Below are 144179 nucleotides of genomic sequence, written 5' to 3' on the forward strand. Positions count from 1 at the left end.
GCATTTTGCGTACATAATAATGATACAAATGGAGAAATAGATGAAATCAAAGAATACCAATCTGCTAGATGGGTCTCCCCACCAGAGGCTGCATGGAATTTGTTTGCTTTTCCCCTCAGTGAAATGACTCCAAATGTTATCCAACTTCAGTTGCATCTTGATGGACAACAATTTGTTTCTTTCAAAAATAACCAACGTGTGGAATAAATTATAAACAATCCAATGATAAAGAAAACGATGTTAACTGAATTTTTTCTAATGAATAGAACTGATAAAGATGCGATGAATCTCAATGTACTATATAAAGAGTTCCTATAGTATTTTGTTTGGTCACCAACATACAGAATGTGGTCACGACGACAACAACGTACTGGTATTGGACGTATTGTCACATGTCATCCAACCGAAGGAGAAAGATATCATCTTAGGTTACTTCTAATGAATAAGAGGACCTAAGTCATACGAAGATCTTCGTACAATGAATGGCAGATGTTACAATACATTTAGGGAAGCTGCAGAAAAACGAGGCTTATTACATTCGGATAACAATCTAATTGAATGCATGTTTGAAGCTGTAACCTATCAAATGCCTTATAGTTCAAGACACTTATTTGCAACATTGTTAGTTTATTTTAATTCTACTAATCCAAAGGAACTTTGGGAAAAATTTGAAGACTCTATGTCTGAAGATTTCAAAGCAATTCCAAATGTAGGGAAAAAAGGTATTCAATGTTTAGTCTTGAATCATAGCAATGAAATTATACTTTCTATGGGATGTAACATAAACGAATTCAAAGTTATCTCTACAAATATTACATCTTCTAGAACAACCAATGAAGCAAAAGATGTTCATTTTGAAAGAAATATAATACTGACCGAAGAAGATGTGCTACTAGAAAAGATACTAAATACTGAACAAAAAAAAAGGCATATGACATAATTCTTGACAGAGTCTATTCTAATAAACTAGGGGCATTTTTCATTGAAGGTCCAAGTGGAATTGGAAAAACTTTCTTATATCGAGCTTTGTTGGCTGCCATAAGAACAAAAGTGTTTATAGCTTTAGCAACTACAATTTCTAGTGTCGCAGCTTCAATTCTTCTCGGGGGACGAACAACTCATTCACGTTTCAAAATTCCTATTGACATTGATGAGAATTTTACATGCATATTAGTAAACAAAGTTCATAAGTAGATCTAATTCGAGATTCAAAGTTAATTGTTTGGGATGAAGTCTCAATGACCAAAAAGAAAATGATAGAATCTTTTGATAAACTCTTAAAAGATCTCATGAGTACAAATATACGCGTCGGTGGGAAAGTAGTAGTTTTGGGGGGAGACTTTAGACAAACACTTCCAGTTGTTCGTACTGGAAAAAAAATATTTTATCGACAAAAGTTTATTGTACTCTCATAGTTGAAATCATTTGGAAAAATTATGTTTATCCGAAAACATGCGTGCAAAAAAAGATCCAGCATTTTCTGAATATTTAATGAGAATTGGAAATGGACAAGAAAAAACTAATAACTGCAACATAATTGAAATTTCACAAAATTTTATCATTCCTTTAACTAATGAAACCGAATCTTTGAATCTTTTGTTTAATGTTACTTATCCTGATTTGCACACAATCTTTTCTAACCCGTCTTCTATAACTTCCTGCGTTATTTTGACTACGAAAAATGATTTTGTTGATGAAAAAAAATGACATGCTTATTCATCGATTTCATAATGATGGTAAAGTGTATACAACTATTGATGAAACTATAGAACCAAATGATCAATGTCAATTTGAAGATTTTTTACATACCTTACATCCTGCTAACTTACCACCTTACAGTTTAACTTTGAAAAAAAATTGTCCAGTTATATCATTGAGAAACTTAAATCCTTCTGATAGCCTATGTAATGGTACGCGATTAATAAGTCATGATTTTAAGACACATGTCATCAGTGCTACTATTGCCAGTGGTGATTTTAAAAATAAACATGTGTTCATCCCAAAGATACCATTACTAGCATCGCAAGATGAGAAGTTACCAGTTTCCTTTAAAAGAACACAATTCCCAATAAGGTTGTGATTTGCTATGACTATAAACAAGGCTCAAGGTTAAACGTTAGGTTTTATTGGAATTTATTTGCGTGAACTAGTTTTTTTTACATGGTCAACTTTATGTTGCTTTATCTCGAGCAAAAAGTTCAGAAAATGTAAAAGTATTAATACATCCACCCACCGCAGAAGATACAAATGATCATTCTACATACAATGTGGTTTATACATAAGTAATAAAAAAGGCATTCTCATGATACCTTAAAAAGAAAAATTATCGTAAGTAAATCCTCTCCAGAGGCACATTGTCAAATTCCTAAATTAATTTTATTGATATATTTTTTGGTATATTTCCTCTTAAAATATTTAGTTTATAGTCTATTTAGAACATCAAATTTGAAGGGTTAATTTTAAACCTTTTTGGTTGCAGTGATGCATATGGACTTGCTTGATTTATTTCTCTACAGTAAAAACATATGGTTTCGATTATGTTACAGAACCATGATCACAACTGAGAAGCTCTTCCATAATTAATTAAGGTTTAAAATATCTTCTTTTCTATTTTTTGTGTACTATTTTTTTTAGTATCCGTTTCTGGATTTATCTTAATTTGTGTAATTCTTTCTATTTGAAATTTCTTTTTAGAGGGCTTATTAGATATTTTCTTGGAGTCACTTTGCTGAGAATCTGAGATAAATATAGATCAAACAATAACTTCGTTTATCATTTGGGATCAGCAAAAGGTTGCAACACAACTTTTCTAAAGGAAGCTACATTGCCTAAATTTGACCTGGTCAGTTTTCGCACTACATATCTATTGTTTCCTCAATTGTTGGGAATTAAATTACACAGGGTGATTTGGGCATAGATGGACTCTTACCCTATGTTTGGATGGTTGTTTCTGTTAGGATTTAAATCCCAAATCCGACGTTTGTAAACAGGTTCCCAGGAAAGATTGGAGGGTCACAGCTGGACCACTTAAATACCAACCTCCTTAGACAGAACCTACTTACGCCGTGATGTAAGCGAAGAATAAATAGCACACACAGATTTATAGTGGTTCACCCTCAATGTGAGAGCTACGTCCACGTTGCTGCTGCAGATCTTATTAAAGAAGAAATATTACAAGTGTTTACAACACTCAACCTCACAACCCCAATCCCAATTACACTCAAGAATTTTACCACAGAAAATTCTCTCAAAGACCTTCTCTTACTTAGGCCTTTCACTAAGAGTATTTCTCTTAGATTTTTTCTCTCTTGGGATGTGTATTGTCACGACCCAGCCCCGTGGGCCGCGACTGGTGCCCTTCCGGGACACCCCAAACGAACTCACACCCAGATCATCGTAATCAGACTCGACCAAACTCAACGTACGTTATTCGAACTCAACATCGTAATCAGACAACTACCGAACACTTATCCTAAGCAGTCGCCCGTACAGATCAGACAAATCACAAATCAGAAAGGAGGCGGAATATACATCGCCAAATTTCACACACACACATCAGAGGGGTGGCGGAATGTACATCGCCCCCAAATGCATACACACACATACAAACTCAGAGGCCGACTTGGCCATAGTAGCGTACGGGCCGCTCAGGAACGCAAAACAGACTCACATGCGAACACACCGGAACCACGACCCACAAATCTGACTACAGGCCTCTAGACAAAACAGAACATAAGAACATAGGACGGGACAGGGCCCCGCCGTACCCACTCATCCAAATATACAGAATACAGACACAACAAAAGATATGTACCAATGGCTAGGCTCCGAATCAAAGGGGAGCTCTCCAACACAGCAGAATGAGTAGCCTAGACTGGAGGACCACCCAAACGAGCTTCTGTACCTGCGGGCATGAAACACAGCCCCCGAAGAAACGGGGGTCAGTACGGGAGAAGTACTGAGTATGTAAAGCAGAAGGTACAGAAATCACAAACACAGCTGGAGTCAGAAAGAACAAACACACCGTCAACGTAAACAAAGCAAACCTGTGCGGGAGGCGAACATGCAAATGCAATCAAATCATGTATAGGGTTTAGGAACGTGGTCACCCCCCGACGCTGGTGCCACAACACATCATAACTCCAGAAGTTTTCAAATCTCCGTACAGTCTCCAGACATATCATATCACACACACATCACATCATCAGAACATATCAAATGCCATATCACATCATAACTCCATAAACGATAACCGGCCCTATGGCGAGGCCTCGGAAACCGTAACACATCATAACTCCCGAATATATTTTAGCGCGCACGATCACAAAGTCGGCCCGGGTACCGACGAACGAAATCACAGCAGACAGCACGAACAGAGTAGTGCAGAAACCATATGCATATCAAAAATAACTTGTCAGACTCAACATATAGTTTACGTATAGGTATATATTGACGCCAGAAGGCTCGGAGCAGGAATCAGATTGATCAAAGTTTATGTGTAAAGGTTACGAAGCCAAATTCTCAAGAAAAAGCGTTCATAAGTCATTTTCTGAAAATCTCACATCATTCAGAGGGGAAAACGTACATTAATGGCATAGGAAGTTTCAAACGCATCTTTGGTCATAAACAGACGGTCGCAGATTATAACGGACACAAACGGACCAAACAAACCGAATAAGGGGAGCCTCGGGGCTCGCGGGCCCACCTCGAGTCAAATTGAGGCGGCGGACGCAAATCACAAACTTTAGGCTCCCTAGAGTCATCTACGAAAGTTTCGGAGGGTTTCGGACACAACAGTAAAAGTTATGACGATTCGAACATTCTTTGGACCAAATGCAACAAAAAGGGTTCAATTGCGCTGGATGAATAGTACCCAAACTTGAACCTAAATTTCCAAGAGCAGAATTACCCCCGAGATTCCGATATTAACCTAGTATGACTAGGACATGCCAAAAGAAGGATAGGTAGGCTTTACATACCTGGTTGGCGCCTTACGCTCCTCAAATCGCAATCCCCGTTTCGTCCAGAAACTGCAAATGGTCACTTTTACCAGTTACTATTCATGAGAATTAACATTTTAGTCTTTGGGCTATATTTGGCTACCGAAATTTCGGCAGCACTTCCCCTATAAATCTAACATCCCCGAGACTTAGCTCGGCTCAAAATACAGTAACAACAACAGTCCAAACATCATCAAACCATACAAACCACAATCATACTATATTAACTTCAAAATTTCACTTTAATACATAAGTTGGCAAATTCTTGATTCAACTTCAAAATTCCAAATCCATTTCCACATTAGTCCACTCATTCACTCATTCCCAATTATGCAAACACACTACATACAAGTTCCAAACCACACACAAACATCCCCAAAGTTCACTACTTTCCAATTTTCATTCAAAACACCAAAAGTTACGACGAACGTTCTAACTTGCGTCGTTTCATTCCAAATTCGTTATCATCAACCATAAATCTTATTTAAGGTCTTTAGTGTCATAAATATACTATGATATACACAAATATACCAAATGTATACGCTTTCCGATAACGTCCGAAATTATTTTCTAGCACCAACTCAATTCTTTAATCGATCCTTTACGACATAAAGATCACAACAACACATTATTCAAACTAAACAAGATAAAATTCTTATGGCTTGCACCACATGGAACTCACGGCCAAACACACCCTTTTTTCCACACACACACCATGCACAAACACAACTTCATCCCACAATCTTCACACTAATCCAATCACTAACACATATATATCCATTTCATAACATTAAAACATAAAAATCTTACCTTTTTCTTGAATTTCCGACTTGTCGCAAACGTCGCTCTTTCTCCAAACTACTTGTACCACAACGAAGAGCACCTCGAACTCATCAATCATTCCAAAAGAGACTAGGTGATTGGATTAGAAACAAGCCACGATTTTTTTTTTTCTTTCTTTTTTTTTTTTTTTTGGCCGAGAGCACCTTCAATGGTGTTCTTGAATTTTTTTCTTGTGTTTATCTTGAAAAGTCTCAAGTATGCATAATATATATCCAACTAGGAGTCATGTGCTATGCACATGACTCTTTAAAAGTGGGCTTGGGCTTGCCCCCCTTGGCCGGCCACTTTAATCCCTTGGGCCTAAATTCTTGGGCCAATCTTCTTGGCCCAATTCTTTAAAAATCCCGCTTAGTAATTCCCGAAACAAATTTCCGAAATTCCAAATTTACCCTCGGCTTTCCCCGAGGTCTTAACATTAACGACTCCATAACCAACATAGTCATATTCACCAAAATCCAAATATTTCCTCAACACACACAAGTCTTATTTATTTCTTGATTTCCCGTTATACGAAAATACGGGACATAACATGTATAGCAAATGATCTTAATGATATCTTACAAATGAACCATAAGCTACCTATTTATAGGAATGAATTTCCTATGATGAGGTAAGCGCTTACATCACGACTATTATGAGGTAAGCGCTTACATCACGACTATGTGAACAAAAGAATTGACTTGTTTGGCCAATTCCACACCTAACAAATCTCCCACTTGAAGACTAATTTTAATTTGTCTTCACACTTTGATCGATGCAGCAACTCTTTCCTACTTTCATACTTCGTGCAGGCCAACTGAAGTTGAGCATAGCTTCAGTTTGTCTATCGTCACTGCCTTTGTCAGCATGTCTGCTGGATTCTGACTCCCTGCGATCTTCTCAAGCACCAGCGCTCCATCTTCCAAAGCTGATCTAATGAAATGGTACCGGAGTTGTATGTGCTTCGTTCGAGCATGGTAAACCGGGTTCTTTGCCAAATGAATGGCGCTTTGGCTATCACAATATAGCACACTTCCCTCGTGGTCCTGATCCAATTCCCGCAGAAAAGATTGTAGCCACATCATTTCCTTTGTGGCCTCCGTTACAGCAACGTACTCAGCCTCACAACTAGAGAGAGCTACTATCTTTTGCAACTTGGAAACCCAAGAGATTGCAGTACCTCCGAAGGTGTAAACATACCCGGATGTGCTCTTTCTGCTATCAATATCACCACCGTTGTCAGCATCAACATACCCTTGCAATCCTGTTTTTGATTTTCGGAAATACAGAGCTGAACTCGAGCTGCCTTTCAGATATCTGAATATCCACTTCACAGCCTCCCAGTGTTGCTTTCCCGGATTGCTCATAAATCGGCTGACAACTCCCACTGCATGTGCAATGTCTGGCCTTGTACATATCATTGCATACATAAGACTACCGATTGCAGATGCATAAGGTATCTTGTCCATCTGCTTCTTCTCATCCTCGGTTGTCGGCGACTGATCCTTTGACAACCGAAAGTGTCCAGCCAAGGGAGTGCTGACTGGCTTGTCATCATGCATGTTAAACCTTTTGATAACTTTCCTCACATATTCTTCTTGTGAGAGTTTGATGCCCTCCTTGCTTCGATCGATTCTCATCCCAAGGATTTGCTTTGCAGCTCCCAAATCCTTCATTGCAAACTCTTCCGATAACCCTTTTTTGAACCGATCAATCTCCTGTAGGTTTGCTCCTACGATTAGCATGTCGTCGACATAGAGTAGCAGTATCATGTACGAGTCTTCAAATTTTTTGAAGTAACAGCAGTGATCTGCCTCGCACCTTGAAAAATCAGCTTTCTTCATAAAGCTGTCAAACTTTAAATACCACTGTCTTGGAGCCTGTTTTAGTCCGTACAGACTCTTTTGAAGTTTGCACACCAGATTCTCCTTTCCTTTGATTTTGAATCCCTCCGGCTGTCGCATGTAGAATTCCTCGTCTAGATCACCGTGAAGAAATGCAGTTTTCACGTCCATCTGTTGCAGATGTAGATTTTCCTTTGCTACCAGCCCAAGAACAGTTCTGATAGTCACCATCTTGACTACGGGAGAGAAGATCTCCGTATAGTCAATGCCTTCTTTCTGTTGAAATCCCTTTGCAACCAGCCTTGCTTTATAACGCTTGCTTCCATTGGGTTCTTCCTTTATCCGATAAACCCATTTGTTTTGCAATGCCTTTTTATCCTTTGGCAACTCGGATAATTCCCATGTATGATTTGCCGATAGTGAATCCATTTCATCCTTCATTGCCAGCTCCCACTTAGTCGATTCATCGACTTGCATTGCTTCTTCATAACATTCCGGCTCCCCTCTATCAGTGAGTAGAATGTAGTTGAGGGATGGAGAGTACCTGTGAAGCGGCTTCCTGATCCTGGATGATCTACACAGCTCTGTGATTGGCGTCTGTTCATTTGTTTCAGAATCAACACTTTCATCAGCACCTTCTCGGATTGTTTGTTCCTCTGCCTCAGTTGTACCTGGCTGCGGCTCAGGTGCCGGAAAGTCCCTCAAATCGACTATTTCCGATTCCTTGTCCTGATATTCTGAATTTTTTTGCAGCTTGTCTTTGTACAGTACCTCTTCGTTAAAGACAACATTCCTGCTTCGGATGATCTTCCGATTTTGTTCATACCAAAATCGGTACCCAAGCTCGGTGTCACCATAGCCAATAAAGTAACACTTCTTTGATTTTGGATCAAGCTTGCTTCTAGCAGTATCATCATTATGAACATATGATAAGCAACCGAACACTTTCAGAAATGAAAGATTTACCTTCTTGCCACTCCAGACTTCTTCTGGAATTCTGAAATCCAAGGGAACTGATGGTCCTCGGTTAATTAAGAAGGCCGCGGTATTGACTGCATCTGCCCAGAATGTCTTGGGCAGTCCAGAGTGTATTCTCATACTCCGAGCACGCTCGTTCAACGTTCGGTTCATTCTTTCGGCTACTCCATTCTGTTGCGGCGTTCCAGGAATAGTCTTCATCATCTTGATCCCATTATCGGCACAGTACCGTTTGAAATCACCATCAGTGTATTCTCCGCCGTTGTCGGACCTCAAACACTTCAACTTGAGGTTTGTTTCATTCTCGACCATGGCTTTCCATCTTTTGAATACACTAAACACATCGGATTTATTTTTCATAAAATAAACCCATACCTTCCTGGTTGAATCATCAATGAAGGTCACGTAGTAGTGTGATCCTCCAAGGGAGGGTACAGTGGTAGGTCCCCACACGTCTGTGTGCACCAATTTCAGCTTTTCGACCTTCAACTCTCTGCCTGCACTTGAGAAGCTTACTCGCTTTTGTTTTCCGAGAATGCAGCTCTCACACGTATGAAGGTCCACCGTCTTCAGCTCCGGAATTAAACCATTTGTCACCAACAGCTTCATCCCCTTCTGGCTGATATGCCTCAGCCGACAATGCCACAAATCTGTCTTCTTTGTGTTGTCAACCACAGCAACAGTATCACGACAGCTAGCCGTCATGTAGAGAGTGCCAATCTTCTTTCCTCGGCCAACTACCATAGCACCTTTCGCCACCTTCCAAGACCCATTACCAAAGTTGAGATCATATCCCTCATCATCAAGCTGACCTACTGAGATCAGGTTTCGCATCAGCTTTGTAACATGTCTAACTTTTGTAATCTTCCACGAGGATCCATTTGACATCTTCAAATTAATGTCTCCCGTGCCAACAACATCTAGCGGCTCTCCATCGGCTAAATAAACTTTACCGAGATTCCCAGCCACGTAGTTTGTCATTATATCATGATGTGGGGTGGTATGAAAGGACGCTCCTGAGTCAAGCACCCAAGAGTCTATCGGGCTGTCAACCGATAGCAACAACGCATCGCCAATGTCTTCCGTAGCAGCGTTGATTCCAGCCCCCTTGTTGTCCTCCTTCTTTGGCGCCCTGCAGTTCTTCTTGAAGTGACCTGGTTTTCCACAGTTCCAACACTCATGTGTTCGTCCTGGTCTGGATTGACCCCTGCCATTCCTTGACTTCGATCTGCCCCTATTTCGGTTGTAGTTTCTGTCATAATTTCTGCTTCTGTTTTCAACATTAAAAGCAGAACTCGTCGATGCCTCTCCCGAATCTGTCCTGCGCACCTCCTCAGCAAGGATACGATCCCTAACATCGTTGAACTTTAGTTTGTCACTGCCGACAGAATTACTAACCGCTGCTCTCATTGGCTCCCAACTATTTGGTAGGGATGCCAACAAAATTAGAGCTTGTACTTCATCATCGAAATCAATTTTTACCGATGACAATTGATTTACAATGGTATTGAATTCATTTATGTGTGCAGCAACATGAGCATTTTCCATCATCTTTAGATGAAATAGTTTCTTCATGAGAAATACCTTATTATTTGCCGAAGGTTTCTCATACATGTCAGACAATACCTTCATCATATCTGCGGTGGTCTTCTCCTTTGCCACGTTGTGAGCAACGTTCTTCGACAGCGTCAGTCGAATGACTCCCAGAACTTGTCTGTCGAGGAGATCCCAATCTGCTTGCTTCATCTCCTCTGGTTTCGAACTCAGAGGTTCATGAAGCTTTCTGCCATATAAATAATCTTCAATTTGCATTCTCCAGAACGCAAAATCTGTACCATCGAATTTACCGATGCCGTGCGTCGTACCATCTTCGCCTCCCATCGTTTCTAAATCACAACACAACCTGTTGCTCTGATACCAGTTGTTAGGATTTAAATCCCAAATCCGACCTTTGTAAGCAGGTTCTCAGGAAAGATTGGAGGGTCACAGCTGGACCACTTAAATACCAACCTCCTTAGACAGAACCTACTTACGCCGTGATGTAAGCGAAGAATAAATAGCACACACAGATTTATAGTGGTTCACCCTCAATGTGAGAGCTACGTCCACGTTGCTGCTGCAGATCTTATTAAAGAAGAAATATTACAAGTGTTTACAACACTCAACCTCACAACCCCAATCCCAATTACACTCAAGAATTTTACCACAGAAAATTCTCTCAAAGACCTTCTCTTACTTAGGCCTTTCACTAAGAGTATTTCTCTTAGATTTTTTCTCTCTTGGGATGTGTATAGCAAATGATCTTAATGATATCTTACAAATGAACCATAAGCTACCTATTTATAGGAATGAATTTCCTATGATGAGGTAAGCGCTTGCATCACGACTATTATGAGGTAAGCGCTTACATCACGACTATGTGAACAAAAGAATTGACTTGTTTGGCCAATTCCACACCTAACAGTTTCCCGTGGTTCATTAATATACAGTATGGTATGGTACAGTATGGTGTTGTATTGTATTATACTGTATCGATAGATTGTATCGTTTGTTGTGGTTTAATAACATTTGTATTGTTTGTATCGTTCAGTTACTATAGTTACTTTTCTCTTAAAGTTTTAAGATTGTGAAAGAAAAGATTGTCTTGGAGTGTTTGGGCCACTCTTGATTGTTGTGTGGTTCTTGGGTTTATGTTGTTTTGATAAAAGTGTGGACCTTGGCAAAATTTTGGACATTTGGTCAGCATAATGATGATCTTTTTCTTTACTACTATTATTGTGTAGCGGCTAAATGAGTAGAATAGAATTTCTGGTGGTTAACTGATAAGTGAGTGAGTAAAGTTTCTTACACATATCGACTTTCATGTAATGAGTTACACATTCTAGCTACTGAAAATGCATTTTCATAGCCTTGCATCCTTGGATATGTTTTATGGGATCTGTTGAAAATACAAATTCATGGGCACCTTATGATAGTTATAGAGATTATTCACAAGGGATTTATAGTGTGTAGTACACAACGGTGTTACTTTCTTTTACCTCCTCTTGATGATGATGATTCATCAAATGATTCTGCCACAGCTTTCTCCCCTCTTATCATAGCGATCATCGGTATATTAGCAAGTGTTTTCCTTCTTGTTAGCTACTATACCATCATCAATAAATATTGCAGGAGGAGGAGAAGCAAAAATGCAGTCACAGAGATGGAAGCCAATCAAAACGAGATGCCTCAAGATCAGTGGCAACTTGCTACTGCTCGATTGGATGAGTCTACTATTAAGGCTATTATAGTGTGCAAGTTCAAGAAAGGTGAAGGATTGGTTGAGGACACCGAACGTGTTGTTTGTTTGAGTGAGTTTCAAGAAGATGAGAACCTTAAGCTTTTGCCTAAATGCAGCTATGCTTTTCACCTACCATGTATTGATACTTGTTGAAATCTCATTCTAATTGCCCTCTTTGTAGGGCTAATATAGTATCTTGTTGCTGCTAATGTTCTTACTGCTCTGAACTAAATAGTGTATCTCTATAGGAATGGTGAAACAACTACATTCTGTTGTATTTCATCTTTACACTTCCTGTACAAACTTCTCATGACACTTAAAATGTAGCTATATCTTCTTTTTTGGGTTGAACATAGTTTATTAATTGCAGCTCTATCAGTGTTCCTGTTAAATTTTAGTTTAACTTTTGAGCTTTCCGTCCGTGCTTCTCCTAATATGCTTAGTTGCATCCTTCTGTAAGTTTCTTCCTTTACAAAAATCATAAGCTATGTTATATCGAGTCACATGGACAAAAAACTACATGGTATCTCACATTAAACTGAGATTGCAACATTAACATGTTGCATCTTCTTTCCCCATTTTTCAGAAAACTAAAATAGATAGGGGCATGTCTTGAAAGATACTTGTGAGCAGGTTGTGCCTTTTGGTCTTTGCACAGATATTGATCTTTCTTCAACTAAAGCAAAAGCAGCAAGCAGAAATATATTCTTAGAAAATTTCACCATTTTCTTGTGTAAATTAGTCTTGATAGAAAAATATATTTTGACATGCTACTCCATTTAAACATATCTTCAACAGAAGGATATGCAATCATAACATGTTTTTCATTCTTAAGAGTTGAATTGGTATCAGTTGATTAATTTTACTAAGCTTCCTTTTGTTTTGTGTTTGCTGCCATCCTATTCTTATAGGATCATACTTTTAACTTATTGTAGGTTCCTAATTATCTCTTTCTAAATTATCGGATTGTGAAGTGATATTGCTTTATCATTTTTAGTTCTTTCAACTGAAAAAATAATTCACCTTTTGTGTTTATTGTACTTAATTACTTATATATGTAAACTTTTATTTTGTAAAAGATGATTGCTACCAATAAAATATAAATAAGGAAACGAGGTAACGGAGAGGGTGATTTGTATGTTTGGCCAACCCCTCAAGTAAAAGTTATACTGTTTCAACATAGGACTCACATCAGATTCAATATTTGGATATCTTGCCAGGTACTAACATCTTTCTAAGATGACGGTGAAGTGATTCAATATCTTTAAATAACCTTCTAAATGTATTAACTTATTTTATTTGCGTTAACTATTTAACTCAACAACTTTGTGCATGTGCAACGCGACATCATTTTAGTGCTCATATGAATTTTGATGTTAACTATTGAGTAAGAATATGAGTTTACCAAAATGTCAACTATATCATGTGTAACGGTATCTTAAGACAATAACCAGTGTGATCAAAGCCTATGCCTTTTTTTTTTTTTTGATAATAAGGATATTAGTATTAATAGAAATTACTAATTGTCATTACCCGCCAAGATTCGTCTAGGAAACATGGTTCCAAGATTCGTCTAGGAAACATGGTTCCAATATTCGCCTTTTTCCAAAATAGAAATAATAAAGGAGGTGGAGCAAGATATAATATTAGGTTCCCAAAAACGCTTAGACTATTTCTATTCTCGTCAGTAAATCTGCAATGCGATTCACTTTTCTAATCCTTCTTAAAATGCCTTATATGACATATGAAAAACTATTTAACTCAATATCGATTTGTTTTTCAAAAACTAATCAGTGTACATTACTTTTATATTGCAATTATTTTGGAAACACTAGTAAAGTAAAACTAAAACTAACATCAAAAGCCACCAAAATAATTGAGCAAAATGAAGTCAGGGAAGATGACAGGATGGGTGAACTTTTTGAATTTGGTGGGGTCCAAAAAGTTCCGTTCGATTTCGAAATACCGTTGTAGTGTACGGTATCTAACAACGAGTAGGATTTGGACTTGGACTATTCATTGTCAATGTTTGATAGGACATTTTTGGGGGGCACATGCAATAATATGCTTGCCTACAATTTTTCCCTTAATTTGGAAAAAAAAAAAGCTTTCTTTTGGGAAGAAAAGGAACACTTCATAAAGAGGGAAAAAAAGTGAAGTATAATGGGTACTTAGGAAAAAAAGTGAAGTATAATGGGTACTTAGGCAAGAAAAAAAAATGAAACCATAAAGATTCAAAGAGATGGCATTGTTCCCCTTTTGTTTTTAAATAGGGTAATAAATATAGAGAAAAAAAAAGATGATAATGACATGCAATCTAATTGTATCGGTGATAAGCTCGCTCATAATAGATTTGCGTTCAATTCTCTTTATTGTGAATTACGTATCACCTTTTCTAATCCTCTTACTTATAAAGAAAGAAGAAGAAAAAGGCAACAAATAAGAATGTTGAGGCGCTTATTTCGTCTTTATAGATTTTAATGATCTTTATTTCTCACACAAAAAAGGGTAAGAAGAATATTAAAGGAAACTAGATAAAATTTACTATTTTTACCTTTTAGCTCTAGCTTTTGAAATTTCTTCTAAAATAATAATAATAATAATAATAATAATAATAATAATAATAATAAAGCATTCAAGGTAGCCAACATAGTAGGACGGCCAAAATTAACTATCTAGCAAAACGGCTAAACTTTACCAAAATATGTTGAATGATGAATAGCACTAGTTTTCGGAATTAATCCCATAGTCGCTGCTCTTTTAATTGTTCCATATTAAGTAATATGAAACAAAACAATTCCAATCCAAAATTAGTTGGAAGCGTCACTCGCAATTTCTTGGAGTGTGAATGTTACATGGTTCCAATCTTGAGTTAATTCTGGAATTGAATTTATTATCTTTTTTCTTAATAAAAATATGTAAATCCAAATTATATCATATACGCATTATAAGCAGAGCCCTTGAACATATTAAAAGTCATCATTTCTTAGATTTTACAAATGGTGTTCACCTCCTTTTCAATTTATGTAACTCTCTTTCGATTTTAGGAGGTCTAAAATACATTTAAGCCTTCCCTGCCTTGTCTCATTAAATTTTCTTGCTAAATTTCATAATATTGAGCTAAACCTTCTATAAAAAAAAAACATAAAACATCTTTTGTCCGACGAACATTTTTTTTTTCTAAAAAAAATGTTTGCTCATGCAATGACTTTCATCAATCGAACACCCTACCATTTGAGGAATATTTAAATAAAAACTAACAACAAACATGTGGCAAGTAGAAATCCCGTAGAGGAATTGCCAAATACCTGAAGTTAAGTACCAAACTTCCAATATAGATTATATTAGACCAGTTTCATGATAAAATTTCTAATGATGAATTCAAGAAGGTTAATTTGCACTAGTAGACAAAGTCAACAATATAATTATTAAATTAAGAGAAAGTAGTAATTTGAAATTGAAATTCAGTAAATTACTGAAGGCTAGATCGAGGAGACAGGACACGTTGATATGCTGGAATTGCATCACTCACAGGAAACAAAATAGGAAAATTTTCAAATCTTGGATGGAAAAAGATATTGCAAATAAATCAACTATGTATAACATACATTCCGTTGTAGTACATTAATATTGGTGATTTGGTGTCAATGCTCAAAGGGGAAGTATCTCCACAATCTTTGCAATTATTGTTTTTGGACCAATGCGCATTTATATCACTTGATTTTTATTTTATTTTTTGGAAGGGGATAATCTGACTAGGAACATGATATGCTTTAATCAAAGCCATTACTGCAATTTCATGCGAAGGAATAACAACTCTCAAATTGAACAAAACATTAATATTTATTTAATTATAATGAAGTTACAAGATATCATTAGACACTGGTGTTTGGAGAGTCCGGAACCAAAATGCCCCCAAGAAAATCACTTTGAACTAAAATACATCAACAAAAAAAATGTTACAAAACTACCTTTAGCACAGTAATTTACTGCGCTAAAGCAGTTCACGGAGACGGAACCGTTAACTACTTTAGCGCAATATTTTACTGCGTTATAGAAGCAGTTAAATTTTTTTTTCTATAACGCAGTAAAATACTGCATTACAGAAACAGTACCAAAAAAAAAAATTGTCAACTTTATTTTTTGCAACACTTAGTGTTTTTTTCCATACTTTGACCAATGATTAGTCGTGTGTCAAGACTCCGAAACGTCAATATTTTATATAGAACCTGATATTTTTTTCTACGTACAATAATGTAGGCTCAATACATCAAGGATTCGTAAACGTTCGGATTGTCATTTTAGGGGTTGAAAAGGTGCCCAAAGTAAGTTTTATTTGTAAACTTTAGGTTTAAGTGTTCTATATACATAAACGACCATTTTTATTTGAAGACTTGTTGTCAATAGCTTAAGTTTTTTTTATTTTTAGGGTTTAGGTTTAAGTGTGTTATTTTTTAAAGCATAACTTTATTTCGAATATACGCGATTTTTTGCGCTCGGACGTCCGATTTATGAGATTTTTTTTTGCAACATATTCGAAAGAAAGTTACGCATTAAAAAATAACACACTTAAGGAACTTAGTGTTTTTTTCAATAAAAAGATCGCAACATCTTATTTTAATAAATCTTTTCTTTGCAGCGCTTAGTGTTTTTTCCATACCAAAATCAACGATTAGTCGTGTGTCAAAACTCCGAAACGTCAATATTTTATATAGAACTTGATTTTTTTTTTTTTTTTTTGCATACTATAATGTAGGCTCAATACATTAAGGATACGTAAACATTCGGATCGTCGTTTTAGGGGTTGAAAAGGTACCCGAAGTAAGTTTTGTTTAAGGTTTAAGTGTTTTATTTTTTAAGGTTTTGATTTAAGCGTGTTATTTTTTAATCAAGACATAACTTTATTTTGAATATAAATATAATTCTAAAAAATATAGGGAAAAAAACTAGTTGTAAAGTGGTCAAACTTTAGATGGTCATAACTTTGCGCTCGGATGTCCGTTTTACGCGTTTTTTTTTTTTTTGAACTTGCGTATTTTTTTCGAGATCTATGCGGGCAAACTGCTGCAAGGCGGTTTGGCCGAGCCGATTTTTAAAAAAATACCTTACCATTCAATTTCAATATTCCCCCAAATTGGCCTGAAATTTTCAGTTTTATTTACTTATAAGATAATGATACGCAATAGATTTCAACGTAAAAAAAACACCTTACCATTCAATTTCAGCTAAATTTCGGGGTAATGTAGCTGTGAATGTCATTTCACTTCTGCAGTTTCAATTTTTGAAAATAAAGCTGACTAATTTTCTCGACATATAAAGTTGACTAAAATAACCTTACAGTCAAACACTAAGTTTTTTCAAACAAAACTTACTTCGGGCACCTTTTCAACCCCTAAAATGACGATCCGAACGTATATGTATCCTTGATGTATTGAGCCTACATTATTGTACGCAGAAAAAAATATCAGGTTCTATATAAAATATTAACGTTTCGGAGTCTTGACACACGACTAATTGTTGGTCAAAGTATGGAAAAAACACTAAGCGCTGCAAAGAAAAAAAAATTTGCCAATTTTTTTTTTTTAGTGCTCGCTATTTTACTGCGCTATACAAAAAAAAATATTCTTTAGCGCAGTAAAATACTGCGCTAAAGCAGTTAAAAACCTTTTGGCAACGGCTTTATTTTATCCTAAAAATAAAAAACCTTGAGCTACTGACAACAAGTCTTCAAACAAAAATGGACGTCTATGTATATAAAACACTTAAACCTAAAGTTAACAAATAAAACTTACTTCGGGCACCTTTTCAACCCCTAAAATGACGATCCGAACGTTTACGTATCCTTGATGTATTGAGCCTACATTATTGTACGCAGAAAAAAATATCAGGTTCTATATAAAATATTGACGTTTCGAAGTCTTGACACACGACTAATCATTGGTCAAAGTGTGAAAAAAAACACTAAGTGTTGCAAAAATTAAAGTTGGCCAATTTTATTTTTATTTTTTGTACTGTTTCTATAACGCAGTATTTTACTGCGTTATAGAAAAAAAAATTAACTGCTTCTATAACGCAGTAAAATACTGCGGTAAAGGTAGTTTTGTAACATTTTTTTTGTTGGGGTATTTTGGTTCAAAGTGGTTTTTTTTGAGGCATTTTGGTTCCGGACTCGGTGTTTGGATATAAATTTTTTGAATTTTTTCTTTTGAAGTTTTGTAAGTAAATATTATTATTTCATTTGAAATATTTTTCAAACAAATTTAATATTTGCAAATATTGATGATCAAGCTTTTGCAAACAACGACTTCACTATTTGCAATAAGTGAACTAGTGAAGTTATGGCCAAGCACACCTGGTTTAACGATTAGTGAATTTGGAGAAAGAAATTCAATAAAAAATAAATGAAGTATTAATAAGACAACCTTTATGAATGACTTTGTTAAACCTATTCTTTCAAAAGTCAATATTAATGTGATGCTACGAAATCTTTTAAACCTAACTACATTCACCAGCTTATCTAGTGACGCAACTACTTATTCACCAGTTTATTTATTTTCCGTAGGGTTTGTCGAGGCAAACTTTTGGTTTTTTGGTTATCCACCTAAGCTACTACTTAAGAAATTAAAGAACCTAAAAAATGCAATGATTGGCCCCGTTAGCATTAGTTTCGTCTTTTGGGATGAAAACAAAAATTGTAAGAATTGAAGGACTTCATATCAATTAGTCCTGAATATTACTCACTCCGTTTTATATTACTTGATAATTATACTAAATATATATTTTCGTTTTTACTCGTTCATTTTAACAAATCAAGAAAGATTTATTATTTTCTTCTAATACTACTCTTATTATAAAATAACTATATAAAGTACTATAAAATTTAGATTAATATAGTAAAATAAACTCCTAAAAATACTTTATTAAAAAGAGTCAAGTTAACATGGATCAAGTAATATAAAACGGAGAGAGTACTTATAAAGAGTGTATAAGTCAGGTTCTTCTTCAGTTTCAGTTAGGTCGCAATCTTGGTTATAAAACTCAAGAATGGAGGGGACCAAACATGAGATTGGATTTTGGTACTCTTTAATTAGGAGTCTCCAAAAGCTTCCATTATAATGTTCCAAGAAAATGACAGTTAAGTTGGATCATTCAAGTTCATCATTTATGCTTCACCTTAATTAGTTGTACACAAAGGCGGTGCAAGTATTATTTTCACAATCAAATTATTAATTATAGAGTAATATTACATTAATAATTCTCTATAATAACATTAATTGTAATTTGGTGAAATGGTAATTAAACTGTTGTTACAACTTAAATTACGTAAATATAGTATAAGAATTCCTTAAATTATCAATATATTTGATTTAAATCCGCTTGTAACAAGCACCTTAATATCTCAAAATTGTAAAAGCTATCCGTAAAATAAGTAACGAAATGAGAAGGAAAAAAAACAAAAGGCGTGCTATCATGCTACCACGTAGGTGGACCATTCAAATTAGGGGAGTAGGTTTTTTTTTTTTTTTTTTTTTCATAGAACCCCCTAGCACGAATTAAAGTTTATCCTAGCCACGTGAGAAATAGATTGAAACCTAGGCCAAACTAATACTTAAATTACAAATGGCAACCACAGATCTATACATATTGAAATTTATTCATGTAGCCATGTGAGGAGCAGTTGCTTCAGGGGCTAGCTAGTTCTTGAGCGGTTGAGCACACTCATGTATGTTGTGATATGAATTATGAAGATAAACACTTAATTTTAAGTGTTAAATTAGATCTACCAACTAATTAGATATTCATATTTAGTCAGATTTGAGTCACAGAAGGTTACCTAGCTGGCCAGGCATTAAAAAAAGTCAAGATTTTAGAATTTGTTTGGGACGGAGAAAACCGTTGTGCGTGACTCATATCTCGAGTGGTTAATCGATAAAAATAGAAGAATCTCACATTTCAGGAGAATTGTTGATTTATATATATGTAAAGTATTCCCTTGTTCAATTTTGAACAAATCGTAAAAATATGAATTATTCTTATGAAAAAAGAAAATTACTCGTGCTCATATATATACTTTATTCAAACTAATAGATGCATGATATATATCTTTTTTTCATTAATTCTAGTATTACTTCGCTATTATTCATTAATTCAAGTATTACTTCGGTATTATTCTAGTTTAATGTTTGCTATCCAAACATGGACTAAGCCTTATCATCATTGTTTATATCTTTGAACCTGGCAAGAGGAAAAAAAGAAGAAATCAAAGCCATGCACACACACGCATGTAGATGATATTATGTCCCCACCGCTTTATAGTTGTTTTTTAATTATTAAATAAAGGCAGTCAAGATTTAGTAATTTGATTGTGACCCATAAAAAATAATATTTGATCTTCCAGTTCCTAGGATACCAAACCATCTTGAGCATCTCCACTTAAGTACTCTGAAAGCTGCTATGACTAACATATAAACTAACCAAAATAATCATGTTAGCTCCAAAAGCAGTGTATGATAACTTTTGTGATTAACCTATCTCAAACTACAACTTTACTCATGTAACTTGGGCTATAAAAAAATATATTCACACTCGATATTCACACAATAAATATAAGAAATGAAATTTTCATACACACATTTTTATTAGATTATTTAATTTATATAAATATCGGGTGTGAATGAATTACGACTTAAACCCTCGCCTCCCAGTATGAGGGGTTTTAGGGGTGTCTGCAAATTAAAATGTTTTTCAGAATTTTCATATGTTCAAGAATTAAGGGGTTGTGTGGTACGCGGGATAAGGTGATATATTTCAGGATGAAGTTTTTGATTAAATTTATACTGTATTTGGTTAACAATATAAATTTATCCAGGATAAATTATATTGTCAATCAAACACAGTGTAAATTTAATTCTGGATATCTCACCTAGCCCATCAAACTTGGGATTATTTTATCTCACCTCCTATGTGAGATAAATTAGTATAATAATTATAATTCCAAAACTATAATTCCAGAATAATTTAGTCCGCGAACCGTGTTTGAAGCCAAGAACAAATGAAAGTAGAGAACTCCATAGGATCCATCGGAAAAACAGGGTGGAGCATGTGCAAATCTGTCATCACATTACATGACAATATTTGGTAGAGAAAGGTGCCCTACAAAAGATTATCAATTACTTGGGGGGAGAATGTCATCGGGAATAGCTTGTTCCCAATTATCAATTTGCTAGCGTAAGAAATTTATTAAATTTTCTAGAATTTTGTTATTCATGAAACTATATCTTTTCTTGGTCAAATATATTGATAATGTCTTTTCTTATAAAGAGACGGTGTTCGAGTCATTTTTACATGCATTTCAATTATTCTATCAGACGTCTATTATCTTTCACTAGTTCAGAATATATTAATAATATCATTAAAATAGATTACTCGTGATCTATGGTAAAGATATTTACATAATTTATTCATTCCACAAGAAAGATCTGAAGGATTAGTTTTTCAATTTATTATCATTTTTTTTGTGGCAATATAATTTGAGATGAAATTTCTCAGTTGACTTTCTCCCTGAAAAGATTCAAAAACGAATATAGCAAAATACTGGAAACTTTTTACATTGATGCATCGAGGTGGATCTATTATATATGTAAATTACAAATCCACGTGAACCTAGTAATTTCTGCATAAACCCTATATATTAAGAAATCAATTACATATTTATAAAAGAAAAAAAAACAGTTTTTGGGTTAAGTATTTACTTAAAGATGTTGACCTTTGTTAATGATTTCTCTAGTCACAGCTGCCCTTTATGTAAGTGGTGGAGAACATCATTTTAAAATGTTGGGAACTCGATAGATGTCTAGTTCCAAAGGGACAATAGCTTTTAATTTAAGTACCAAATTGCCCTAATCTTCTTTGCTTTTATGGGTAAACGTAAAACTCTTAAGTATTTAGCGTGAAATTTCTCAAAGTTAATCATGTTTTTGCTTTGAAACAAAGTTAATCAACATGCACCTTTGCGGCCGCCGTCTCCTATTATCCCATCTTAGGGTGTCATTAGGGGATTGTCCTATGTAGCTTTATGGAAGAATGTAGGTTAACTTCAAAATAATTATATTTACTTTGTGGATAGGCACATTAATGAAACTTTGAAATATGAGAAAATAGCAGTTGGATCTATCCAATGGGCTCTTGTTCTAGTTTGGCGGAAAGGTCAAAAGTATTAAGTCTTGATTCTTGGCTGGTGTAATAGGTGAGGCGAACTCCGGACTGCTCAATTCGTTTTGATATAGAATCACATAGCTCAGACAGAAATCAGAACTACACTATTATTACATTCATTACAACAACGACAACATACTCAGTTTAATCTCACATGAAAGAGTGCCGCACTTTTTCTTCGTCTTTTGTGAACGTAAGGAAATTTCGCTTGAGTTTTAGTTCTAAAGTACATTCAATGTAAATGTTTACAATTGTGAATACAAGCGAAGTCTAAGCCTTGTAGCAATTACAAACAGCAAACGAGATTAGGATTCATGAATGGTAAGAGAATAATGTAAACGACTAACACAAGGGATATACCTGATTCTTTTGGTTTGAGATTAGAGGAAGTTAAGTAAGTTCCTTGTTACAAATGGAAGTGGTTTAACAGATTTATAGGCTATACTTTAGACTAACGTCTTATAAAATCATTACTATACAAACTTAAGTATGAAATTGCCGCATCTTCCAAGTAATCTTTTATTTTTCCTTGCAAAAGATTCAGGTGACGACGAGACAAAAATGCAACACTTATTTTTGATGGGGTGTCTCGACAAGTATGTTAGAGTATGATAAATCAAAATCTCTTAGACCATGATTCGTGTAGTCCAACGTGCCCATGATCATGCATTGTGTTTTGCTTTGATAAACACCAATTAATTATCTTACAATATAAGAAAATCAACTATAATCATAATATTGTAATTAGTGGGCAATTTGCTGGATTAGCCTTCGCTGGGGTGATCTTTAATTTTTGGCCCTCAAATTGATGGTCTTTAACTTTTGTCCTTAAGGCAGAATTGGCATGGACAGAAATTCTACCGCTACCTCTACCCATGCAAATTCTGCCTTACTTTTTTTTTTTTACTGAGCTGAGGTTCGAACCCATAACCTTGGGGGATTAGGCAAAAGGCAAAACTTAAAGGCTACCATTTTGAAGGACAAAAATTAAAGACCAGCCCAAATGAAGGACGATCCACGCAAAAAAAAGGTAATTAGTTCCAAGTAGGTCACCAAAATTGATGGGCTCTGTTACAAAAGCCCGAGATTGAAATGAAGCTCAGGATATTCAGTTGGAACAAATAAACTCCTATGCACGAACACCGACATCAACCACAACCTCTAGTATGACCGTATTCCTTTTAACGAAATAAGCACACTTAATAAGATAATTAGAATCATAATTTGCAGAATTGGATAGACTTATGAGTTGAATAATGATAAGGAAATCGACAACACAAGTGCACATGTAGATCGCTAGACTCAAAATTGACAAATTCTGTAGCATTAATACATGTAAACCCCTTAATCAGGAATATAGAATATTAATCTGAACCGCTTATCGCCGTATCGTGAATATAACAGTGTAGCGTAATGACTAAAAGAGTATACAATAAAGGCTGGCTCATTTGCTTTGCCAACAAGTCAAAAAGAGCACCTCCTGGAAGAGAATTTTTTTAGACAAATGTACTTGATGAAATTGAAACTTATACTAAGGCCTCTTCAGCTAGAGATATTATGTCCAAAAAATATACCATTGGTGCATGGTTGCTGTTGTGGCGAGATGGATTCTTGATACTTTGAAATGGGGACCATAATGCATAAAACGAAATGAATCTTTGAGAGAATAGACTTGTGAGAGCAATTTACACCATTTACAGTCAATGAAGCATGGAACTTGATTATATTGCCTTATCAGTTTTCACCAGTCAAATTTGTTGGTTCGCTCAAAACATATTTGGGCAACTCATACTTGGCACCTGCATTAGAAGAATTATTGTAAGTGAGAGATTATCATGAATGGAAGTTGGAGGTGTTGATCGACGCGTATTACAAACCTCTCTCATCATAGCAGACAGTTAAATCAGGGGCTTGAACAATTATTCCAGCACTGTCCACGATTGCTTGTGCAAGGCTTACGTCTGCCTCTGCAGCAGCACGTAGCGCATCCCAGATCTCTGAAAATGGAATATAATATGTTGTTAAAAAAAAAATGCATATATTATACTGCTCGGTAATGGACCTTCCTACTACATATGTTGGTCTATTCGCTAATTACAGCAATATATTACCACAACATCAGCTAATACATTCAATAGCTTCACTTCTATTCTAAATATTAGCAACCACCGGAAAACAGAAATTAAGTATCTGGTGTCCCGTTCATTTGTGACATGAAAAGCTGAGGTTCAATGAATTGAATGACGTCTCAATTATGACGTGCATGACCGGAAAAAAAATAACAGAGGTTTACTAAAGAGCTTTCCCAACTTCTTCCAACTAACAAGCTCCTTGTCATTGGTGCAATCAAAAGGTATCTCCTGAAAATTGACATTAGCTTCCCCTTTTTTAAGAAAGTTGCTCCTTTTTTTCTCTTTTGAAAAGTTAAGATATCATTTTGTTAGAAGTTAAAATTACCAGTATTTGATAAGATGATGTCCCGTTTTTTAGTTGAACTACTTTCAAGAAACTGATGCAGCTTTCTTTCTAGCAAGATAGACATATTTCTGCCTGCAGCAACCTTGCCAAACTGACAGCACCAACTGCTGATAAAAATACAGTATTCACTCATAGAGCTTCGAGTAACTATAGATGGTTAGTGGAAACATTCTCAAGGATCATTAAGGTTGTTATCGCTCGGGAGCATATTGGGAATTTACTTTTTGAAATGATCATGTTATCTGAGAACAGCCGAAATATGATGCATTACTTAAAATTAGATGAAGCATGCATATCAAGAAATATCATGCTCAGCTTGATTTTCATACACTCGTGAAGTCTTTTTTTTTTTTTTCCTGAAAGAGATATCTCCAAGTTACTAACTACTGGAGCTAGATCGTTATGAGAAAAGGTTAATGCATGATATAAGCACTCCTAAAGTAAAACTTACAGCAACTTATCATCAAGATGGATTCTTTTGATCCGTACTAGAAGTTCCTACACATCATATACTGTCAATCCACTCTACTCAAGCTCTCCATTGATTTTCAGACATCATCACATGCGTATTCTATATACTTTACAATTGGCCTATCTCTAACTGGTTCCTCAAATATAAACACATTGGCCCATAGTATGGTTTAACCTGATCATGCATCCAGCTCTACTGAACCAGTGGTTCCAGTAGGGGCAGCTCAATACAATCAGTGGCCTAAAGCCAAAATTTAATAAGATATCATAAATTTTTTTTAATAAAGTTCATGTATTCTTTTCAAAATTCACCCTTTTAACCTTTTTTTATGCAAATCTCTAAAGTTATCCTTTTAAGGATTAATTCATTCGACTATTTCTTTTTATGGACAAATTAAAACAACTGATTAAGAAAAATTGAGTTTTAAACTATATATAAAATCTTCATAAACAAACAAAAAAAAAAACAAGAACGAATGTACGGGAAGAAGTAAAAATCAGATCCAACAGGATAGATATATGTACTAATTAATGAGAGATAGAAACTTAATCTAATTTGCTCACTCATTTGAACAACCCAAACTAAAAAATTTAAAAATAAAATCTTTTATTTATGATAATTAGAAAAATCATATATTATATAGAATTAAATATCATTTGCAAGTGTTTTATATATAAAAAATTATAATTTTCTCGTACAGTGACACAGGAATGAATTAAATCTCCTTTTATAGTATCAAGTTTTTATTTTAATATCTCAAGTCACTATTATTTTAATTCTTCAGCAAAAATCTTCTTATAACCACTAGAAAATTACTATACGTATTACAAAGTTAAATTTAATATTTAGAAAAGTTCATTATTTTCTTATATAGTCATGATATTAGGAATGTAGTAAATTTTCTTTTCAATTTTTAATGACAACAGAACTTTGCCTCTATTTCAGAACTTTGTGTTAAACTACTTAAATCTTAATATCTGTCAAAAAGATTTTTGACAACAAAATGAAGGTATTGTATTGCAACAAATGGCTGATATTTTATTAACAGATGCTTTAGTATCTTTACCCTTGAGCCACCCATGGGTTCCAGAAACTTGCAGAAGCTAGTAAAAGTTATCAAAACTAATGTACCTTTTCGTCCCCCATAGTGTGGCGCAGTGTCCCAGAATTCATCACGCATCTGCACAAGCTGAGCTCTTGTTATTGGTTCTGAGTGTTTCCATAGCTTTGGTTTTCGTATCTTCTTAACAGTTTCTGCAGATAAAGGAGCAAGACAATATTTGATATGACCAGCGCTCAGGTATTAACATAATGATTTTATGTTGAACCTCTACCAAGAGAAAGAAAGGACAACTCTGAAAAGTTACAAGAATTTTCACATGGTTACGGAAAATTTAACATCAATCCTTGCTCTGAACTCTATTAGAACAAACTACAAGTTAAGATTTCATTAATTAAATTTCCTAGTTCCAGAGTCTTTTTTGAATATTCCTTACCTCCAGAATCTACCCTCTATTACAAATTTTCCATTCATTTTGTTTTTTATTTCTCTAAATATGGACAATCCTCTTAATAAGAACCTCCGCTTCACATTAGCCTAGTTAGACACGTGGGTTTTATTTTATTTCTTGCTACAGTAGTTAAGTACACATGCTTACATCTATGACCAAATTACGAAACAAAACGAGTTCCTATTTAATTATGAAAAAGAAAATAATTTCATGTTTTCAGGAATGGATGTGATGAAGAATGAAGCCACCACTGACTTCTCTAGGTGAAAATGTTGAGTAAAGGAGTAGGATGATAATAAAGGAACTTACAGCCTCGTAAAATAGTGTGGATGACGAAAGGTAAATTCACTAACAAAAGCAAGGAAACAAACAATAGCCACTTACCCACAACTAATTTTCGAAGAAAGGACAAAGAACGGAAAAAACATAAAAAAACTAATTGCTTTGTCCAAAAGTAGGAGAGGACAAAAAGGTAAAAACAATGGTTTGTGTTTTGTGGTATCCTTGATGATGAAACTAAAATAAACAAAATTTTATATATAATGTAACAAGGACAAAGGATATGCCAAAGGGTAAAGGGTCAAAAGTTGTCCATCGCCTACATAAACCAAGTATCTAGACTTCTTAATTCATTGAAGTCCTTATTGGGTGTAAGGTGTACCCAGATCATTATGCTCACTAATAGTGACCAAAAAAGAGTTATATTGGCAATAAACTTCTAATGAATATTGGAAAGCACAAAATGGCACTAGAACTCCTGTCCCACATTTTTGGATTGTTTAATCAGACTATAATTTGTTAATCATGCACTATCCTCTTTAAAAACCAGAATTTCACTTTAGAAATAAAGTGTTAGCGCATTTTTTTTCCCCTTTCGGAAGGCGATTCCTTTCTACACTTCAGGACATAGATCAGAATCTTCTAATGCTTTAAATTAATTTAGCTAGCATGCAAAGGACATAGACAAATTTCTGGGAACAGATGCATCTAAAAAGTAGATGGAAACATTACTAGTAATGACATACATGATCTAACACTGATCTAGACTTTATCTTTATAGGAATATAACTCTACTGAAATGCCACAGCCAAGAGCCAAATGATACACATTCAATTAGATAAAGAACAAGCTGAATAGATGTATTTGAATACCAGCACTAAACAATCCTGTGCACTTCAATATAACATTCTGTAAACACATATTCTGCAGGAGATGAAGGGCATCAGCTACAGAAGAAACCATGTTTATTATGAGGGGAAAAGAAGCAAAGATTAGAAGGGTCATTTATAAAGGGGAAATTAGTCCAAAACCAATAGAGAACTTTAGATCATTGAATAGGAAAGAACAGTAGAGCACATGCACAACGCAAAAGCCAAAAAGATATATGAGAAAGAATACTAAATCAATTAGAGCAAAATAGAAAACCATGAGACAACTCGAAATACCTAGACCTTCTAATAAAAATCTTAAGCTAGCATACCGATAACTACAACTTATCAAGGAAAACATACGGGCCTAAATTGCAAGTCGACAACAAAACCAAAAGTCCTGACTAATAGATTTTAATAAAGAAGCAACACCGGCATACACACTTAACAGGTTATGAATTGAAAAATATGTCGAATTGCAAAGCAACCACAATTCAAATCATACAAACAAAGGCTAAATCTTTACCATATGTTCATTTACTCAACCTTTAATAAAATGAGCAACAGCCACCAGTGCACCTTTCCATACCAAAGAAAAGGATCTATTCAGACAAAAAGATACACCACACAAAGTTTTGCAGAGGACAAAGCTTTTCCTGGTGCATTTCTATATTCAGTGTATTCAGACAAATTTTTATCTACTTCGATTATTTGAGTAAATCACTTTCACAGGAAAGAATCAAACAGTTGACTAACATGCATAAACTTTGATAATTAGGAATTGAAAATCAAACCTTACAAAATCTAATGATGAAAGTACTTCAGATTTTGACAAAAACTCAAATAAGCTCCACCATCACCCTGTTACTGGCTAAAATATTTAATTTATCAACACTGATTTGATCTAAGGTACATTCTTCATTAACCATGGTTTTTTTTCCATCAACATACCAGCCCATGTTGTTTCAGTCCTTTCCTTCTGCTCCTTTTTTTTCTAGTTTTGTCCTTCTTATTACATAACTATCTTGGAAACAAACAGCCCCGGTGCACTAAGCTCCCGCTATGCGCGGGGTCCGGCGCTATGCGCGGGGTCCGGGGAAGGGCCGGATCACAAGGGTATATTACATAACTATCTTATTCGAGTAAATTTTTTTCTGTATAAAGCATTGCTTCTCATTTGCCTAACATTTTACACTTATTTGTTACATAATTTTCATTAGATAATATAATGCTCCTTTCAATTTCATTGAGTACATCTATTTAAGTAGCAGGCGAATGTACTCTGCCCGTTGGCCGACCTATTTCCAGTGCATATATTTTGATTTATTTCTGCATCTTTGTCAATAAGTCTGCCAAGTATCTAATTTATTGCTTTCAGGGTATATTATATTGACTCTGAAATAACACACTCCATTTATTTAAATTCTTTTGCACTTAGCTCTTCTTCCAGTTAAATCTTTTTCAGATGTAACTTCAAAAATGAAATATGTATATGACAAGACATACTGTTGGACTAATGCCAGTGATAAGGAATAGTGGTTTCTCTTTATAAGGAAAGGAATAGTGATTTCCCTTTAATCAAATTTAAAGGAAAAAAGAAATATCAGTATCATACCGGAAGCCGTTTTTACCACAATATTTTCTCCAACTATTCTTCATTGTCACACCCATATCCTAAGTCAAATAGACAATACATCATTATCCTCACAGGCCACAACTACAACCTAACCCATTAGTATCAAATAGTTACATTATCCAATAAAATGGAACTTACAATTACATAAATAGTACTAATACCTACTCAAACCTAACTCATCTGTAATTATTATTAATATTATCATCAAATATCACTTACTTGAGCACCAATTAAACAGTCAAATAACCAGAAAAACAGTTTAAAAGTTTTCACAATGAAAGGCAAAATCATACATAGCCATGTATCAGTATAACCAATGGAAGATCTCTAAAAATTGCTAAAACAAATAACTTCAGCAAGAATAACAAGAAAACAATAAACTTCAAATACAAATGCAATCTTTAAACTCAGAGAAAATGGAATTACACAAAGACTCACAATTTATGTTTGGAAAACCAAATGGGTATCTCTAAAAGTTGTAGAGAACAATAATTTCACCAATAATAACAAGAAAGCAATCAACTTTAGAAACAAATACAATCTTTGAACTCACAGAAAGTGGAGTTACACAAAGAAGTCACATTTTATGTTTGGAAAACCTAAATAGGTATCTCAAACAGTTGAAGGAAACAATAATTTCACCAAGAAAACAATCAACTTCAAACACCAAAACTCACACCATACATCAAGAAATACAACAACAACATACACGGTATAATCCCACCAGGTAGAGTGTACGCAGACCTTACCCTACCTTTTGACGGGTAGGGAGCAGTGGCGGACCCATGTACAATTTTTGGGTGCTCCAGCACCCATTAAATTCAGTCACGGAGTGTATAGCTGTATAGAAAATATAAAGGAAACAGATATAAATAGTTAATAGAGCACCCCGAACTCAAAATTCCTGAGTCCAGCATCCCGAACTCAAAATCCTGGGTCCGCCACTGGTAGGGAGGATGTTTCCGATAGAAATCAACTTAAGAAAAGATAAAAAAGCATCAGTAATAGCAACAATATAATAAAACGATGAAGTAAAAGAAACAATAAGATAGTACTAGAGATAAGAAGAAGCAATCCAAAGCTAAAATAAAAATAAGAGATATGAGAATGCTAAAATAAAAATACAAGAAACCAAATGGGGTATGAAAACAACAATATGAGTAAGAAAAAGAAGAGTACCATCTCCTTTGGAAGGTGAGGATCCAGCGCAACCCATAGTACCCAAGAACAACTCAGAGGAGTCAAATTGCCAGTCAATTATATGGACAAATATGCTATTTTTATATGCAAAAAGAAGAGGGATTTTGAGTTGGGTTAGTGTTTCTTTTGAGGAGTATTATTGCGTGTTCACGACTCTCTCACTGACAGCTATGTACCAATTACTATATATGTATAGGTAGCTTTTTCTTATCTCTGCTTTTGTACTAGACCTTTTGATTTTGGGTGAAATTATAAACTTGAAGGTTTGGAAGAAACTGAAAATTGAGTCCCCGATGATTCAATGTAGTGTGACTTTTACAAAATCCCACAATTGATGTTCAATTATTACACGAAATATTACTTTTATTGCGCAAGCAGCTAAAAATTAGTTTTGGGGAACTGATTATTAATTCTAAAAAGAAACAATCGAGAAATTAAATCAAAATCAGCTTAGGTTGTATTGAAAGTTGAGATTCTAGTAAGTTTTCTGAATGAAATAACTAGCGACTCAAAAGTTACAAAAGTACCAAGTCACGACTCAAAAGGGTCGAAGTGGATTAGGATGTGTCTGAATTCTACCATAATTTTCTTTACTTCAAAAGAGAATTTTTTGGTGGATTAGATTTTCTCTCCAGAGAAGGACTGTACCGTATTTATCTCTTGGAGGAAAAGTTTTGCACTATTATAAATTGAGGCATTAGTCATTAAAGAATCTTAGGTAGGGGGAGATTATTCCTGATTTTGTGTTTTTATACTAATTTTCTCTAGGTCAATTGGCCAAGGGAAAAGAGTCAAATATACCCCTTTACTTTGCTTTATTAGTTAAATATATCCTCTGTTAGTGAAAGTTAATAAAAATATCACTGACGTCTTTAAACTTCACACTTATGCCTCTATTTGGATGCAAATCCCCAAATCCTCTCAACTTACCCAATTTTAAAAAAATTACCCACTTTTTTTGTTAATCCGCCCCGCCGGACCTGCCTATCACCATCATCAAGCTCTAGCTCCATCAGCTATGGAACCTTCATTTCCTGTAAGCTAACTAAATTTGATCCCACAATCAAGTTTAATCAGTTTGTTTCATAGCTAACTTTTTTTAACGTTGGTGGTGTTCGGATAAAATTTATGCGCACCTCAATTATTTCATTAATATTTATTATCTTTTACTAATATAATATATGTACGAGGTTATTCTCTGGCCATCAATACGTAAATAGAAGCTTATAAAATATAATATTAATTGAAATGCAAAACTCCTTTTTTTTTTCCTTTTGAGGACGTGTGAGGCTCGAAGAAGAAGAGGGAAAGATTAATTCCAGTATTAGGAGCCTGTTTGGATGGGCTTTAAAAAAAATAAGTTGGGGATAGTCTAATTTATTTTTTTGGCTTATAAGTTGTTTTCAGCTTATAAGCTGCTTTTAGATAAGCTAAGTCAAATGGGCCCAATTATTTTTTTAAACCTATTTTAAGCACAAAATGACTTTAAGCTGACTAGCCAAACACTCAAAAAAGCTGAAAACAGCTTATAAGCAACTTATAAGCAATTTTATAAGCCAATCCAAACGGGCTCTAGAAGCTTATTACTTGGGAGATTAACTGAGATTCGATCTCTTCTTTCGAGGTGGCAGGGAGGATCGAAGAATGGGGAGCAAAAAAAAAAGGATAACGAAAATTTCTTGTAAGAATCAGCTATTGGAGCGGTCGGCTAAAAAATAAAGATTTGAAATATTTGGAGTATTTTCTTGTTAAATATACTATATGAATAAATGATTCAATTTGCAAGGACCGTGATTGAAATTCATTTGATGATCTTTGTTTGATAAAGTGTTAAAATAGAATCAACTTGAATTTGAGACTAATATTTGAAATCTTAAGTGTTTCAATTTGAATCAACTCATTATTTATTACTCACCTCATTTGGAGTTGGATTTAAAGACTAAATTTGAGGTGAGTTTCGGGCACCAAGATTTGGAGTTGGATTTAAAGATTAAATTTGATGTGAGTTTTCAGATTTTATCATTTGGGTGTGTTCTTGCTTTTTTCTTTTTTTCTCCATGGAAGAAGATGGAGCTAGAACTTGATGATGATGATGATAGGCGGGTCGGGCAGGGCGGATCGACAAAAAAAATGGGTAACGTTTTTGAAATTAGGTAATTTGAGAAGATTTGGGAATTTCTATCCAAATAGGGGCATACGTGTGAAGTTTGAAGACGTCAGGGGTATTTTTATTAACTTTCACTAACGGAAGGTATATTTAACTAATAAAAAAAGTAGAGGGGTATATTTGACCCTTTTCCCATTGGCCAAACCATATTAGAATAATATGCTTCTTTTAATATAGTTTTCTTTGTCGTATGATTTATCGTTGTTTAAGGTTTATAATTATAAGCTTCCGCATGACGCCCTGATTATTTCAATCCCAACAAAGTTTAGGACAACTATTTAAACAATAACCGAAATTTACAAAGTTTTAAAAGTTTGGTCATCTTTAGACCTCCGGGTATAAAGTTAAGACTCTGATAGTTCGAAACTTCAAATCTGAAGGTTTGAAAAGAAGTAGAGCAGCAATAGCCAATAGGAGCTGATTGAAGTTTTAACAAAATTGGCTAAACTTAAAACTTGAAATAACTTTTAGAAATTGAATATGTCTTAAATAAGGGTGCTAAAAGCGGCTACCTGGTGTCATTTCTCACTCAAAAGGCCAGTCCTTTATGACATTGCACTTCAGCCCAAGCCATAACTCAAAAACCAGTCTTTTATGATATTGCAATGGTAAAAAGCTCTAGTTGACTAATTTTGAATTAATTGATTCAGATAAATAATTATCAATCAAGCTAGAACTGTTCCAACGATCTAAAGTTGAAGAATAAACAGTGTACCTGTAGCAATTAGTATATACGATTAGACAATCATATTAGGTAAAAGAGGGGGATTATATTCAACCGCTTCTTACTTAGCAAAGAAATGACTCTCGTCGCTTCTTTGAGAACATGAAAATAAGCAAGCGGACAGCTTTGGTAAATACATTTTGGAACCAAATAACTAGCAAGCAATACATAAACTTATAAGCATAAGAGGTTGTAACATGATTTCGGAAATCAAAGTGCCTTGATCACAGGGGCAGAGCTACACAGGGGTTCGGCTGAACCCAGTAACTTTTGCGTAGACTGTATATTTGTACTAGAAAATCCAGAAAGTATATATAATAATTTGCATGTAAACCCACATGCAAAGGAAGGTGGACAGTTCAGTGGCTAGGGCTCGGCTTGCACAGCCCTTTGATTTCCCGAGATCTGGGTTCAAAACCCGTTAGTAAGCATTTTTTTCTTTTTCTTATATGTAGGTTTTTTTATTTTAACAAAACAAAACATAAAATTGATAATTGAAAAATAAAAAAAGCACCGTCTACACTAAAACAAAACATCCGACTGTTGGGTTTCTTCATAGACGTTCAAAGTTAAACCCAAAATTTGATTTTCAAAGAAGTTAGAGTTCTAACTTTTGTTGATCATCGGCTCAAGCTTATGCGTATATAGTGTTTAAGTAGTTGGTCGCTTTTTTAATCAATCAATATATATTATAAAGCTAGGCATAGCCAAGGTGATGTGACACCTCTCTATGGCCAAGAATTGTATTTATCTTTTTTTTTTTCCCTTTTTTTGGGTTTTTTCTTTTATTTTCTTATTCAATTTGTTTTATAAGTGGAAATTGGTCATTATCTATCCTACTTATTGCATCTCTGTTACAAAAGACCTCTTAACTACTAATTTGGTTTCACCATTATAGTGCACATCATGCTTAAGAGACGTGTTCACTGTGTATTTATTTTTGCATTCATTAAGGGGAAACGTGCATGATTTTAAATTGCAACCTTTAAATTGAGTTTTGGAGCAATCTAAGTATAAAACACCTCTACATGGAGGATTTTCTTTCCCATATTTCCTTGGTATATATCATGCCCGAATGCAATTTTTGCTACATTTTGAGAGTAAATGTCTTGCTAATTTATCATTTTGAAAGTTAGATGGCTTAATTTTATTTTAACTTGACAGTTTATTTGCTCCTTTTATTTTCCAGGCTTTGATTTTTTCTTTACTTATTATTTTATGTAAGGATTTAATTGTTTTTTCACATTGATGGGTGATTATGTTGATTTGATAAATTCTTAAAGAATATGAATGTCGAGAAGGAATTGCCTCATCGTATGTAATTAGTTGATCCTTTCATTTCCGTTGTTTCTACATACTGGAGGTTTAGTTTTTGTTTTTGAAAAATAAACCAGTAAAATTATATTTGATCTGGATAGAATTAATTGACTGAGAAAAAAAATTGACCTTGATTGTGTCTAATTTGGGAGTTTGAGATTTAGTCCCAATGAAAAAGCGTGAAAATTGTGTTCGTATAATTTACTCGAAAAAAATTCATTTGGTTACGTTTTGAATCATATTTTAAATGTATAATTTGATTACAAGGAGAACAAAATTATTCCATGCATATGCTCTCGACTGTAAGTAATAATGAGAAGTTTGGAAAGCTCTTCAACCCTATTCTATTGCCTAAGAAGACTTTTGCTAATCAGAAGTTTAAGTTCTATCTATATAAAATTCGATCTATTTTCTCAATATACAATTATATGTATGCTAATTAATAATTTTTTTGAAATTTATGTATTTCAATTTAAATTTACCTTATTATTTTTTAATACACTTTAAATTATTCCTAACTATGTAATATTTAAACAAGCTTAATTTGAAAATGTGTAATCTATTTATCTATCTATTTTCTCCTTCTTCTTTTTTTGGATTTTTCTTGCTTTTAATCACTTTTAGTTTCATTTATGAGATATTTGGAAAAGCTGAAAAAACCACCTTATTAATTATCATTATAATAAAATCCTATCCTAACCGTCATTTGAAAGATTAGATTAAAGACTCTACTTCCCCTTTCCTATAATTATCATTTACTTCCCTTTAATTCGTATTTATTAGCAATACGTATAATTGATAATGTAGCGTGACGTGAAAATCTGGCCCAAAAAAAACGTATACCTCTTCCCTTCCCTCTAATTAACATTAACAGTAATTAATATTGGACCTTTAATACTATGTACTAATGTTAACAAATTATATAGCTTTGTCACTTTATTTGCAGCAGGCTTGCCTGCAAACTTTTGCCCAAGATGGATGCTCCTCTTATCATTTGAGGCTATGCGTTGTTCACTCCTTTGGTTGCATATATAAATATAAATTTTTTATATACAAATGAAGCACAGAGATGATGAGCAATAATTGAGCAGCTTACGGAAAAGAGGGAAAAAACAAAATGAGAAATTATGTCTTTTCTTTTTCTTTCCTTTTTTATTTAGACTTCTAAAGGAAAAAACTCCTACCATGGAATGCTACGATTGTAGGGTATGAGTTGTTTGGTGATTTAAATACTGCAATTGATGTATTTTGGTACTTCTTCGACTATACGTGACTCGCATCACATATTCTACCAAAAATAAAATACATGGCTTGCTGAAATTTACCACATTTAAAAGTATCTTTTTTTGTTATATATATAATTTAGGTATTTAGACGGCTTAATTTTACTTCAAATGCATCATATATATGCTCCTTTTGATTTGTTGGTTTTGATTTCTTCTTTGTTCATCATTATTTTAAGCAAGAAAATATTTTTTTTTCCTTTTTTTTTCTGTGGGTGATCACAGGAAAGATAATTGTCCACGAATAGGGATGTTGACAATAGTTGACTATTGATTTCACTAACATTATTTCTCAAAGCATTTAAATACCAAAAGGTTTTATTTTATTTGAAAAATATTTTCATAAATAATATGTTCTTTCTTTTAAACTATTGCGTCATCTTCATTTTTTAGATAGCAAAATTTCCTCCAGGCTAATGAATACGAAGATTTTCGAGATGAAGGGGTAAGAAAAGAACTCTTCTTATAATAATACTAAGTATTATTATGTTATTTAATTTTCAAGTCATATTTATTGTAAGATTTTTTAATTTTTAGAGGTAAGTGATGTTGCTAAATTGACTATTTATTGTTTAGTTTTTAAAAACACTGAAGATATTAACTTTTAGTATGCAAAGCCTTACATATTCAAGAGTGGATGCTAATAATAGGTACTTTTTAGTTGTTTTATCTTCGCATTTAAGTTTTGAACACAATAACGGCCAATATTAACTGAAAGATGCACTCAACATTTTGATGTTTATTTATTTTTTGGGGATAAAAAGAGAGAAGCCATAGAGATAAGGGAAAAGATTTGTAATTTTTATTTAATTTATTATATGAAATCAATATCTGTCACGACCCAATCGGAGGGCCATGACGAGTACCCGGTGCTAACCCACCCGGGCACCTCTTAACGTACATACACATTTCCATCTAAGTGGGCCACATAGCCAAATCATACTTTTCATTCATCATTCATGATACTCCCATTGGGCAACAATACACTTCTACCACCATCAATGGCTATGCCCATATCCATATACATAAGCCAACGAGGCTAACAAAACGATATACAAAAGATAAGCCGACAAGGCTAAATACATCTAACCATATACACATGTCTACGAGCCTCTAAGGAGAGCATGTCATAGTCCTATTCATACTCATATTCATTTACATTTTCATATTCATAACATATTCGTATTCATATTCATATCATATACATAGCATACCCGACCATGAAGGTTCGGTGTTTCACGTACCCGACCATGGCTAGGCTCGGTGAATATGCATACCTAGCCCTACCAAGGCTCAGGGTTATCCGTACCCAACTGTAGAGGTGCGCGCGCGTTACATAAATATATATTCTACCCGGCCATATAAGCTCGGGGTTCCATAATAGTCATACATAGACATATATACATAAAAGCTCATAAGCATCATTACTATCGTCGTTCATTACATCTATCCTTAGAGGATCATTCATCGTATATGGAGTTTAATAGAATCATTTGGAGGACATCATAGGCTCATGAAAGAATAGATATATAGCCAAAGAACCATGCCTTATTGAAAGAAGGGTTAGCCTTACATACCTCTTTCGTTTAGCTATTCTATCGTTTGATCGTTCTCCTTCGATGCTCACGTTTCTATCTTCAAGAAAGTTCATATTAACATTAGCTAATCGATTATAAGAACGTGCTTACTAAAGCTAGAGAAAATTGGGAAGCATTTCCTTTATTTATACAACTCTCTACATATTACATCTCAACTCCCAAACATCTATAATTAGATTCACAACATCATAAGCAACAATCTTCATACACCTACATTACCCACATTTCCCAATTTCACTTCAATTCATCCATAATCATGGTCATAGTACACTAGTACGTTTTCTCACATATAATACCTATCCCATGTCCTAAATGTCATTTATAACATGATTATAATCATAGCATATCAAGAATCATGACTCAACCCAAGCTACTACTCACAAACATCACTATTCTCACATTCAAGACCCATTTTCTATATTCTTCTACAATCAAAGTCTCTCAATGTCTCAATACCTTAAACAACATGGAAATACCATAAAACTTACCTTAGATAGTATTGGAATGGACCTTGGGTGGAAACACTTCACTTGAGCAAAACCCTAGTTTCACCTTCACTTGAATTTCTTGTCTTGGATAGACTTTAATGAGCTTCTTATACTTGATTCACTTGGTTTGACGAAGTTGATCACTAATTTCTCTTGAGTTCTTATGGAAGAAGTGTGTGGAACCCTCTAGAAGCCTTGAGAGAGATGAGGAAGTGTGGGAAATGAAATTAGTGAAGTAGGATCACATTTATATAATTGAACTTAACTCAGCCCGTCGGGACTTCCACGGACACTTATACGGTCCGTATAACATTGCACGGCCCGTATAAGTGGTCGTGGTTCACCACCAATAAAACATCATCTCTGCTGAGTGTTATACGGACCCTTATACGGACCGTATAAGTCGGTCGTATAACCCCATTTCCCTGAAATGATCTCCGTCGTTTGTTTGATCTCCAATCCTTATGGAACCTTCTTGACACTTGTTTAACACCTCGTTAACAATCTAAGGGACATTATAACTCTTCTCCAAAACATCATTAAGCCATCATTAATTCGATACTCGTAAATCTTGCCCGACACACAACCTATACCTTGCTTTCCTTAACAACTTCCGTCTCCTACCTCACATGTCTTTGAAATCTCATTTAGAATAAATAATACATATTTATACAATGGGAAATCGTGAGACCATACATACGTATCTACGAGCCTCTACTAGAGTACTAGACATATGGATGGGACAGGACCCCATCGTGCCCAAAACATATATGTACACACAGGTAATTATGTTTCAAATGACAATGGTTTTCCTACGATTATGAGCATAAGAAATACGACTGTACGCAGAATGAGTAATAGAACGAGTGGTGCTCGGTGGTTAGCCCCGGGTACCCGTCATGGCCCTAGCCGGGTCGTGACAATATCTTTTTTACTTATATACATGAGTTTGTTCTTTTATCTAAATTGGATTTTTTTTAAAAGAAGATTTAAGTATTTTATTGTAATGATTTATTTTTATGACCGCACGAAGCGCGGACAAGTTCTCTAGTTATATTAAATACAGGTACTTGTTCGTTAGTTTGACGATTGTTATACATTAGCTTGAGGTCGTTGTCCTATCTTAAAATGTCGAACCCCTAAACCTCAAATTCTGGCTCCGCCTCTGCTTGATCATATATAAGCAAACACTAAGTACGTAAATTTGGAGAGACTAAACTTTCTGTAAAAACGGATCCTTCAAGGGTATGACATTGAAGCCATAATCGAAATGGTCCTTTGGATGTCCTAAATACAGTGTGAAAACTTTCAAAATATGTGCAGTGGAGTGGCACTTCACCATCCGCAAATTTATATTTTGGTCTGGTTGAAAAAACCCCGATATCTCATATGGTAAACAATTCAGTCCAAGATTGCTCGACAACATAGTCTTTCATCACCCATAATTTAAAGTGCCCTCCTTCTGAGGAATAGAAGTAGAATAAACACAAAGCATTCCTTCCAATACTGAAGCGTTAAAATTGGTGTATGTCGATGTGGAGCGCATTCGCTCAGGCAACGATATCTCTCTGTACACCTCTTTTGAAATACTAAATGAAACCATACAATAATTTCGTGCTGCCAAGAGCTCCTACCACCCAACATATTGCGAATGCCACTAGGATGTTTATCAATTTTTTTCCAGGATCCACTTCCCAGCGCAAGTTCACTAGGTACTATGCAATGATCAGTTGGACTCACGTCAATCTTAAGGATCTTATAGTCATCACTAGTTGAGTCATATGCCAATCCGCAAGCTTCATCCAATGGAAATTCTTGATGAGAAAGTACTATTGATTCTCTTGTGGAGGGGTTCCATAGCAAAAGGATGCAGCGGTTATAGTAATAACTATGAAGCCCGATAAGAGACAAACCATCGAAACAAGAAAAGATTCTGCAATGCCGTGGTTTAAAGTTTAAAGGACAAGAAAAGATTCTGCAATGCCCTGGTTTAAAGTTTGAAGGGCAATCAAGTTTCTGTACATTTTCAACCAATTGAACCGACGATAAAGAAGAACAATAAAAGGAAATCATATCGGTGTTGTTGGTAAATAAGAAGTTTTTGGAAATTTTGATTATGATTGATGTCACGACCCAAATCGTGAATCGTGATTGCACCTACACTGTCCCCGGGTAGGCGAACCATTCACAACTCGTTTTAGTCATTTTAGAATTATGCGAAAATAAACAATGATTTAGCCAACAGATTCAAAACTTATGAATAATAAGCGCGGAAGTAATAATAACCCCAAAATCTGGTCTGGACTAGTACAAGAGCCGCTATTACATAGATACAAGTCTGTTAGGAAGTACAAATGTCAAGCGTCAATACTGTCTCAAGAATACAAAGCAGACAGTTAAATACAAGAAGAGTCTCTGAGTGCAGATCTAGCCCAAAGTTCATCCTAGAATCGTTGTCACGTAGACTCACTGGATCTAGTAACAGACTCTGCACTCAAAAGAAGAGTACAACAAAAGTAGTATCAGTACAAACAACACGTATTGAGTAAGCATCATAGGCCGACTAAGATTAGTTCACGCACATAAGCATAAAATCAACAAGATAAGCAGATAGGCACATAATACCCAAACCAAGGTCACAGAATATCCCAAAACCGAATCACAACCTAAGATGAAGCTTCTAAACCATAAGTCTATCGAGTGTCAATATTCTCAATCGATAATCACAAATCCAAGTTCTAAACCTAGGCAGAGTCACTACTCCGCATATGATCCAGTCCATAATCCGATCTATGCCACCACAATGATACGAACAGGCCATATCAAATCAGACATAAAGAGCCATATGATGATACAGAATAAAATGCAATCATGTATAATGCAATGCAATGGCCAAATACCTTAAACCTATACATGCATGCTAAAGGCATTGTTCGCACAATAGTCATGACCCATGGGGGACCCGCAAAGTCCATGTACCCCTCGCTTCGGAAGATACCTCGGATCAAGAGTCCACTCGCTCCGGAACAAACCTCGAATCACGAGTTCACAAATAGGCCGCATCTTCAACCCTGTCAAATGTGCCTTTTGTACATGTATTGTATGTAAGATGAGTATTCAAAATATGATTCAAGTCTAGAACCCAAGATGAAACATTAACTCAAAAGTAAGCATGATAAATTAATGAAATTAAATGCCAATGAAAGTGCAAGTCACAATGCCGTAAGCCAAATCAGGACTTTGATAAATCAGTTCAACCATGGAATGAATCATACAAACCATCTCAATCAACATAAAGAGTCTATGAGACCCTTTACTTCCAAATATAGCAATTATGCCTCACAACTAAGTCTTGTGTCCCAAAGTGCTCCATTTTCTCTTTTATCATCATCAGTACCAGTCATAATTCGATATCAATAAACATGTGAAATGAGAATGCATGCCATGCATGATATCACTATCAACCGTAAATCATAGTCAAGATTTGAACCGTGTATTATCATAATTATACAACACGATTCAGGCCTAATCTCATTATCCTTTCTTTCTCCGATGATAAATGACACGATGAGAGAGAAATGAGCGTATCACAACACAACAATTAAGGCAACAAGCCTAATCACGATAACAGGGCAACAAGCCACAGTCAACCAACCTACTAGAATACCATCCCAAATCACCACAGTACGAATACAAATATACCACCACAATGCGCAAATAACGGCGACAAGCCCACATACTCAGAAGTCATACCAATCTAAGTAATATTCAACTAGACATCATGTCCGAAGACCTAATCATGCTTTCTACCTTCAATTTTACCCAATATATATGTTTCGCTAATCAAAGTCTAACTCGGGTAAACCGTAACCTACTTTGAATGCAGAACATAAGCCACGAACTACTCCACACGAGCCTTTTGTTTCCGAAGCACCTCAGAATGATGGTAGTCTAGTACATAACATCGCAAGTAAGTAAATGACCACGATAACCAACTAATCGAACGAGGAATCAATTCGGGAAAGGTTAATCAAAATACTCAAAATACTCGTAACGAGTCACGAGGGCAAAACGGGAAATTTAGGGTGAAGTTACCTTGCCCAAAGTCTCATTAGTCAATATTCTTAATCACATGAAGTTCTAATCGCAAATGGTACCTCAAATTTAAAAATCAACCAAAACCCCCAAAACTAGTGGGAACCTTTATTTCTAGGATGTGATTTAAGAACTCAAAAAAAGATTCAAGCCTAGAAGCTAATAATCCTTTAGTTAAGTAGAAGAAATCAGAAATGAATCAACTCAATTAGCCAAATAAAGATTTATGATCAACTTAGGATTCATAACCTATCTTCCCCAAATTCCATACAAGAAACTATCCATGAAAGCTTGCTAGGAAGGAAACACAAGATGATAGAAAGGAAATTTACCTCCAAAAGTGATTCCACTAAGTTATCTCTGTAAATCGTCCCCAAATGCTCTTAGGGTTAGGTTTTTGGTGTATAGAGTCAATGGTTCGAAGTTAGGGATTTAAACAAGAAATATGACCTTGCTACCTTGCCATGGCGGTCGAAAGGACCGCAGTGGCGGTCCCGCCCTGGCGGTAACATCGTCCGCCATGGCGAAACTTCATTAAATGGCAGTCACTAGCCACAGCGAGCAAGGCTCCGTCGTGGCGGGCCTACTGTGGCGCTACTGGGCTCGCCATGGTGAGACACCAGACACCAGAACTTTCTGGTTTTCGCCAAGTCTGTCCCAAAATCCCGACATTAATCCGAGGCCCCCCCGTACACAACTAGATATGCACACACACATAAAAATATGCTACGAACTCACCCGTAGCCTCGGATTTTCCAACGGAAGTCTATACCAAGTCAACCTCCAAACGGAATAAAACAAGTACTCAAACACACAACCAAACGCCTCGAGAACCGAACCATTCACCCCATCAAGTTATGATCTACCCTCCACACCTCACGGAGTCGACGAAAATCAGAAAAAGTCCATTTACTCAAAAGTCAACTATTGGTCAGATACTTACACTTAAGGATTCTAAATCCTTCAGTTTTCACTAGACTCGCTCCTAGTCTCGGAAATTGGTCAACAGGGGTAAAATGGTCAAAATGCACGACCAAACGGGTCGTTATAATTGAGATGTTTTATCACAAAGTATGGCTCAGAGATTAATGTCTTCCAATTTGAAACGCATTTGACTCGAAGAAGAGACTGCACAGGTAACCTCCTGAGGATGTCCATAATTATTTCCTCTTGGAAGTGAATTCCCATGACCTAGATAGGACAAAGCAAGTGCTTTAGTAATTCACAGGTTTTGTGGATGCTAAGTATTTCGGGCACACACACATAATGCATACACAAAATTTAAGAACAAAAATTAAAGAAGAAAGCTCCATCAATTAGCAAATAAAATAGGTTTTTCAAGTACAACTTATTCAGTTTACCGTGGTTTGGTTGAGTATACTGGCCAAGGCCAACAATTGCTAGGTTGTTGTTTCAAAGAATTAAAGAATACTTGTGTATTTTCAAAATAGAGCTTTAGCATGTTAGAAAATAATATTTTCTATTTAATATCTCAAAAATAATATATTCTTTATTTTCTTAATAGTTATTTTGTTTCAATGTCAGTCAAATAGTTACTGTTCAAAACGTTTCTGACTACATTTAATTAGCCTTAATAGCTTAGCTTTTATTATGAGAAATGTTTACTGTTGCCATATGTTAGTATTTTGACAAAGGCATATGATCATATTGAATAGACCTTCAATGGCTATATTGAATAGACCTTCAATGGCTTTTATTTTTTATACATTTTAAGTCTCAAATGTTCAGATTTTTGCTATTCCTTTGACTATAAATTTCTCAAGTGTTTTCACTCTGAAATATGGAAAAACTAAGAGGTACAATTTCATTTTTAGTGCTGGGTTTTCTATTGTTTGAAATCTTTGTTAGATTCTGGCTCCTAGTTTTATAATAAAAGAGTTTGTTGAATCCTAGGGGATATACCCACATCGGGTAAAATATCCTTAAGGACAGTGTCTTAATTGACATGCCTCAAGCTTTAGAGAATTTTCTGCAAAGTTCGTGATCAAGTATCTTCCGACAAGGTTCGTCATCAAGTATTTTCCGTAAGATTTCCAACAATCTTAAGGATATTTTTCACTCTATCAATTCTTACTAAAAATAGAAAGAGAATAACTTAGTGCAATTTGTATAAGTTCTAGGTATGTTTCTGAATTATATTATGATGGAGAATATATGTATAACTATCTAAAAGGAAAGTAGTAGTGATTTTGATATTATTAATTTATACTTTTATTCGAGACTTTTAAGTTTGGATAGTAAAATTATAAGTGAGTTTACTATGATGTTCTACAAATTCGAGATTTTGTGGTGACAATTTTTATATTGTATAATGTACTTAATTACTTTAAACTCTGAAATTAATCATGCTTTTATCTTGGTCATTTGGGTCAACAAATGTTGAATACTTGAAGTATAGTTGGTTTCTATTCGTACAAATTCAAGACTTTTATTTGGAGATTAAGTCTCTAAACTATGTTAATTTTTTTATTAATGAATTTAAGTTGTATTCAATTCTAAACAAGTTTTAGTGTGTGGATCTGCGTATCACTGTATGTGATTTTTCATCCTTTGAAGTGGTAGAATGATTAATCAGTTACGGCATGATTATTATTTTGTGTGTAGCAAATAAAGTCATTAATTCTCTCAAAATATAGAGAAGATTCAGAGAAGTGATAATCCCGCTAAGTAAAATTAAATTTGGCTAGCGAATGATATAATTGTTGTGGTCATTTCTCAAGTGAATCTTATGGCTAATGTGAGAGATTGAATGTTAGACTTTGGTGCTATTCTACTAAGCATATTTGTGCTAACAAATTTAATTTTGTGCTCTGCACCTAAGTTGAAGAAGAAGAACATTTATATATGTTGTGATGCAAGAATTACTCAAATTCTTGTAAAGAAATAGTTCTTCTTAAACTCATTTTTAGAAAAATATTGGCATTAGCATTGGAGTGAAGATTTTATTTGAGAAGGATGAAGTTGCATCAAACAAAAATAATATTTTGTGAACAGTGAGTATTAAAATGATGGTGTATTTGTGTGCGCTTACTATTTTTTATTTATTTATTTCTTATCCAACTCTTGATAACAATTACTTTCCCAAATTATTTGTTGATGATGACATAATGTGGGTAACTATACATAATTATTTGGGTGAGGTTATATTATTAGCTTGTTATATTTTTAAATAAATGTCTTATGAGAAATTAGTAATATTTCTTATGAGTTATGAAAATATTATTCCCCTATCTTAAATTTTTGAAAATGTGGGGGTTACACTCTCTGACTAAATTTATGTTGAGAGATTTTTTTTTAAAAAGTGATACTAATATTTTACGTGGTCTTATTGTTCGAAATGATGTTGAAAATGAGAATTTATGAAGAAGGAAAAGTACAAGGATAGAAAAATATTTTGATGAAGATATTATACTTATATTGTTGATAATGATTCTAAAATATATTTTGGTGTTATTTCTTCTATTGGTGTATTATTTTGGAGAGAAACAGCTGATGATAAAGTGTTATGATGAATTAATTATTTGTTGTACTAGATAGGGTACAATGATGATAAGTGGATCTTAAAATCCATCAGTGATTATGTATTTATCCTTTGTGGGGGTGTAATAATATGAAAATCAGCCAAGTAGACCATAATGAAATATGAGTTTATGGCTTGGAGTTGGCTAATAATGAGGCTAAGATACTTCCTATTGAGTATTGAAGTTGAGATAAAACCAACGTGTCTATATATTATAGTTGCCGAGTAGCGATAGCTGTAGTGAATAAATAAATTTTTCAAAGGCAATAAAACATATCCGTTTGAGACATAAAGTGATAAAACAGCGTTGTTGTGAGATGAAATTATTTCCATGAATTATGTGATGTCTGAGGTGAATTTGGCCGATTCACAAGACTAAAAGAAATATCGAGGGGAATGAGACTTTTGTCATTTGAGAAGATTAACAATGATGGTAACCCAACCTATGTGATTGGAGATCCCATGAATTAGGTTCATATGGATAATAACAAATCATTAGTTGATCAAAAGTGCACTTTAAATTATATCTCTTCCTATAGTGTGTGAATATAGTGCAATACTACAAGGCAAAGTAAAGTTGAGTTAAACTCTTAATCCAATTCATATCCTTTATAAGTGGTGTATTGCTCTGCAAAATACATTCGATGATTGAAACTATATGAGTGTGGAGTGATGCCGCTTCTCTGAAATTGTGACGGATTTCTTGAGCACTCATGAATACGAAGACACGCGCATGGCCTCTTAGGGCAAAACAGCGATAACAACAAAGATTGTGCTAGTATAATGTGATAGAATAACCCTAAAATTATAAAAGAATTCTTAGTTCATAGAAGTTCTAAACTTCACCAATTGTTTTGTAAGTTTAATCTTGTTTTATCTAGGTCTGGTTCATAGTCTACGGGACACCAGATTCGACGCATTATATTCATATGTGAAAACTCAGCAAATTTCTTACTTTATTATTTTTGAGATGTATGGGGGATTGTTAGAAAAATAATATTTTCTATTTAATAGCTCAAAAATAACATATTCTTTATTTTCTTAATATTTATTTTGTTTTAACGTTAGTCAAATAGTTACTGTTCAAAACGTTTCTAACTACATTTAGAGCCCGTTTGGATTGGCTTATAAGCTGTTTTCAGCTTTTTTGAGTGTTTGACTGGCTAGCTTAAAGTCATTTTGTGCTTAAAATAAGCTCAAAAAAATAATTGAGCCCATTTGACTTGGCTTATCTAAAGCAGCTTATAAGCTGAAAACAGCTTATAAACCAAAAGCAATAAGTTAGACTACCCCAACTTATTTTTTTTAGCTTATAAGCTGTTTGCAGCTTATAAGCATAAGCCCATCCAAACAGGCTCTTAATTAGCCTTAATAGCTTAGCTTTTATTATGAGAAATGTTTGTTGTTGCCATATGTTAGTATTTTGACAAAGGGATATTGAATAGACCTTCAATGGCTTTTATTTTTGATGCGTTTTAAGTCTTCAAATGTTCAGATTTTTGCTATTCCTTTGACTATAAATTCTCAAGTGTTTTGACTCTGAAATATGGAAAAATTAAGAGATACAATTTCATTTTTAGTGCTTGGTTTTCTATTGTTTGGAATCTTTGTTAGATTCTGGCTCTTAGTTTTATAATAGAAGAGTTTGTTGAATCTTGGGGATATACCCACACCGGGTGAAATATCCTTAAGGACAATGTTTTAATTGACATGTCTCAAGCTTTAGAGAATTTCTTGCAAAGTTCGGGATCAAGTATCTTCCGACAAGGTTCGTGATCAAGTATTTTCCATAAGATTTCCAACATAGCATTGATCTAGTAATTGTGTTTCAGTAATGGTACTATATTATGTATAACTTAGAAGAAAGATAAGAAAAACATAAAGTCCTGTACAGTGGCGGAGCCACAGCCAGGCAAGGGTGTTCAACCGAACACCCTTCGCCGAAAATTATATCGTGTAGACATATCAATTATAATGTATTACAGACATATATTACATATTGAACACCTTTAATATATAGATTATATGAATTCGAACAGCCTTGACAAAATTCCTAGCTCTGCCTGCCACTGGTCCTGTAGAGTTAAAATTTGATTCCTCGGTTGAACAAACCAAAGTTTGGTGTTCTATACATGTATGTTCAATGATTAAAAGGAGAAATACTTCTTTTTAATTGTTATTTTTTGATGAAGTACTTCCTTTTTTTATTCCTTTAGGGATTGTTCAACTTTCTTCAGAAACTCATAAGCAAAGCAATCGTTCATTCTATTAAGAATCAGAAGATTATATATAGGTACCATTATTCCCATTCTTCCTATAATCACCAAACACTGCACTCATGTTCAGCTAAATTTGCCCACTAGGAATATTACATTTTCCACATTTGTGCCATAGCAGACACACCCCCATAAACTCAATAATATTGAGTCAATATACGCAAATTTAACAAACTGGAATGGGAAGGCATGGATGAAAGAGCTGATCCATCTGCTTTGGTACTGATTTCTTCTTGTTGTTTGCATCTTGTGTCATATTTGAAGCTTCTCTATTGCTCTTTGATTCAAAGTTTTGCCTTTTCTGTGTCTGTCTTTGGAGCTGCTTCTTCTCTATTGCTTTGATTTGAGTCTATATATTTTTCGGAAGAAGCTATGGAAAGTTGTACATCTGTTATTGAACACATGCTGAAGATAAACACAAACTAAACTAACTACTGCTACTAACATGTACTGTTCCAATAACCTGTTTGTTGAATTGTCCTCTGTTTTCACAATTTGCTAAGGTACGTTCCATTTCTTTCTTATTTTTAGGCATAATATGGTCACTCAACTTATTGAAATTATCTAGCAAAGTTACTTATGATTGTTAATTTATTCCAATAGAGTCACTCAAGTTCACATATTTATTTTATAACTATCGCTAGAAAGCTCTTGAAAGTGAGAAAATATTCAAAATAGTCCCCTTATATTTGGTACAGTTAAACCTCTCTTTAACAACATCATTGGTTCTGAATTTTTTTTATTACTACAACAAATGATTATTATACACCTATAATAGTATTTGTCATTTAAAAAAAATATTTGATTGTTATAAGCAAAAAAGATGTCAAATCCTAAATTTAACCACACTTGTTATAAAGAAGGGAAATCTTTAGTATATGGGACTCATGTCTAAACTTTATAAACTCAATGCAATGTAAACATCAATTAATATACTTCCTCAAGAACCGGGTGTCACACCTCAAATGACAATGAATAATCGGTCACAGTGATTTAGTGAATGCATCTCAATTTGCACTATTCTTTAGCCTAATAGGTATATTGACTAATTTAATAGGGTACTGGACTTAGTATTAAGTATAGGGGCTCATGTCTAATCGATTTAGATAAATATAAAGTATAAAAATTCCGAATATCAAAAAATCCTAAGTCCCAAAACTTAAATCCAATCCAAACTTTTAAAAAGCTAAATCAAAAACCCAATCCGTAAACAAAAAACCCAAACTAAAAATTCAAATAAAAAAAAAATCGAATTCGGATTTTGCTCAAACTATGACCAACCCTAGTTGTTTAGCGTAATTTATTCTAAAATAAATAATAAATTTGTTAGTAAAATAAAAACCAGCAATAATTATCAAAGCTTCCTCTATGCTGTAGTTATTCACAGGAAAAAAGAAAAAGAAGTGGAAAAAAAAAAACAGATTAACCCCACGTGCTGTAGTTTATTCTCAAAACACAAGTACACTCACTGCCGCCGGTAATCTCGTATGTGTGTATTCAAAAGGTTGTTAAAATATAGCAAGTGAAGAAAGACACTTTGGTCTTTGGGAAAAAACCTGGTGCATCCACTTGAACGGTATTTTTCCTTGCTTCTTGGTTTAATAGTCTAAGGAATCTGACTGATTGTGTTTGCTGATCTGTTCATTTTCTTGTTTTTTCAGTTTCCATTGTCACATCAAATTACCCTTTGTATACAAATAATTTCTTGTATCAAAATATTACTATAATCTTCCATAAATTTTCTTCTTCTTTTTTTTTTTTTCCGAAAATCAAACAGTTAAAAATGCTGGCTTCTAAAGGAGCAGCTGTCTCAGATTGTAGAGTGATGAGGACCTTATTCTTCCCCTCCAAAGTATGTAATATTAACATTCTTACAAATGAGTTTGTAGTTTCATATTTGTTTTTATTATGTTAATCCGAAGACTATGCCTTTATACTTCTTATTATAAACTCTCTTCATGTCCAGTTTTGGCTTTTCACTTGACTCTAGAATGCTGTATTTATGTTGTTTCCTTTTAAAGAGGTCAGATTATTAAGTGTGAACTATTAGGATATGTGAGAAGGTACCATTTTCCTAGTACATGTTAAGCTGTTGAATGTTGGCAACCCATGTAATTTGCCTTTTTTGCTTAAACAATGTAGCTAATTTCGTCCTCTATTCTATTATATGTGGTTCTGATGCACTTTTTCCACTTCTAAGTAGATATTTCATTTAATGATTACAACAACAACAACAATATACCCGGTGTAATCCTACAAGTTGGGTCTGGGATGGGAAGGGTAGAGTGTACGCAAACCTTACCCCTACCTCGAGGAGGTAGAGATGCATTTAACGATTACTTTATAAAACTTTACAAGGTATTTGACACACAAGTGCTAGATTATTTTATGGAAAACATGTTTAGGCCCTACTTCAAATGCTTCCCTTGCACTGATGAACCAAATGTGCTACATAAGGGAATCGATACCTTTGATTTTCTGGTTCATTGGCCCAGAGTAGTGCATAAGACTTTATGAACCAATCAGCTCCATAAGGGAATCAATACCTTTGATTTTCTGGTCTTTTGGGTACTCTATCAAGATATTCTAAATTTGGCTTAAAAATCGCACCTTTTTAATCAAATCATATTATTGTTATCCAGATTTCACATATACCAGTTGTTAGATTTGGACGGAAAAGCTCGTTTAAAGCCTACAGTGCCAAGATGGAGCTCTCTATCACACGACCTGATGATTGGCATCTTCATCTTCGTGATGGTGACGTTCTTAACGCAGTTGTCCCTCACAGGTTTCTAGTTAAATACTTAAGCTGATGGTGTGGGACTCCAATAATATTTTTTTTACTTCTTTTCCGACTTTCTCTCTTGATTTTGACTTGTTCTTGTTGCATTATTTGATAAAGTGCACAGCATTTTGGGAGGGCAATAGTCATGCCAAATTTGAAGCCTCCTATCACTACCACCGCTGCTGCTGTAGCATACCGGGAAGAAATATTGAAATCTTTGCCTGCCGATAGTGATTTCAATCCTCTTATGACACTTTATTTGACAGATACAACCAGTCCTCTGGAAATCAAACTAGCAAGTAAGTCCAATATACTTCTGATATGGAAATATCTCTCATTTAAAATAATACTAGATGTTATTCTTCTATACTATGACTGCTTAAACCAGCTGGTGCGTATATGACATTCTTCTATCATAGTGCAGGCATGTATTTTAGGGAACAAAAAGTAAATTTCAGTGAGTGAAAACGGTTATATAAGCATCAATAAGATCATGATAGAAAAGGCACCTGTAGAAAGCCAATTAGGTGAAACTTTTAAGTAGAGCTGATTTTTACGGGACATTGTAATTCTTTATTAGTAGTCGCATTATCGTAGTATAATTTCCTGTGCTCTGATTTATGCTATTATCTGTTATTTCCTGTGCTTTGATTATTCTATGTTATCTGTGTCGCTTGCGTTACTTCATTTCCATATCGCTTTGAATCTCTTAGCATTATCTGACCTCTTTTTATGTTTTTTTATTGAGCCGAGGGTCTTTCGGAAACAGCCGTCCTACCTTGGTAGGAGTAAGGTCTGCGTACACTCTACCCTCCCCAGACCCCACGTGGTGGGATTTCACTGGGTTGTTGTTGTTGTATTGTAATTCTTTATTAAATGTCATTTTAAAGCTGACATTTTATTTTTGCTATTGTGACAATTTATATCTATGGTTAGTCAAAAAACTATTATTCACTGCAGCCATGCTTCTAGCATCCTACTTAGGTGGTTTTGTATATTTTTCAGAGGGTTGTATAATTGGAACTAGAGGGTCAAGGAAATGTAGTTCAAAGTTCGATCATAAGACCTGATAGTTCTCTTCAAATTTAATCAGAAACCAATTTTTGCCTGTTTCTTTGCTTCTAGGATCCTACTTGGGTGGTTTGGCTTTCTAGATGTTTGTAAAATTGGACCTAGGTTTCAGGAAAGTGTGATTCCTAATTTCTTCTAGAGACATTAAAATTGAAGGCTAGATTCTTGGCTATCAGCCAACCTTTGTGTTTTTTGGTCTTCTTATTATGTCTACATTCGTGTCAGATCATAATCCTTGACATTTTGAAGTCAGTATTCCGGTCTCTTCTCCTTTACAAAGTCCGGCTCCAATCACTTGTGAGAAAATCTAAACATGTCAATATTTGTAGCATTTAGGAGTAAGTTGAAGTGATTGTTTATTGTCATCTGGGTGCAGTTTTTTTCCAATGTGAATAGCCCATGTTCATATTTTTCTTTCCATGAAAGCATTTTAGTATCATCCTTTTTTCTTTTTTTATTTTATCTATTTTTTGTCCATTGTTTCTACTAAAATGAGACTAGCACAGGAGAGAGCCAGGTCGTATTTGGGGTGAAGTTGTACCCTGCTGGTGCCACGACAAATTCTCAAGATGGAGTGACTGATCTCTTTGGGAAGTGTTTACCAGTTCTACAGGAAATGGTTGAGCATAATATGCCTCTGCTGGTAAGTTGATGCTAAACTTGGCACTAAGTGATTCTTCTTGTTTCACTAGAATGTTGCATAAACTCTAATATATTTTCGAACCTTACCAAAAAAAAAAGTTGCCATTTATCATTGTAGAAAGCCACAAATTCAAACTTGTCTCTTTATGTCAGTGCTAAGTCTAGGTTTTAGCGGTGGCTTATGCATATTTTGAAAGTTAGTCTTCTTCTTGAGAGGTTATCTTGTCGAGAGTTTATGTTGGGAAAACACTTAGGAAAGAAGTTTCAGTAACCTCTCAATAAAGCACTTTGCCTCTTAACAGAAAATACAAAAGCTTTGATACTCTCAAGAGCAGGACACTCAGTAATGATACGTTCAAAATTTTAAACACAAGTGGGACAAAAAGATAATATATATTTTAAGAGAAGAAAATTGCACTCAGTGAAAGAGTCTCCCGAGTAGTAAATGAAGCTGCAAAAGAATGACATCACCTGCTATAGGGGTGCACAAAGCATGTTCTCGCCCTTTACTGCCAATTCTGCAGCAAGCTCACTAACATGTACAAACTTTGCCATGTGAATTGAACTTTTCACAGTGCATGGTTTTGTCTTTGCATTCGTCAGTTAAAACTTAAAAGGAAGTAAGACATCATTGATTGCTGCTATCTTAAGGTGTTGATTACTTTTCACCCTATTTAAGGCGTTATTACAGATTCATTATCCTTTTAATTCTTATGGTAATACTGGTATCATTGAGTTTTAGAATGACGGATGTTATTTCATCCATTTTAGTTGGGACTGGCATTTCATAACAGAGCAGTAAGCTTATGGCTACTGGAGACAGCTAGACTTGATCTCATCAAGTCTCTTATCAACATATTCTAGTGCTCTGGGTTTTCAGGATTATTGTTGGTTTTGATTTCAAATAGAAATGTTGTCCCCTGTTCCTTGAACCTTCTCTTATTATTTCATGCCTATGCTAGCTGCTTTTCTTGTTCAATTTATCTCTTGGGTCATTGTAAAATAGATTCACCATTTAACTGTCACGACTCAACCTTAACCGTCTCTTTTTCTCCCCCAAAATATTCTGCCAAAGTTTGTGTTTTTGTCATTTTCCTTGAAATGACTTTATTTCATAGGATTTTATGTATTATAGTTGACTGCAGGTTCATGGAGAGGTTACAAATCCCGAGGTTGACATGTTTGATCGAGAAAAGGTTTTTATTGAAACAGTTCTAAGACCTTTGGTTCAGAAATTTCCACGATTGAAGGTCGTGATGGAACATGTTACCACCAAGGATGCTGTAAAGTTTGTTGAATCTTGCACTGAAGGTAATCTTTTCGACTTGATCCTCGTCTTGGAACTTTACTCTTCTTGTCAGTTGAAAGAACCCTATTGACCTTCCTTTTTCAAATGCTAATCTTGCTATCGTTTTTCTAAAGGATCTGTTGCAGCGACTGTCACCCCACAGCATCTTGTTTTGAACAGGAATTCTCTCTTCCAAGGGGGCTTGCAACCGCATAATTTCTGCCTTCCAGTGCTCAAAAGAGAGATCCACAGTAATATCCTTTATCCTTTCATATTGGTGCTCAGATTCTTCTTCTCTTGTTTGGTGTTTGTATTTCAGTTTCAAGAACAATCATGAAGTAACATTACTTTTACATTTTGGAAAACCAACTAGGATTCTCTTTTGGTAAGCACCTGTAGTGACTACGACGTCATGTGACCTTGTTTGGTTCAATGGAGGGTAGGGGAACTTGTTCATTTTCTTCTCCTGCATAAAGTTCTTACCATTAACCTTCACTTGTTTGGTTGGTCTCCAACTGAAGTGAAAGAGGTTGATTTCCTAATTTCCCAATTTTAGACAGTCCTGAAAAATTGAGTTGTGTATCCTACACTTTTGCTTTTTCCCAAACAAGGTTAATTCTTTCCTCCTCGTTTGCTTTCCTTCGAGTGAGTCCTTTTTCACTCCAACCAGCCATAATGTATGAGAATATAGCTTCTTCTTTTTGAGAAGGTAGGTAAATGTATGAGAATATAAGAGTGAATCCTTTTTCATTCCGACCAACCCATAGTGTTGAGAATATAGTGTCTTTTTAGAAGGTAGGTAAATGTATGAGAATATTTTTTTTAGAAGGTTATAATTTATTGTAGAATTTCCTCCAAGGTTATTTTTGAGCTTGTGGCTCTGCCATTTTTGGCTTAAGCACCTTGATGGATTGTTCATATGTTTTTTCCAGCTTTTCTCAGGTAAGGATGTAGTTCAACAGATGCACACCTTCTTAGTTAAAAGCTTAAAAGGATCTAGCGTGCAACTTATATCAATTGACTATGCCTCATGTCCAAATAGTTTGGATCGGCTATGCACAAATCCTCTACGTCTACTCCTGGTTAATATTGTTCCATTTTAAAAGTAGAGGTTCTGTAAATCTCTTTTACTTTGCCTCCACGAACATTCAAGTGTCTAAAAAGAATAAAAGGTAGGACTTACAAACACTCTACTGATGCGGTAGGACTTCTTTAACTACACCTGGCAATGGTGTGGAACCCTTGCTTATACTTTTTCAAATCAAATATTATCTAAGATATACTGTGACCATAACTAAGAAAAATTGGATTAAACGGCTATTGAGCCATCTACCTTGAAATTTTGAAAGTTAGGTAAAAGCTATATTTGCCTGTAATTGACCCTCCTTTGAGCATAATAATTTTTGGAATTTTCTTCTTTTACCTGAAATTTTGTTTTTCCTCTTTGTAAGAGTTACGAAGGTGTTAGTCTTATTGATGATAATATGTGTCAATCACTACTTGATCAGGCTCTGTTTGGTTTGCTAACCCTATCCATTGCTTTTCGTTTTCCTAGACATGAACTTGTTGAATATTTGATGCATTTGCCGCTGTGAATGTGCTAAAAAAAGAAATGAACATTTGGGCTGAATGTCCTTATTGAAGCAAGGTGCTTCCATATTTTTAAGAATTTGCCTTGTAGGGTAATGGTCAATGTGACTTGGAAAAGGTACTTCAATCACTTGCATAAATATTTTTGAAATGAAAAAAGTAATTAATGGGAAAAAACTCATCTTTATTACTAATAGATTCGTTACTCACATAGTTACAATCTATTGGTTTGGTCTTGTCCCATTTTTCCTGCTACTTTCCTCTTTTCTCTGGTTCACTGGTATATATTATAATCTAAGCAAGTTTACTTTGGATATTACAGGGCAGGCTCTTGTGTCAGCTGTAACAAGTGGAAGTAAAAGATTTTTTCTTGGTACTGACAGTGCTCCTCATGATAGACGAAGGAAAGAATGTTCTTGTGGATGTGCTGGTATTTACAATGCTCCTGTAGCCTTGTCAGTATATGCAAAGGTGTTTGAGAAGGTAATTGCGATAGATGTCTACAGTGTTTCTTACGTGTGTTATACTTCTTGTTTGAAGTTTGATGTTGTCTTCTTTATCCTGTTACCTAAGTTTCAATTGATATAGGAGATGGATGAATACATGTTCCTAACCATGTCTTAAAGTTTTCTTCTTTACTCGAGACCATATTTATCTTGCAGCCACTATAACAAATTTTCTCATATTGTCGTGTGTTGAATTGTTTCATGTTGTAATGTCTCTAACTACTTCTCATGGGTTCTTAATAGTAACTACTAACTACTGTGATATGTCAATGACAAAAATTTGGTTGTCTGCATTTTAGGAAAATGCACTTGATAAGCTCGAAGCATTTACTAGCTTCAATGGACCAGACTTCTATGGGCTTCCTAGGAACAATTCAAAGATTAAGTTGAGCAAGACGCCATGGAAGGTACCCGGATCATTCTCTTATGCATCAGGAGATATTGTTCCCATGTTTGCTGGTGAAATGCTCGACTGGTTGCCCTCTCCTCTCTGAGAGAAAAAAAAATGAGATTTGCATTCTCATTTTTCACTCTTTCTTGTACTGTAACGTTGTGATTCAACAAAAATGTAGGCTTTAGGGGTATTCATCTTTCCTTTCCTGTTGATTAGATATTATCATAACCATAAAGTCAATTCGATAATATCGTTTCAGCCAATTTTTTTTATGAAATGATAAGAAAGCTTTCTGGATGTGACTAGTATTTAAAGCTTTAACTCCTTTGTTGTTCGATATATCGGCCTATGGTTCGAATTTAAATTAAGATCAGGTGAAGTATACCCAAAGAGCTGTATTCTAAATTTGGTCATCTGATCTTGAGGGGTTTACTGATTATGCCTTTTTCTGTCCTCTGCTTATTATGACCTTTTCATTTCTTCCAATAGCGGCTTCTCCTTAGGCCACACAACCCTCTCTACGTAGAGGACAAGATGATAGAATGTCATTTAAGATGCTTATCTTGTGTCCACCTTTGATGTGCTGGTTTGTAGGTGCGAAATCATAATGATTTAAGGTGTTAAAAAGGGTGAGTAAATCAAAAATCACGGAAATTGTCTTTAAAGACGTATAATCTCTTGGATTCAAGGCAAAGAGACAAAATATATATAAACAATACCAATAAGCTGAATTAAATTTTAATCTAGCACGTTTACTTTAGGTCTAATATTTGAAGGAGACTTTAATTATGTAAGAGATTTATTTGTTAGTAGAAGCGAAATCTATGTCTTTTCTTTCTAGTTTTAGTTTCTATGATTTTAAATTGATTTGAGTTCAAATAAGAAAAAATAGAACATTGCGATTGAAACGTAGTTATTATTGTAAGTGATCAATTTGACCTTTACAAGGTTCTTTTCCATTTTCATAAGGAAAAGAGAAAAAAGAAAAAAGAAAAAAAGTGATTTCCCTTTTAAACAAGACGGCATGAATTTCCAATTTTCGGTGATACATCAAAGTCATAGGCTCTAGCAACAATCTTTCCAAACTGTACTTATACTTGGGGGGCAAAACCCAGTGGACAATGTGGTTGGAAGGTCTAACGTCCAAAATTTTGAATCTAGCGGCTGATTGCAAAAAGTTTTTTATTAGTGAGAACTAAGATGGTTTAGTTCTTTTATCTAATATCAATTGGTGGTATTGCTTATTCATACATCTCAATGCTTAGAGATATACGCAGCCTGTGGTCTATCCCAAAGTATTGGTGGCATTACTTATTGAATTCGGCAAAATCTATTTATGAGCTCAAAGGTATAGGCAGCTTATTGACTAACAATGCTATCCTAAAGTATTGTTCTGTGTGCTTTTATCAAGGTCACTTGTGGAGGAAATGAAAAATGTTGTCAGCATTTGCTACGAACGGACGATAAAGGCTCTAAAAGGAAAAGAATATGCAAACACCTGAGACCTTATATATGTACGAAGCAAAATAATTGATTAGTCATACCTCTATATCTTTGTAAGTTCGAATCACACTTGGCAAGAATGCAGACAACATTTTGCAATCACATATTCTTGTCATATTAACAAGGGTACTGTATCTGAATCTAACAATGAAGGAGCTCGGTAAAATACTTAACCCACGGCCAACTCAATGTATGATCTCACATCTAAAGGAAAGTAGTATGCAAAAATTATGTCCGCAAGCCACAGCGTGAAACCAGATCCCGGTTAGGTGTTAAAACTGTTCATCATATCTCGTCTTTCCCTCATGCTGGCAGTTGAAGCTTGGCATTATTTTTCCAACTGCAAAACAAATTTATTAGTAGTTTGTTTACATCATCAAGGAGTGACTTCAGGAAGCTTTAAGGAATTGTTACCTGATGAAGTAATAATAAAAGAAATCTGCATAAAGGGCTGTCTGGACAAGACCAGAGACGCAAGCTACAAAAAGAACAGAAAAGTTCAACTTCAAAGAACCATTGCGAATAATTGCAAACAAACAGTACTGGTTGTACTTCCAAAATCTTACATATCCATCTAGTGAAATGTGGCTCTGTCAGATAGCGGTAAATCCAGTTTAAGATGTAAAATGCACGGTAGGCTCTGTAATAGCATAAAACCAGCATGTCAGTTAGTCAGTAACAATACCCAATCAATCTCAACTATTTCAGATCAAATTGTAAATATCATCGCGCGCCATTATTCAAATAGAAAGGAACACATGCCACATGTACATAATTTGAGAACTTTTTAATTGTTCATTTCCTTCAGCTCCAAGCACTATACTATGTAAGGAGCATTATACTATGTAAGACGAGAGAAAGTCAACCATTTTCCCTTGTTTTGCAGTGACAATGCTAGTCAAGTGCTATCACAAATTATAGTTCCCTGGCTCAAGAAAACATTTAAATGAAAGACCCCATCATTTCTGTAGCTTTATGCTGTACTCACTTCCGTTCTGAAATAGTAGCATTCTATTTTACAAGTGTAACAGAGACATAACTCACATAATTTAGTACAACAACATACCCCATGTAGTCCCACAAGTGGGGTCTGGGCATTCCTCATTGACGCCGGCGTCGCATGAGCCCGACCGGCCCGAAAGGGCACGGCCGGGTCCAAGACGAGCACGACCGTCATAAATCACATAATTTAGTGAATCTGAATATATTTTCATTGCAATTAAGGTATAGATAAGATTTTGTTTAAGGTCATAGCACGGCACTCAACCAAGAAAAGGAACCATTTAACGTGTTCGCCTTATTATGGAGATGCTCATGGCAAGCAATCACAAGAGAGGGAACATTAGCGCAAAACAACCATATAAAGCTTAGACCACATTTAAAACAAAACAAAATGTCAATGCTTGATCAGATTCATGTCATTGGGAGCACACAACAATAATGGCATCAAAGATAAAACATGCTGCCCCAAAAATAAAGGAATGTCCTCTAGCAATAACACTTGTGTTCGTTCTCTAGGTACATCCTCAAATGACATTGTTTTGACTACCAAAGGAGGCTCAAGATTTTAAGAGCCAACGAACTAAGTACATTTAAAGTGCTTCAATCTAATGCCTGATAATACTTTGGAAATTTCCACAATCTTTGTAAGAAATCAAGTTATGACTAATTGACTGCCCAAGATCCTTGAAAACTGAATAATGTTATTCAAAACTCAATACATATGGCATACTTATCCATCTAGAAAATTGGCAGCAGTCACTCCAAAAATTAGTCACATAATGGAAGGACAGATATAGATAAGAAGCAATAAAATTCACTGAATCAATACAGATAAATGTCAGAGAGGAACCATAATCGCCTTCTGTTCTGAGTTCCCCTCATAAACCAAAGCACAAATAACCAAACTGGAGTATGGTACTAGAGACTAGGAACTCCTGGTGGACTTATGCTCATATTATGTAATACTGTCGCTTTTGAAGAGTGAAGACAAATGGGTCAACTGGACAAGAGATTTCACTCTTCAGAGGGTTGTGACAGGTACAGCCTCTGCCACCTTTTCTCTTCAAGGTTGGATAAGAGGTTCAAACAGGGCGCAAAAGGAATGATACAGTCACTATCTCGAAGTTCCTCTACATTGACTCAAATTTTCGTCTGAACAGAGGATAGAAGGCTAAGATATCTGTGAACACGAGTTATACTATTGATTTTGTGGCATTTCTGGACTTCATAAACCTGGCAAAGAGTCATCTATTCCTGATCCTTGGAAGGATATTGGAATACAGAGATGGAGCTTTGCCAGCAGCATGCATGAGACTTCCCTTTTAGGAGCAAGCTACAAAAATGCCTCAAAGTAGCAGGATGTTAGTCAGAAGTTTGGGGAACAATTAGTCACTTGAAAGAAATATTACCAATCTATGAGTTGTGGGCTGGCCCTCATAAACCATGTACTTGAGGGTATCCTAGTCTATGCAATGTTCCCATACCTCATAGCCCATTCCATCAAGAGTGGAGAGGAAGTTGGATAGAAATAGGAGAGACTTCCAAGGTAACTCTGGAAAGAAAAAATTCCACTTGTGAAATAGACAGCAGTGACTATTGTAAGGCAAAGAAGGGAAGTGCTTTAGCTGTAGAAAACCTTAGGCTGCATAGTGCAAGCCCCTATTATTAACACGGTTGTGCTGAAAGTCTTGACGAATGCCATTTAAGGAAAATTATGCTTGTTATGCAATGGAAACTTTTACGATCTTCTGGGAGGAATTCAAAGTCAGAATGTTAAGGTCGATGATGGTGAAAATATAAGATGATGGCAAGATGCTTGGAGGTGTGGATATTTGTGAGCTGATTCACTATCAACACATGGATTTGCAATATGAAAATGTATAAGAAATTTATGGGATGATTCTCTGCCAGGGTGAACCTTAAGATAGGTGATAGTGAAAAGATAAGAAGGCAGCAAGATGCTTGGCTTGACTCATTCACTGTAGTAGGTAATCCCGTTTCTATAGACCTTTTGCACATTTTGTTGAAGCCACGAAAGCTCAATGCAAAAAAAACACAGAAAAGCTTAGATTCAAGAAGAATTGCCAGCACAATAGGTTCTGGAAGAATTGCATTGGCGTGCGAGGTCCCTAGATGAGCTTGGCTCTATTGAGAAGCTAGAGAAGGAGGAGCTAACTTCAGAATCTAATTCGCTGCTTTGAAGCACAGAACACTTTTCAGTCAAGTAAATTGTCAAAGCAGAACAACAGTGACTCACTAGGGCGAGAAAAATGCTTAATAAAAGCAAAAGCACCCCCCAAAAATGGCATGTTTTGTCATATAGCTATGTATAAAGCCAACCTAACCAGGATAACCAGCAGAGTATCATCACCTGCAATAATGTTAGACGTGAAAAGGATTCTCAAGACCCAAGACATCTTCTTTTGCATTGTGCTGTAATATGGAAGACCTGAAGTATGTTCCTAAATCTACTTAAAGCTCAATGGTTAAAGCACGCTACTGAAGAACGCTTTCATAAGCTGGAGAAGACAGAAACTACAAAGACAGATTAATACTGATGGAATGCAGGACCATGTGTCGTTTGGGTTTATGGAAAGAGAGGACCAAATGCTCTGAAGAAAGAATAAATGTAACACAGTTTCAAGTTCAAATGTTTACAATCATTTGTAAATGATTTTTTTTGTATATGATATAGATTCGTGGATGAACTTCGTCAACTTCTTGCACAGTTAAAACTGAGGCAAGTCTTTTCTAGCTTTACGTAAAATACCCGCACTCTATTGGCGCTATTTCGCGAGCAAATTTGCATTATTTATGAAAAAAGACAAATGGTCAAATTTCAGCTAAGAGTGAGAGTAGAACTCAGATAAAAAAGATAGATATGGACAGATCACCACAAAATTGCTCCAATTTTCAACATATGATGAAAACGAATGTCCTTTTAGGAAGTGGCCACATTTACGGTAGAGGAAGCATACCCAAGGAAGAACACGTATTGTCCAGTCAGATTATCAACGTTTCCACTTCTTTGCAAGAGCACCAACTGGGGAAGAATGGCAACTGCCTCCAGGTATATTGAGAAAGCCCAAAACACCTGGAACAACATTATATGTAGCATCAACAGTGTAAACAGGAGTGAAAAAATATAAATTCGAGAATACTAGCCCAGAAATGGAAACAGAATACAAGTAACACAATTTCTGCCACAGGATCTTTGCAGAAATTCTAATCAATCACTCAGAGAATTGAATGACAGCTTATTAGTAGAGCACCTCGCAACCAAATGTAAGGTTCAATCGTCACCAGCACTCCTGTCCGCTTCCCTCCCCTTTCCCACAAAATTAAAAGAAAATCTCAATCATTAACTATATAAGCGTGACGGGTCTGAGTATAAGGATACCGTGAGTACTGAAAAATCTCATTTATCTGTTGTCTCTTAATGTACTGGGGTAATTGATGAACCTCGTATTGTTAACACAGTCAGGACAGACAATCTGGAGATGACCAACAGGGAAGGGGAACCAAGAATGAAAATATAGGATGATATTGCAAATGATATATCCAAGATGTCTTTACTCATGCAAATTGTCATGAAGCATACTATGACCAACACCAAGTTGTAAAAGACCTGCACAAAAAAACAAGCCCATACACATGGAGAGTTTCCATGAGGTTATAGAGGATGGGAACAATTGGCCAGTTGTAAAAATTCGAGGGGTTCAGCTGACTTTTAATAGGGGAAAGTAGCTTGAGTCAAATATAAAATAGACAAGATCAAACTTCAGTCACAACTTTGTTGGTCCTCGGTCCGGTTAAATCAAGATAACAACATTTCAATACAAATGGCGCCAATGCAAATGCCTTACAGATGTTCTTCTCGAAGGTAGGGCCTACTGATTCAGATGTTAACAGCTGATTAGTTAGAGAAGGGCTCAATTCACATGACTATAAACATATCCTCTTAATATATGTTTGGGCCGCTGATTCTATATTGACAATGCAAAAGGGTTTATACCTTCTATGGAAACTCCGCCAGTGTAAAATAGTTCATAGCTTTAACAGAGGTCATCAAAATAAGGGTCACCTCAAGAAGGTTTGTACAAAGAATCTTTCAACAGTTGCTATAACCATGTACATGCAGCTTAGCATGTGAGCAATAAGCAAACAAACATTCTACGGTGTTCATTCACTAGTGATGGACTGACTTTGTGAACATGCTCATATCGTTGGTTCCAAGTTCGAATAATAGAGGAAAGTTGCATAGGCAGAGAGCCAGCATAAAGCTAGTCAGTTTACAGTGGATTTTCATAATGCAGAATATATTGTTGAATGCCCACGTAGGCACGCATTAGATCACAGCCGGGCGTTTGAGATGAGATCAAATGGAGCGACATGGCGAATGATGATTCATTTAGCCGACCGAAACTAGCTTAGGATAAGGCATAGTTGCTGTATTCAAGTTGACTATTGATGGACTCAAAGCAACACAACATTTCTAGAATGAAATTCACTAATTTATAGTCGCCAGCCCATTGAAATTCTGAAAATATGGTTGTTGCAAGCACCAACAGGATGCCGTGCTTGCCAAGATCAACTTCACATAAGTTACCATCTAACATTACAAAATTAAGTGACAATAAGCATGATTATTAATGCTAGGATAATCCACATAAAATATTCAGAACATTTAGAAATAACTAACCTCTTGAAGGGTAAACTTCTCATGAATAACAAGTGCCAAAACAGAGCACCCTCCCACAAGAATCCAATAACGGAAAGTGTCTAGCTCACGATCATATGAGCGCCTGACAACCCGATGGTACCTCATACACCAGACAATTGCCAAAGAGCTTCCAATAAAAACCAGTTTCATCACAGTGTTGTAAAGAGAGATGAAGTCAGTGAACAAATCCAGATACCGAGCCAAAAAAACAATAGCGTATAACTCCTGCGTCTTCAATGATATTCCTGAATACAGCAAAGACTCTCAGTGCCAACAATTTTCCAGCTACACGTCAGCCAGGTTGCAGCATTAGTATACTTTAAGCTACTGGATAATGCAACCAGTCCCTTCAATGGTTAAACTGGAAATATAATGTACAGGAAGATCCATACACACCGATGAAGGTACAACAACAGGTCATCTTCCATTCTTTTTCCGGTTCTTTTTGTTAATTTTTAGGGGGAGGGGAATACATAGACAACGATATTCTATACCATCTAGTATTCTGTTAAATTACCTGTCACATCCGTAATAATACCAAGGTGTTAATGACTATCTTTATTTGTAGTCTAAGTCCTAACATACCATACTTCATCTGGTTTGTCAATTTATTTTATTGACAACATCCTGTAGAAACGAACAACAACAACAACATACCCACTGAAATCCCACAATGTGGGGTCTAGGGAGGGTAAAGTGTACGCAGACCTTACCCCTATCTCGGAAGATAGGGAGGCTGTTTCCGGAAGACCCTCGGCTCAAGAGAAAACACGATAAGAAAAGACCAGATAAGCACAAGCAGTTCAAAGCAAAATGAAAATGAAATGAAAGAAAGCCAAAAAGTCATGATAGAGCAGTCTGAGAAAAGGAAGCAGTAGCTACCACAGATAAACAAGATAATCGAAGTACAAAAAACAACATATAGTAGCAAGAATCAAAGGACAATAGACTATATATCAAAACTGCGACTACCTACTAGCCTTCTACCGTAATCTGAGTCCTCCATAACCTTCTACCGTAATCTGAGTCCTCCATAACCTTCTATCTAAGGTCATTTCCTCGGTAGGCTGGAACTGCGCCATGTCCTGTCGAAGCACCTCTCCCCAATACTTCTTCGGCCTACCTCTACCTCCTCTGAAACCACCCATAGCTAACCTCTCACACCTTCGCACTGGAGCATCTGTGTCTCTCCTCCTCACATGTCCAAACAATCTCAGTCTCGCTTCCCGCATCTTGTCTTCCACTGATGCCACTCCCACCTTATCTCGGATATCTTCATTCCTAAACCTATCTCGCCTGGTGTGCCCACACATCCATCGCAACATTCTCATTTCCGCAACTCTCATCTTTTGGACGTGAGAACGAACATGTTAACATATGTCCCGTCCTGTTTACAAATTACTCATAATGCCACTGATTTCACTAAATGTCCTACACGAATCCAAATATCTACTTTATATGTGGCACAAACGTAACCTACTTAAAAGCTCTCCAAGGCTAGATATGAAGCAGACATAGTCACCAAGCATCAAAGAAGTTTCAAAACGTTATGTTCACAGATTCTGCGAGGTGAAATAAAAAAGAATGCTCACTCCTTGCAATCTCTCAGTAGGTCTAATAACGTTCAAGTCTAATAAAAAAGAATGCTCACTCGTTAATGTAATGTCACTACTTCCTTACAAATAAGGTATCCTGTGCATTGCCCAAAATTCACTAGCTAGCACATAAATGGAATAACATAGTGTCCTATTTAACTATATCAATATCCACATAACAATATCTTTTATTCATATTAATTTATCAAATGAACATTATTTTTTCACTAATGAACAGTATCCATTTCTGAATGCGTATAAAATCAGAAATATAGCTCGCAATTTGAACCCAATATATATTCAATTTAAGAGTCAATTAGATATGTATAAAGTAAAACTAGTCATTGAGGTTTCAACACGAATTAGGTCAATTGAAAACAGAAGCGTAAGAGGTTTCTCTGTTTCACCTTCTTATGCAAAACTATTACTACATAAACACTCAGATCCTATGTTTGCACGCCAATCACACACACACAGAGACTGATTGAGGAAGTGAGAATGAAAATGCAAATTGAGACCTGAGCATGACTTGGTAGCATAGATTTTGAGGAGAAGAACTAAGACACTCATCAAATGTGTCATATCCCCTGCCAGTCTGAAGATATTCATGATTGATTCGTGCCCTAGATTCTTCTACAAGTCACTCAATTTCTCAAGAGATTTGATGAAGATTTGGGGCTTGTTTGGGGTTTGGATTGCAAGTTCAGAATAATGCAGAAATGAAATGGAACACAGGAAATAATTTTTGTATTTGTAAGAAGCGACTTGAGATACACGTGTCACTTCCAAACGTCCACCAGGCATGTCTGTAGAAAATGACAGTCGGGAGCCGTTGGCAGCGGATTAGAGTTATGCATAATTAGTTACGAACAAATTTATGTATTATTTTATGTATTAGTTATTTTATCTTTTGCAGTTTATAAAATAATGTATAGATTTTCTCATAAGGTATATATATTAGCTATGCAAGTTTCTAAATAGCAAACCAAACACTGTACTAACTTTATACATAAATAACTAACTTTCTAACTATTTATTAAACAAATTATTACTTATACAAGATTTTAATACATGAATAACTTACTCCTAACCGGCTATCATACGAGCCCTTTAAGTATAAATTTTTATTTTTTGAACTTTGAGAATAAAATGCTTTTTACGACGGCGTTTTATGTATTTTCTATAACTGGATTATTGAGCTATGAATGCTGAAGTCCTAAATGCAAAAAATACTTACAATTAGTTCCAAAATGAAAATAAATGAATTGTATGACTAATTCCTTTTCCTTTTCAATAATTTCAAATATTAAGTTGAATTATTTTCCAAATTTAAGGAAAAAATGTCAAGAATTGTTTTGGCATAATTAAACTATATGTAAGTTAATGTACTTATTAAAGAACTTTAAAGCATCAATAGTGTTAAGTTAAAATAAATGTCGTAGTTAATAATTTAAGTTATGGCATAAGTTTTTTTACATTATCAGTCTTATAACTTATGAGTAACGTACCATAATAACACGTGTCAAACAGTAACCAGAGTCTAACTACACCAAAGGTCCAAAGAGAGAAAGTCGTGAGAAGAATTAGCAACCTCAAAGACCTCAATGTTGCGATGACTATAAGATAATATAATTTAAATCTAAAGGTTAAAACGAAAAAATAATATGGAACATTATGAGATAAAAGGGTACTTATCAAAGTGAAATATAACCTCTTTAGAATGATGTTTAGAGCGACATTGTTACATGTGAGTCAACAATGGGACTCCAAGATCCAATATATTCATAAGGTGAGTGTGGTATGAATGTAAATCATAATTGAACTAATAGACATAAAAATTAAGTAGGCGTTTGGCCATGAAAATCAAATATTTTCATTTTTTTTTTTTTTTTTTTTTGAATTTTGAAGTTGGAGTTGTGTTTGGTTATAGTTTTTGCAAAGAATATTTAGTTGTTTAAATGTAGCGAAAGCAGAAAAAGTAAAAACAAGGTATTTTCGTGGACAAACGCTGATTCCAATAAAGTGAGGGATAAAGAAAATTTCTCATGGCCAAACGAGTCCTAAATAATATTAAAAATTATGACATTCCATATAAAATGTGTTACACCTCGGAAATTTTCCGTTGGTACGCAAGTGAACGAATATCGGAAAGGGATTACGAGCAACGAGCTAGCCAGGACTTAGTGATGTCTTGGAGAAGAGTTATAACGTCCCTTAGATTGGTATTGAAGTGTTGAACAAGTGTTAAGAAGGTTCCGCAAGGATCGGAGATCAAACGAAGTGATGAGAATAAGTTCAGTGAACTGATGAGTTTTACGGCTCATTATACGGACCGTATAATGGACCGTAAAACCATCACAGTAGAGGTTGGTTGCTGGTGGAATTTTACGGTCAGTTATACGGACCGTATAAATTTATACGGACCGTATAACGAACCGTCAAATGGTCACAGTGAAGGGGTGCAGGCAGACCCATTTCACAGTCTATTATACGGACCGTATAATGGACCTTATAGTGGAACCCGACAGATCAGTGGAATGTTATTAAATAAAGGACCAAGTTCATGAAATCATTTCAACATTTCCTCCCTCTCTCTAAAACATCTCTCTACATTTATTATACAAGTTTTCAAGGATTATAAGTCATCAACAACATTAAATAAGTGAATCAAGAGTAAGAACCCATCAAGGATCATCTAAAGTCAAGAAATCCAAATGGAGAAAAACTAGGGTTTTGCTCAAAGTGGAATATTATCAACTAAGGCTTGTTCCTACAACATCTAAGGTAAGATTCATGATATTTATATGTTGTTTAAGGTATTTGAGAGTTAAAATGCTTGGTCATTAGAAGAGAATAGCAAAATGGGTTATGAATGATGAATAGTGACGTTTTTGAGACATAGTTTGAATTGAATCATGATTGTTGTTGTGTTGTGATATGAATGTGTTATAAATGACATTAAGATCATGAAATAGACATTGTATATGAATGGATGAAGTTGGGTGTTGTGACCATAAATAGGGATAAATGGAAGTGAATCAAGAATGTGGATGATGTAGATGACTAAAGGCTATTATTATGATGTTGTGAATGTATTGTTGACATTTGGAAGTTGAATTACGATATGGAGGAATGTCGTATAAATAAAGGAAATGTTGTCCGATTTTCTCTAGTTTTATCCATGTGTGCAAATTGTCAATTCTAATGATGGTACGACTTTAATAAAGGTAGAAACGTGAGCATCGGAGGAGTACGTGCAAGTGTAGAATAGTTCGACGAAAAGGTATGTAAGGATAACCCTTCTTTCATAAGGCATGGTTCTTTGACCAAACTCTTAAATCCTCTATATGAGTATGTTGTCTCCAAATGATTGACATCCCGAGCTCATAAGCTCGCAATCCTTGATATGTACTACGATTGTACTATGCACCCCATATGACGAGTAAGCCTAAGATAAAGATGTAGCGATAACAATGATAATAATAATGATGCTAAAGGTGCCTACGGGCTATTATACTTACATGTGCCTATGAAGGGCTATAATGACACCCCGAGCTTATAACGCCGGGTAGGATATATGTATATGAATATGTATAAAGTATGTATATGATTACGAAACGCACGCACACCTCTGCAGATGGTACGGATAACCCTGAAGCCTTGGTAGGGCCAGGTATGAGTAACCTTGAGCCTTGGTTGGCCAAGTATGTATGAAACACCGATCCCATGAGGTTGGGTATGTTATGTAAATGCTATGTATGACTATGTATATAATATGAATATGAATGTGATAAGACTATGTATAAGAATACGAATAAGGGCATGTACATGAACATGAGCACAAGTGTGGTACGAGTACTATTATGGAATACGGATGATGACGTAGGTGTACAAATACGTATGAAAAATGGAAAGTCTTACGAAAGGCAGGTAAGTGCTATGACGATGATATTGTTGTCTCCCCCCTCCTATGCTATTTCATATGTTGTTCATGATGCTTATTTATCGATGTTGCTCATGCTTTACATACTCAGTACATTCTTCGTACTGACGTCCTTTTGTTTGTGGACGCTGCGTCATGCCCGCAGGTGCACAGGGAGACAGACTTGATCCATAGCTGCCTATTCGGAGATTACATAGCAGAGCTCCATTTCTTCCTGAGTCATAGCTTTTGGGTACTTATTCTTTTGTGTATATAATTATGGGCATAACGGGGTCCTGTCCCGCTTATGTGATACGTTATACTCTCCTTAGAGGCTCGTAGTCATGTGTATATGGTTAGACATGTCCGGCCTTGTCGGCCTATGTTTTGTATATCATTTTGTCGGCCGCGTTGGCCCACGTACATTGATGTGGCATAGATGCCTATGGTGATATAAATGTACCGTTGTCCAAATTGGGACTAGTTGACGAATGAATGGAAATGTATGTATAATTATGTGGCTCACCTAGATGTAAGTATAAGAGTAAGCTAAGAGGGTGCTCGGGTGGGTTATCACCGGGTGCTCATCGCGGCCCCGAGTCGGGTCGTGACAAAATGCAACTAGCACAACATAGAGAGAAAAATAAGAGAATAACGCTTAAGATGATTTGATTATGTCCTATGTAGATCTCCAAATGACCAATTCATGGCTCTTTGTGATTTTTTTTGTCCATTTCAAATTAATCCATTTAAGTAATATCCATATAGACGGATATTACTTAAATGGCGCAACCAAAATAGGATATATGTGCACTTCTATCCTAATTTGTCTTAGAATGTATGTTATTGTGTATTTAGATTAAATGGCTCCGATGTCCTACTTTGTCTTAGAAGGTATGTTATTGTGTATTTAGATTAAATGGCTCCAATGATTTTGCACATATCAAAATGATTTCAATCAATACAAAGGTCATGATTTGAATGGCCCCAGGACCCTAAAGTGTGCTCTGATCAAATATGAATTATGTTAATGTAGACTATATAATAGAGCATGACTTAGCCCATCTAACTCAAATCATTAATTTGTTAGTCTCATGGTATAGTTATTTAATTACCAAATCAAACAATACATACTTTATTTTCTTCGTATACTAAGCTATCTTTTGTTTTTAGAAGTCAATTTTCTATTAATTTATTTTTATACAAATACAATTTCATTTCAAGATAATTCCAATATACAACAACACACCAAATGTAATCCCACAGGTAAGGTTTGGGGAGAGTAAGATGTACGTAAACCTTACCTCTACCTTTATAGATGACATGAACTTAGGGTGAAATTGATCTATAATTTTTAAAACTTTAAAAAGAAAACATTAATACTTAATTTTTTGCTCGGATGCATATAACAATTATAATGCAATGTGAATATGAGACACCAACTCGACCTTAACACAAATTTCCCCTTATATGAAGAGGAAGAAAAAAGATTACTAGTAAAAATCGAACTCACATCTTGAAGTGTTTAATCGAAAAACTGAATCAAACTGACATATTTTTGGTTTGTTTTTGTAATGAACAAAAAAATCAATCTAAACTAACATAACATATGAATAAGTTTAATTTCATATAAATTTTATAATTTATTTATTTTTCTTTAAGAATTATTCTAAACATATTTGTAATCCTTATTTGAGATACACTATATAATTACTTTACCTTTATGCAAGGATTTATAACCAAACAAAATATACGTGACCCATTTAACACCATAAATTTAAAAGTCTTCTATATTTTCTTAAACTCCGTATGCAGTCAAATGGATTCAAATAAATTGAAACGAAAGGGAGTATTATAACTATTGTAGATGATCTTTTTCTTTATCTAGATGCCCGTCACAACGCTTTATGTCACTTTCATTCACAAATCAAAATGTAGTAAATTCATATGTATATATTTTTTTTAATTTTCAGATATTATTTTATCAATAATTCTTAAAAACAAAAAAAAGCCATCTGTTTTGACTAGTTCCATTTCCTTCTCATTTTTTCCAATATATTGGCCACCCACTATTACAATTTAATTTACAATCGAAAGAGTGACCACTGAAGCCACATGGCAGAATACCATTTGCTAAGCTTCGTGGCTCCCTTAGAACAGCAATGCCACGTTTTCATCACCAACTGCATTTTCCATTTGTAAGAAAGTAAAGATTATTTATTTCTTGTTTTTGTTAAATAAATATCCATCCCACTTGGCGTCACGCTTTCTCCATATCTGTTAACTGGTGACGCGCCCGATCCGCCCTTTCTCTCTGATGGTCAAAACCCTACAAATAGAACCATAACGGAGAAATCGAGTCCACGCACATCTCCATATCGTTGTAAGTCTCTCCCATCTCTTCTGCATGTAACCTTTTCAATAATAATTGAGGTTTAGATTATTGATTTTGTTTTGTGTATGGAGAAAATGAGATCACAGATCTATCTATATTTTATGGAGTTGAGATCTGAATCGTGTACATCTTATGAGTTCTATTTAGCTGTAGATCTGTTATTTGTCTGTCTTGATGATATGTCTACCTATATTTATCTCTCTCTCCATGTGTGTCTACGTATAATTTTGATCTGTAATGTAATTGGTAAAAGGATCTAGATCTAGAAACTAGCTTTGTATATCGTCGTTACGGTTACATGATATCTAGATGAAGATATGGCTTGATGGCCAGGATGTGTAAATGGATTTATTATTTATGTGATGTGATGATCTCTGATCGACCATGCAAAAATATTTGAAATGGTACACGAGCATCACTATTGATTTTTTTTTTTGGTGTCTTGTTGCAAGCATTGAAGAAAAATTGCATGAATGGTTCTTTGATTTGCATTTCCAAATTTGGTTTTCCTAATGAGCAATCACATAAGAAAATAAAATTTAATATAAGTATGGATTTTTTATTTAAAAAAATCTTTTCTCAATTTTAATTATGTCAACAATGAGTATATGTAAACCCCTAAGAGAAATTGTCAGACCGATATATGTTATTCATATATTTAGTGGTTTAATTTATCCTATTATTAACGGGAATCTGTTGACTGACTGATTGATATCTGTGATTTCCATGTTTTAGTCCTCTGGAGGGTGGGGGTGGAGAAGAAGAAACAATCTCGTTTTGTTTCCAGTTATATGCTTAGGGATATTCCTGTTTAGGGTGCCAAGCATTATTCTATGTGCTCTCAGTTAGGAAATTAACGGTTTGATCTATATGCTTCTCTGAATCTGAATGAACGATAACATATTTCATTGATTGGGATTTTGATCTAAAATCTATCTTCAGATGTTAATACTGGTATTTATCATCTGAAATTAATTTTTTTTGCTAGCTATGCGCATTAAAATTACACACGATCATGAGTGAATACCACAATTAGAAGTGTTTAAATAGTTAAAAGATCTTTGCACTTTTGCTGGTATATTTGAGGCTCTATATCTTCCATTTGTCTAATAGTTCTTGTCTCTGGTTTTTCGTGGTTTGAGCAGAGATAGTTCTATTTATAGTGAACAATGGGAGGAGGATTCAGAGTGCTGCACCTTGTGAAACCATTTCTTTCATTCCTACCAGAAGTTCAGAGTGCTGACAGGAAGGTTCAATTTAGAGAGAAGGTCACCTATACTGTAATAGCACTTGCTATTTTTCTGGTTTGCAGCCAGCTCCCTCTTTATGGCATACATTCTACAACTGGCGCGGATCCATTTTACTGGATGCGTGTCATTCTTGCCTCAAACCGTGGTACAGTCATGGAACTTGGAATTACTCCAATCGTGACTTCTGGAATGGTCATGCAATTGTTAGCTGGATCAAAAATCATTCAAGTGGACAACAATGTCCGCGAGGACAGAGCACTCCTGTAAGTTAATAATTTTATTAGCTTTTTTTATTTCTTTTATTTTGTTTCCTTACTTTTTTAACAACTATATGTATTCTGCATCAGTTTCATTTTGCTAGTTGGCTCTTGTTTTATTTCCATGTATGCATTGGCCAGCAGTAATAGTATAGTTTGGAACCTTCAGAAAAGGATATTATTTGTAATTTCTGAGGATGATATGATATGTAACTTTTATGCTGAAATCAGTTGGCAGAACCTAGATTAGTTGTGTTATTTGGATTTGCAAGACACATTTCATGTTTCAAATTCTCCCACCCTTGAACTTATAATGAACATTTCTGTCCTCATCTGTTGCTTGTATCTAGGCCTGCCTCACACTCTGCATCCACTCCCATCATCGATACCCCCATCTTTTGTTACTTGTCAATTACCTAACAAAATTTGTTCCTGCTATTAAGTATATTTTTATGATGTTTCTATTAGCTGTTCTTCTCAATGAAGCTGTCTGATGTGCTCTCTTGACAAATTTATCTCATGCAGTAATGGTGCTCAAAAGTTGTTGGGTATCCTGATTGCTGTCGGTGAGGCAGTTGCTTATGTCCTGTCAGGGATGTATGGCAGTGTGGCCCAACTGGGTGTTGGAAACGCTATCCTCATTATCCTTCAACTCTGCTTTGCCGCTATCATTGTCATGTGCTTAGATGAACTTCTTCAGAAAGGATATGGTCTTGGCTCTGGAATTTCCTTGTTCATAGCTACCAATATCTGGTAAGTTTCATACTGGCCATGAAAAAGCTTGTTTGGGTTCTGCAGTACAATATTGCAACTTATGATTCAACCTTATTATATTTTTCAGTGAAAGCATTATCTGGAAGGCGTTTAGTCCCACAACTATCAATACAGGGCGTGGTGCCGAATTTGAAGGTGCTATTATTGCTCTGTTCCATCTTAGTATTACTAGAGCAAATAAGATCAGCGCCCTTCGCGAGGCTTTCTACCGGCAAAGCCTCCCCAATGTGACAAATCTTCTTGCAACTGTGTTGATCTTCTTCATTGTTATCTACTTCCAAGGATTTCGTGTAGTTTTGCCAGTTAGATCTAAGAATGCTCGCGGACAGCAAGGTTCTTACCCAATCAAACTCTTTTACACCTCAAACATGCCTATTATTCTTCAGTCCGCACTTGTCTCCAACCTTTATTTCATCTCTCAGGTACCTAATTGTAAAGTTTTTTTGTTGAATTTACAACTCACTGTTACCTGTTCCAAGAGTGTAACAATTTATTTTTATTTTTTCCCTCTTCTCTGTTCTCTATGATCAGTTGCTCTACAGGAAGTACGGTGGAAATTTCATCGTGGATATGATAGGAACTTGGAAGGAATCTGAATATTCTGGACAATCTGTTCCTGTTGCTGGTCTTGCTTACCTTGTTACTGCGCCATCAAGGTACTGTTCCCCTTTTCTTCATCTAATCTATCTCTATTTGGTGTTAAAGTTCTTCATGAGTCTGGGTTTAGCCCCATATCTTGTACTTGTTCCTTCTTCAGCAAGTGTCACTGATTGCCAACATTTTTATGATTTCAGTTTGGCAGAAATGGTGTCACATCCATTCCATGCTCTTTTCTACATAGTGTTCATGTTGTCAGCCTGTGCCCTGTTCTCAAAGACTTGGATTGAAGTTTCTGGATCATCTGCCAGAGATGTTGCCAAGCAGCTTAAGGTAAATGATCTTGTAGCCTTTGCTTTTGTTGTGTAAACTTTCAGTCTCCCGTTCTATTTATTTGTTCCAAAGTGATTTGGCAGTAAAATTAATCGAGCAACATAGCAAATTGCTTCACAGGGGTTCTAACTTTTCCCCATGCTGTAGATTATGGGAAGAAATAACTGCTACAGATTATTACTGAATTATCAAGAACCGAGACCTGAGTTTTTCTTTCCATTGTGCTAACTGCCCATAAATACTAGTGAAATTTTGTAATGTCTAACTATGTGATGTCCCGCATTTCTGTATGCTGTATCATAGTAAAGCTTTGGTTACTTTTGCCTATGACTGAAATATGCAGGTTCTTGGATCTTGGTTGTATCACATAGGTTATGAGATAGCATCACGGTGGTCATTGTACCAATGATTAGGGTTTATGTATTTCCAGAAGCACTTGTTTCCCAGAAAATTGGAGTAACAGTTTTTTTAAGAACTACTGTTACTTATAAATTTTGATTTTTGTTGTCTCAAAATTAAACTGTCCAAAAAGGCTGATTTGCTCAGATAATTTTCCAACACAAACCAGTTCTTCCAAAACTCAACTCAAAACACACAGATTGCTTTCCAATAAAGCTATACCAAAACAAAACACAACCCTATTTTTAGGTCTCTCAAATATCATTGGAAATGCCGTCATTTTCTTTGGCATTAAAAAGTATGTTGTCTTCTCGATCTTTTATAGATGCATATGGCTCCCAAGAATTATCGGTATGACACTTTTAACGGTAATTGTTTTGCAGGAGCAACAAATGGTGATGCCTGGGCATCGTGATTCCAACCTGCAGAAGGAATTAAATCGTTACATACCTACTGCAGCTGCCTTCGGAGGAGTTTGCATTGGTGCGTTGACAGTTTTGGCAGACTTGATGGGAGCGATTGGATCAGGAACTGGAATTCTTCTAGCAGTTACAATCATTTACCAGTATTTTGAGACATTTGAGAAGGAGAAGACTGAACTAGGCATGTTTGGTTTGTAGGCTGTTTAGCGTTTATGCCCTCCTTCAATCCAAGAGAGCAATGTAGCAAACTTGTTGGCTTCTTACGGATAGATATTAAGGCCACAAGTTTTTCTGTTAAATTTTGTAAGTTCTTTTGTTTTTAACTGTGCCAATGAGCCTGAATGTTTACAAGACAAGACTAGGTTAATTTACTGAAATTCTCACAGAATGTTGCTTTACCTTCCCCTTACATCCTTGCATAATGTGATGGATGATACAAGCATCGAAGCACAAACAAGCTTTGGGCAACTTGTGTTTTGCTTTTCAGTTTGTGGACAAGTAATTCTGCCGTTTGATTATTCCTCCTGCACTCCTGAATGTGCTGGGCTAAGCAGAGGTATTTAGATGTGGTGCTCTAGTAGAGTTCAACATGAAGAACCTAAAAAGAAAAATAATTGGATCTTAACTGTTTGCAGGCTGGCGTACATAGCCTCGTTCTTGGACCTTTAGTTGCCGTGAAAGATTAGGGAAATTTATGATAAAACTAAAAATAAGAGAAAGAATAACGAAAAATGTGAATTTAGACGAACAGCTTATACATACACAGAGCGTATGATACACTTCAAGCTGGAACGTGGAGTTCGGTGTGAAACAGTGATACAAGATATAGCCATTTATCAATGAAATGGAACACCTAGCCTACTGTGAGTATAGTGGAGATGTGCTGAACCATTTTTTACAAAATTCACCATAGTTCAAAAGAACAATAATTTATCTTTCATGTGAAAGTAGATTACTAGCGAGGGATCTTTTTTGTGACAATAACACCATTATGGCCGTTGCTGCCTTGGGATAACAAATTTCCTTTGGGGTCTGATAGCTCTGCTTTTCAAGCCAGAAAAGTGTGGAAGACACTAGGTTAACTCAATGACAAACACCTTTTACATGGTAAAAATTTATCTGCACCAATATTTGTACCAAATTATTTCAACTTACCATGGAGTATTACATATTCCATGTAATATTTGGACATTTCCTTTTCAACCAAAAGCTACGGTCAGGGGGTAATTAGCTAGTTTTTGAGATTGATATTCATTTCTGGTTCTGGGTTCCTCCAAAGAGCCTACCTCCAATAAGTACCCTCAGCCTTGTAAAGCATTCTTTAAAACCCTTTATAATTGAAGGTCCAAAGTATTACAATCTTGTAGTAGGCGATAAATTAATTTCATGTTCACTGGTGTACCAAGTAGTGCCACTAGTATAGTAAATATTAATGTTTTAAGTACTTCATTGTATTGCCTGTCCTCAGTGGCGGAGCCAGGATTTTAGCCGAGGGGGTTCACAAAATAAAAAAGTAAACATACGAAGAAGCCTAAGGGGGTTCAACATCTACTATATATACATAAAAAATAATTTTAACTTTATAAAAACAGTGTTTTTTCCCCCGAGGGGGTTCGGATGAACACCATCGGCTCTATGTGGCTCCGCCACTGCCTGTCCTTATAATCAATGGTTGGATCACGATTCATGAATTAAGAAAGCAGGTAACGAGGACTTGTCATCCATTTGGTCATATTCTTACGAGATGCACGAACATAGCAACTTGAGACGCTATAGACACTAAAAGAAAGTATAGAAATAACAATAAAAAATTTAATATTTGGCAACAACTTAGTTTATTGTTGGCAAATGAACTTTTTTGTTGCCAAACAATTTAATTTTATTTTTTGCAACAATAATCAATCTATGACAACAAAAATAAAATTATTGCCAATTTTTTTTTCTTGTAGTGAGATATTAATATACCATTCTTGCCAAAAATAATGAGTTCATTTTATCAGGACTTACTCTGTATTTGCGTTAATAGTGAAGAAGTAACGGATCCCCATGAAATAATGAAGGTGTGCATAAGTTGACCAAGATGCCATTGTTATTTTTAAAAAAAGAAAGCACCATTCTTAGATAAAGACTCATCTTTTCTAGATGTATACTCCAAGTACCTCAAAATCTACGTGAAACAAAGTCTACGGTTATCTTCTATTAGTGATTAGTAGCTTTAACTTTGCGGCTTTTGAATAGATTGTCTTTTCTGAGGAATATTTGCTTTGAGCTATAGGCTGCTTAGCAACATTGGAACAAAGCTTTGTCTTTTATCTACTTTTGTTCTATTACTGTGATACTGTATACATATTAAATGAAAAATAGTTTCCTTTTCATCCATTTCTATCTCTGCTTTTTTTCCCCTTTCGTTTTTGAGGGGCAAACGGGCATTGTGAAGATGTGATGCGGGTTTAATTAAAATACTCAGTTGAATTATCAGTTCCACTATAATTTTGACCCGAGAATGGAGATATATGTAATTGGAAAATTGTTTCGATGGCTTTTCTTTTTGAAATACAATACAAAGCAAACCTGTATTTTAATGTGATCCTTCACCCATTGAGAAAAATGGTGTTTCATGCTATCAAAGATAACATGAATAAGGAAATTTGGAAAATTTCATCACATGTGAACAAGAAGGGTGCAGTATCTCCAGTTGGTCCCAACTACAATCAACATGTAACATCAGTGCAAGTAGCTGGTACAATAAATTAAATCTTTTTCAGAGCATATAAGCCTTATCAGAAATCTTTAATAATACCCCTTAGATATTCCGTATCTTTGATTAGACATTATGCTTTGCCAAAGGCTGAAACCAATGTACATGTAAAGCTGATCAGATACCACGAGTATGTTCGTATATATTGCATGTAGTCTTTTTAGCTCTCAATGGGATTATTTGAACCCTTTTTGCTTTGGTGCATGGTTTGTCCCTTTTGTATATCCAATGGTCACTCTGGAATAGCGATTGATAAAGGTATCCTCACTTTGGATGTGAATAAAGTTATGAGACACTATTATATTACTATTGAAGGAATTCAAAATATAAAGAAGTAAAAACGGGAAGAAAAAGTCACCTAAGGAATTCAACATCCATTATATACATACGTAAAAAAATAATTTTAATCTATATATCGTGTAATTTTCCAATGAAGGGGATTCAGATTAACCCCCTCGCTCCACCCCTATATGTGTTGTTGGGGAGTAGCACGTATCCGGTGGAATTAGTCGAGGTGTGCAGACTGGCCCGAACACCACGATTATAAAAACAAAATTTTAATTATTTATATATATACACACTCACTTTGGCTTTTTGGATTCTTATCCTCTGTCAACCCTAGTTTTTGCCCTAAAAGAAAATAAAGATAAAAATAAAGATAAACAGCCTTATTGGAGATTGACATGTACTTGCATTGCTGTAGTTCGATGAACTTTTTTGGTAGCATGCACTTTTAAGATGGAATATGGGACACATGAAAGCTTCAAGTACACGAATATGTCCTCCATCACCAAGCGAAAGAAGCACACTATGAATCACAATGAGACGGAAGCACTAAAAATAGTATAGATTGGGTAAATAAGAGGTTTTAAAAGGGAACGAAAGAAGAAGAATGACCATTCATGCTTCTTCATTCAGTTTTGTTCGTTTTTAATTTTTTTATCTATCACAGAGAGGGAAAGTGAAGGGGAAATAAAAGAGGGAAATGGGACAACATGAGAGATAGTAGCGGAATCAGAATTTTCGCTAAGGAAATTCAAAGAAGCCATGAGAATTTATCACATAATATATATTTACATAAAAAGAAAAATTAAGCCTACCTATATGCAATATAATTTTTTTGACAAAGGAGTGTCAATTGACTTCCTTTGAACACAAGTGATTCTGCCATAGATGTGAGTTATAAAGTAGAGATGTAATATTGTATGAAATACTTCTATCGATATAACTATAAATTATGATAGCAAACTTTCCTTTATTTGTTATCATGTCCTTATTCAGTCCTTAAGCAAATTCCTTCGCATTTTAGCCAATATAAACGAATTAACTCTACTCTGAAGTTAATACATGGTTCGAATATTGCATTATATAATCCTCACTATAGCTTGAGCCATGGACTTTTTAATATAATCCCTAAGGGGTCGTTTCTATCTAGGACAGCTGATAGATAAATGAAATCTAGCTATATATGGTGGCATTTGTATCACACATAATTTGGGAGATTATGGTTAAAGCTTGTTTTCTTTACATATTATTTCATCGGTGGAGAGATACTACAAAAGCAAGTTGAATTAATAATGATGTTTAGTAGGAGCTCAATTTAGCTCTTACTTCAAAGCAACATGCGAGAAAAGGCAAAAGGATTTTATTAAGTCTGGAGTGCTCAAACAAGTATGATAAACTCAAAGCCATGTCTTTCAAGGATATGTATAAACACCAACAAAGGCATAATCATTAATTTGCGCTATACGATATTTATGTTGTCCTCCGTTTTTTTATATATGGTTGAGGTAGTATTGTTTAGATAGTATCATCTTATTGTGGTCCCAATTAAACAGGGGAAACAAAAGAAGTAATCGTTAAAGTTGCTTTCAAAATTTTGTTTTAAACATTTATATTTCCACGTTTGTTAAGGTTAGGCCTATGTAGCTCTATAAATGCGTCCAAAGACTTGGAAAAAATTTGAGCATTGTTACTTTGGACTTTGGGTATGATAGGGATGCCACAATTTCTTGTGAGATTGACATCCGTTGAAATCTTAAATAGTATCTCTGTCATGTATGAAAAATAAATGGATTTGACATTTGATGATATTTTTGTTGAGATAAAGACATAAAAATCAGAAAGAATATATATAGAATTAGACTAGGCATTTTAGCGTTTAATTAACCCCTTTTATGTTATGGATTTCGTTATTAAAAAATGCTTAGCAGAAAAGAAAGAAAGGGTTATGATTATGAAGATATTGTATTTATAAGCGAGCGTTTGGTGTAAGAAGATATCTATCCTTCTTTTCACCTACAAAAACATGAAATTTAGACTCACATGACAAGAACAAAACCCCTTTTTTTCTTTGAACATTTAGGAACTCTCACATTGCACCATATTTTGGGGTGCAAGGTTCGAAAAAATGGAACGCATGAGAAGACAAGAACTGTTTTTTGCTCGTATATAAATTGTGACGTAAACTGAAAGCTTCTTTGTCCAAGACTTTTGATGTAATAATGATCCATTTAGTAAACAAGTATGTCATTAATAAGTATGTTTATGAAATTCATAATGCAATAGGGAAGTGCTACAACTGTTGAAATCATTCCCTTCCTCGTGTATTCTGAAAGCACTACGGTGATTTAGCTATTCCCAAAAGGAAGTCTTTAAAAAAAAATTGTTTATTCTTAAAGTGATTCAATCAATTAGGCTCATAATTAGTAATTACGTATCAACTTCTGGTTGACGTTATATTAGAATGCATATATACCAACCTGTACGAAATTGTAATGTTGAAGCTGAACGAAATAATCAGTATCTTTGAAAATACAATTTTTCATTAAAATAATTAAGATATTTTCAATCTATTGTTTTGACAAGTTAAACAACGAATCAAGCTTTTAAAATACTACTCGTAATGTGTCTTTATTAATCACAACTTGACCATCTTTAGTTACGTACGCAACCGGCGAAATGATTGAACATTTCGTTAGGATATATGTTACACCTCATGTCATTTCTACTTTCTATTTATGTAAGTTGCATAGCTATCTTTGTTATTTCTATTGCACCTAGAACTTTACTTTATTAATAAAAAGGGAAATATCTAAATTTATCCTTATGCTTTGTGAAATGACTCAAATTTATCATTATTAATAGCTGGGGTCAAATATATTATGCCATTAAAAGATTGACCCAATACTCATTCCTAACAATGGAAGCTTTTCAACACATGAACCTCTTCTACAAGAGAAAATGGTCAAACTTTATCCCTAAACGATGCAAAATGATTCAGATTGCGCCTGGACTTTGTGAAATTATGCAAAGTTTAAGAGCAAATTTGTGACCAACAGTGATATATCTAACTACAACAATTAATGGAGGGAATTTGGATCATTTTACAAAGTTTAAGGACAGATTTAAACATTTTTCCTTATTTAAAATTTTCTAACGAGAAATTCTTTCTTTCATTAAATTGTAAGCCCAATTAAAAAGTTCACGGAGATAATTGTTCTACATATACATTTATATAATCCCTCTATCTTAAATTATCTGTCGTTTTTTTGATTTACACGTCCCTTAAGAAATACTATTAAATAGAAGGGAAATTTAACCAACTTTACCCTTATTTATGTCTAAATTATGATTTCTCTCCTTTAAATATTTACTCTATTAATGTGTCACTACATTAATAATAAAATTTCACTAAGGATAAAATAGACAAAAATAATTAATTATGCCTTAAATTTCTAAGCTGACAAATAATTTGAGACAATTATTTTTAATAATTAAGATAAATAATTTGAGACGAATGGAGTATTTGTTTCATTATTTGTACCATCAACATCCTACTATCTTTTTCTGTTTCCTGGGAATATGCACATGCATTATCTTTAAAATTTCCAACACATAGAATGACCAAAAATAATTCCTTATCTAGTGGATATATGTCACATTCATTCAGCTCCAATTATTAATAAGTCTCTCCATCTCTCTCTTAACTGCACTGTTTATGATTTTGAAAAAATATTGGCTTCAAATACTTTTTTGAAAATTAGGGCGTGGGTGGTCTCCCAATGATTTTCAAGAGGGCCATTACTTATCCCTAAAACATATTGAATAGACCATTAAGGCTAGAGAAAGTTTGATTTTGTAGGGCAGGGCTATGACCATATATAAAAAATCACAATCAACCTGTAAGCTTTTATTTCCGCCTCATACATGATAGGGACTTGCATTAATTTTATTTAATATATATCTTATTATTCAACTATCTTGAAAAATTGAAGCCTAGCTAGTCTAATGATCAGCGATGAGTAATCACTCTCTCCTTGTTACTTTTGCCCTAGGCTAGTCCTGTAATAGGACCAATTAGCTGAAGTAAAACCAGTATATTTCAAAATTAGACACTTAATTGCACATATATATATTGAGAATCACGATCACTTATAGTAGTATAATTGATTAAACTAGAATCTTAAGAGCTCATTTGGTAGGAGGTCTTAGCTAAAATAGTCATGGTATTAGATGTGGTATTATTTTATATCATGTTTGGTTGATATCTTAGGACATGTATAACTAATACATGGATTATTTAATACATTAAGTGGTCGTTTGGTTTAAGGTATAACATGGGTTATGCCGGTACTAATTTTTATACCACGTTTGGTATAAGGTATAGATTTATTCCGGGATTATTTTATACCTTGTACCAAACGTGGTATAAAAATTAGTGCTGGAATAACTCAACTTATACCTTCTTAACCCACTTATACTGGGATTATTTTATACCATCTTTCAGATGGTATAAAATAATACCAACAGATGGTATAAAATAATACCAACAGATGGTATAAATTAGTCCCGGGATTGTAATCCCGGGACTATTTTGACCTCAAACCAAACGACCACTAAGTGGTCGTTTGGTTTGAGGTATAAAATGGGTTATGCCAGTACTAATTTTTATACCACGTTTGGTATAAGGTATAGATTTATCCCGGGATTATTTTATACCTTGTACCAAACGTGGTATAAAAATTAGTGCTGGAATAACTCAACTTATACCTTCTTAACCCACTTATACTGGGATTATTTTATACCATCTTTCAGATGGTATAAGATAATACCAACTGATGGGATAAATTAGTCCCGGGATAAATTAGTCCCGGGATTGTAATCCCGGGACTATTTTGACTAGCAACCAAACGACCACTAAAGGGTGTATTATCTTATCCCACCACCACGATGGGATAACTTATTCATGGATAGCTCATCCATGGATAAAAAACTAAAATGACAAAATTGGCCTTGTTTTGTTTCAAGAAACCTATAAAGGTCAAGCATCTAAGGGTATAATTGTAACAAATTATTTTTTAATTTTTAAAAATAAATAAATATTCAAATAGTATCTTTTGTGTCCAATTTTAGGGCAATGAACCAAACACTCAACAAAAATAATCTCTGTATTACTAATCCCCACATTACTAATCCCTGTATTATTAATTCATGTTATTAATACCTACATTACTAATCTCTGTGTTTATGTATAACAACAAAGCAATCTACAACTAAGTAAATCAAAATAAACTCTGAAATAATGGAAATTAATAAAACAAAAGGTATAAAATTCTTATTCATTAGTAATTTATATGAGATTTTAAAATTATTTTTATGACATTCATCAACATAGGTAAATTGTTAATGTATTTTCAAATGTCCACATTTATTTTAATTTTTTAACTAATTTCAATTATAATTTAACTCTTGAAATCGAATTTTATCTTACAAAAAAAAAGGGACAAAGAGTATATGCATTAAAACATTTTCCTATCGCGTGAGTGGTAATTTGAACATCATTCGAAAACAACAGCAGAGTGTAATTTGTGTTGTGGACCATGGAAATATATATTTTGCAATTCATGAAAGAGTCACTGACCCCAAAAGAATCAGAAAATTGATCATAAAATGGAGTACATGAAATTTCAAATTTTAATATTAAATTCATTAAATTAAAATCAGCCCCTACACCAATCATTCCAAATTAATGAAAGGAGGAAGGTGCAGTGTAGTGCTACACGTACCAGCAAGATCCATTTTCCGTCATCTATCACCATCAATAGTTGAATCCATTTGGCCAATACTATCCTTTTTAGCTTAATCATGTTGATTTTACTTCATTAATTTGTCAATAAATTCTTTTTTTATATATATATATATATATATATATATCTTTTAATTTCAGGTCCATTAATTAAAAAAGGGCAAGGTCGTTGTTAGACGTTATTAATAGACGAGAAACTATTTTAGAATCGCTCAATTTATTCATTTCTTTTGTCTTGATTTGATACTGTTATGTTATCGCTCAATTTTTCTTTTTCCTTTTATCTTGCTTTGTTCTTTTGAGCCGAGAGTCTACGGGAAACAACCTCCCTACACTAAAAGGTAGGGATAAGGTTTCTGTAAATCCTACCCTCCCAAATTTCATTTGTGAAAATACACTGGGTGCGTTATTTTATTGGGACATACAGTAGTGCTATTATATTTGGGATCGGTCAGGCATTTATTTGTGTATGTGCTTGATGGAATGCACTCATTACGTGCTAATCATGGCCGAGGTTTTGAGCTGTGACAAAGTCTCTTTAGTATCCCCCATCACTTATTATAAACAGGAAATTAACTCCCTCGGTCTGTCCCATTGTACGTGAAAATGTTTGCACGGTGATAAAAGAAAAATATTTTTTTTGTTTAACTCAATTCTAGAAGCTGATTTATGAGATGAGGATTGCCGATGTTATATAAGGAGAAAGATTTATATTATATTAAATGCGTGACATTTCAACACAATCATTTGCACTTTGTCCCTATTTTATGGCGGTGTTTACTTTTTCCCTTCAAATGAGTTGTTCTTTAATTTTTTTCCCGTTAAAATTAAACTTATGCCTAAAGAGATATAAGTTACGCATTATAATATTCACAAGTTATGTTCGCATTCTTAAAGAACTTATGCCCCGCTAGACATAAGTTAGATTTTGAATGGCAGAAATTAAAGACCAACCCATTTGAACGGCATAAATTAAAGACCAGTCCATTTGAAGGGGAAACCGAGCAATTATTTCACTGATCTATTTTGTTACACCTCGCATTTTTGTACGTTGAGTTTCGCTAAGTGCTAGTGTCCTAGTTTTGGGAAGTAGGACAAATTTTTCGAGGTCATGAGTATAGATATGTCCATCTTGGGTATATAAGAGAGTAAAACCATGTTTAGTAAGCCTCGGGAAGGTTTAAGACTTGTCGGATCATCGGAGTTAAGTTTTAGAGAAAGTTTGACAAAGTGTCACATTATGGCGCAATATGTGGCTCTCAGAGCACAACATGTGAGCCGCAAAACACGCTTTGAGAAGACGCAGTTGTGCAGCAAAGTGTGATAGTGAATTTTTTGTGATGTTGCGATGCCTGCCACATAACATGCAGCTCTCAAAGCGCGCTTTGCGACGCCGCAAACCTCGCAGCATGTTGTGTCGGTCCAGAATGCTTTGGACTATAAATAGACCAAATTGGACCCTAAATCATTATTTCACCATTTTTGGACCTAGATACTTCTACAACTCTCTCAACAAGTCTTCTTATGATCTAAGACCAAAATCACGGGCAAACCAAGTGATTCTAACATGAAGAATTCCATCATCATCACTAGATTGTTCTTCCTCTTGTGGTGTTGAATTTGGAGACTTCTTGGAGGTGAAGGAATTTCGAACTTAGAGTGATCCTTGTGATTGAAGGTAAGATTATCACTCCATCTTCATGTTTATAGTATTATTTGGCATTTACATAACTTATGGGAAGGAGAAATTGTGAAAGTAAGGTTTAAGTTGTGCTAGAACTTGTTCTTAGCTACGCTTGAGTATGAATTGTTCTAGACTTGGTATGGTTGTGATGTTGTTGGGCTGGTTTGTGCAATTAAAGTTGTAATAGGAAGTTGTTGGATTGTTAAGTGAGTTGTAAAGATGAAAAGGGAACTAGTGAAGGGTTGATGGTACCGAAATATGTATAGGATTGAGGAAAACAAGCTACATGAATCTTACACACATAAAATGTTCGACAAAATGTCTAAATGAGTTCTCTTATAGGTTATGAACCCATCGTTGATACGGATACTTCGTTTACTGTAGATAATCATTCATAGAGTGTATGAGGACTCGTGGGATCCGTATACTAAGAAGACAAGGTATGTTAAGGCTAATTCCTTTCTTTCTAAAGGCATGATTCTCTTCTTATGAACCCATACATGAACTCCATAATATCCTTATCCCCCTAAAGCTAGATGTTCATAATTCTCAAAGTTCTTATGATGCTAAAGACAGATGTTTTCTATGATGATAATGATGATGATGGTAATCCCATTTCTAGAGATTCTAAAGCTTATGGTTTTGATGTTATTATGAGATTATTGAGTTTATTTCATGATTTTATTCATTGTTATTGATCTCACCTTATGATAATCGTCCCTTCAAGGTAAGATATAGCGATGATGATTGCTTCATAATATAAATCGGAGGTTACTGACCTTACGTCACTCCGATAAAGTAGTAGCTTTTAGTTGGGCTCTCGTGCATGCTGTTTATATATATGGGATATGGGAAAAGGGTGAGGCGTTATATACGCATAACCACTTGATCAGTTAGTATACTATGATATCGTCCCTGACGCGAGATGCCCGGACGCGGGATATATGGTTATGGGCACATTCCGCAGCATAATATATTTATGGATCGGGCTGCACGTTCCGCAGCATAATACACTTATGGATCGGGCTGCACGTTCCGCAGCACTAATATGTTATATACGTATGAAAGATGTTTCTTTTAAAGGCTAAGCATGCAGGATATCTGCCTTAAGAGGCAATCAAATGTACATGTTATCTCTTTATCTCATGTTATGTTCCATATCTTTTGTTATGTTATTATTCATGCCTTACATACTCAGTACATTGTTCGTACTGACGTCCTTTCTTATGGACGCTGCGTTCATGCCCGCAGGAAAGCAGGGAGACGGATCAGGTCCTTAGGAGCTTCATCAGCGGAGTTTCAAGAGCGCTCCATTTGTTTCGAAGCTGCAGTTTATTGGTATTACTCTTTTGTATAGATATACTTGGCCATGGCGGAGTCCTGCTCCGTCTTTATGGATTCATGTATTCTATATAGAGATTTGTAGACAGATGTATCTAGATAACCTTATCAGTTCATATTGTTGTATAATATTTTGACAGTCTTGTCGGCTTATGGCGATGGACATAGTTGTTGATGATTACATAGAAATGTGCCGTTATCTTGTGTTATATGCCTTACAGATGATGATACCCATGAGATATCTTTGTGGTTCACCTAGAAATGATTATGAGATGTATGTTCAGAGGTGCTCGATAGGTTAGCTCCGGGCGTCCGTGACCCTCTGATTGGGTCGTGACATATTTGTCATTCGACGTGGAAATCCTCAACATTATCGCACTCAAAACAAATATATGATGCAACCAAAAAATAAAAAAAAAGAACAGGCGCAATATCATGTGCTTTCTGATTTATTTATTTTTGATGCAAGTATATCTTTTACTAGTCTTTTGTTTCCACTATCTTTGAGACCGATATTGCTGAGAGTGTCACAATTGGAGGCTTTCTCGAGATTAGCCAGGGATTCTCTTTCGTCCGAACTTTTCATGATTTGTCTTCTACTACTAGGTACTAAATTTTTTATTTTACGAGATACGAACAATAAACAAGAGTATATTGCAGAGCTCAAAGAATCGACAAGTGTGAAAACTGATGGCCGCAATTAGAAAATCAAAACATGTCCTTCGATAAAGAAGCCACCAAGCAAACTGCAAAACCCCTTATCTAAGGAATTCCACTTTCCGAGAATTTAAGGCTTATGAGGGATATAAATAATTAACGCACCAATGTTACATCTAAATCAAATCATATCAATTATTGTCGAATATTTTAATAAAATAAAAACATACTCCTTCCGTTTTAATTTATATGAACCTATTTGATTGGACACGACATTTAAGAAAGAAGGAAGACTTTTAAAAATTGTGGTTCAAAATAAGCCTTGAAAATTTGTGTGGTTATAAATCATTCTTAAAGTGAATTTGTTTCCAAATTAGGAAAGAGGTCATTCATTTTGACACGAACTAAAAAGGAAATAAGTTCAAACAAATTGAAACAGAGAGAGTAATAATTATGATAAAATTAAGTTTATAAAATAAAATATATGTCATGTATATATTAATTTAATATAAACATTGAGTGTGAATAAATTTTTATCAATAAAGAACCCACTAAAACAATAATAAAAACTTATCTGCATCAGATTTCCCTCCTTTGGTGTCAAGTTCATTTCAAATGAAAGGAACATCTTCGTGTAAAAAATTTCCTTCAACACTAAAATAAGGACCAGATTTGATATTGGTATAAAAGTTTACGACCCTGTCTGCTAAGACTTTGACGCCTTTATATCTTTTTAAAAGCTTTAAAGTTTTACACACTCATAATATAAATATAAATATTTTAATTTACTATTGAGTGCGTAATAAGTATACACATGATCTAGATCACTGTCTTGAATGCTTTGAAGTGAGAAATTCAGTTGACCACGCTAAACCTCTTTATAAAACAGTAAGATGAATATTTCTTAAGGAATTCGGAATTCTGAGAGATATTTGAATTTGCAGGGGAAAAAGATTAGAAAATTATACATCATACTTCTTCTGTTCACTTTTACTTGTCCACTTTAAACTTTTTACGCGATTTAAAAAATAATAAATGAAGTGCATAATTTACTAATGCATCCATATTAATTGGTGCATGTTTTTATTGGATTTGAAAAATAATTTGAAGTGAATATTTAATACTATGGGTAAAATAAGAAAATATAAATTGTCTTTGGTTGATATGCTAAAAGTAATAAGAAAAAATGAAAAATCTATTTTTAATATATTGAACAAGTAAAAATGAACGGAGGGAGTAGATAATAAAAATTGAGACTTGAAAAATGAGTCTGTAAAAACTGTCTCTCTTATTGATGCCCGATAGCTAGCCTGTTAGATTGACGTTAAAGGTAACCAATAGAAAAGAATTTTGATTTGAGCGAGAATAGACATAAGTAAATGCAAGAAAATCTTGATTGACCGTTCAAACATTGTATGATATTTTTCTTTGGAAAAATCCAATCACATGGATTGAAAATTCATAATGTCTTTTTAAGTGTCATTGCTCTAAACTGTGATGTAACGAACCTTTCTCTAGGTAATTATCCGTTATTTTGATTTTGTATGCATAATTTTGCCAATATAGAACATTCTTGGGTATAATCATCACTGTCTTTTGGGAGTTGTGCTTTTCAAGCATGCGCTGGATATACGTTTTAGGTATATCTGCATTATAACTCACTCAACAATTAATATCTTTCATCAAAATTTCTGTTTTCATGTAGTACTAAAAAGATATGCAATTAATAGAATTTAGTCATACAACAAGTACTACAACGAAAACAAAAAAGAAATTCATTTTATACCTTTTCTTTTAAAAATTTCTGAACAAGGTAAATTTTATCGTTTGTATTTAAAAATTCTCTATATAACATTATGTTTACTGGCAACGATAATTATTTTTGTCAGTTAAAATAACTTTTAAAAAGTAGCATTAATATACTTGGAAATCAAAGATGTGTTTCCGAGAAAACGGCAATATATAGATTAACTACTCCTTCCGTTCACTTTTATTTGTTCAGTATTTTAAAAATAAATTTTCACTTTTACTTGTCACTTTTAGCTTGTCAAGAAAAAATAATTTTTTTCTTGTTTTACCCATAGTATTAATTATTCACTTCAAATCATTTTTTAAATTCAATAAAAATATGCATCAATTAATATTGGTACATTAGTAAATTATGCACTTCATTTATTATTTCGTAAGATGTGTGTAAAGTTAAAAATAGATAAGTAAAAGTGAACGGAGAATATATTGTAGTAAGTATCTTTAATTTTATTAAAATCAATATCACGATTCGTATCAAATGGTTCAAAGAACTACAGAATGAGAATATTATGTTCGCCACCGCCACATTGTATTGCGCAAGTTCCTTAAAAAGCAGAATAATAGCAATGTACCATTAATCAGTAATCTATAACTTGTCTAGTTGCCTATATTCTTTAATACTAATTTTATATAAATTGAGTTTCTAATTTAGATTATATCTGGCTAATTACAATTGATAGATAGTTGTTGCCATTTTGATACAGAAGGACAGGAATAATAGATTCTTAAGTACCCCTCACCCACTAACTTGGAGGCCCCCTCACACTTTTCTGGTTTTGGTTATCAAGTCAAACAAAGTCCGTATAGTACCTAGTGGTTTCTTTTGGGTATTGGAATGGATTCATTAACTGGACCCAACTATTATTAAACAGTGCCTTACCACCTGCTTTACACCTTCGCTTATAATTATAGGGCATAGTATTCCGGGTCTGCAATTTTTTTAACCCAAAAAATAACTTTTGGAATCAAACTAACCCTAAAAAAAAAAAAAACCCCAAACTAGATTTCACGCACAGAATTTGTGTGTGAAAGGACCAAACTGTAACTTTTTGAGTTTGGTCTTTTCACGCACAGATTCTGTGCGTGAAAGAGGGTACTTTTTTTCTTTTTTTTAAGCTATCAAAATCACGTTTTTTTTTTCTTCATATTTTGAGCAAAGATTAGTCAAGTTTTAAAATCCCAAAATATCAATATTTTATATAAAACTTAATATTTTTTTTGCGTACAATAACATCGGCTCATTACATCAAGTATACCTAAACATTTAGATCGTCGTTTTAGGGGTTGTTAAGTGTCTCGAAGTAAGTTTTGTTTGCTTGGAAACTTGTCATCTTTAGATCTAAGTGTCATATTTTATATGATTTTGATTTAAGTGTTTTGAAATAAAAAATATTATATTAAAAAATAATTCATCCAATGCGAGAGATTCAACCAAGGTATAATATATCTCATTCAATGCTCTCACCAAGGTTTGATCCCATGTTGTTGGCATAAAAAAGAAGTAAGTAAAAAAGAGAGGCTAAACCACCAAGCCAAATTGGTGAATGCAACAAAGTAGACACTTTTTATTTTTTATAATGTTCACTAATGCTATCTAACTCGTTCTCATAAATTGAATTTCGAATCTCGAAATTGACATTCAAAACATCATTACCACGGGATTAACATCTCGAAATAGATTTTTAATCATTAGATTTTTACTAAAGAAGAATGAAATTTTTGCACAAATTTGGGGCAAAATTCAAATTGAATGGGATAACTGGCGTTTTTTGGAAAATCGGCTCGGCCAAACTGCCTTGCGGCTGTTTATCCGCGTAGATCTAGAAAAATACTCTAGTTCAAAAAAAAAATCACGTAAATCGGACATCCGAGCGCAAAGTTATGATCATTTAAAGTTTTAACAATTTACAACTAATTTTCTACCTATGCTCCTGTCCTTATTTTTTATTTACATGAGTGAAGAGGCACATGCATACTTGATGTAATGAGCCGATATTATTGTACGCTAAAAAAAAATATTAAGTTCTATATAAAATATTTATATTCCGACGTTTTGAAAAGTGACTAATCTTCGGTCAAAGTACGAAAAAAAACTTAAAGATAACAAGTTTCGAAACTTACTTCGAGACACTTTATAACCCCTAAAGCGACGATCCAAACATATATGTATACTTGATGTAATGAGCCTATTTTACGCTAAAAAAAATATTAACTTTTATATAAAATATTTATATTTCGGGGTTTTGAAACATGACTAATCTTTGCCCAAAGTATGGAAAAACGTGATTTTGATAGCTTAAAAAAAAAGTACCCCCTTTCACGCACAGAATCTGTGCGTGAAAGGACCAAACTCAAAAAGTTACAGTTTGTTCCTTTTACGCACAGATTCCAGTGTGAAGCCTAATTTTTTTTTAATGGATTAGTTTGATTCCAAAAGTTATTTTTTGGGTTGAAAAAGTTCCGGGCTCTAGTATCCCAGTGCATTTTCACAGTGAGAAGTGAAGATCGATAGTAAAATGTACGACATCCGTCTCAATCTATAGTGAGAAGTAAGATGATTGAGTACAAACTTTAAGAATAAAAGGAAATTTTCGAAATTCATGATCTAAAATAGTACTCTATAATAGATACTTATTTGTGTAACTATAAATCATCTCATTAAAGATAAAATGATAAGTTTAAAGTTAAATTATTACTAGATATAAAAAATGTCATTCTTTTTGGGACTGACTAACAGGAAAGAGTATCACATGTATATATATATATATGTAAATTGTTATACATAGAAGGGGTGTTAAATTAGTGAGATGAGTTAATTTTTAGCGACTAAATAATTGAATTAATAAATGGGCTGGTTAAAATTTAGGTAAAATTACTCAAATGACTACCTTATGGTAGTTTCCTATCATTTATAGCTACCCTTTTAAATATTATCATTTGTAGCTATGTTTTCCCAAATTAAGGTATTTTTTCGGATGTATTTGATGCGTGTAAATTCATAGAAACACAGTAAAAAATAAAACATATCCATTGATTTTAGGACACAACGGTGGGATCATTTAATTAGTTATTAATTGGTATTTTTTTACCATACTCATCCACAAAATCAGATTTTAGATTTCTTTTCCATAACCGTTTTCTATTCCTTCATCCAATCTTCAACATTCAAACGTAAAAAATCAAAAATTCAAGATTTGAAAACATTCAACAGCCAATGTATTTGAAGTTTTCAATATTGATTTCGTTTTTTATTTACCCATGTATTTGATAGCATAACTAATGTATTTGAAGTTTTCAATCAAACTCCATGTATTTTATATTAAATATCATGTATTTGTGTGAGTAACAATTTGCATCACCCATGTATTTAGTGGTAATGTATTTGAAGTTTTCAATATTGATTTAGTTTTTTATTTACCTATGTATTTGATAGCATAACTAATGTATTTGAAGTTTCCAATCAAACCCCATGTATTTTATATTAAATCCCATGTATTTGTGTGACTAACAATTTGCATCACCCATGTATTTGATGGGATTAATTTGAACAAAATACATAAATCTATAGAAAACTTACCATGTATTTACATCACCCGGGTATTTGAAACTAGATGTACTGATGAAATTAATTTGAACAAAATACACAAATATATAGAAAAACTTACAAAAATACACCACCAACTACAACAATCGGTAGTTATATCATAGAACATACACAAATACATATATTTTTCGTCTTCTCAAAACCCTAAAAAACTTGTTGATTGGTGAGAATGGAAGTGAAATTTTTGCAGAAGGGGGAAGAGAGGAAGAAGACGACTATTTCACTGGGCATTCACCGATTCTTTCCTTTTTAAAAAGGTAAGAATTTATGAAAAAAGAGAGAGAATGGTAATGTATATTAAGTGATTAATATTGTTACCATTAAAAGAGGATATGAGATTGGGGGTGCTAATTTTTAGATGTATTTGTGAAATGGTAATTGAAAGTTATTATGTAGCTATAATAGTTAAATTAGAAAAGTATTTAGTTATTATTAGTAATTAAAATAAAAGATAGTTATTACCACTAATTATGTATTAGAAATAGCTATAACGCGTAAAAATTCCTTATTTGGGCTGAGATGGACTAAACAGATTGGCTGGACAATACAAAGCCCATCCCCCTCGACCCTCATTGATTTTTTGTTTGTTGTTTTTTTTTCTTATAATTTATTTAAGTATCTAATAATTTTTTTATTTTATTATGTTTATATAGAATATATCAAATTAAAAAAATTTAAATTTGGCAAGGTATTTTATGGGTCAATTTGAACAAACATGTTTGGTCCCAAATTAACTCAAGCACTCAACTCTTAAATGAACTGAATTGGGTGAATCAAAATTGATCCAATTATCAAATGGATGGATCATTACTGTGCCCAAATTTTGTGGGATAGATGAGTCCTATTTTCGTATCCTGATTTTTCACCCCTATAAACTAGTGACGGTTAAAAATAATTACGGCTAGACAGGTAAATCTTTTTTCGGCATCTAAAAATGTTAAGATCACATAATAAATCTTAGCCTACTCATGCAAAATCATTAGATCATAGGTGAGACTTGTGCTAAAGAAGGATCCACGAACATGAAAGTAGCAGTAGCGTATGTTGACATGAATGATGTTAGAAATCTTTGCTTTAAATATACACTCTTCAACTTCAGTCACTTAAATGACCAGCAAATTATTTCGGGGGTGGTTGGATGAATTTATTTTCCCTTGAGATGCTTCCATTTCTCAAAAAAGAAAAACAAACTTTTCTATCTTAGCTTAATTAAGTCACCATATGCACAATAATGAATGATCTTTTTCTCTCTCTTTCTCTCTCTCGCGCCAAATCTTGGCTTTAACTTTCCAACTTCTATTTTCTTCTAATCTTTTCCCTCCTTTTCTCTCTGCCCATATTTTCTCTTTAATTTCCTTTCTTTTAAACTTCCTTACAATACTTTTTCAGCACACCCTTGTCCTTTAACCTAAATATTTTCTTCCGTCAGTTCACACTAGTCCAAGACTCCATTTCTCGTGTACTAAAATACACCCATTTTGCCCACTCTGTATTACTAAAAATCAATGGATTCTGTAAGACCATCTCCAGCTCCAAGTAAGAGTAGGTTAGCAAAGACATTTCAAAGAGTAATCCATAGAAAAAACTCATCAAAAACTTTTTCCAACAATGGGTTTTGCCTACTCATACCTCAAGAAAAACTCAGATGTTGTGAGCCACAACACTTTGACAAAGAAGAAATTGAAGAATGCAAAGAACATACAAAAAACAAAGCTGTTATGGAGGCTTTTGTTGCTAAGCTTTTTGCCACTGTTTCTTCTGTTAAAGCTGCTTATGCTGAGCTTCAGTTAGCTCAGTTCCCTTACAATAATGAAGCTATTCAAGTTGCAGATCAAGCTGTGGTTGATGAACTCAAAGCTTTATCTGAGCTCAAACATAGTTACATCAAACACCAAATTGATTCTTCACCACCCCATGTAACCCTAATGCTTGCTGAGATTCAAGAACAACAATCCGTCATGAAAACATACGAAATCACCATGAAGAAAATGCAAGGAGAAATTGAATCCAAAGGATACAACATATGTACTCTCCAAAATGAGCTACAAGAAACCATACAAAACAACAGATCACTTGAAAGAAAGCTCAATGCTAGTGGATCATTCTCTATTCTTGACAATGTGAAGTTTTCAGATGTAAATCCTAAAGATTTCATCATGGTTTTGCACTATGCTATGAGATCTATACGCAACATTGTTAAGTTCTTGATTAAGGAAATGGAGTCTGCTAACTGGGATATTGATGCTGCTACAAACTCTATACAAAATGGTGTTACTTTCCAGAAAAGTGATCACAGAGCTTTTGCATTTGAATCTTTTGTTTGCAGAGAGATATTCAGTGGGTTTAACGAGCCAACATTCAATGTTCAAAATGATGATTCTTTATTTTCCGGCGTATCAAGTCGCCGGAATTTCTTCTATGAACAGTTCAAGAAGTTGAAATCCGTGAGTGTAACTCATTTTCTCAAACAAAACCCTTCTTCTCTGTTTGGGAAATTCTTGAAGGCTAAATACCTTCATTTAGTTCATCCAAAAATGGAGTTTTCCTTTTCTGGAAACTTAAATCAAAGGAAACTTGTGAACTCAGGTGAGTTCCCGGAAACAGAGTTTTTCAAGGTTTTTAGTGAGATGGGTAGGCGCGTGTGGCTTTTGCATTGCTTAGCATACTCTTTTGATCAACAAGTTAGCATTTTTCAAGTGAAAAAAAACTGTAGATTTTCAGAAGTCTACATGGAAAGTGTCACAGATGAGATTTTCTCCACTGCCGGCGGTGAGTTCAAGGTGGCGTTCACGGTGGTTCCAGGGTTTAAAGTTGGTAAAACGGTGGTTCAAAGTCAGGTATATTTATCTCCGGTAAATCCTCCGGCCAAGCACTAGTAGTAAATATTAGAGGAAAAAGTAAGTAAAATCATATCCCCGCGCGCTCTCACGCGCCGCCACAGTATGTAAATGGTTGGATCAGCTATCAACATTCTTCGAATAAATGAGTTGATGGTTACGACTACACCTGAAATATCATTTTTTCTCGTGAATTTCCTGCATGAACAATCAGGTGTGAATTTTCTATCTAAACTAACACCAACTATTTATCGATCGTTCATTTTTTCTATCTGAACTATCACAATCGTTTAGGCAGGATTAGTCGGTGGTAGTTTAGATAAAAAACTCACGCACCTAATAGTTCACGTAAAAAATTCACTAAAAAAGTTACAGTTTAATGACAGCACTAGGTTACTACCCACGACGGAGGCGCGTGAGGTGGCACGTGGGTTGGAGCGAGTGGGAACGTTAAAGGTCTGGATTATCTTGTGGAAAGTGACGGGTCGGGGGGTCCAAAGCATAAGTGGGCTTTTGGGCCCACATAGTGAAAGGGGCTTATTGTGAACTGTAATTTTGGAGTATAGTGACAGAAAGATTGGGCGGTGAGACGAAAGGCAAAAGGAGGCTCACTCAGGTTGTGGGCCAATCTTTGTTTCTTTGGTATCAAAAGTTGAAGAGCATGTGGGACCCTTGCTCTTTCTTAAGAGATGTGCTTAGAAAATTTCTAGTACTTAATGTTGTTTATTCTCAAATTGTACGTTAAAGAATGACAGACGTATGCCTGCAACTTGCATATGAGAGACTATAATGTGTATAAAATATTAGGTTAAGTATTATAATACATAATAAATATATAAAATGAATATTATGCATGGGTATCTTTGCTTAGAATTTTGGATCTAGGGACTTGCACACAATTCTTTATTTCCTTGTTTCATTTTTATTTACATTTTTCAAGTCTGAAGGAATAACTTACTTACGAATCAAATACTTTCAAGAGCCGAGTTCGTTCACCTATATTTACGTTCACTTACAATTTAAATAAAAGGAAGTTTACAGTAATATTTTGTATTTTTATTTACATATCTTGTATTATAGTTTACATATTTGATGCGAATATAACTTAACTAAGTATACAACATTTATAATGGAGTACAGAACTAATTTTCTTGTTCGTGAGTGTAATTGCTAATATGGTGAAGTGTGTAATGTTACATTACTATGTACACTAGCTCACTCTCTTTTTGCAAGGCAAAAGGAGTTGATAGATCTGTATAAAATGAGCATCGATCTAGGATGTTTATAGAAATATACTAGTATATGAATCTTACAATATCAGTGACGTTGAGAAGCCGCTTACCTCCCCTTGGGATCCCAAATTCTTAGGCGATTTTTTTAGGATATCGTCAGTAAGTTTAGTGATTTTTATATGTATATATTTTAAATTTACATAGTGCAAAAATAAAATAAAATATATAATGAGTTGAACATAATAGATCCCCTTAAATCCACTTATGTTCCTCGGGTTGGGGTTCTGTAGTAAACATAGACATATATTATCAGTCAGGGGCAAAGCTAGGAGCTATTTTTGTTTCAAGGTTAGTCGATTTTCACTTCATCAAAAAATTACATTATATAAATAGGTCAACTTTTTTAACGTATACATATACGAATATGTTGAATCTCTTTGGTTTGTCCGTGAGTTTACTTTTTTAGTAAAAATTCTAACTCTTACGGTTACGAGCTAGCAGGATCTACAAAACTGAACAGTAGTGTCATGTGCATGATGCATGTTCATACAAAAATTATTTAAGGTATTGTCAGAAGTGGAATTTCAGATGCATTTGAGAGGCACTATAAACAATCATCCTTTCTAGAAATGGTTCTTATTTCTCAGGCAAAGGGCACGCCACTGTGAAAAGGAAATGTCGTCATGTAAAATACAAACCAGATTCACGGGGTGCTTTCCGCTAGTGATGTTTCTTGTTTCTTTTTGGCAACTCATTTGTTTTTTACTTAATTTTTGGTTTTCGCAATTCATTTATACGAAAAATTCATTTATTACGATATCGTTTTTCATTGAGCAAATGGTCGAATTAACTAGAGTCCGGAGCCAAAATGACATATTTTTACAGTCATTAGACAAAAATAGTATGCCTTTTTTTTTTTAGACCAAAATGGGTATTTCGTTGGATAACCAACGAAATACCCACACAACGTACTGTTCCGTGCCGGTGAATTTCTTGCATTTCGCTACATGTGTAGCGAAATGCAAGATTTTTTTTTTTAATTTGTCCTTTGCATTTCGTGAATCAATTCACGAAATAGGCATTTTTTTTTTTTTAGCATTTCGTGATGCAATTCACGAAATGGATTTTTTTTTATTTCGTCAATTAAATGAACGAAGTTGATACGAAATGCAAAATATTGCAAAAAATTGCAAAAAAAAAAGCCTATTTCGTGATTTGATTCACGAAATGCAAGAATTTTTTTTTCCTTTGCATTTCGTGAATTGATTCACGAAATAGGCATTTTTTATTTTTTTTGCAATTCTTGAAATTAAAACTGTTTTTTTTTTTTGAAATTACAATTAAAACTTTATTTTGAATATAAATCTAATTCAATTATTATTTCCTATTTCGTTGGTATATCAACGAAATACAAAATAAAAAAAAAAAAATATATATATATATATATATATATATATGTTTTTTTTGCATTTCGTGTATTAAAAAACGAAATAGGATAAAAAAATAGTTTTATCCTATATGTTGAGAAAATTAGTCAGCTTTATTTTCAAAAATTGAAACCACATAAGTGAAATTGACATTCACAGCTACATTACTCCGAAATTTTTATGTTGAAGTCTATTGTGCATCATCATATTATAAGTAAAGAAAACTAAAAATTTCCCGTCAATTTGGGGGAAAATTAAAATTGGAAGGGAAAAAAGAGGTTTTCTAAAAAATCGGCCCGGCGCCGCTAGATCTCGGAAAAATATGCAAAATCAAATTTTTTTTTGCATAAATCAGATATCCAAGCGCAAAGTTATGACTGTTTAAAGTTTCACCAATTTACAACTACTCTTTCTCCTATATTTTTTAACTATGTTTTTATCTAATTGAATTAGATTTATATTCAAAATAAAGTTTTAATTTTAATTTCAAAAAAAAAAAAATGCCTATTTCGTGAATTGATTCACGAAATGCAAAGGAAATAGGCATTTTTAATTTTTTTTTTTTTTTTTGCAATTCGTGTAATTAAAACTGTTTTTTTTAGCATTTCGTGATGCAATTCACGAAATAGATTTTTTTTATTTCGTTGGTTAAATGAACGAAGTTGATACGAAATGCAAAAAATTGCAAAAAAAAAAAAAAAAACCCTATTTTGTGATTTGATTCACGAAATGCAAGATTTTTTTTTTATTATTTTCCTTTGCATTTCGTGAATCAATTCACGAAATAGGATTTTTTTTTTTTCAATTCGTGAAATTAAAACTGTTTTTTTTTGTTTTGAAATTAAAATTAAAACTTTATTTTGAATATAAATCTAATTCAATTAGATAAAAACATAGTTAAAAAATATAGGAGAAAGAGTAGTTGTAAATTGGTGAAACTTTAAACAGTCATAACTTTGCGCTCGGATATCCGATTTATGCAATTGTTTTTTTGATTTTGCATATTTTTCCGAGATCTAGCGGAGCAAACCGCCATAGCCGGGCCGATTTTCTAGAAAACCTCTTTTTTCCCTTCCAATTTTAATTTTCCCCCAAATTGGCGGGAAATTTTTAGTTTTCTTTACTTATAATATGATGATGCGCAATAGACTTCAACATAAAAATTTCGGAGTAATGTAGCTGTGAATGTCAATTTCACTTATGTGGTTTCAAATTTTGAAAATAAAGCTAACTAATTTTCTCAACATATAGGATAAAACTATTTTTTTTATCGTATTTCGTTTTTTAATACACGAAATGCAAAAAAAACATATATATATATATATATATATATATATATATTTTGTATTTCGTTGATATACCAACGAAATAGGAAATAATAATTGAATTAGATTTATATTCAAAATAAAGTTTTAATTGTAATTTCAAAAAAACAAAAAACAGTTTTAATTTCAAGAATTGCAAAAAAAAAAAAAAATGCCTATTTCGTGAATCAAATCACGAAATAGGTTTTTTTTTTTTTTTTTTTTTGCAATTTTTTGCATTTCGTATCAACTTCGTTCATTTAATTGACGAAATAAAAAAAAAAAAAAAACCATTTCGCGAATTGTATCACGAAATGCTAAAAAAAATTAAAAATTAAAAATTCCTATTTCGTGAATTGATTCACGAAATGCAAAGGAAAAATTAAAAAAAACAATTCTTGCATTTCGCTACACATGTAGCGAAATGCAAGAAATTCACCGGCACGGAACAGTACGTTGTGTGGGTATTTCGTTGGTTATCCAACGAAATATCCATTTTGGTCTAAAAAAAAAAGGCATACTATTTTTGTCTAATGACTGTAAAAATATGCCATTTTGGCTCCGGACTCGAATTAACTAGCTTTCAATATTTTATCCTAATAAGAGATGCAAAATGGATGATCTTGGACCGCAAAAATTATTACTGAATTGTCATTTTCAAGAGTAAATTATGGAAATAACCTACCAAAGTCATTTTTGTTCTTCTAAGACAATAGGATCCCTCGACTCAGTGCTGAACTCTATAGCATGGCAACTAAGGCATATGCCTGAGGCCTCCAATTTTGTGGGGTTTCAAATTTTATCAAGAATAAATTATGTGTTAATTTTTCTTAAAGAAAATTGATTATTTTTTATAAAAAGTAGTAACATTTTTTTGTAAATTTTAACTACTTTTAAATCTTTTTCAAATAGAAGAAATTAAGTTAACATTGTTTTGCCTTCTTACATTCTGTTAGCATTACTAACATTATTTTATTCTCTTTAACCCCTTTTGTATTCTTTTTCTTAAAATCTCTAATAAGTTAGAGTAGTACTCTGTCAAAAATAAGAGTCAATAGTCGAAAGTGTTGAACAAAGTGAATTGCAATTCTTTTTGTTTCTTCGCATTTCAAGTATGACAGCAAGCATATTAAAGTGGAGTATACCAAGTTATCAACTTCTTGAATTAGATTTATCGTTCTAACCCTATTATTTTTATCTAAATTTCGTCAACTTATTGCTTATAGAATTATGTTAACAATTTCTGCAATGATTGTCTCAGTAGAAGGATGTTTTTCAACATTCAAATTGATAAAATTTTACCTAAAATTAATAATTGAAAAAGAAAATTATTCGAAGAAATCAATTAACAAAAACTTACTAAGTAATAATTTAGCATCTAAAATAAAAGTTAGAAAAATAAATTTCAAATAAAGTATAAGTATATGAAGTTTGTTTAGGTTTTAGGTCTCTAATTAAAGTTTGCTTCAGGCCTCCAATTATGTTGAGCCGCCCAACTCGACAATTACTATTTGACTGGAAAAAAAAAAAAAAAAAGTCGTTTGACATGCCATGTCATATACTAAAAGCCCATTCTTTAAGATACTAGCAAAATGTGTCCGTGCGATGCACGGGGCCTAACATGATTAATTTGGTTACACACTTTCGTTAGTCTTTATAGTTTGTATATTTTGCAAATGATACTGCGATTCTCCTTAGTGAGTCTCTATATTTTTTTTTTTCCTTTACTCTTATTTTTCCCCTTAATTTCTCAATTGTTGTTAAATATTTTTGGTATGTCCGTCTCTTTTTATATTTAGTAAGTTGACAATTCAAATATCCTACATGTCAAGTTTATAATCACAAGATTCAAAGAATATTTTATTATATTATACACATTTTTAATTTAGAACCACAAGATTGAAAAATTTGTCTTTATTTCTTAAACTTCGTGTCTAGTCAAACGTAGACACTTAAATTGAGACAGAGGGAGTATATGCCAAATGAAGGAAATGAAAGAACAATTGAGACATTGCGGACACGTGCGGACTTAAAAAGTAAACACACAAGAGGTAGTATTAATGTTAAACTTCTGAAATATACACACGTTAGTCCCGACTTAGAGTACAATTTCAATTGCTATTTATACAACTTATTGTTGTTGTGTTTGTCCACCTTGGGCGTTTGTTGTTAAATAAAAAAAAATTGTCTTATTTTGGTTATGTCCGCCTCTTTTTATATTTAGTAAATTGACAATTCAAATATCGTACATATCAAGTTTATAAACAACAAGATTCAAAGGATATTTTATTCTATTATACACATTTTTAGTTTAGAACCACGAGATTTGAAAGTCTATCTTTATTTCTTAAATGTCGTGTCTAATCAAACGTAGACAGTTAAATTGAGACAGAGGGAGTATATGCCAAATGAAGAAAATGAAAGGACAATTAAGACACTGCGGACCCGTAAGGACTTAAAAAGTAAACACACAAGAGGTAGAATTAATGTTCAACTTCTGAAATGTACACATGTTAGTCCCTGCTTAGAGTACAATTTCAGTTGCTTTTGGTACAACTTATTGTTGCTGTGTTCGTCCAGCTTGGACGTTAATATATAATAAGAAAAATATGGAATAGAAAAATAGACATATATTTTTAGTAATGTAGCCAAGTAATATGGGACGAAGGGAGTACTTCGTTTATTAATTTTTAAAGAATGTGAAAAGTCAAGTATAGTAATGTGACCAAGTAATATGGGATGAAGGGAGTACTTCATTTATTAACTCTTAAAGAATGTGAAAAGTCAAGTATAGTAATGTGACCAAGTAATATGGGATGAAGGGAGTACTTCATTTATTTAATTCTTAAAGAACGTGAAAAGTCAAATAATGTGTCCAAGTAATATGGGACGGAGGGAGTACTTCATTGATTAATTGTTAAAGAACATAAAAATCAAAAGTGAATAAGTAAAAGTGCATGGAGGAAATAAATATATGTCGGAGAATTAAAATTGAAGTACATACATGTATACATGAGAAGAAAATAAATATTCAGCAAGAACGTGAAAAGTCAAAAGTGAACAAATAAAAGTGCACGGAGGAAATAAATGTATCGGAGAATTAAAATTGAAGTGAATACGTGTTTACATGAGAAGAGAATAAATATTCAGTATTATGACATATGTCTACGTGGGATTTATTAATTCTTAAAGAACGTGAAAAGTCAAAAGTGAACAAGTAAAAGTGCACGGAGGAAATAAATAAGTGCATACGTGTATACATGAGCAGAAAATAAATATTAAGGTACTATGACATATGTCCACGTGGGATAAAGAAATAGTTGATTAAAGTGTACAAGTTATATAGCTTTTAGTATAAGCAATCATTGCGTGTACAATTTATAAAGCTTATGGTACAAACAATCATAGCTGTGGTAGTCCTCCTACCACACTTATATATAACTAGCAATACATGCCCGTGTGATGCGTGGGCCGAACATTTCTATTCACTTTAATTAGCCAGTCTTTAAGGTTTGTATTTTGAAAATAACTTTTAAAAACATTCTAATTGTTATTATATATACAAAACGTATTTTATGTACCATCACTTTAATTGTAATTAAAAGTCTTTGAGATGGAAAGAGTCGGACTTTTTTTATCATTATCGTGACAATGAAAGTTGTTCATTGATGTAAAAGAAAATGAGTAGGAATATGAGGGAAAATTAGTATTTTGATTCTAAATTTTTTCTTTTGAATTTTTAATATTTTATATGTATACGGACAGGTTGATATCCATTTTAATTAAGTAACTGTTAAGATCCAAACATAAGAACCATTTTGGTGTATATATTGGATTAAAATATTTTTATTAAATTAATTATAAAATATATTATAATTTTTTATATTAATTGTTACAAAGAAATCAAAATTAGAAAGATATATGTTATATCATTAATCACCAAATTTTAATTCTGAAATGAAAATATAAGGTAATACATTTTATAAATGTAAAGAAACAATAATCAAAGACTGCAAAGGAGAGTAAATAAGTAAAGTATTGACAATGAAGGTAAACGGGGATAAATGTCACTCCCTCCTTTTACTTTTACTTGTCGACGTTAACATATCAAGGGGAAAAAAATTCTTCTTCTTATTTTACCCTTCACATTAATTATTCATTTTCAAATCATTTTCCGAGGCTATTGAGACTATATACCAATAAATATGGATATTATGATAAAATATATAATTTATTTATTAATTTTCAAAGAACGTGCAAAGTCAAAAGTGAACAAGTTATGTGTAGGAGCATTAAAATAACTTTTGGTACAAATTTGCATTGCTATTGTTCGTCCTCTCTTCACGTTTAAAGTATTGACAAAGAAGAAAAACTGGGATAATAGAAATAGAAAAGAAGATAAATATAGAATAGAAAAATAGACATATATTTTTAGTAATGTGGCCAAGTAATATGGACGAAGGGAGTATTTCATTTTTATTAATTTTTAAAGAACGTGAAAAGTCAAGTATAGTAATGTGGCCAAGTAATATGAGACCGAAGGAGTACTTCATTTATTTATTCTTAAATAACGCGAAAAGTCAAAAGTGAACAAGTAAAAGTGCATAGAGGAAATAAATATATGTCGGAGAATTAAAATAGAAGTGCACACGTGTATACATGAGAAGAGAATAAATATTCAGTACTATGTCATATATCCATGTGGGATTTATTAATTCTCAAAGAATGTAAAAAGTAAAAAATGAACAAATTAAAGTGCACGGAGGAAATAAATTTGTGAAGGAGAATTAAAATTGAACTGCATATGTCTATACATGAGAAGAGAATAAATATTCAGCTAGAACACGAAAAATCAAAAGTGAACCAGTAAAAGTGCACGGAGGAAATAAATGTGTCGGAGAATTAAATTTGAAGTGCATACGTCTATACATGAGAAGGGAATTAAATATTAAGTACTATGACACATGTCTACGTTATTTTTATTAATTCTTAAAGAACGTGAAAAGTCAAGTATAGTAATGTGGCCAAGTAATATGGGATGGGAGGAGTACTTCATTATTAATTCTTAAATAACGTGAAAAGTCAAAATGAACAATTAAAAGTGCACGGAAGAAATAAATATGTGTCGGAGAAATAAAATAGAAGTGCACACGTGTATACATGAGAAGAGAATAAATATTCAGTACTATGACATATATGCATGTGGGATTTATTAATTCTCAAAGAATGTGAAAAGACTAAAGTAAACAAATGAAAGTGCATGGAAGAAACAAATTTGTGTAGGAGAATTAAAATTGAACTGCATATGTCTATACATGAGAAGAGAATAAATATATTCACCTAGAACACGAAAAGTCAAAAGTGAACAAGTAAAAGTGCACGGAGGAAATAAATGTGTCGGAGAATTAAATTTAAAGTGCATACGTCTATACATGAGAAATGAATAAATATTAAGTACTATGACACATATCTACATGAGATATAAAAATAGTTGAATAAAGTGTACAAAGTATATAGCTCATGGTACAAGAATTTAATGCGGGTACAATTCGTAAAGCTGTTGGTACAAGCTTGGGGAGCAGTGTTCGTCCCCCCCAAGTCGCTTCTATGTAATGAAGAAAAACTCCCATTTGGGTGACCATGCTACTTGATAAAAAAAAGTTTTCTCAACACGTATATCTCATATAAATTTCATTTCAATTATTCTGTAAATTAAACGTAAATAAAAAATTCACCTTTTAAATTTTTTAGAGCCTGTTTGGATGGACTTATGCCTATAAGCTGTTTGCAGCTTATAAGCTAAAATAAATAAATTGGGGTAGTCTAACTTATTTTTTTTGGCTTATAAGCTGCTTTAGATAAGCTAAGTTAAATGGGCCCAATTATTTTTTTGAGCTTATTTTAAGCACAAAATGACTTTAAGCTGGCCAACCAAACACTCAAAAAAGCTGAAAACAGCTTATAAGCAACTTATAAGCCAATCCAAACGGGCTCTTACTCCCTAATACCAATTTGGAATTCATTGGGCCCTTTACGAATATGCCTTCCAATTGAGAATTTTTATTCATTTTGTCATTTCACCACACTTTGAAAAAAGACAATTGGTAAAGAATTGTTGAAAGAAATCGAGAGACACACAATGACATAAAAGAATGAACCTCTAATATGGAAAGTTGATAATAAAAAAGTTACCTTTCACAAGTGCATTACATATCGAATGAAATTGTAATTATGATTAAATATCAAAAACTTTATTCTCTTGTATTCATTACCTGGTACAAAAATTTCAATAATGTATAATCTAGCATACACAATTATATTTGCGTAGTCATATTTTTAAATTACATCCCGCATAGCCACTTTTTCACAATTTACAACAATACAGAACTTTATACATATGGAGTAGACAATGTATCTACCTTATATAAAAGTGTATAATAATGTATAGAGTGTAAAATAATGTATAAGACGTGTTTATATCCAATAAAATTCAATTGTGAAAGTTGATTCTCAGAAAATAGATGCCGTAAAGAATTGGCCCAGACCCACCTCAGTATCCGATATTAGAAGTTTTTTAGGTCTGGCAGGCTATTATAGGTGTTTTGTAGAGGGATTTTCCTCTATTTCAGCCCCGTTGACTAAGTTGACTCAGAAAAAGTTCAAATTTCAGTGGTCAGATGCATGTGAGCAAAGTTTTAAAGAATTGAAGAAGAGGTTGACTTCAGCTCCAGTTTTGATGTTACCAGAAGGAACCGAAAGGTTCGTAGTTTATTGTGATGCTTCGGGCATTAGTCTCCAATGTGTCTTAATGCGGCATGGTAAAGTTATAGCTTATGCATCCTGACAGCTTAAGGCCCATGAAAAGAATTGTCCGACTCAGGACTTGGAATTGGCAACTGTGGTTTTTTCACTTAAGATATGGCGTCATTATTTGCATGGAGTGCATGTTGATATTTACACAAATCACAAAACCTGCAGTATATTTTCAAGCAAAGAGAGTTAAACCTCAGGCAGAGGAGGTGGCTCGAATTGCTTAAAGAGTATGATGTGGATATTCTTTATCATCCAGGGAAGGCGAATGTTGTAGCTGATGCTCTTAGTCGGCGTTCCATGGGAAGTTTAGCTCACGTTGAGGCAGATAAAAGAATTATGACCAAAGAAGTTCACCGCTTAGCTAACCTAGGAGTTCGATTCTAGGACTCCGAAGATGGTAGAGTTGTTGTTCAGAATGTTCATGTATTATCTACTCATGTGGCATGTCCCAGTGTTTAAATTTTCACGAAACCATGTCATGTCAGTTCAATCCTTATGTTCCATGTCATGTTTTCTTCACGTTCAAGTACTCAAGCCACGTCCAGTCAGGTTCTTAACCTCGACCCATCATTCGAGGAAGAATGATCCCAAGGGGGAGATATTGTAACACCTCGTATCTTTAAACTAAGGCATATTCATGATTCAAGACTTAAGAAACCAGACGGGAAGTGTTAGAATTAAAATTCATTCCAGTTCAGTGTAGTTCAGGATTTACGCCCAGAAATACGGATCGTATAATGAAATAAAAATCATACTTCCTGCCGTATAATGAAATATGGACCGTATTCCGATCCGTAAATCTTGTTGGGAAAATCGTAGTTTCTGTAATTTGCCAATTGAAATACGTTCAGGTTATACGGATCGTACTTTGAAGTACAGACCGTATTTGGTGCCCGTACAATGACCAATGCAGCAAACAGTATAAATACGCGTTTTCAGTCTTTTATTCTATTTTTCATCAGTTCAAGCCCTAGCACGAAGGTTCTCCCCTCTTACCATTCCAATATACCAAGGTAAGCCTTTTCCAACCATTTCAAGTGAATTCTAACATGTATTCATGATTTCTAAATAAGAATTCATTATTCGTAACCTAGGGTTTTCAAGAAAACCCACCTCAAGGATTCAAGATTAAGGCTTTTGGGATTCTTCTCAAATTCAGACCGTTAGTTACAACTTTTGGAGCATTAACAGGTATGTAGGGTTTCTATCTACATGTGGGAACATCATTGTTCTTCCCCACACCGTGTTCTTCTATGATTGTACAAAATTTCACTAAAACTTGGGTTTTCAGCCATGTTCATGAGAACCCTAAATACATGTACCATGATATACCATGTTGTATTATTAATTCGTTATTGTGTCCTTAATAGTCCATTTTGGTTTTTGAGAATCTGTTTGTAATCCATGAAAATCCATACTTTGCATTCCATGGGTTCTTAAGTGCAATATATGAACATTTATGTTTATTTTCATGAATTTCTACATGCTTCCATGTTTTCATACAGGTTATACTTTATATCTATCTTCATGTTATAATACAAACACGAATCATGTTTATTTAATAAATGGGCTATTAAGCCAATCATATCAATGTTCATGTTTTGGGAGTTGCACAGATTACCGAGAAGGCTCAGATAGCCTGAAACCACGTATGCCAGCATAAGATAAGGATCGCTCCAGCTAGGACGATACCTTCATGTTTACCCATTGCTGGTTATTGGATCCATTCATGTTCATGTTCATGTCTTGTACCTCGGCAAGGTATAGGATGGCTTAGTTGGTCGGGTAGAAATCAGACGCCACGTACTTACGTGGTGGTTACATGTCGATTATACTAAGGCTCTCCCACTTAAAATATTGTACTCATATCGCACATATATATTCATATGAGATGATACTCATGTTCATGTTCAGCTTACAGATACAGTTTCAGTTTCAGTTCTATTATTTCATGTGCCATGCTCATTTCATTCAGTTGTTTTACATACCAGTACAATTAAAATGTACTGACATCCCCTTTTATTCGCCTGGGAGCCTGCATTTCACGATGCAAATTTGCAGGACGACAGATCAGCTTGTCAGGACTTTGCACATATTAGCTATTGGTAAGCCCTATCTCATTCGGGGTTTCATCTTTATTTATTTGTTGTTAGTTATGCAGTTAAGGTATGCTGGGGGCCTTCCGGGTAAATAGTTTAGCAGTCAGACTCATGTCAGAGGTTTCATAGACTAGACTAGTCAGTTATGTTCTGTCAGATGTTCATAGTCGTATAGCCAGTGTTGGCTGATTACTTATTATATTTTCAGACTAATTCCCCATTCATGATATATTATTATTTTCAGACTTATGATTATTGGATGCCATGTTTACACCAGCCATGCATGTTTATATTATATTCCGCATCAGCTCATGCCCCATGTTGATTCAGCAAGCCATGTGGTTTGCTCGGTCACATGCAGCATGGTACCGAGTGCCGTGTTACGCCAAGGCCATGATTCGGGGCGTAACAACTAAAGAGGAGGAGAGAATAACTGTGCAAAATCAGAGGGAAAGAACCACAGAAATCAAAAGTTTGAAACTAACTGAATGCTTGACACCTCAAAGTTCAAATAATCTAAGGTGGATTACCCAAATCTTACTCCTATGAGATGGTTACAAATTAAAAGTTTCTAGGAATATATTCTTCTCTATATATTAGAAAAAAGAGTCAAAATTAATTCAATATGTCAAAAATCACGTGAATCTACTACATAATTAGTGATCAAAATGGATGCAAGATGATTATTTAGAATTCCCACAATCTTATGTGCATTTAAATTTCACAAAACAAATAAGCAATCTACAATTACTAATATACATCCGATTATTGTAATTTTAAAATCAGATTACTAAGTATAATTTGTAAGCATACCAAGAAAATAATGAAACATTACAATAAAAGTAAAATGTAATTTTTTTGCTATTCATGCGAAACGTATCCAGAAATGGATTAACCTCGGGGCTAGCCTTTTGAGAAGGCAATCTCGTATCAGAAGTCATAACTTTGAAAATTGATTAATCAGTATATCATATAGAACAATAAAGCTCAACCGATCCATGAATGATAAACAATTTGAAAATCTTATTAGAAACATTGCTTATAGCCGTATGCCTTAAAGATGATCAATTTTATATATTAGGGGAGGTTCCTACTAGATACCGACACATCGAAATGTGTATGCCATGACATCCGATCGCTCACTCAATCGGCTATTACTATAAAAGAAAAAAGGGCAGCTCCTCTTTGTGCGGGGTCTGGGGAAGAACCGATCATAAGGGTTTATTATACGCAACTTTACCCTATATTTCTGCAAGAGATTGTTTACACGGTTCGAATCTGTGATCTCTTAATCACATGAAAGCAACTTTAATAGTTATGCCAAGACTCTCCTTCGTACCGTATAAAGTATAGTAGCAACTATTTTATACTTGGAAAATCATCTCATCGGATAGTTCATAAGTCGTCATTATTATGATTTGACCTATTATTCCATCACGACACGTGTCATCTCTAGGAAATTAAGCACCACCAACTATAGGGAGGCAAATATCCTTTCAGCTACTTAAGGTTCCTCCCAAAATATACTATCCATCATCATCATCATCATACGATCCATAGACCTCGACATTAATAACATTAACATACAAAAATATCTCATCCAACATAGTTTGATTTACTTCCAAGTATAATCTTTAACTTGGACTTGCATTTTATAAGGCATAGTTCAAAAACCATATGAGTATACAAACATGATTCTTTTTTGTCTAGATAATATTCACCTAATACCAGCTGACCAAAATTTCAATACATTGCAAACCCATATTTTTAACAACAGTCCTAAAGTGGCTAGTTCTATAAATATCGCCTTCACTTGTTACTGTTCTGAGCCCAATGTTAAGTACAGCCCATTTATTAAGCTTCATTGTGTTGGCCCATGTTTGTGATAGCTCATGGGCAATTTGCAGGATTGTTCTTTGCTGGGGATGGTCTTGAATTTTTGTTCCTCAAATTGGTGGCCTTAATTTTTGTCCTCTGCCTTAAGGCAGAATTTGCATGGGCAGAAATTTACAAAGGCAGAGGGCAAAAATTAAAGACCACCCCAAATAAAGGACAATCCGCGCAAAAAAAGGATAGTTCATCAGCAACTATTCTGCCCTAACAGTGAAATTGGCCTTTGCAGTCCGAACAAAATTCAGTATCAACCCTTTTGGATTTGGTTTAAAAGAGAGAATTCAGAATTTGGTTGTAAGAACAACTCTCCTCATAAGATATCTAATATGAGGATAATAATGTACAATTAGAACCAGTGGCGTACACAGAATTTTTCGTCAGCAGGATCACATTTTTAAAGGAGAAATAATAAATAAAACAATATATCACCATATGAAAATGAACAATATATAAATAAATACAATTCACGTACATTACTATAACTTTTCTTAAAAAAAATACTACGATAACTTTTCTCGATGAGTTTTTTTTTTTTTTTAAATGTAGTAGAAATAACCACATTAAAAATAATACTAAATACTTAACCAATTTGATTTCATAAATTGTTCTTAATTAATTTCATTGGTGAGAGAAAAAAAAACGTAAAAAAAAAAAAGCACAACAACTGACTAGTGAAGCAGCTTATGTCTAAGTTAATTACTGTCGCAATAATGACAAACACGAATTTGAATCAATTGGTTTTAACTTGGTACCTTCCAAGAGGTCATGGGTTCGAACCTGAACATAAGCGATTGACCAACTGAGCTGCCTGCGCGAGTGTCACTTTAATTATATAAGCTCATATCTTCTTCTACCTTTTAATTATATACACATATTTAGTAAATTTTTCCAAAGAAGCAGATTAGAACGTTATTTTCGGGAAGTGTTTAAGTAATGTACATCGCCCGTGTAACTTTTTTTACACTATCAGATTATCTTTACTTGTTCTAGCAGATAACATATCTTATTTTCAAGATTATAAATCTCACATTCTGAGGAGACTTAGCTTACATTATCATTGTTCCTGTAATACTTCTACAAAGGCATCTGGAGAAATGAATCCCAAATGAGGATAAAGTGCCGATATGCATGAAACTGTAAGATTGTTTTGTTTTTGTTTCCCTTTCTCGGTTCGTTTAAGAAGTAATATGCAGTAGCACCCTCTTGTCTAAACTAAATGAAAATATGAGCATAAGCTGAAAAGGGAAAGAAAATTTGAGGATATCCACCGCTTCAAAGGAAAATGGGGAAAATTTATCCGCACTTCTTTATTTATTTTTAGCCTCATCAACTTCCACACCAAATAGCACCCTTTTTCTTTTTCCTTTTTTTCTATTACATACATAGGAGAAGGAGAAGGTAAGGACTGGTGGTTAAAGAAAGAACTAAAAAACAGCTGATATGCACAAAGCTAGATAAAAACTTCTATCTTCATAATACAATGATTAGGAATCAAATGTTTGTGTTGGCCATAGCAAAATAAAGTTTAGTACACCTGAATCAGACATTTATCTTTGTTCTGCAAGCTTGCACTTGAAAGATCAGAATTACTATCATTGATGTCACTAGTAACAATAACCAGGTTTTGTTGTCATGTCCCAGGTTACGAGATTCAGTTTAGGAAAGGAAGAAAGAGAAAAGATAAATTTCTATAGCATTTACAATTATGAGAATCCAACAAATTGGTATATCCAAACAACAATGTCCTCACTCCTAGATATATTAAAACAAAAAGGATCCTTAAATAAATAAAGCAAAAGAAAAGAAGAACACCTGTTTACAGTTTGATCTAGTAATGCAAGTTATGTGTCTTTGACAATCAATGCTCCATCTTGCCAGATGCAAGGCAAGAAATTGAGGTGTGGCCTTCTAAAAGAACTTGAATCAGGTATGTATTCAACAACGGCCACATGTATATATATTCTGAAGGTCATGAACATTACCACTGGACATTGCTCTCACTTCAGAGTCAACTTCACATATGTAATCAGTTAGCCAGCACAGCGTTCTGTGTGTTTGAAACATTTGGGATCAGTTAAATCTCAGCCCCATGAGTCAATGGTCTCTCGAAGAAGAGAGTAATTTTAAGCTGATGATGCTCGGACTGGCCATCTGACAGAGAATTCTGTACAATAGCTCTCCATTGATCTTTGAGAGTAATAAGCGTCACATGTCAGGACAAGCTCTAATGGTGTTTCTTTGCACTCAAACAAGAAAGCAGGAAAGGATATATGTACTCGAAACAGAGCTTCATGTTTCAATTTCTGATGAAAGTGGAGGTGGGGATTCTTCGGCAAGAGCTTCAAGCATGGTTCTAACTTCTGTTGTGTCATCAAGATAATATTTGGCTTTACTTGGCTTTTGTCCCACTGTGCAGGCATACACTTCTGTGCTTGAAGAAAGTATACCACTATTTATTGCATTTCCAATAATCTCAAACATGTCCTCATCAGACCTATCATCACCTACGCACATCACGAAATCAGCCTGCCGCCCACTCTCAGCCATTGTTGCAAAAATTTTCTCTGCAACTAGACCTTTACTTACTCCCTGGAATTGTTGCAAAAATTAAAGATTAGATAAACCTGGAGTCTGCAACACCAGTTAACTAAATACGGCTACATGGATGTGGATATGATAAAACAGGTAGAAAAGAATACAGCTATAACAAGAAGACTCTCTAGGAAATTATACGAGAAATCATCTCAACATTATATTTTACTAAAATTTTCTAGCTGCTCACATTATATTTTCTATTCTTGTTCTTATGAAAATGAGAGTCATATATTCCCTACCAACTTGGTATTATGCTGGTACTTAGTGATTTAATTGAGGCATATATCTAATAGATAGAATGTTATTTCCTGAATCCATCAGAAATAATGAAACAAACCAAGAGTGACTTGGCACAATCCAGAAAACTCCAACAAATTGCTTTATTTGACGCCGGAACTCTCATAACTGGGTTCAAGATGACAAACGGAACCAAAAAGAGCAATAAGGTGTCTTGTCTACTTTCTTCTATTCTAAACCTCCTTACAAGTGAATAGGGTATTTTAAGATGCACCGACAGAGTGACTATAGTCTATTAAAACTAACAGTCACACTTTCTTGGTTGACAGTCATCAAAACACTTTGTAATTTGAACACCAACTCCAAAAAAATATTTCAACAATCACCTTTTACTACTTCCATGAAATATGACAGATTTATAAAAAATGAGAATATTTGAATGAAGTAGCTTTTAATGTCCATATTCATCTAGAATCAGCAAAGACACTTCATAAGCAGTCTGATCATGCCCTCTTTTGTCATAAGAAAATATAGATAGCATATAGGATTCCATACAAAAGATGAATTATAAAGCATGTCAAGATAGAAGACCAAATAACTACTCAGTATATATACTGAAGATTAGAGCAGATCCTATAATTGTGATATTAAATATTGTTCATCCAAGAAAATAGAGACAACTGCAAAGGTTAAGAGAAAACACACCTGAGGCTTAACTTCAACAATGAACTGTCCACTCTTCACAGCAACAGGCTCATTTGCAAGCACACTTTCAAGATGGTCTAACATCTCTTTTGCTTGGCAAGACCCAAAACCAAGATCTGCATCTCTATGATGCCATACAAGAGCACTCTCTTTTGTTTCAATGTGAGACCCATCTGTAGCTTCTGTATACTGCTTCATAACAGGTTCAGCCATCTCCATCCACTGGAAATCATTGCTCTGCCCGACGACTTCCCATTCTTTATCCGCAGACCACCTGGTAGATAATAAAGACAATAATTACATACTGACATGTGGGATATGACAAATAGACACAAAATAAGAATAAGCTTGTTCCATGAAAATACCTTAAGAAGTATCCATGTTCCGCAGCAATGCCAAGTTTCTCACACGGAGAAAACCACTTGCCTAAACTATCCCTTCCTCGTCCGCTCACGAGAAACACAGTATTTCTTTCATCACCACAAAGTGTGTTAATAATTGAAATAACTTGGGGACTAGGGACCTTATTGATGGATGTTTGAGGCATCAGAGTACCATCATAATCCAACAATATCGCCCTATTTTTGGCTCTTGAGTACGCAGAAACAATAGTATCAATGGACAGCTTTCTGAAATTGGGATCAAGTGCTACAACTCTAAAACCGAAGCTCAGGCCAATACCCCAGCAACGTCGCCTGAAATGATCTTTGCTACTTCTCTCCAGATCCTGGAAGAAGCTTCTTGACCAATAAGCTACGTCATGGGTGCTTACATACTTATAATGCTTCTCATGGCGCAACACCTTCTCAGCATCAGCCATTGAAATTGCCTCATTTAGTGCTTCTGCAGTTGCTTCCACATTCCATGGGTTAACACGTATAGCACCACTTAGTGAAGGAGAACATCCGATGAACTCAGACACTACCAGCATGCTGTTTTTCAGACCATTGGACTCTTCTGCAGTGCAGTCTGAACCAGGGATGCCCTGCCTACACACAACGTATTCATATGGAGTAAGGTTCATGCCATCTCTTACTGCTGTAACAACTACACACTCAGCAACAGAGTAATAGGCAGCCCGTTCAGTAAGAGAAACTGGGCGATCAATGAACACTATGGGGTCATAACCAGGCTGTCTAAACTTGCCATTGATTCTTTTGATGCTTGTTTTTATTTCTTCTTGTATTTCCTCAAGATCTTTTCCTTTTCCTCGAGCTGGATTAGCAATCTGTACCAACACTGCCCTTCCCTGCCACTTTGGATGTTGTTTTAACATTTCCTCGAATGCAAGAATTTTCAAATCGACACCCTTGAAAATGTCCATATCATCCACACCAAGTAAAACAGTTTTAGCTTCAAACTGCTGCTTAAGCTCTCCGACTCTCCACTCTTTATCTGCTAGTTGAAGAACAGTTTCAATCTGCCCCATGTGAATCCCAACTGGCATAATCTTGATCCCCACAGTCCGTCCATAGTATTCAAGCCCAATGTAACCCCTCTTTGACTGATACTCTAATCCCATCATGCGACTACAACACGATAGGAAATGCCGTGCATAATCGAATGTATGGAAACCAATCAGGTCAGAATTCAGTAGGGCCTTGAGGATTTCTTCTCTCACAGGAAGCGTCCTATATATCTCTGATGAAGGAAAAGGGCTATGCAGAAAAAAACCCATTCGCAACCGATTGAAACGCCTACGCAAGAATGTAGGTAAAACCATTAAATGATAATCATGAATCCAGACATAATCATCATCAGGATTTATCACCTCAATCACCTTCTGGGAAAATATCTTGTTTGCTGCAACATATGCCTCCCACCACGACCGATCAAATCGACTTCCATGACTGGCAGAGTACGGAAGCATATAATGGAAAAGTGGCCATAAATGCTGTTTGCAGAACCCATCATAATATTTAGATAAAATATCTGGAGGGAGAAAAGCCGGAACACATTTAAACCTATCCAAAAGTAACTGTGAAACGTCATCCTGTTCGCTTGAATCAATCTCAACCTTTAAAGAACCAACATAGATAACTTCCATATCATCTGGCAAACCATCTTTTATATGCAACAACAATGAATCCTCATCCCAACTAAAACTCCATCCTTTATTATCCGGTCTACGCTTAGCTTTTACAGGGAGTTGATTAGCCACTATAATTATTCGATCTACAATAATTGATGATGGGACATCTGATGTAACACTATTAGCTTGATCATCATCAAGCTCAGATATAACTCCAGCAACTGTCATTACCCGTGGCAACCGCCTCTTTTCTCGGCCCATCACTGGGAAATTCCCAGATGCTAGATCTAGCAAGTTGGTATATGATTTGGACATCATCTTTACAAGCCTTTATTTGCAAAAACTCCTCAAATAAGAAGACACACCAAACAGAAACCTTTTTTCTGTTCAAAAAACTCAAACTACATATATCAAAACAACTTCTTCAGACAAATCACACCCAAGCAAACCCAATAGCCAGTTCTTGATTATCAAACCGAGTACAATTCAAAAGGATCTGAAAAATGGGTATCATTCAAGAATCAAAATATACTCATTAAACTGAAAATAAAAATAAAAAAACAGTTTAAACAAGAATAGGATCCAAGCAATAAAACAGAAACCCCATATGCTAAATAAAGTAAAAAAAAAAAAAAAAACTCAACCTTTAAACAAAACAAGATCAAATCCAACCTATACCTAATAATCACCATACATGCATGTTCTGTTTAACAACTCCATTAACAATACCCTCAGTTGGAAAACCAATTTTTTTTTTCTTTTCAAATATAATAATAACTACATACATAAACAATAAAACACTACTTACTAATACTAATAAGAGTTCAAAAATGTAAACTTTAAGCACTGACCTTTGTCAATATTTCATGTAACAAAGCTTTTTTCTTGGTAAAAAATACAACAAATGCTCTGCTTTCAGTCAGAATGAAATCTAGGGTTTAGTCTCTCTTTTTCTCTCTCTATCTATTCACATTTCATTGCCTCTCTTTCTATCATATCAAATGTAATGTAATGTTTCATTTCATTAAACTATAAACAAACAAAAAATATGGGGGGAAAAATAAAAAGAGGATAAGGTCGGCCAGTAGACGCGTAATTATGCCAACTGGCTTTTTTTTTTTTTTCCTTATTGTTTTCGTCTTTGCCAGAACAAATGGCAGGCTAGTTGTCTTTTTTGTCGCGCGTTATTTTTATTCCTGTAGTACAATGGTTTTGTGAGCAAATAAAAATACAGCAAGGCAATGTGCCACGTCAGGTGAGTTTGGGATGTAGGACACGTGGCTGAAAATGAGTGGATGTGATCGATGATTATTATGGGAATCTACGAAGCATCGGAATGTAGTGAAAGTTTTTGGATTAAGACTGAAAACAGGGGATTATCCCACGTGGCATATCCAGGGTGTAGTTAGCGGATAAGGCGTGATAAATGAAAGGGGTGATGACCTGGCAAACGAGCAGCGTCATCCGTGACGTCAGGATGCCGACTTGGCTACACGTCCCTGGGAGTTTGGTGGGCGTATTAATGTCATTTTGGGTCATCAATGTTCTATTTTGCCCTTCTCTATCACTTAAGGGTGTTTAATATAAAATGGAAAATGAAAATTCAATTTAAAATTTAATTCAAATCGATTATTTTTATATAAAAGAAGATATGTGGTGAATTTGTTTGTCTAGTGTTACGTTTTCAAAGTTAAAAATGTTTAGTTTTGTTTGGTATAAGAAAATGCTTAAACCAAAATCAAAACAAATCGAAAGAATTTGGATTATTTTATATAATTGTACTTTGAATATAAAATGTAAAAGTCATCTTAAAATAAAGCATTATGTCATTATTCTAGCAGAAATAATTTATTTATGCTTTCATGCATAAAAATTATTCAATGTTTAGCCTGATTTCTTTATTCAATCTATCTTGTGTCATCACTTTCTTTATTCGTAATGAAATAAACATAACTAATTATTATAAAGTTGCACTAGAGCCTGGTATAACATACATTTGTAGGAGAAGAGAAAAAAATTAAGAAATGAAAAGATGACAAAGATTGAAAATAAAAAAAAAACAAATTGATTATATTTGATTTATAAATTTAGTAAACCGATATAGTTGATTTATTTTTTTATATTATTTAAAAAATAAATAAATAGACTAGCTCAAACCGAGCGTCCCTTTCTGAGTCCTAGTGAAAGCAAAACCAGGTTTAATTTAAAAAAAAAAAAAAAAAATCAAAGCGAAAGATAGAGGGATATTTTGGGAATAAAATAGGAAACTAGGAAATGGATTTGGTTTGGTATCAGCGAGTATTCAAAAGCGACCCAACGGAAATAGTTGAGTGGATAAGTCATAAGAGTTTTTTTTGACTCATTTTGAATTGTCTCTACATATTTATCATTATGAATGGTGGTTTGAATTGTGGAGACAAAACTCTCTTTATTTGTGGAACAATACCGCAATTTTAATACTAATTTAACAAATAGTAGTATTACCTAATATTAGTGGGCTCCGTCATTTGGTCAAAGTTTGTCTTTCTTTCTTTCTTTCTTTTATTTTCCTTTTTGTTAATAATTCCACGTCCTTTGTGCTATTTTGGTCACCTTTCTCACCTCTAGTTTCAATGGATTATGGGTAGTGTTTTGGTCAAATTTGTCTCCTCAAGTTAGTAATTTTTTTAATGAATTATTGTATCTGTCTATTGAAAGTTTCAAACCGTTCGTACAAAATTCAATTCCTAATTTTTATTTTTAGGTACCATTTTGTACCATTGCAAATAGTGTCATGAGTTTTAAAATGTTTTTATCATGTGATGTTTTGAAGGAGGTAGGCGAAGCTGGATAATCGGGTTGATACAATTAATGCATGCTGAGATTAATATAATTTGAGACGCTTTAGATCTTGGGTACACATTGTTTTTAATTTATTTTCCTTTAAATTCGTTGGAATATTCTTTAAATGCCAATGACTTTAGCATGTGCCTATTTTAAATGGTTGGTAATTGGTGGTCATTGCTTTTTGTTTTCTTTTTGTTTTTGTTTTTTTGGCATTCCATTGCTTCTACTTGCCATGTGATTATTTTTTTATTCTCTTACCTCCTTTCCCTTTGCGTATTTTGGTTCAACAATGGAAAGGCCATTGTCCACCATTTCTTTTATGATAATGGTGTTCAGATCAATTTACTTTTTATTTTATTGGGTATTTACTACTCCCTCATCCCAATATTTTATTTGACTAGGTATAGAATTCAAGAAAAAAAAAATGAAATTTGTGATTTAAATTAAGTCATAAATTTTTTTGTGGCTAGAAATTATCTGATTAATGTTAAATGAAAAGTTTAAGTTTAAACTGTTACTAAATATAAAAATATGTCATTCTTTTTTTAATTGATTAAAAGGAAAAGTGTGTTACATAATTTGAGGAACGAAGGCGGTATCTTTCATCAAGACAGATATAATTATCAAGCAACTTTGTGAACCAAGGCTTAGGTAAATGCGAAAAAAATCACATAGTATTTTTGTCTCTACTGAGATTTTAACATGTGATCTCGTGGTACTCCTCCCACTTTATTGATCACTAGGTCACCTCTTTGGTTGTCATTCACTACTAAATAATTACTATTTTCCCACTGAAATTTTTCATTGAAAAATGTTCAATAGGTATTCCTGCTGAATGTCAGCGGGAGAAACCTAAATAGGAGTAGTGCTTTCACACGGAAAAACTAGAAAGTTTCTCAGCCTTTCAATAGAACATGTTTCCCACCATGCGTTTTTCCTGCAAGTTGATTCGGTGGAATGAAGGTGAGAAAATCATGTTTTATAGCACAAATTTCTCACTGAATGTCGATGAAAAAAACCTTCTATTTCTACTAGTTATTATTGAACGATTTTCTTATGACTAACCTTCACCAAAATAATCGTGTCTTTAATTGTTAGGAAATAACCTTGTTTCTAAATAATGAGTATGTAAATCCACCAAAATAAACTCTAAAGATGGAATCAAGATTCAAACTACTTAATATCAATGGGTGTGGCGGGATGATTGGAATCTATTCAACTTTAATCAAATGCCAATTTTGAGTTCCAAGAGCCTGTTTGGATGGGATTATGCCTATAAGCTGTTTGCAGCTTATAAGCTAAAAAAAATAAGTTGGGGTAGTCTAACTTATTTTTTTTGGCTTATAAGCTGCTTTAGATAAGCTAAGTCAAATGAGCCCAATTATTTTTTTGAGCTTATTTTAAGCATAAAATAACTTTAAGCTGGCCAGCCAAACACTCAAAAAAACTGAAAACAGCTTATAAGCAACTTATAAGCCAATCCAAACGGGCTCTAAGAGCGGAACACTTCTTGGCAAGGAGTGTTTTACCTTCTTAGTGATCTACCGGGTGTGAACTCATATTAGTCGAGCGAATGATTTCAAATATTGGATGATTAAACCAGAAAAATTTAAGCAACATGAAATTTGTATCAACCTATAAACATTGTTATAATAATATAATAGCGTTATTATTTATTGTTGTTATTATTTTGGTGAAGATTGACTCTAGCATGTGCGTGCAAAAGCCAAGGTCTCTTAATGGGTAGGTTTGGTCGAAAACTAAAGAGAACATGCCTAATGTACTTTAGGATGTACTTCCAATTTTTTATTGGGACAGTAAATGTTCATTTTGTATATTCTTTGGCATATTCCAAATCATCCATTGGCATCAAATCATAGACCAATAATCCAATTTGGTCTAAGGCAACTTTGGAGAAATTCTATCACTGCGGTACCAAAAAGCTTGAAATTTATCCTTATCACTGGTGAAGCTTTCATGGAATATCTTTCCAAATGTCCCCTCATGCTAGGATAAAGTTCAAGCTTTAAAGTTTATGATTTCTCATTAAAATCCAAGTGCTACCATATAAAATAAAACAGAAGACTTTATATTACGACTAGTTAATCAGATCATTTTAGTCAATGTGGTCAAAGTAAAGCCAGATTTTTGTTCGGATTTGCTTTGTAGCTTTTTGGCTAATTTTTTTTTAAAAAAAATTATTCAAATATCATAATTTGGTTTCCCTTCAAATTAGACATGATATAAAATTTATGCAAAGTAAAATTAATTAATAAAAGTGAATTGGATTGCAATTCAGATTAATTATAATTGGTTCTCTCTATGTCTCTCTCTATCCAATGTTTTTTTCTTTGTTTGATTAATCTTGAAAATTGTAAACTTTGTTATCTAAATGATCAATTGTTAAAATTCTTTATTATTTGAGAAGAAAGAAAACTATCACTACTTTTTTCCTCTATGATGCTAGCACTAGGAGTGTTCATGGGTCGGTTCTTGGTTAAAATCAAAACTAAAACAATCTAGTCGGTTTTTAAAATTATTAAAATCAAACCAAATCATATATAATACATATTCATTGGTTTGGTTGTAGTTGGGTTGGTTCGGTTTGGGTCAATTTTTTTTTTATTTTTAAGAAAACTAACGGTATTTCTCTCTTTCATGCTTTTTCCCTACAATTAGGAGGAAATTTTCTATCACTTTCCGGCTTATAGTTTCTTTATTACCCTTTTATTGTGGTAGCTATAACTTTCTTGGAGAAAATGTGTCTTGGATTTATGATTTTAATTAAGTGAATAAAATTTGCAAGAAATACAAAAATAAATCTAGGTAAATCTCATCGTTCTTTTTGAATTCATGAATTTCTTTTTTAAAAATGGGGTTAAGGTATAAAGTTCATGCCTATAGAGATAAATAAATTTTTGCTTAAAAAGTATATAAATCATTTTAAAAGTATTTATAAAAATTAACATATTGTATATATATAATTATAAAAATTATGTGTAAAATTTGTCGGTTCGGTTTGATTTTTTTGTCGGCTTGCTTTTAGTAAACCAAATCAAATATTATCGGTTTTTAAAATTTTTAAAACCAAACCAAATCCAACCCAAATAAATATCGGTTTATTTAATCGGTTTGATTCAATTTTCTGTTTGGATTGATTTTTAACCAAAACGTAAACACCCTGACTATCACGGTACATAACACATAAGTGGTTTTTTAATAGAAAGAATATATCCCAACTTACGAATAAATTAGTATTTACTATCTTCAGCTGTCCACGTTCATCCAGTGGAGAATTCCTGGATAATAATATTCAAGTGGGAACTTATTGTTTTAACTTTTATACTTTATTCACTAATCAGATACGTAGAAGTAACTACAAAGACCAAACTTATACGAGACTTAAAAATTATTGAATATATATTTACTGACTGACTGAGAGACATATCCCGATATCTGGTCAGTACATTAGGTTATTATAACGAATAGCTGAACTACTAAATTAAATTGGCTGCAAAAACAGATGCATATATCACCTATTTTTGTAACTAGCATATCCTTTTCAGCTGGAGTTATTGTTTTCTGTGTCTTTTTGTTGTAATTGTCCTTCTTGTTGGCTGGCTCCAGACTGTTTCTAGACAGTCATTTTTAGTCAAATTCCTGGATATTTGTGAAGAATGAGATGCTTTTTACCGACAAGGGTCCTAGATGAGCGGTAAGTAGAGGCCCCGGCTTCTAGCATTGACTATAAAATCGCATTTGTTAGTAAGCGTTTTACCCTTATATGAGACGAAGAAATTGCACGATTTTCCCTTCAAATTAGCTGGTCTTAATTTTTGCCCCTCAGATGGGCTGATCTTTAATTTATGCCCTTTAACAATCGAACTTATGTCTAGCGAGGCATAAATTCTTTAAGAGTAAAAGTCATACAGGCCAAAAATTATGAAATATTATGATACGAATATATAAACTCATGTCTGGAGAAAAAGTTACTATATATTATGACTTGAGAGGGCAAAAATTAAAGACCGGCACAAAATAGCGGCATAAGTGCCAATGACCCATATGAGACCGATCGATGCGACGCCGAGCCGAATTTAGTTGCGCTCATCGTAGGTATAGACCACAAGGTGAGAAATAATAAAAAGGATGCTTTTGAAGATTATGTTGCAAGGATTTAAATAATATTGAAACACCCACCAAGTCCTTTTGATATATAATTGCACATATGTTAAAATGTTAGAATTCTAAAATATATGTGGTACCTAGATTTTATTATTATTGTTGAAGCTGTTGCGATTCAGAAAGCATTGCAGATTGCTGTTCAAAAACAATGTAGATTTGAAAGGCAATAATGTTTCAAATGATAACAAGACAAATTGCTCCTTCTCAAGAAGGGTAAAATGTTTATGCACATATTTTTGAAATCTTACGTATTTTCGGAATGATGTGGTTTTTTCCTTCATTGTGTAGCTTTTTGTCTATTTAGTGGTAGGTCTGTTAGGAGAGCAGCTTCCCAAAATTGACTTGTGCATGAGACCTTGGACTCTTTAGGTCAGTTGGACTAGTAGGTGTATCTAATATAATGCACAGATGCCCATTCAAGAGGGTGGAAAAAAATACTACTACTGTAATAGAACTCAGCCTAGTTTCCTTCAAATTAAACCAAATCTAAAATTTATGTTTATTGAGAGTTGAGATTTCAAAGCTAGGTTGAATTATCTCCCACAATATAGATCATCCTAGCATATGCAGCAAAGTACTCAAATTGGTTCTCATTCTAAGCTCCCTCCGTTTATTTTATTTCAATCATTTGGTGACAGGATCCAACTGAGCCAATTAATTTATATTCGTGTTGCAAATGATTCATTAAAAGAGAAATGCTCTCTACCATGAATTTATTCATTTTCAGAACTCGAACCGGAGTTCGATCCATTTATTTCTTTGATTAAACATGGAAGTTGTAAAATGTGCAACATCAATTGTTAAACCTCTAGTTCGTTGAAGAAAAGAATCGCTAGTTTTTCTTTCCTTTTTGGTGCTTAAAAAAATAAATGTTTTTCAAATAAAAAAATCCCCAATTGTTCTGATCGACGACCTCCTTAGAATAATATTCAAGTGGTTCTTCTATAACAACATAAAATTCCAAACTTATACTAGTGAATATGTCATTAACTCATTATATATGTGGCTGTTAGACCTATCCAGCAGCACAGTAGGTTATCAACAGATATATTTGACCAAGTAAATTACTGCTACTACATGACCAAAAAGATGCATATCACACGTTATTTTAATTGGAATAACCAATGTAGCTGGATTTCTGGTTCTGTGCCTGCCTGCTTTTGTTGGAATTGTCTTTGCTATAGGCTAGCTGGCTCCAGTCTGTTCCAACCCCATTCATGTTTTCCTTTAATTTTGTGGAATGCCCAACATGAAATTGGATATATTGACACTGCTTCAACGCGTTTTTTTTTTTGTTTTTTTTTAAGTTCGTTAAGTACTCCCTATTTTTAACATACAATTTAACTGCTAATTATACTATTTAAGTGTTTGATCTATAGCATTTGAAGAAACTCCAGTGCTATTATTCTCTTTTCTCTTAGAATCAGAGCATGAGTTCGTAAAAATAATCAAGAGAAAACAAACAAAGCAATTTAACCATAGAGTTATAGATTAAAGTAAGAACTCATATTACTTAAACATAATTATATATCACAAAGGTTATATGCATGACTTGTATCTCACATTTATTTATTTGGTGTAAGCACTGAATGCTTGAAATGTAGAACTCATAAATTCAACCGAGTTGGAGTTGGAGTTGGAGTTGGGTTGGGTATACACTTCCCATGTTTAGCATTTGAGTCAACCTCTTGAAAGTTATTGCTAGTTGAGAGCTCTATCAATTCTGTCTTTATGGGTTAGAATGGGCTAGGATAGCCCATTGGTTAGCCATGGGCCAAGTCAGCCCAAAAGGCCCATATATCTGAAGCCCATGGTCATGCTGAACTGGATCAAGAAGGGTCATTTGCACTGTTGACACTATTTTGCGCTGGTCTTTGATTTTCAATAATTAACTGGATTATCAGCCCATATAAGCTCTAAACTCAAAATAAACGTACTTTATTTTTTCTAGCCCATTTTAAACAATTAGAATTCACATTATCTTTTTTTTAGCCGCCTAATCGTTGAATAAGGCTACAATTGCGGGATTTTCTATTCAGTTATCCAAATTAAGGAAATATCTTTCCTTCTCTCTCTTATTTAATATTCTATACCAAATACCTAATCCCTATTTTGAGGGAATTGCATTAAGTACCATCTTTACTGCAGTGATTTTTTTTTCTCATTTTCCATAATAAGCCTGCATTTTTATGCTTTTTTGATTGAACCTCCACTGAATAAATCTGTGGAGCCTTTTAAGTTGGTTTTAATATGAATAACTTTTGTAATACAAGTGTATAATTCAGCTTAATAATAATATAAATAACGTTATATTTCATGTGGATATGATGTTGAATATTATATACGTTGATATTTTAATTACTTTGTCTAGTTCTTATTTCCACAAAAATATGTATAATTATTGTATATATCAAGCATGTAACATGTGTATAATTCGTGAAGCTAATATTTTTAGTTTCATGTATAATGTGTGTATAGATATATATAACTCATGTATACATTTTCGTTTCATGTATAATGCGTGTATAAATGTATATAATTCACGCATAAATTTTTATTTCATGCACAATGTGTGTATTAATGTATATAACTCATGTATAAATGCTACTATTGTATATCCTCAAAATTACAGAATTGTTATTAATTTGCAAGTATAAATTACTTATATAGAAAATAAAATAATTTATAAGAAAATCTAGGAAATTACTTATATATAACATAAAATAATATACATTTGTTATATTTATACACTAATTATATATAGCTATACATAAAATATACATGCAAAGGAAAACACCCGTAGCACAGACAAAGAAAAAAAATACACATGCAAACACACACACACACAATATATATATATATATATATATATATTATTTTGGGTAAACAAAAATGGAATAAAGAGATGAAAGATAGTATTTATTTTATTTTATTTGAGTAATTGAAAAAATAAGAGAAAAAAGGAAAGAGATCTTTTTAAATAAGAAAAGATAATGACATGATCTTTTAAAAATGAAGGCTTTTTCGCCTAGATTTATTCTAGGATTTGATACGGTTAGATGTATTGTATGGCTAATTGTTGTAAACTATCTTTTTAGGGCTAGATTAACAAACATTTTTTCACATAGCATAAGTTTATATTTTCATATCATAATATCTCATAAATTATGCCATGTGATCTAAGTTCCCGCTAAGCATAAGTTCGTCTTTGAAGGGCAAAATTAAAGATCAGCCCATTTAAAGGGAAAACGTGCAATTAAATGATATCTATGCCATAACCTATAAGGTGATAATTGCTTGGTCACTGGGAGAAATAATTTCAACATGAAACATAAGTAGTATTTTTAATACAAATTTTTGGTTCAAATTTTTCTGTTTTTCATAAGTAATACTCACATAAATTATGCGACTTTATGTATTATTTTAGACGAATAAGAATATGGATATTACTAATACATAAAAATAAATATAATGAAACAATAACCCTCACATAGTAAACGGGCTTTTTATTTTATTTAACAAGTAAATACCTTTTAAATTAGGGAAAACTATGTATGTGTACATATTAAGGAGAAATATTTACGAAACGCGACGATAGTTTTCCTTATTTACAAAACATAAAGAATAATTACAAAACTTGACAGTGTATGAATACTGTATGAAGTCAAGTATATTGAGTCCAGAAAATTTTATTTTTTCTCTGCAGAGTGTATGATTACAGTATGCATATTTCATCTACACAAATTTTTGGATTTGCAATTTACAAATTAACTAGTTTTATCTTGGTTTAATCAACTTGCTCTCTCCTTGCAAAGTCGATGCGAATTACAGCATGAGTAGGAAAAGATGATTTTATTGCAATTTGCTTCTTGGAAAAGAAAAGGAAAATACTTCACTAATCATAGGACACATTGACAATATTCTGTTGTGAGTGCAATTGTGCGAGAGAGTTTATTCTCTTTCTGTTGGTTGGCTCTACGGTAGCAGTTGTTGGAATGGGTTTTTTTTGGTAGAATGTGTATGTGTATAGGTATTGTAATGTTATGTTTTGTAAATAAAAAAATATCGTCACGTTTCGTAAATATTCTCTCTAAATACGTACGTATATATATGTAAATTACCCTTTAAATTATACTAATACAACAAATCAAATACCCAACAAAATATATTTCTAGCATTAATACGCACATAACTTATTTATGAACTAAACAAATCGTAATGATACTGCATGGTAGCACTATTGATGTTGTTGACATAAAAAAAGTAGAGCACTTCCTTTCTTTCCTCTGAAGAAAAAAGTAATGGAAAAAGAAAGTACAAGGAAACTATGCAATTATGTGTTCATGAACCCTATAAGTTGACACATGTTTTCAGCCGTTGGAGGTGGACTAATATCCTGTTGATACAAAAGATGCGCCACATTCAATGTTTATATATATATTTTAGAAGATAAACACAATAACTACTGGCACTTCTAAAAAAAAGTTCATTCTTCCCCGTATTCTCATAACACTTTCAAAATAAAATTCATAAAATATTTTCTTCCTTTTGGAAATAACTCAGCAATAGCCACTGAATTGCTCTTAGAATTTGGCTATGAGAGCCCTTGATGGTGGAGAAGAAATGAATTTGACTTTGTCAAACAATTCTAAATGAACAGAATCGTGTGCAAATTCTTCCAATTATGAGGTTCTGAATTGATGACATTAGTCAGAGCCCGTTAACTAACTAACCTAACCCCATTCCTTTGCTGGAACTTTTTTCAAAATTTAGTACACTAATTTGGGGTTTTGTAAGGTGGGATAAATACAAAGCATGTGATCAACCAGTTTTCTTCTTTTTGTCCCTACAAAGACTTAGCAACAAATCTTTGAAAAGGTCAGAAGATTGGATTGGGCTCCTTCCCATTTCCTTTTTTTTCTCCATTTTCTCCAAGTTTTACCTTAGATTAGGGACACATGACATGTATTAAAATTAATAATTAAGATTTAATTGGCTAAAACAAGACTCTAAGCATATTTTACATAATTAATAACTTAGCCATAAATATATTAAAATATTTCTGTCTTTTTATTTTACTTTTCCTAACGCACTAAAATATTTTTGCTCATTTACCCCGGTTGTTTCTCCCACTTATTTCTTGTTTTATGATAATCATAGTTTTCTTATGATTAAGGCACGCAGCTATAAAAATATTGAAGTGTCATCATCCCGCAATAGCTAATTTTAAAGAGAAAGTTCCAAAGAAAAATGTAATTAAAAGATTAACTCAAGCAGGAATTGAAAGATAGAGTGTAAGTTATCAAATTCAAAAATATTAAAAGAGGGATTTTCAACCTTGCTACGTGGATAAAGAAAAACAAAAGGTATATGTATACCCTCTTTCAGAAATATACATATACCAATTGAATAATGGGGTTTGTATTCTGTGAATCAGTAAGCATCATAATTGAAAAAAAGAAAAAATATCACCAATTGAATAATGGGGTCTATTTCGGCGTAGAGAAAAAAATAAGTGGGAAAAATAACCGGGATAAAGAAGCAAAGATATTTTACTGCATAAAAAAAGTAAAATACGAAGAGAGAGAGATATTTTAATATATTTATGGATAAGTTATTAATTATATAAACTATGGTTAGGTCCTTATTTTAGTAAATTAAATCTTAGCCATTAATTCAAACACATGTCATGTGTCCCTAATCTAAGATAGACTTGGAAAAAATGAAGAGAAGAGAAATGAAGAGGAGCCCAATTCCAAAAGATTAACATTCATAATCTCGGCATATAATCGTGTCAAACAATTTAGGAAAACCATTTCTCTCGCCAAAGGATGAATTTCTTACCACAAAAGTGAGAAAGAGAACAAATCTATCACAAAGGGTTAAAGTGGGATTTAAGAGAAAAACAGAGCGGTAGGGGAAAAGTACAGAGTAGGCCTTAAAAAGTAAAGAACTACTGCTATTCAAGATTGATCTTCGTATTTTATTTGAATCCGCGACTTTTGTAAAACAAAAAAAAAAGTTGAACCAAACTAACACAAAAAAAAAAATACATAAGTAGGTTTCACGCATTAATTTAGTGCGTGAAATGACCAAACTGTAAAAATAAAAGTTTGGCCTTTCAAGCACGAAATTCGTGCGTGAATGAGGCCAACAAAAAGGTCAACAAGGAAAAGATCTCCACAGGGCATACATTTCTATTACTTGCTGTTTCAAAGTCCCTTCCAAATTGTGAACTTCATCAATGCAACAATGTGTTTAAAGAATGAATAAATATTACATTTACAATCGAGCAAGGAAAAAAAAAAAAAGGGGGGGGGGGGGGGGGGAGGGCATTAATGATCTATTTAACCAGCTAATAAAACATGTATCATTAATAACCCATGTTTGCCAAGCCTAAACACTTGTATTCCAGATCCGCTAATGCCAAAGTCTCAGTGTATCACTTAACTAAAAGAAGAAAGGCCATTGCGTAAAGAAGTAAATTCAGAAATCCATATCCCAGTTCACAGTAAGTCAACAATATTTCCAATTCCCATTATTTTGCTTGAAATGGTAAAGGCAATTACAAATTTCACAAATGAAAAGAAATAAAATAAAGTATATATGAATGAATCTGAGTATGCTACTTGTTTAAAATTCACCTGTAACTATTCTTGTGGTGAAATTCCAGTTTGTAGCCAAGTTTTGATTGCTACTCAACTGGAAATTTTGGTCTCTAAACAGATGATGTGCCAAATAAAATAAAATATTAAAACTCCTTGCTTTTGTTAGCTGACTTGTTCTCCAATTAAATCCAAGCCAACTGTAAGAAATGTTAAGCCTTGAAACAGCAAGTAATAGAAATGTATGCCCTGTGCAGATCTTTTCCTAGTTGACGTTGTTGTTGGCCTCTTTCACGCACGAATTTTGTGCGTGAAAGGCCAAATTTTTATTTTTGCAGTTTGGTCCTTTCACGCACTAAATTAGTACGTGAAGCCTACTTATGGTTTTTTTTTTTGTGTTAGTTTGGTTCAACTTTTTTTTTTTGTCCTACAAAAGTCGCGAATTCTATTTTATTTTGGTATAAAGTAAAGTTAATTGTTCAGGAAAAACCGAACCATATCAGTACTTTGTTAAAATGTCCAATAATCATTAAATAACGTTTTCTGTGAAAAAGACTACGCATGAACTTCTTGCTATTTCGAATGTATGCACCATTTACTATCAAATGACCTTTTGAGATATACTCCATAAGCAAACATGGTTGAGTCTATTGTTACAAAAAAACAAAAGTAGTTTTACTACAGTAATTTCCATAACTTTGAATGACCATTCAATAAGTAACTCCTAGGACATGCAGAGGGCTTTACTCTTGGAACTAATAAAGCAAAATATTGAAAATAAAAAATAATTTGCTTTTTCATTTGCCATTTTTCTATAATGGTTTTATTTTATTTTTCAAATGAAAGAAAGAGATCACACCGAATTGGGGATGTGGGACATATAGATTGGTGAAATTATTACACTGAGATTACATCAATCCTTTCAAAACTTTATCATTATTATATATATATAAATTAAGCACGACTACATATAAATGCTTTCCCTCCACATACCCAAAGACAAAACAACCAAACGAACACACACTCCATCAGTGTCACAAACATTTTCTCTCTAACACACATCCATAAATATATTGCATGGCCAGATTAGTTTGTGTATCCTCCTCCATTGTTGTGATGATGGTCATATTAATGGCTGCAACTGCAACTTCTTCATCAAGAATATTAATGCCAATTATGGAAACAACAACAACAAGTGCAAGAAGTGGGAGCAGCATGAGTAATAGTAATTGTCGTCATCTTCTGGTCAAAAGCAGAATACCACCCTCCGGTCCAAGCAGAAGAGGTCACCGCCAAGTATTTCCCATTTCATGATTAACATATTTGTAACATTTTATGATGATGAAGAAGCTTGAAATAGAGGATTTGCATATTGATTTTATACACTAAGGTGATTTAGTGTTTCTGTTTATGGACCTTTTTTTCTTTTCTTCTAGTTACCTTTACCTGATTTTCCCTTTTTACTTTTTTTCTACTGGTTTAGGCATGGTGCTATAGAATTAGAATAGTGGAGCTGATGTAAGTTCTAACATATATTATGATTAATTTTTGTGGTGAATATTGTAGATTTGGTTATAAGGAAATCCTGATCTGGCGGGACAATGAATTTCTTGAACAATGTATTTCTCCTACCTTTGAGCAATCCAATGTTTTCTACTAGCTGTTCCGAAAGTTACTTTTATTTTACCATTGAAATATTGAGTAGTATAAGATTATCGTTTCATCTTTGAGAATTAAGCTAGTTTCTTTCTTTATATTTCTATTCTTGTCTTCTAGTTCTTTAGTTGCCAAAGTAAGAAGAAAAGAAATGGCATATTGGTCTGGCATTTAATTTTTTTTTAAAAATACTATTAACTTTTTAACCAATGGTATAAAAAATGTTTGTGCGACTACTTTAATAGAAAGCGCTTAGGCAAAAGTTAAGAAGATTAATCTAGCATGACCATATAGAGCAATTCTAGAAAATAATTTTGACTTTTGCACGTTTTATATCAAGTAAAATTAATCGACTGGATGTTAAATTTTCTGAGGTGAAAAGATATGGAGGTTGCGTTAAAAATAGATTAATAAATTTGATACTCATCCCATCTTACTCTATTGTCGTTAAAAGCCAAAATTAAGTAGGTATTTGGCCATGAAAATCAAATATTTTTTACTTTATTTGTTATTTTGGAGTTGGAGTTGAAGATGGAGTTGTATTTAGTTATAATTTTTGTAAAGAATATTTAGCTGTCTGAATGTATTGAAAGTGAAAAAAGTGAAAACAAGTTTTTTGGTATTTTAAAAAAAAAAAGAAAAATTGTATTTGAGATTTTCATGGCCAAATATTATTCAAATAAAGTAAAACCGTTTTTCGAAAAAAGTGAAAAAATTTCATGGCCAAACGGGCCCTAAATGATTTGTTTTTTCGGTCTTACATAACGTATTACTATACTTTTTTTTTCCCATGTAAAACAAGAGCCCTGTCCCGTGGGTAGTCCAATTGCAAAAAGAATGACCTCCTGTACGCTGCTGCATAGTTGAGTCTTTTCAATTAACAGTGTGAAGAAAACGAAAGAAGAAGCGGCACAACAACAAGAAGACACCCACTGTAATCCCATCAGGTGGGGGTCTGAAGAGGGTCATGTTACTGATAGACCTCCGGCTCAAGAAGAGATGAAAAAGAAGCAATAATAATGAGCAGTAATAACAACAAGATAATAAGATAACAGATTGAAGAAACAAGTCAATAATTAATATATCTATATATAAAAAGTAACTTCTAATTTACATACATGGTATATTTCTATATATAGTGAAATTCACTTGTTGAGTTATTGCCTTGTAAGTTACTTATATTTTACCTTCCGATTCTTTCCCTTTATCTCAGGGCGTCTTTTCCCCAACTAAAAGAATCAATCAATAAATAAGAAGGGCGAAAGCGCAGACATTTAAGTTAAGGTCACGAGATGATGCTGAAAATATATACGTACATCACTTATCATCATTTATTGATGTCTATATATTCCTTCACTAGTATTTATCTTTGGAAATCGTACACTATAGAATTGGCGTAACCAATAATTAACAATCAGAAGATGAAAGGAGGTGAACATGAACAAGCTTTAAAACCTTCTGAAGAAACAATTACTCATTTATCGTGAATTTACGAAACACAAACTACGTAAAGATCTAATTACTCCATCCGTTCACTTTTACTTGTTCACTTTAGACTTTTCACGTTGTTTAAAAACTAATAAATAAATTGCATAATTTACCAATATACCCATATTAATTGGTGCATATTTTTATTGGATTTGAAAAATGTTTGAAGTAAGTAATTAATACTATGAGTAAAACAAGAAAAATAAAATTGTTTGCTCTTGATATGCTAAAAGTGATAAGTAAAAGTAAAAATCTATTTTTCGAATACCGAATAAGTAAAAGTGAACAGAGGGAGTAATTTTCTATTTCTTTGTCTTTGGAATTGTAAATTTGGCATCTTAAACGTAGTTATTTAAAAATCAGATGCAGTAGGGAGTAATTCCATTGCACGGTTGATTTTAGTAAATGTCCATTTTTAAGGTTATTATTTAGATTTTATTCATATTTTAAAGGGTAAAAATTATTTTAGTCTTCTAACTTTACTTTAAAAATCAAAGACCTCCCCCAACATTGAACAATCGACATTTTCCTCCTCTTATCTCAACTTCTCCGGCCATTGATCGGTAACTTTATATTATTTGACCGATCATCAAAGGGGTAAATGAAATTTCACTTATATTTTTTTATTAATTAGTGAGTGCCCTAATTAATAATATATAATTTATTCACAGTTTTCTCCGTCAATTAATTCTAACACGTTCTGCCGTTTTCAGTTTTTCTCCATAGCCAGAGCAGTTCTTCATATTTCCGGAGAACCTTTCAAACATTTGTAACCTTCATATTTCCGGAGAACAATTGTTTATCAGGGTTCTCTGAAAAATATGAAGAACTGCTTAGGTCTGGAGAAAATTGAAGACGGCAGAAAGTGTTATAATTAATTAACGAAGAAAGCTATGAAAAATTTATATATTATTAATTAGGGTACTAACTAATTAATTAAAAATATAAGTGAAATTCCCCTTTATCCATTTGATGACAATCAAATAATATAAAGTTATCGTTCAATGTACGGAAGTTGAGATAAGGGGATGAATATGTCGATTGTTTAATGTTGGGGGAGATCTTTAATTTTAAAGTAAAGTTGGAGGACTAAAATGATTTTTACCCTATTTTAGAAGTTGTGCTAATATAGTTTTTGAGAAATTGGCCTTCCTAACTCGGGTATAATGTTGCTCATATATTGATCAACAATATACAAATCATTAGGCTGTTGCCTAATGTCAGCAATAACTTGAAGAATCTTAGACCGCCGGGGACTAACGTTTTATCATAAGATTTTCAATTTGCTAAAAAGGAATCGTTAGCACGTGATCTAAAAGTTTCATAAATTGTAAGAAAATAAATAAAAATAAAAATTTAATTTAATTTAATAAAAAGATATTTTAAGATTGTGATATAAAAGGTTCATAATTTACAAAAACAAAATAAAATAAAAAAGAATCATTTATTGAATCATTTACTAAATCAGTTATTCCAAAAAGGGATAACTGGTCAAATTTTTAACTTTTACCCGAGGCGTTGTACATTGTCACTAAAACGGATATTCACAATGACAGACCATTAATCCTTATTGTATTATGGGCTTTAGGAACTTTTAGCATGGGCTGACAAAATTACCCATGAGAAAATGACAATTGACATCCCATCTGATTGCAGCTCTTCAAATATTTGACCCAAATTTAGGATTTTCATGTAAGTGAAAAATGAAAAAGAAATTTGACTGGACTAAAATAAATACTTTAAAAACTGTAGAAAATTTGAAATCAGAGTCACGAGATAATGGTGAAAACGTGTAACAAACATCTCCGACTTGTAAATTACGTCTTATATATATGTATGCTATATTTATTGCAAAGAATGCGGTGGTGTTTCCCCTATGATTTTTCCATGGAATGAGGACATCATTTATGTCTGTCACTCTCAATTTAAATCTATTATATCATAGATACTACTGCAGTAGTAGTCACCAGTCAAAGAAGACCAACAAGAGCTGTCTGGTTTGAATAATATCTTTGAAATCATAACTACACCATTTACTTTGTCACAAGCTCGTAGATATGTATTTTCGGTTCACACTTGCGGTTCACTTGCAATTTCTAGGATATTGTTGTTGGGCTTTAAGTTATGCGGGCAGGTCCTCAGCATATGGATTCTTTATACTAAACAGGTTAAGTTTACTTAAAATAATAAATAAATCTTAATAGCAAGCATGATATGATAACCTGAAAATTAGAAAGTAATCTGAAAATTAGAAAAGTAATCTATTGTAAGCCCATAATCAATTACATTACTATATATGATGATATAAAAATAATTTACATTGTCTGTGTATATAACTTATGTGACATTAAAGTAAAGCCGTCATTACGCACACGCCACACGAATGTTCTATACTACTCTTCAGTAGTCATTTCACATTTTCCAGCAATCACAAGGAGGTATAGTACTCATTTCCTTTGCCACAGAATATACTTTTGACTAACAATCCAAAAACATGACCTTTTTTTTTCTTTTTTTCCTTTTCCTTTCTATATACACCAAAAAGAACTCATTGAGCATCAGGCACCATCAAAAAAATTGTAACTGAAAAATCTCTTCAAATTTTAATGTCACAAAAAAAATTAGGAGGAAGGACAATTATCTTTTTTCTTAATGAATTTCGTCATAAAACCATCACAAATCCACTACAACTTGAGTGTTATAAATAGTGTGATTTTTCTTTTAGTGAGGGCACTAAATATTGAATTTAATATGTAAAAGGGGCTTCGGTGGCATGTCCATTGAATTGCATGCACTAGACTTGTGTAGCGTGTCTCTCAGTTTGTACCTCCGGGAGGAATATGGTTTGCATGGTTTCTTTAGCATTTTATAGCTCATATAGCAATATATGCTAGATTTACAAATTAAAAGAGTATTAAAAGATAACTAAAGTTTAAATGCAATCATGCTGACAACTTTTTGTTACTCCTTTTTTCTACATTTTCTTTGAACTTTTTTTATCTCTTTTTTTAAACCTTATTTTGTAATGGCTAGATATTAACAATTTTTCATGTTTGCAGTAGATTGGCAATACATAGCAATATAAGCTATACGTTTTTTAAAGTGTCACCCACTCTTTAAGAACAAAAAACTCAAAGTAAAGAAAACAAATATCAAACACATGTAAAAGGAAAAAAAAATAAAAATCAAACACATGTCATGCACTCATTGATTAAGTGTAAACACCGATGCAAATAAGTATTTACCTTGTTATTATTACTCCATTATAGCTCAATCAGACTTATCAGGACAATTAAATTTGGCCTTCTATATTGAAATCTTCCCTTACATGTTCTATTTTCAAAATTTAATTTCCCTCTTTTTTCGGATTTAAGTTATCGATTACAATGTTCTAAATAAATGTTACATACATAAAACAACTAAACAAGGTCAGTTGAGTTTATTTTTTAAGTGGATTGAAGATGTCAAACCATAAAACAGAGTTAGACCAGATTGTAAAAGAAGTTGGTGGTAAACTCCATATCTAGTCAACATGATTAGTCAGTTCAACACTCATTTAAGTTGATAATTATGATATTATGATATTTCTACTTACTTTCAGTTCCTTACTTTCTTAAAAGAGTCAAAGGTGATACAAATTTAGAGTGTAAAAGTCAAGTGTAAAAGTCTCATCAACCCATGGTAAGTGACTAATCTATTTGCTTAATAAAAACGTCACTTCTCTGTCTTAACTATCCTTGAATTATTGACTCTTCAACCACTTATAGTTATAACAACTCCATTTTGATATAAATTGTACCACTCATAAGAATGTTGCCTTCTTGGAAGCACCATCTACCATGACTTTAATTAGTCAACCGAAGGGAACAAGTTAGGTGTCACGCCCGAATCATGGCCTGGGCGAAACACGGCATTCGGTGCCTTATTATATGTGACCGAGCGAACCACATGGCTTGTTGAATCATCATGAGACATAACATGAGCGGAATATAACTTGAATGCATGACGAGCCTTTATAAAACGTAATAAGTCATAATACTTTATAAAAATACTTGTTTAAACATGAGTGCGGAAATAACATGAATGAGCCAAAAATGACTATACGACTCCGAAAGTCTGACATAACATAACTGACTTGTCTAGTCTATGAAACCTCTATCATGAGTCTGACCAGAAAACATGCTTGCTGGGACAAGGCCCCCAGCATACCTTAGATGCATAATTAATTATAAAACAAAGAGTTGACTAAACCCCGAATGAGATGGGGATCACCAATAAGCTGATACGAGTGCTGTCCTACTGAGCACATACGTCGTCCTGTAAATCAGTACCTGCATCATGAAATGCAGGCCCCCGGGCAATAGAAAGGTGACGTCAGCACTTTGAATGTACTGGTATGTAAAGCAACTGAATGAAATAACATGGGACATGAAATAATAATGATAGGAACTGAAACCTAGTCATGAACATGAATATATATATATATATATATATATATATATATATATAACATGGTAAAAAATCATAAGTAGGGAGAGCAATAACTTATAATTGATCCATGGTCTGGTGCTTGCGTCCCGCCAGCAGAACACTCAGTCCTTGCCAGGGAACATGAGATTTAATAAAATATGAAAGGATCCAGTCATTATGAGAGATCGTCCGGAACATGAGTGGAGCGATCCTCATCCTGCGGTGGCTTTGTAGCTTCAGGCTATCTGAAGTCTTCCTCGGTAATTAAAGCAACTCCTAAAAACTTGAACATGTAAAATAAGTGGCACTTGCTGCGCATGGTTTTCATGAATATAACTTGCTTGTACATGGATATCATGAATTATAACTTGCTTGCATGAACTTGTAAAACATGTATAGTATTTTCTTGAATATAGCATAATATATCATAAACTAGCATGCATGAACCCATTGAATGAGATATATGGGTTTTTCATAGATTACGGACAGATTCTTAATAATCATAAAGAAATATTAATAACTCAATGGTGGAATTATAACAATTCATACATAATATAATCATGGACATGGGCCTAGGTGTCACGACCCAACTAGGGGCCGTGACGGGTACCCGGGGCTAACCACCGAGCACCACTCGTTCTGCTACTCGCTCATAAAGCCTTCTTTTATCAAATTCATACTCAAATCATGAGAAGATCATTTTTCATTTGAGAACTTAATACTTCTATAAACATAAGTTTCTCGGCTATCAAAATGATATTATACATAGATATACATTAGCAACCTCGTGAGACCATACAACCTACACTGCGTATCTACGAGCCTCTACTGGAGTGCTAGACATAAGGACGGGACAGGACCCCGTCGTGCCCCAAAATATCCATATATACACAAAAGAATAATCAAAGGCACCTCCGGAACAATGTAGTGCTTTCAAATCAGCTACTAGCTCCTATGAGTCTGGAGAAAGATTACCTTTCTATCTACTTGTAGGCATGAACACATCGTCCAAAGAAAACGGACGTCAGTACGAACATTTTACTGAGTATGAGAGGCATAAGTAATGAAAATATATCAATGAGATAAAGGAAGCCTCAATAAGGAGCAACTGTATATGACTGTCACTTATAAAAGAAATCACATATGTTGGCTTACTCATAATCATCATCATGTCATATATTCATAAATGTATAAGTGTATAAGTATAAGCATAAGCTGCCCGTCCATACAGATACAGTGTGATAATAATTAACCTGCGTCTAGGCCTCCCGCGTCCGGGGTATAAGCTGCCCACTATAGTGGTGTGTATGTCTGCCCGTCCATATAGGTACGGTGTAATATCATCAACATATGCTCATCATAATGCATGTATGATAAATTCAAGATAGCTATACTTTATCGAGGTGACATAAGGTCGTAAACCCCCGATTCCATTATGAAACATTTCTATATGTTCTGCCTCACCTTGAAGGAAGTAATGTATAAGGTGAGTGTGTACAATACATAACATCATCGACTTTATGGTACTCTGCCTCACCTTGAAGGAAACGATACATAAGGTGAGTGTATACAACAAATGACATCACTAGCTTAAGGGTAGTCTGCCTCACCTTGAGGGAAATAATATGTAAGGTGAGTGTATACGACGAACAATATCGTTAACTCTATAGGAACATCATATCATGAACTCTAGAATCTTTAGACTCAAGTTTCTCATCATCATTATTGAACTCATAACATATCTCTTATCTTATATAACTATTCATGATCATAGACTCTTGACTTTCCGGGATATAGAGAATCATGGAGAGGAAAGAAGAATCATACCATCGGATTCATTTTATAGATAGAAAGGACTAGCCTCACATACCTTTTACGTTTAACTAATCTATCACTTGCTTGTTCTCCCTCAATGCCCACGTTTCTACCTTCAAGAGAAGTCGCATGAATAATTAGTTAATTGATTACTCAAACGTGCTTACTAAAGCTAAAGAAAATTGGACAACATTTCCTCCGTTTATACAACTTTTCCCATATTCTATATCAACTTTCAAACGTTTATAACAACATTCACAATATGATAGACAACAATCATCATTCATTTATAATATCCGCATTCCACAATTCCTCTTCAATTTTTCCATAATCATGATCATGGTTCATTATTGCACAAAATTGTTTTGCTTTTGATTAATTCTAATAAGATATTCCATAAATGTCATGAAATATCAGTTAATTTCTAAATAATTTATATTGTCATGATTTTATCACATATAATACTTATTCCATGTTCTAAATTCATTCATAACATATTTACAACCACAACATACCAATATTCATAGTTCAATCCAAACTTGTACTCAACAATGTCACTATTCACACTTTCATGACCCATTTCCTATATCTTTCTACAATCCAAGTGCTTCAACTTTTCCATATCTCAAATAACATGTAAATACCATAAAACTTACCTTAGATATTGTAGGAACAAGCCTTGAGTGGTATTACTCTTCTTGCACCAAAACCCTAGTTCACTTCTCTTGAAATTTCTTGGCTTCGATGACTTTAATGTGCTTCACACTCTTGATTTTTGTTGGTTTGATGAAGTTGATCATCAATTTCCTTTAGTTTCTTGTATATGAGATGTGTGGAAGCTTCTAGAGAGCTATGGAGTCGTGGAGAGAGAAAATAAAATGGATTAAATGAACTTGGGTCTCTTATTTAAAACTTGAAATCTGTCCCGACGTCATTATACGGACAATTATACAGTCCGTATAAATTTATACGGTCCGTATAATTGACGTAAAACTGCTCCAGTGACCATCTCACTCTGTGTCAATTTGACGGCACATTATACGGGCCGTATGATTTTTTACAGTCCGTATAAGTGACTGTGAAATTAAACCTTCAGGAACTTCATTCTGTGACACTCCTACGGTCCATTATACGGGTCGTATAACGTTATACGGCTCGTATATTCAACCGTATAATCCATCTTTTCATTGATCTTTTTCTTGTCACTTCGTTTGATCTCCAATCCATAGGGAACCTTCTTAGCACCTGTTTATCATTTCATTAACATTCTAAGGGATGCTATAACTCTTCTTCAAAGCACCATTTAGTTATTATTAACTCGTTACTCATAATTTCTTTCTGATACACATCGTATACCTTGCCTTCTCTCGGCAAACTTTCTTCTCTTATCTCAAATGCCTTTGAAATCTTAATTAGGGTCGTCAAACGTCATTCCTTTCTTATTAAAATATCGTATAGTCGTATTATTCGTCAGTCTATTCACTGTACGTAAATGGAGAATTTTTCGAGGTGTAACATTCTTCCTCGAATGTTAAACACTCGGAAATTCTACGAAAATTTCGCGAGAGTTTCTTCTGTAATATGACACTACCATCCTGCCACAACAACCGATAATAATAATGCCTCACAGGGCCACAACACAATAGAACTATAAATTGACCACACACGACCAAAAGTATGAAAAGTAAGCATACATACCTCATAATGTTAGTGTTTTATTTGAATCTCTTCATGGGGGTTGGAATAAGTGAGGATACTTGAACTTCATATTCTCTTCTGCTTCCCAAGTCATTTCTTCCCGGTTATTTTTTCGCCACAAGACTTTGACTGAAGCTACTTCCTTATTTCGAAGTATTTGTACCTGCCTGTCTAAGATGGCAATGGGCACTTCTTCATATGCTAGCTTTTCTGTCACTTGCACATCATCTATCGGAACAATTTTCATGGGATCCCCTACACACTTGCGGAGCATTGAGACATGAAAGACTGGATGAACTGACTCAAGCTCTGAAGACAAGTCCAACTCGTAGGCTACATGACCCACCTTGCGGACAATTTTATAGGGTCCAATGTATCGAGGACTTAACTTTCCCTTCTTGCCAAATCTCATCACCCCTTTCATTGGCAACACTTTCCCTTCTTGCCAAGTCTCGCCGGCGGTTGTCCGCATAAAACTTTTGGCGACTTTGGGCTGTCAACAGTCGATCTCGGCTCACTTTGACTTTTTCTACCGCTTGTTGAATCAATTCAGGGCCTACCAGCTCTACTTCTCCTGTTTCAAACCATCCAATTGGAGACCTGCACTTTTTCCATACAAAGCTTCATACGGAGCCATTTCGATACTGGAATGATAGCTATTGTTGTATGCGAACTCAATTAAGTGTAAGTGGTCATCCCAACTACCACCGAAATCTAGGACACATGCTCTTAGCATATCCTCCATGGTTTGAATAGTACGTTCGGCTTGTCTATCAGTCCGCGGATGGAATGTTGTGCTAAGCTTCACTTACGTACCTAGACCTTCTTGAAAAGTCTTCCAGAACTTGGCTGTAAATTGCGCTCCTCTATCTGTAATGATGGATAGTGGAATACCCTGGAGTTGCACAATCTCCTTGATATACAACATTGCATAGTCTTCTGCCGAGTATGTGGTTTTGGCTGGAAGAAAATGAGCTGCTTTTGTTAATCTGTCCACAATCACCCATATAGAATCATATTTTCCTCGGGAACGAGGTAAACCCACAATAAAATCCATGTTGATCACTTCCCATTTCCAAGTAGGGATTTCCATCGCTTGCAATAATCTTCCTGGGTTTTGATGCTCGATTTTTACTTGTTGACAATTTGGACATTGAGCTACAAATTCTGCTATGTCTCTTTTCATGCCATCCTACCAATATATCAACTTGAGATCATGATACATCTTTGTTTCACCTGGGTGAATGGAATACCGAGAGTAATGGGCTTCTTCTAGAATTCGACGGCGAGGAACACATAGCCTGCCTCGGTATCTAAGAATTCCATCCATAGAAGCTTCAAATGGAGACTACTCTTTTTCATGAGATATGTCTCTGTAGTGACACAATTGAAGATCTTCATACTGACGCTCTTTTACTTTCATATTCAGAGATGAAACTGTAGGATCATTAATACCAATCCCTGCACTACCGAATCAATTATACGTACTCCAAGATTAGCCAGCTGGTGAAGCTCATGAATCATCTCTTTCTTTTTTGGAGGAACTTCGCATATACTGCCTATTGATCGGCGGCTAAGGACATCAGCTACTACATTTGCCTTTCCGGGGTGGTATAAAATACTCACATCATAGTCTTTCAATAATTCTAACCACCGCCTTTGCCGCAAATTTAATTCCTTCGGCTTGAAAATGTATTTAAGGCTTTTGTGATCTGTATAAATATCGACATGCACTCCATACAAGTAATGTCTCCACATTTTTAATGCATGAATGACTACTGCCAATTCGAGATCGTGAGTTGGATAATTCTTTTCATGTTTCCGCAGCTGCCTCGAAGCATAAGTAATGACTCTACCGTGCTGCATTAACACGCATCCTAAACCGACGCCAGAAGCATCACAGTACACCACATAACCATCTGACCATTCTAGAAGTGTTAAGACTGGAGCTGAGGTTAATCTGTTCTTCAACTCTTGGAAGCTGCGTTCACAAGCATCATTCTATTGGAATTTAGCTAACTTCTGGGTTAGCTTCATCAATGGGGATGAAATAGAGGAAAATCCCTCGACAAACCTCCTATAATATCCTGTCAATACCAGAAAACTTCGAACTTCTGTAGGCGTTGTAGGCCTTGGCCAAGTCTTCACAGCTTCAATTTTTTGATCGACTCGAATACCATCATCTGAAATGACATGGCCCAAAAATGTCACAGAATTTAGCCAGAACTCGCACTTTGAAATTTTTTCATACAATTCTCGGGCTCGATGAATTCCCAGAACGATACGTAAATGATTTGCATGTTCTGATTCTGTGCGCGAATACACCAAAATATCATCAACAAATACTATCACAAATAAGTCCAAGAGTGGCCTGAACGCATTATTCATCGAGTTCATAAATACTGTCGGAGCATTGGTCAACCCAAACGACATCACTCGGAACTCATAGTGGCCGTATCTCATTCTGAAAGCTGTTTTGGGAATATCTTCTTCTTTAACCATCACTTGATGATAACCCGACCTCAAGTCTATTTTAGAAAATCATTTAGCACCTTGCAGTTGATCAAACAAATCATCAATCCTTGGGAGAGGATATTTGTTCTTTATTGTCACCTTGTTCAACTGCCTATAATCGATGCACATTCGTAGGGAACCATCTTTCTTTCTCATGAACAAGACTGGTGCTCCCCATGGTGTCCGGCAATACATCAATGGCGAAATCAATTTCTCTTTCTGGAGAAAGGCTTGAAAGTTCATCTGGAAATACATCCGGAAACTCATTTACCACCGGAACAGATTG

The 144179-nt window shown here is 34.0% G+C and overlaps 6 protein-coding genes, 1 long non-coding RNA gene and 1 pseudogene across 11 annotated transcripts; 5 read left to right on the forward strand and 3 right to left on the reverse strand.

The window, feature by feature from the left end:
• Positions 1 to 11575: 11575 nt before the first annotated feature.
• On the forward strand, positions 11576 to 12133 carry LOC132624501 (RING-H2 finger protein ATL51-like; annotated as a pseudogene).
• Positions 12134 to 23350: 11217 nt separating this feature from the next.
• On the reverse strand, positions 23351 to 31226 carry LOC132621831 (uncharacterized). 3 transcript variants are annotated; one of them, XM_060336281.1, is made up of 6 exons: positions 30564 to 31224; positions 29364 to 29422; positions 27752 to 27803; positions 26221 to 26343; positions 24017 to 24136; positions 23351 to 23938 (listed from the first exon to the last, which is right to left on the reverse strand). In XM_060336281.1, the coding sequence occupies exons 3-6, from the start codon at positions 27798 to 27800 to the stop codon at positions 23874 to 23876; spliced, it is 357 nt and encodes a 118-aa protein (XP_060192264.1). In that variant the 5' UTR covers positions 27801 to 27803; positions 29364 to 29422; positions 30564 to 31224; the 3' UTR covers positions 23351 to 23873. The 3 variants fall into 3 exon arrangements, with proteins under 3 accessions (XP_060192264.1, XP_060192263.1, XP_060192265.1); XM_060336280.1 differs by lacking the exon at positions 29364 to 29422 and having other exon boundaries at positions 30564 to 31226; XM_060336282.1 differs by lacking the exons at positions 27752 to 27803; positions 29364 to 29422 and having other exon boundaries at positions 30564 to 31212.
• An 18031-nt stretch (positions 31227 to 49257) lies between these two features.
• LOC132623335 (dihydroorotase, mitochondrial) lies at positions 49258 to 56646 on the forward strand. Of its 2 annotated transcripts, XM_060338078.1 has the most exons (9): positions 49258 to 49649; positions 49851 to 49925; positions 50716 to 50861; positions 50976 to 51157; positions 52436 to 52572; positions 53717 to 53882; positions 53994 to 54110; positions 55772 to 55932; positions 56255 to 56646. In XM_060338078.1, the coding sequence occupies exons 2-9, from the start codon at positions 49857 to 49859 to the stop codon at positions 56447 to 56449; spliced, it is 1173 nt and encodes a 390-aa protein (XP_060194061.1). In that variant the 5' UTR covers positions 49258 to 49649; positions 49851 to 49856; the 3' UTR covers positions 56450 to 56646. The 2 variants fall into 2 exon arrangements, with proteins under 2 accessions (XP_060194061.1, XP_060194063.1); XM_060338080.1 differs by lacking the exon at positions 49851 to 49925 and having other exon boundaries at positions 49261 to 49649.
• A 1216-nt stretch (positions 56647 to 57862) lies between these two features.
• Positions 57863 to 65937, reverse strand: LOC132621959 (ER lumen protein-retaining receptor A-like). The gene is made up of 6 exons (XM_060336444.1): positions 65691 to 65937; positions 63557 to 63822; positions 61833 to 61948; positions 58419 to 58492; positions 58267 to 58330; positions 57863 to 58192 (listed from the first exon to the last, which is right to left on the reverse strand). Exons 1-6 carry the CDS (start codon positions 65779 to 65781, stop codon positions 58156 to 58158), a joined length of 648 nt encoding a protein of 215 aa, XP_060192427.1. The 5' UTR covers positions 65782 to 65937; the 3' UTR covers positions 57863 to 58155.
• Positions 65938 to 71318: 5381 nt separating this feature from the next.
• On the forward strand, positions 71319 to 75909 carry LOC132621224 (uncharacterized). 2 transcript variants are annotated; one of them, XM_060335402.1, is made up of 7 exons: positions 71319 to 71477; positions 72635 to 73002; positions 73522 to 73749; positions 73838 to 74192; positions 74302 to 74426; positions 74565 to 74700; positions 75483 to 75909. In XM_060335402.1, exons 2-7 carry the CDS (start codon positions 72659 to 72661, stop codon positions 75717 to 75719), a joined length of 1425 nt encoding a protein of 474 aa, XP_060191385.1. In that variant the 5' UTR covers positions 71319 to 71477; positions 72635 to 72658; the 3' UTR covers positions 75720 to 75909. The 2 variants fall into 2 exon arrangements, with proteins under 2 accessions (XP_060191385.1, XP_060191384.1); XM_060335401.1 differs by having other exon boundaries at positions 74302 to 74700.
• Positions 75910 to 85861: 9952 nt separating this feature from the next.
• LOC132623958 (uncharacterized) lies at positions 85862 to 87571 on the forward strand. The gene is made up of 3 exons (XR_009576488.1): positions 85862 to 86045; positions 86394 to 86491; positions 87303 to 87571. It is a non-coding gene; the product is annotated as an uncharacterized LOC132623958 (long non-coding RNA).
• Positions 87572 to 94585: 7014 nt separating this feature from the next.
• On the forward strand, positions 94586 to 97153 carry LOC132623386 (protein GRAVITROPIC IN THE LIGHT 1). Its single transcript, XM_060338133.1, has one exon. It carries the CDS (start codon positions 94968 to 94970, stop codon positions 96336 to 96338), a length of 1371 nt encoding a protein of 456 aa, XP_060194116.1. The 5' UTR covers positions 94586 to 94967; the 3' UTR covers positions 96339 to 97153.
• Positions 97154 to 112736: 15583 nt separating this feature from the next.
• On the reverse strand, positions 112737 to 117659 carry LOC132625084 (probable alpha,alpha-trehalose-phosphate synthase [UDP-forming] 7). Its single transcript, XM_060339859.1, has 4 exons — positions 117488 to 117659; positions 114970 to 117132; positions 114605 to 114878; positions 112737 to 113656 (listed from the first exon to the last, which is right to left on the reverse strand). Exons 2-4 carry the CDS (start codon positions 116952 to 116954, stop codon positions 113357 to 113359), a joined length of 2559 nt encoding a protein of 852 aa, XP_060195842.1. The 5' UTR covers positions 116955 to 117132; positions 117488 to 117659; the 3' UTR covers positions 112737 to 113356.
• Between the last annotated feature and the right edge of the window lie 26520 nt (positions 117660 to 144179).

Source organism: Lycium barbarum, chromosome 12 (genome assembly GCF_019175385.1).
Source record: "Lycium barbarum isolate Lr01 chromosome 12, ASM1917538v2, whole genome shotgun sequence".
Lineage (NCBI taxonomy): Eukaryota > Viridiplantae > Streptophyta > Magnoliopsida > Solanales > Solanaceae > Lycium > Lycium barbarum.

What these genes read in the sequence shown, in the direction of transcription:
- LOC132621831 (XM_060336280.1), bottom strand. An exon ending in CACAGGATTGTTTAGTGCTG is followed by an intron (nt 26,344 to 27,751) that starts GTATTCAAATAC and finishes CTTTATCTGCAG; the next exon opens with AAACTGTTAAGAAGATACGA. An exon ending in ACACTATGGGGGACGAAAAG is followed by an intron (nt 24,137 to 26,220) that starts GTACATTAGTTT and finishes TTCCATTTTCAG; the next exon opens with AGATCTGGGATGCGCTACGT.
- LOC132623335 (XM_060338078.1), top strand. Translation starts at nt 49,857, where the DNA reads ATGCTGGCTTCTAAAGGAGCAGCTGTCTCAGATTGTAGAGTGATGAGG. An exon ending in GCTCAAAAGAGAGATCCACA is followed by an intron (nt 54,111 to 55,771) that starts GTAATATCCTTT and finishes TGGATATTACAG; the next exon opens with GGCAGGCTCTTGTGTCAGCT. An exon ending in ATGCAAAGGTGTTTGAGAAG is followed by an intron (nt 55,933 to 56,254) that starts GTAATTGCGATA and finishes TCTGCATTTTAG; the next exon opens with GAAAATGCACTTGATAAGCT.
- LOC132621959 (XM_060336444.1), bottom strand. Translation starts at nt 65,781, where the DNA reads ATGAATATCTTCAGACTGGCAGGGGATATGACACATTTGATGAGTGTC. An exon ending in TGCTACCAAGTCATGCTCAG is followed by an intron (nt 63,823 to 65,690) that starts GTCTCAATTTGC and finishes TGCTGTATTCAG; the next exon opens with GAATATCATTGAAGACGCAG. An exon ending in TTTTATTATTACTTCATCAG is followed by an intron (nt 58,193 to 58,266) that starts GTAACAATTCCT and finishes TTTGTTTTGCAG; the next exon opens with TTGGAAAAATAATGCCAAGC.
- LOC132621224 (XM_060335401.1), top strand. Translation starts at nt 72,659, where the DNA reads ATGGGAGGAGGATTCAGAGTGCTGCACCTTGTGAAACCATTTCTTTCA. An exon ending in CGCGAGGACAGAGCACTCCT is followed by an intron (nt 73,003 to 73,521) that starts GTAAGTTAATAA and finishes TATCTCATGCAG; the next exon opens with TAATGGTGCTCAAAAGTTGT. An exon ending in ATGTTGCCAAGCAGCTTAAG is followed by an intron (nt 74,701 to 75,482) that starts GTAAATGATCTT and finishes ATTGTTTTGCAG; the next exon opens with GAGCAACAAATGGTGATGCC.
- LOC132623386 (XM_060338133.1), top strand. Translation starts at nt 94,968, where the DNA reads ATGGATTCTGTAAGACCATCTCCAGCTCCAAGTAAGAGTAGGTTAGCA.
- LOC132625084 (XM_060339859.1), bottom strand. Translation starts at nt 116,954, where the DNA reads ATGATGTCCAAATCATATACCAACTTGCTAGATCTAGCATCTGGGAAT. An exon ending in GAACATGGATACTTCTTAAG is followed by an intron (nt 114,879 to 114,969) that starts GTATTTTCATGG and finishes ATTATCTACCAG; the next exon opens with GTGGTCTGCGGATAAAGAAT. An exon ending in TTGTTGAAGTTAAGCCTCAG is followed by an intron (nt 113,657 to 114,604) that starts GTGTGTTTTCTC and finishes CAACAATTCCAG; the next exon opens with GGAGTAAGTAAAGGTCTAGT.